The sequence below is a fragment of the Equus caballus genome, unplaced genomic scaffold, assembly GCF_041296265.1.
Source record: "Equus caballus isolate H_3958 breed thoroughbred unplaced genomic scaffold, TB-T2T haplotype1-0000016, whole genome shotgun sequence".
Classification (NCBI taxonomy): Eukaryota; Metazoa; Chordata; class Mammalia; order Perissodactyla; family Equidae; genus Equus; species Equus caballus.
The window spans coordinates 4,373,084-4,509,500 of record NW_027222391.1 but is presented as its reverse complement, the minus strand read 5'-3'; positions in this window follow the sequence as shown (position 1 = coordinate 4,509,500).

Sequence of the window (136,417 nt, the reverse complement as noted above, 5' to 3'; positions counted from 1 at the left end):
CCGGCATGCCCGAAAGGTGATTCCGGTCTGTCCGGTAGGTGGTTCCAGCCGGCACGGCATGTGGTTCTGGTACGTCTCAGAGGTGGTTGCGCATGCCCAACAGGTGATACCGGACTGTCAGCCACATGGTTCTGGCACGTCTGAGAGGTGGTTCCGGCATGCCCGGCAGGTCATCCCAGAGAGTCCTCCAAGTGGTTCTGGCATAACACGCAGGTGATTTTGGCGTGTCAGGCAGGTTGCTCCGTTGTGCTTGGCAGGTGGTTCAGGCTTGGCCGGCAGGTGGTTCCAGACTGTCCAGGACGTGTTTCCAGCTTCTCCGGCAGGTGGTTCTGGTACGTCTGAGAGGTGGTTCCGCCATGGCTGGCAGGTGATTCTGGACCGTCCCCCAGGTGGTTCTGGCATAGCCAGCAGTTGATATTGGCCTGTACGGCAGGTGGTTCCAGAGAGTCGAACAGCTGGCTCCGGCGTGCTCGGCAGGTGGTTCCGGTCTGTCCGGTAGGTGCTTCCGGCGTCTCCGGCACTTGGTTCTGGTGTGTCTGAGAGCTGGTTCCGGCATGTCCGGCAGATGATTCCGGAGTGTCCGCCAAGTGGTTCTGGCATACCCAGCAGGTGATTTTGGCGTGTCAGGCAGGTGGTACCGGTGAGTCGAGCAGGTGGTTCCGGCGTGCTCAGCAGGTGGTTCAGGCGGTTCTGGCAGGTGGTATCCGTCTGTTCGGGGTGTGGTTCCAGCATCTCATGAACACGTTTCTGGCAAGTCTGAGATGTGGTTCCAGCCGGCCCGACAGGTGTTTCCGCAGTGTCCGCCAAGCGGTTCTGGCGTAGTTGGCAGGTGATTTTGGCATGACTGGCAGGTGGTTCCAGCAAGCCTGGCAGGTGATTCCAAAGTGTTCACCAACTGGTTGTGGCGTAGCCGGCAGGTGATTTTTGCGTGATCGGCAGGTGGTTCTGGCGAGTCGAGCAGGTGGTTCCGGCGTGCTCGGCTGGTGCTTCCGGGGTCATTGGCACGGGGTTCTGGCATGTCTGAGAGGTGGTTCCTGCATGCCCGGCAAGTGATTCCGGAGTGTTCGCCAAGTGGTTCTGGCATAGTCGGCAGGTGATTTTGGCATGTCCGGCAGGTGGTTCAGGCGAGTTGAGCAGGTGGTTCCAACGTGCTTGGCAGGTGCTTCCGGCGTCTCCGGCACGTGTTTCTGGCACATCTGACAGGTGGTTCCGGCATGCCCGAAAGGTGATTCCGGTCTGTCCGGTAGGTGGTTCCAGCCGGCACGGCATGTGGTTCTGGTACGTCTCAGAGGTGGTTGCGCATGCCCAACAGGTGATTCCGGACTGTCCGCCACATGGTTCTGGCACGTCTGAGAGGTGGTTCCGGCATGCCCGGCAGGTCATCCCAGAGAGTCCTCCAAGTGGTTCTGGCATAACACGCAGGTGATTTTGGCGTGTCAGGCAGGTTGTTCCGTTGTGCTTGGCAGGTGGTTCAGGCTTGGCCGGCAGGTGGTTCCAGACTGTCCAGGACGTGTTTCCAGCTTCTCCGGCAGGTGGTTCTGGTACGTCTGAGAGGTGGTTCCGCCATGGCTGGCAGGTGATTCCGGACCGTCCACCAGGTGGTCCTGGCATAGCCAGCAGTTGATATTGGCCTGTCCGGCAGGTGGTTCCAGAGAGTCGAACAGGTGGCTCCGGCGTGCTCGGCAGGTGGTTCCGGTCTGTCCGGTAGGTGATTCCGGCGTGTCCGGCACGTGCTTCCTGCACGTCTGAGAGGTGGTTCCGGCATGCGCGACAGGTGGTTTCGGAGTGTCCGCCAGGTGGTTCTGGCGTACCCGGCAGGTGATTTTGGCGTGTCCGGCAGGTGTTTCTGGCGAGTCGAGCAGGTGGCTCCGGCATGCTCGGCAGGTGCTTCCGGCGTCTCCGGCACGTGGTTCTGGTGTGTCTGAGAGCTGGTTCCGGCATGTCCGGCAGATGATTCCGGAGTGTCCGCCAAGTGGTTCTGGCATACCCGGCTGGTGATTTGGGCATGTCAGGTAGGTGGCTCCGGCGTGCTCGGCAGGTTGTTCAGACGGGTCTGGCAGGTGTTTTCCGTCTGTTCGGGGTGTGGTTCCAGCATCTCATGCACATGGTTCTGGCACGTCTGAGATGTGGTTCCGGCCGGCCCGACAGGTGTTTCCACAGTGTCCGCCAAGTGGTACTGGCGTAGTTGGCAGGTGATTTTGGCATGACCGGCAGGTGGTTCCAGCAAGCCCGGCAGGTGATTCCGAAGTGTTCCCCAACTGGTTGTGGCGTAGCCGGCAGGTGATTTTTGCGTGTCCGGCAGGTGGTTCTGGCGAGTCGAGCAGGTGGTTCCGGCGTGCTCGGCAGGTGCTTCCGGGGTCATTGGCACGTGGTTCTGGCATATCTGAGAGGTGGTTCCGGCATGCCCGGCAGGTGATTCCGGAGTGTTCGCCAAGTGTTTCCGGCGTAGCCGGCAGGTGATTCTGCATGTCCAGCGGTCGTTCCGGCGGGTCGAGCCGGTGGTTCCGGCGTGTCCGGCAGGTGGTTCCGGTCTGTCTGGCAGGTGGTTCTGTGGTGTCCGGCACGAGGTTCAGTCTGAGAGGCTGTGCCGGCATGCCCCTCACGTGATTCCGGCTTGTCCCCGAAGTGGTGCTGGTGTAGCGGGCAGGTGATTTTGGCGTGTCGGGCAGGTGGTTCAGGCGAGTTGAGCAGGTGGTTGCGACGTGCTCGGCAGGTGCTTCCGGCGTCTCCGGCACTTGGTTCTGGTGTGTCTGAGAGCTGGTTCCGGCATGTCCGGCAGATGATTCCGGAGTGTCCGCCAAGCGGTTCTGGCATACCCAGCAGGTGATTTTGGCGTGTCAGGCAGGTGGTACCGGTGAGTCGAGCAGGTGGTTCCGGCGTGCTCAGCAGGTGGTTCAGGCGGTTCTGGCAGGTGGTATCCGTCTGTTCGGGGTGTGGTTCCAGCATCTCATGAACACGTTTCTGGCAAGTCTGAGATGTGGTTCCAGCCGGCCCGACAGGTGTTTCCGCAGTGTCCGCCAAGCGGTTCTGGCGTAGTTGGCAGGTGATTTTGGCCAGACTGGCAGGTGGTTCCAGCAAGCCTGGCAGGTGATTCCAAAGTGTTCACCAACTGGTTGTGGCGTAGCCGGCAGGTGATTTTTGCGTGATCGGCAGGTGGTTCTGGCGAGTCGAGCAGGTGGTTCCGGCGTGCTCGGCTGGTGCTTCCGGGGTCATTGGCACGGGGTTCTGGCATGTCTGAGAGGTGGTTCCTGCATGCCCGGCAAGTGATTCCGGAGTGTTCGCCAAGTGGTTCTGGCATAGTCGGCAGGTGATTTTGGCATGTCCGGCAGGTGGTTCAGGCGAGTTGAGCAGGTGGTTCCAACGTGCTTGGCAGGTGCTTCCGGCGTCTCCGGCACGTGTTTCTGGCACATCTGACAGGTGGTTCCGGCATGCCCGAAAGGTGATTCCGGTCTGTCCGGTAGGTGGTTCCAGCCGGCACGGCATGTGGTTCTGGTACGTCTCAGAGGTGGTTGCGCATGCCCAACAGGTGATTCCGGACTGTCCGCCACATGGTTCTGGCACGTCTGAGAGTTGGTTCCGGCATGCCCGGCAGGTCATCCCAGAGAGTCCTCCAAGAGGTTCTGGCATAACACGCAGGTGATTTTGGCGTGTCAGGCAGGTTGTTCCGTTGTGCTTGGCAGGTGGTTCAGGCTTGGCCGGCAGGTGGTTCCAGACTGTCCAGGACGTGTTTCCAGCTTCTCCGGCAGGTGGTTCTGGTACGTCTGAGAGGTGGTTCCGCCATGGCTGGCAGGTGATTCCGGACCACTCCCCAGGTGGTTCTGGCATAGCCAGCAGTTGATATTGGCCTGTCCGGCAGGTGGTTCCAGAGAGTCGAACAGGTGGCTCCGGCGTGCTCGGCAGGTGGTTCCGGTCTGTCCGGTAGGTCATTCCGGCGTGTCCGGCACGTGCTTCCTGCACGTCTGAGAGGTGGTTCCGGCATGCGCGACAGGTGGTTTCGGAGTGTCCGCCAGGTGGTTCTGGCGTACCCGGCAGGTGATTTTGGCGTGTCCGGCAGGTGTTTCTGGCGAGTCGAGCAGGTGGCTCCGGCATGCTCGGCAGGTGCTTCCGGCGTCTCCGGCACGTGGTTCTGGTGTGTCTGAGAGCTGGTTCCGGCATGTCCGGCAGATGATTCCGGAGTTTGCCGCCAAGTGGTTCTGGCATACCCGGCTGGTGATTTGGGCATGTCAGGTAGGTGGCTCCGGCGTGCTCGGCAGGTTGTTCAGACGGGTCTGGCAGGTGTTTTCCGTCTGTTCGGGGTGTGGTTCCAGCATCTCATGCACATGGTTCTGGCACGTCTGAGATGTGGTTCCGGCCGGCCCGACAGGTGTTTCCACAGTGTCCGCCAAGTGGTACTGGCGTAGTTGGCAGGTGATTTTGGCATGACCGGCAGGTGGTTCCAGCAAGCCCGGCAGGTGATTCCGAAGTGTTCCCCAACTGGTTGTGGCGTAGCCGGCAGGTGATTTTTGCGTGTCCGGCAGGTGGTTCTGGCGAGTCGAGCAGGTGGTTCCGGCGTGCTCGGCAGGTGCTTCCGGGGTCATTGGCACGTGGTTCTGGCATATCTGAGAGGTGGTTCCGGCATGCCCTGCAGGTGATTCCGGAGTGTTCGCCAAGTGTTTCCGGCGTAGCCGGCCGGTGATTTTGCATGTCCAGCGGTCGTTCCGGCGGGTCGAGCCGGTGGTTCCGGCGTGTCCGGCAGGTGGTTCCGGTCTGTCCGGCAGGTGGTTCTGTGGTGTCCGGCACGAGGTTCAGTCTGAGAGGCTGTGCCGGCATGCCCCTCACGTGATTCCGGCTTGTCCCCGAAGTGGTGCTGGTGTAGCGGGCAGGTGATTTTGGCGTGTCCCGCAGGTGGTTCAGGCGAGTTGAGCAGGTGGTTGCGACGTGCTCGGCAGGTGCTTCCGGCGTCTCCGGCACGTGTTTCTGGCACATCTGACTGGTGGTTCCGGCATGCCCAAAAGTTGATTCCGGTCTGTCCGGTAGGTGGTTCCGGCGTGCACGGCACGTGGTTCTGGTACGTGTCAGAGGTGGTTGCGTATGCCCAACAGGTGATTCCGGACTGTCCGCCACGTGCTTCTGGCACGTCTGAGAGGTGGTTCCAACATGCCCGGCAGGTCATTTCGGAGAGTCGTCCAAGTGGTTCTGGCGTAGCCCGCAGGTGATTTTGGCGTGTCCGGCAGGTGGTTCCGCCGTGCTCAGCAGGTGGTTCAGGCATGGCCGTCACGTGGTTCCAGTCTGTCCAGGACGTGTTTCCAGCTTCTCCGGCAGGTGGTTCTGGTACGTCTGAGAGGTGGTTCCGCCATGGCTGGCAGGTGATCCCGGACTGTCCCCCAGGTGGTTCTGGCATAGCCAGCAGTTGATATTGGCCTGTCCGGCAGGTGGTTCCAGCGAGTCGAACAGGTGGCTCCGGCGTTCTTGGCAGGTGGTTCCGGTCTGTCCGGTAGGTGTTTCCGGCGTGTCTGGCACGTGCTTCCGGCACGTCTGAGAGGTGGTTCCGTCATGCGCGGCAGGTGATTCCGGAGTGTCCGCCAGGTGGTTCTGGCGTACCCAGCAGGTGATTTTGGCGTGTGCGGCAGGTGTTTCTGGCGAGTCGAGCAGGTGGCTCCGGCATGCTCGGCAGGTGCTTCCGGCGTCTCCGGCACTTGGTTCTGGTGTGTCTGAGAGCTGGTTCCGGCATGTCCGGCAGATGATTCCTGAGTGTCCGCCAAGTGGTTCTGGCATGCCCAGCAGGTGATTTTGGCGTGTCAGGGAGGTGGTACCGGTGAGTCGAGCAGGTGGTTCCGGCGTGCTCAGCAGGTGGTTCAGGCGGTTCTGGCAGGTGGTATCCGTCTGTTCGGGGTGTGGTTCCAGCATCTCATGAACACGTTTCTGGCACGTCTGAGATGTGGTTCCAGCCGGCCCGACAGGTGTTTCCGCAGTGTCCGCCAAGCGGTTCTGGCGTATTTGGCAGGTGATTTTGGCATGACTGGCAGGTGGTTCCAGCAAGCCTGGCAGGTGATTCCAAAGTGTTCACCAACTGGTTGTGGCGTAGTCGGCAGGTGATTTTTGCGTGATCGGCAGGCGGTTCTGGCGAGTCGAGCAGGTGGTTCCGGCGTGCTCGGCTGGTGCTTCCGGGGTCATTGGCACGGGGTTCTGGCATGTCTGAGAGGTGGTTCCTGCATGCCCGGCAAGTGATTCCGGAGTGTTCGCCAAGTGGTTCTGGCATAGTCGGCAGGTGATTTTGGCATGTCCGGCAGGTGGTTCAGGCGAGTTGAGCAGGTGGTTCCAACGTGCTTGGCAGGTGCTTCCGGCGTCTCCGGCACGTGTTTCTGGCACATCTGACAGGTGGTTCCGGCATGCCCGAAAGGTGATTCCGGTCTGTCCGGTAGGTGGTTCCAGCCGGCACGGCATGTGGTTCTGGTACGTCTCAGAGGTGGTTGCGCATGCCCAACAGGTGATTCCGGACTGTCCGCCACATGGTTCTGGCACGTCTGAGAGGTGGTTCCGGCATGCCCGGCCGGTCATCCCAGAGAGTCCTCCAACTGGTTCTGGCATAACACGCAGGTGATTTTGGCGTGTCTGGCAGGTTGTTCCGTTGTGCTTGGCAGGTGGTTCAGGCTTGGCCGGCAGGTGGTTCCAGACTGTCCAGGACGTGTTTCCAGCTTCTCCGGCAGGTGGTTCTGGTACGTCTGAGAGGTGGTTCCGCCATGGCTGGCAGGTGATTCCGGACCGCCCCCCAGGTGGTTCTGGCATAGCCAGCAGTTGATATTGGCCTGTCCGGCAGGTGGTTCCAGAGAGTCGAACAGGTGGCTCCGGCGTGCTCGGCAGGTGGTTCCGGTCTGTCCGGTAGGTCATTCCGGCGTGTCCGGCACGTGCTTCCTGCACGTCTGAGAGGTGGTTCCGGCATGCGCGACAGGTGGTTTCGGAGTGTCCGCCAGGTGGTTCTGGCGTACCCGGCAGGTGATTTTGGCGTGTCCGGCAGGTGTTTCTGGCGAGTCGAGCAGGTGGCTCCGGCATGCTCGGCAGGTGCTTCCGGCGTCTCCGGCACGTGGTTCTGGTGTGTCTGAGAGCTGGTTCCGGCATGTCCGGCAGATGATTCCGGAGTTTGCCGCCAAGTGGTTCTGGCATACCCGGCTGGTGATTTGGGCATTTCAGGTAGGTGGCTCCGGCGTGCTCGGCAGGTTGTTCAGACGGGTCTGGCAGGTGTTTTCCGTCTGTTCTGGGTGTGGTTCCAGCATCTCATGCACATGGTTCTGGCACGTCTGAGATATGGTTCCGGCCGGCCCGACAGGTGTTTCCACAGTGTCCGCCAAGTGGTACTGGCGTAGTTGGCAGGTGATTTTGGCATGACCGGCAGGTGGTTCCAGCAAGCCCGGCAGGTGATTCCGAAGTGTTCCCCAACTGGTTGTGGCGTAGCCGGCAGGTGATTGTTGCGTGTCCGGCAAGTGGTTCTGGCGAGTCGAGCAGGTGGTTCCGGCGTGCTCGGCAGGTGCTTCCGGGGTCATTGGCACGTGGTTCTGGCATATCTGAGAGGTGGTTCCGGCATGCCCGGCAGGTGATTCCGGAGTGTTCGCCAAGTGTTTCCGGCGTAGCCGGCAGGTGATTCTGCATGTCCAGCGGTCGTTCCGGCGGGTCGAGCTGGTGGTTCCGGCGTGTCCGGCAGGTGGTTCCGGTCTGTCTGGCAGGTGGTTCTGTGGTGTCCGGCACGAGGTTCAGTCTGAGAGGCTGTGCCGGCATGCCCCTCACGTGATTCCGGCTTGTCCCCGAAGTGGTGCTGGTGTAGCGGGCAGGTGATTTTGGCGTGTTGGGCAGGAGGTTCAGGCGAGTTGAGCAGGTGGTTGCGACGTGCTCGGCAGGTGCTTCCGGCGTCTCCGGCACGTGTTTCTGGCACATCTGACTGGTGGTTCCGGCATGCCCAAAAGTTGATTCCGGTCTGTCCGGTAGGTGGTTCCGGCGTGCACGGCACGTGGTTCTGGTACGTGTCAGAGGTGGTTGCTTATGCCCAACAGGTGATTCCGGACTGTGCGCCACGTGCTTCTGGCACGTCTGAGAGGTGGTTCCAACATGCCCGGCAGGTCACTTCGGAGAGTCGTCCAAGTGGTTCTGGCGTAGCCCGCAGGTGGTTCCGCCGTGCTCGGCAGGTGGTTCAGGCATGGCCGTCACGTGGTTCCAGTCTGTCCAGGACGTGTTTCCAGCTTCTCCGGCAGGTGGTTCTGGTACGTCTGAGAGGTGGTTCCGCCATGGCTGGCAGGTGATCCCGGACTGTCCCCCAGGTGGTTCTGGCATAGCCAGCAGTTGATATTGGCCTGTCCGGCAGGTGGTTCCAGCGAGTCGAACAGGTGGCTCCGGCGTTCTTGGCAGGTGGTTCCGGTCTGTCCGGTAGGTGTTTCCGGCGTGTCTGGCACGTGCTTCCGGCACGTCTGAGAGGTGGTTCCGTCATGCGCGGCAGGTGATTCCGGAGTGTCCGCCAGGTGGTTCTGGCGTACCCAGCAGGTGATTTTGGCGTGTGCGGCAGGTGTTTCTGGCGAGTCGAGCAGGTGGCTCCGGCATGCTCGGCAGGTGCTTCCGGCGTCTCCGGCACGTGGTTCTGGTGTGTCTGAGAGCTGGTTCCGGCATGTCCGGCAGATGATTCCGGAGTGTCCGCCAAGTGGTTCTGGCATACCCAGCAGGTGATTTTGGCGTGTCAGGCAGGTGGTACCGGTGAGTCGAGCAGGTGGTTCCGGCGTGCTCAGCAGGTGGTTCAGGCTGTTCTGGCAGGTGGTGTCCGTCTGTTCGGGGTGTGGTTCCAGCATCTCATGAACACGTTTCTGGCAAGTCTGAGATGTGGTTCCAGCCGGCCCGACAGGTGTTTCCGCAGTGTCCGCCAAGCGGTTCTGGCGTAGTTGGCAGGTGATTTTGGCATGACTGGCAGGTGGTTCCAGCAAGCCTGGCAGGTGATTCCAAAGTGTTCACCAACTGGTTGTGGCGTAGCCGGCAGGTGATTTTTGCGTGATCGGCGGGTGGTTCTGGCGAGTCGAGCAGGTGGTTCCGGCGTGCTCGGCTGGTGCTTCCGGGGTCATTGGCACGGGGTTCTGGCATGTCTGAGAGGTGGTTCCTGCATGCCCGGCAAGTGATTCCGGAGTGTTCGCCAAGTGGTTCTGGCATAGTCGGCAGGTGATTTTGGCATGTCCGGCAGGTGGTTCAGGCGAGTTGAGCAGGTGGTTCCAACGTGCTTGGCAGGTGCTTCCGGCGTCTCCGGCACGTGTTTCTGGCACATCTGACAGGTGGTTCCGGCATGCCCGAAAGGTGATTCCGGTCTGTCCGGTAGGTGGTTCCAGCCGGCACGGCATGTGGTTCTGGTACGTCTCAGAGGTGGTTGCGCATGCCCAACAGGTGATTCCGGACTGTCCGCCACATGGTTCTGGCACGTCTGAGAGTTGGTTCCGGCATGCCCGGCAGGTCATCCCAGAGAGTCCTCCAAGTGGTTCTGGCATAACACGCAGGTGATTTTGGCGTGTCAGGCAGGTTGTTCCGTTGTGCTTGGCAGGTGGTTCAGGCTTGGTCGGCAGGTGGTTCCAGACTGTCCAGGACGTGTTTCCAGCTTCTCCGGCAGGTGGTTCTGGTACGTCTGAGAGGTGGTTCCGCCATGGCTGGCAGGTGATTCCGGACCACCCCCCAGGTGGTTCTGGCATAGCCAGCAGTTTATATTGGCCTGTCTGGCAGGTGGTTGCAGAGAGTCGAACAGGTGGCTCCGGCGTGCTCGGCAGGTGGTTCCGGTCTGTCCGGTAGGTCATTCCGGCGTGTCCGGCACGTGCTTCCGGCACGTCTGAGAGGTGGTTCCGGCATGCGCGACAGGTGGTTTCGGAGTGTCCGCCAGGTGGTTCTGGCGTACCCGGCAGGTGATTTTGGCGTGTCCGGCAGGTGTTTCTGGCGAGTCGAGCAGGTGGCTCCGGCATGCTCGGCAGGTGCTTCCGGCGTCTCCGGCACGTGGTTCTGGTGTGTCTGAGAGCTGGTTCCGGCATGTCCGGCAGATGATTCCGGAGTTTGCCGCCAAGTGGTTCTGGCATACCCGGCTGGTGATTTGGGCATGTCAGGTAGGTGGCTCCGGCGTGCTCGGCAGGTTGTTCAGACGGGTCTGGCAGGTGTTTTCCGTCTGTTCTGGGTGTGGTTCCAGCATCTCATGCACATGGTTCTGGCACGTCTGAGATGTGGTTCCGGCCGGCCCGACAGGTGTTTCCACAGTGTCCGCCAAGTGGTACTGGCGTAGTTGGCAGGTGATTTTGGCATGACCGGCAGGTGGTTCCAGCAAGCCCGGCAGGTGATTCCGAAGTGTTCCCCAACTGGTTGTGGCGTAGCCGGCAGGTGATTTTTGCGTGTCCGGCAGGTGGTTCTGGTGAGTCGAGCAGGTGGTTCCGGCGTGCTCGGCAGGTGCTTCCGGGGTCATTGGCACGTGGTTCTGGCATATCTGAGAGGTGGTTCCGGCATGCCCGGCAGGTGATTCCGGAGTGTTCGCCAAGTGTTTCCGGCGTAGCCGGCAGGTGATTCTGCATGTCCAGCGGTCGTTCCGGCGGGTCGAGCCGGTGGTTCCGGCGTGTCCGGCAGGTGGTTCCGGTCTGTCTGGCAGGTGGTTCTGTGGTGTCCGGCACGAGGTTCAGTCTGAGAGGCTGTGCCGGCATGCCCCTCACGTGATTCCGGCTTGTCCCCGAAGTGGTGCTGGTGTAGTGGGCAGGTGATTTTGGCGTGTCGGGCAGGTGGTTCAGGCGAGTTGAGCAGGTGGTTGCGACGTGCTCGGCAGGTGCTTCCGGCGTCTCCGGCACGTGTTTCTGGCACATCTGACTGGTGGTTCCGGCATGCCCAAAAGTTGATTCCGGTCTGTCCGGTAGGTGGTTCCGGCGTGCACGGCACGTGGTTCTGGTACGTGACAGAGGTGGTTGCATATGCCCAACAGGTGATTCCGGACTGTGCGCCACGTGCTTCTGGCACGTCTGAGAGGTGGTTCCAACATGCCCGGCAGGTCATTTCGGAGAGTCGTCCAAGTGGTTCTGGCGTAGCCCGCAGGTAGTTCCGCCGTGCTCGGCAGGTGGTTCAGGCATGGCCGTCACGTGGTTCCAGTCTGTCCAGGACGTGTTTCCAGCTTCTCCGGCAGGTGGTTCTGGTACGTCTGAGAGGTGGTTCCGCCATGGCTGGCAGGTGATCCCGGACTGTCCCCCAGGTGGTTCTGGCATAGCCAGCAGTTGATATTGGCCTGTCCGGCAGGTGGTTCCAGCGAGTCGAACAGGTGGCTCCGGCGTTCTTGGCAGGTGGTTCCGGTCTGTCCGGTAGGTGTTTCCGGCGTGTCTGGCACGTGCTTCCGGCACGTCTGAGAGGTGGTTCCGTCATGCGCGGCAGGTGATTCCGGAGTGTCCGCCAGGTGGTTCTGGCGTACCCAGCAGGTGATTTTGGCGTGTCCGGCAGGTGTTTCTGGCGAGTCGAGCAGGTGGCTCCGGCATGCTCTGCAGGTGCTTCCGGCGTCTCCGGCACTTGGTTCTGGTGTGTCTGAGAGCTGGTTCCGGCATGTCCGGCAGATGATTCCGGAGTGTCCGCCAAGTGGTTCTGGCATACCCAGCAGGTGATTTTGGCGTGTCAGGCAGGTGGTACCGGTGAGTCGAGCAGGTGGTTCCGGCGTGCTCAGCAGGTGGTTCAGGCGGTTCTGGCAGGTGGTATCCGTCTGTTCGGGGTGTGGTTCCAGCATCTCATGAACACGTTTCTGGCAAGCCTGAGATGTGGTTCCAGCCGGCCCGACAGGTGTTTCCGCAGTGTCCGCCAAGCGGTTCTGGCGTAGTTGGCAGGTGATTTTGGCATGACTGGCAGGTGGTTCCAGCAAGCCTGGCAGGTGATTCCAAAGTGTTCACCAACTGGTTGTGGCGTAGCCGGCAGGTGATTTTTGCGTGATCGGCAGGTGGTTCTGGCGAGTCGAGCAGGTGGTTCCGGCGTGCTCGGCTGGTGCTTCCGGGGTCATTGGCACGGGGTTCTGGCATGTCTGAGAGGTGGTTCCTGCATGCCCGGCAAGTGATTCCGGAGTGTTCGCCAAGTGGTTCTGGCATAGTCGGCAGGTGATTTTGGCATGTCCGGCAGGTGGTTCAGGCGAGTTGAGCAGGTGGTTCCAACGTGCTTGGCAGGTGCTTCCGGCGTCTCCGGCACGTGTTTCTGGCACATCTGACAGGTGGTTCCGGCATGCCCGAAAGGTGATTCCGGTCTGTCCGGTAGGTGGTTCCAGCCGGCACGGCATGTGGTTCTGGTACGTCTCAGAGGTGGTTGCGCATGCCCAACAGGTGATTCCGGACTGTCCGCCACATGGTTCTGGCACGTCTGAGAGGTGGTTCCGGCATGCCCGGCAGGTCATCCCAGAGAGTCCTCCAAGTGGTTCTGGCATAACACGCAGGTGATTTTGGCGTGTCAGGCAGGTTGTTCCGTTGTGCTTGGCAGGTGGTTCAGGCTTGGCCGGCAGGTGGTTCCAGACTGTCCAGGACGTGTTTCCAGCTTCTCCGGCAGGTGGTTCTGGTACGTCTGAGAGGTGGTTCCGCCATGGCTGGCAGGTGATTCCGGACCGTCCCCCAGGTGGTCCTGGCATAGCCAGCAGTTGATATTGGCCTGTCCGGCAGGTGGTTCCAGAGAGTCGAACAGGTGGCTCCGGCGTGCTCGGCAGGTGGTTCCGGTCTGTCCGGTAGGTCATTCCGGCGTGTCCGGCACGTGCTTCCTGCACGTCTGAGTGGTGGTTCCGGCATGCGCGACAGGTGGTTTCGGAGTGTCCGCCAGGTGGTTCTGGCGTACCCGGCAGGTGATTTTGGCGTGTCCGGCAGGTGTTTCTGGCGAGTCGAGCAGGTGGCTCCGGCATGCTCGGCAGGTGCTTCCGGCGTCTCCGGCACGTGGTTCTGGTGTGTCTGAGAGCTGGTTCCGGCATGTCCGGCAGATGATTCCGGAGTTTTCCGCCAAGTGGTTCTGGCATACCCAGCTGGTGATTTGGGCATGTCAGGTAGCTGGCTCCGGCGTGCTCGGCAGGTTGTTCAAACGGGTCTGGCAGGTGTTTTCCGTCTGTTCTGGGTGTGGTTCCAGCATCTCATGCACATGGTTCTGGCACGTCTGAGATGTGGTTCCGGCCGGCCCGACAGGTGTTTCCACAGTGTCCGCCAAGTGGTACTGGCGTAGTTGGCAGGTGATTTTGGCATGACTGGCAGGTGGTTCCAGCAAGCCCGGCAGGTGATTCCGAAGTGTTCCCCAACTGGTTGTGGCGTAGCCGGCAGGTGATTTTTGCATGTCCGGCAGGTGGTTCTGGTGAGTCGAGCAGGTGGTTCCGGCGTGCTCGGCAGGTGCTTCCGGGGTCATTGGCACGTGGTTCTGGCATATCTGAGAGGTGGTTCCGGCATGCCCGGCAGGTGATTCCGGAGTGTTCGCCAAGTGTTTCCGGCGTAGCCGGCAGGTGATTTTGCATGTCCAGCGGTCGTTCCGGCGGGTCGAGCCGGTGGTTCCGGCGTGTCCGGCAGGTGGTTCCGGTCTGTCCGGCAGGTGGTTCTGTGGTGTCCGGCATGAGGTTCAGTCTGAGAGGCTGTGCCGGCATGCCCCTCACGTGATTCCGGCTTGTCCCCGAAGTGGTGCTGGTGTAGCGGGCAGGTGATTTTGGCGTGTCCGGCAGGTGGTTCAGGCGAGTTGAGCAGGTGGTTGCGACGTGCTCGGCAGGTGCTTCCGGCGTCTCCGGCACATGTTTCTGGCACATCTGACTGGTGGTTCCGGCATGCCCAAAAGTTGATTCCGGTCTGTCCGGTAGGTGGTTCCGGCGTGCACGGCACGTGGTTCTGGTACGTGTCAGAGGTGGTTGCGTATGCCCAACAGGTGATTCCGGACTGTCCGCCACGTGCTTCTGGCACGTCTGAGAGGTGGTTCCAACATGCCCGGCAGGTCATTTCGGAGAGTCGTCCAAGTGGTTCTGGCGTAGCCCGCAGGTGATTTTGGCGTGTCCGGCAGGTGGTTCCGCCGTGCTCGGCAGGTGGTTCAGGCATGGCCGTCACGTGGTTCCAGTCTGTCCAGGACGTGTTTCCAGCTTCTCCGGCAGGTGGTTCTGGTACGTCTGAGAGGTGGTTCCGCCATGGCTGGCAGGTGATCCCGGACTGTCCCCCAGGTGGTTCTGGCATAGCCAGCAGTTGATATTGGCCTGTCCGGCAGGTGGTTCCAGCGAGTCGAACAGGTGGCTCCGGCGTTCTTGGCAGGTGGTTCCGGTCTGTCCGGTAGGTGTTTCCGGCGTGTCTGGCACGTGCTTCCGGCACGTCTGAGAGGTGGTTCCGTCATGCGCGGCAGGTGATTCCGGAGTGTCCGCCAGGTGGTTCTGGCGTACCCAGCAGGTGATTTTGGCGTGTCCGGCAGGTGTTTCTGGCGAGTCGAGCAGGTGGCTCCGGCATGCTCGGCAGGTGCTTCCGGCGTCTCCGGCACTTGGTTCTGGTGTGTCTGAGAGCTGGTTCCGGCATGTCCGGCAGATGATTCCGGAGTGTCCGCCAAGTGGTTCTGGCATACCCAGCAGGTGATTTTGGCGTGTCAGGCAGGTGGTACCGGTGAGTCGAGCAGGTGGTTCCGGCGTGCTCAGCAGGTGGTTCAGGCGGTTCTGGCAGGTGGTATCCGTCTGTTCGGGGTGTGGTTCCAGCATCTCATGAACACGTTTCTGGCAAGTCTGAGATGTGGTTCCAGCCGGCCCGACAGGTGTTTCCGCAGTGTCCGCCAAGCGGTTCTGGCGTAGTTGGCAGGTGATTTTGGCATGACTGGCAGGTGGTTCCAGCAAGCCTGGCAGGTGATTCCAAAGTGTTCACCAACTGGTTGTGGCGTAGCCGGCAGGTGATTTTTGCGTGATCGGCAGGTGGTTCTGGCGAGTCGAGGAGGTGGTTCCGGCGTGCTCGGCTGGTGCTTCCGGGGTCATTGGCACGGGGTTCTGGCATGTCTGAGAGGTGGTTCCTGCATGCCCGGCAAGTGATTCCGGAGTGTTCGCCAAGTGCTTCTGGCATAGTCGGCAGGTGATTTTGGCATGTCCGGCAGGTGGTTCAGGCGAGTTGAGCAGGTGGTTCCAACGTGCTTGGCAGGTGCTTCCGGCGTCTCCGGCACGTGTTTCTGGCACATCTGACAGGTGGTTCCGGCATGCCCGAAAGGTGATTCCGGTCTGTCCGGTAGGTGGTTCCAGCCGGCACGGCATGTGGTTCTGGTACGTCTCAGAGGTGGTTGCGCATGCCCAACAGGTGATTCCGGACTGTCCGCCACATGGTTCTGGCACGTCTGAGAGGTGGTTCCGGCATGCCCGGCAGGTCATCCCAGAGAGTCCTCCAAGTGGTTCTGGCATAACACGCAGGTGATTTTGGCGTGTCTGGCAGGTTGTTCCGTTGTGCTTGGCAGGTGGCTCAGGCTTGGCCGGCAGGTGGTTCCAGACTGTCCAGGACGTGTTTCCAGCTTCTCCGGCAGGTGGTTCTGGTACGTCTGAGAGGTGGTTCCGCCATGGCTGGCAGGTGATTCCGGACCGCCCCCCAGGTGGTTCTGGCATAGCCAGCAGTTGATATTGGCCTGTCCGGCAGGTGGTTCCAGAGAGTCGAACAGGTGGCTCCGGCGTGCTCGGCAGGTGGTTCCGGTCTGTCCGGTAGGTCATTCCGGCGTGTCCGGCACGTGCTTCCTGCACGTCTGAGAGGTGGTACCGGCATGCGCGACAGGTGGTTTCGGAGTGTCCGCCAGGTGGTTCTGGCGTACCCGGCAGGTGATTTTGGCGTGTCCGGCAGGTGTTTCTGGCGAGTCGAGCAGGTGGCTCCGGCATGCTCGGCAGGTGCTTCCGGCGTCTCCGGCACGTGGTTCTGGTGTGTCTGAGAGCTGGTTCCGGCATGTCCGGCAGATGATTCCGGAGTTTGCCGCCAAGTGGTTCTGGCATACCCGGCTGGTGATTTGGGCATGTCAGGTAGGTGGCTCCGGCGTGCTCGGCAGGTTGTTCAGACGGGTCTGGCAGGTGTTTTCCGTCTGTTCTGGGTGTGGTTCCAGCATCTCATGCACATGGTTCTGGCACGTCTGAGATGTGGTTCCGGCCGGCCCGACAGGTGTTTCCACAGTGTCCGCCAAGTGGTACTGGCGTAGTTGGCAGGTGATTTTGGCATGACCGGCAGGTGGTTCCAGCAAGCCCGGCAGGTGATTCCGAAGTGTTCCCCAACTGGTTGTGGCGTAGCCGGCAGGTGATTTTTGCGTGTCCGGCAGGTGGTTCTGGCGAGTCGAGCAGGTGGTTCCGGCGTGCTCGGCAGGTGCTTCCGGGGTCATTGGCACGTGGTTCTGGCATATCTGAGAGGTGGTTCCGGCATGCCCGGCAGGTGATTCCGGAGTGTTCGCCAAGTGTTTCCGGTGTAGCCGGCAGGTGATTTTGCATGTCCAGCGGTCGTTCCGGCGGGTCGAGCCGGTGGTTCCGGCGTGTCCGGCAGGTGGTTCCGGTCTGTCCGGCAGGTGGTTCTGTGGTGTCCGGCACGAGGTTCAGTCTGAGAGGCTGTGCCGGCATGCCCCTCACGTGATTCCGGCTTGTCCCCGAAGTGGTGCTGGTGTAGCGGGCAGGTGATTTTGGCGTGTCCGGCAGGTGGTTCAGGCGAGTTGAGCAGGTGGTTGCGACGTGCTCGGCAGGTGCTTCCGGCGTCTCCGGCACATGTTTCTGGCACATCTGACTGGTGGTTCCGGCATGCCCAAAAGTTGATTCCGGTCTGTCCGGTAGGTGGTTCCGGCGTGCACGGCACGTGGTTCTGGTACGTGTCAGAGGTGGTTGCGTATGCCCAACAGGTGATTCCGGACTGTCCGCCACGTGCTTCTGGCACGTCTGAGAGGTGGTTCCAACATGCCCGGCAGGTCATTTCGGAGAGTCGTCCAAGTGGTTCTGGCGTAGCCCGCAGGTGATTTTGGCGTGTCCGGCAGGTGGTTCCGCCGTGCTCGGCAGGTGGTTCAGGCATGGCCGTCACGTGGTTCCAGTCTGTCCAGGACGTGTTTCCAGCTTCTCCGGCAGGTGGTTCTGGTACGTCTGAGAGGTGGTTCCGCCATGGCTGGCAGGTGATCCCGGACTGTCCCCCAGGTGGTTCTGGCATAGCCAGCAGTTGATATTGGCCTGTCCGGCAGGTGGTTCCAGCGAGTCGAACAGGTGGCTCCGGCGTTCTTGGCAGGTGGTTCCGGTCTGTCCGGTAGGTGTTTCCGGCGTGTCTGGCACGTGCTTCCGGCACGTCTGAGAGGTGGTTCCGTCATGCGCGGCAGGTGATTCCGGAGTGTCCGCCAGGTGGTTCTGGCGTACCCAGCAGGTGATTTTGGCGTGTCCGGCAGGTGTTTCTGGCGAGTCGAGCAGGTGGCTCCGGCATGCTCGGCAGGTGCTTCCGGCGTCTCCGGCACTTGGTTCTGGTGTGTCTGAGAGCTGGTTCCGGCATGTCCGGCAGATGATTCCGGAGTGTCCGCCAAGTGGTTCTGGCATACCCAGCAGGTGATTTTGGCGTGTCAGGCAGGTGGTACCGGTGAGTCGAGCAGGTGGTTCCGGCGTGCTCAGCAGGTGGTTCAGGCGGTTCTGGCAGGTGGTATCCGTCTGTTCGGGGTGTGGTTCCAGCATCTCATGAACACGTTTCTGGCAAGTCTGAGATGTGGTTCCAGCCGGCCCGACAGGTGTTTCCGCAGTGTCCGAAAAGCGGTTCTGGCGTAGTTGGCAGGTGATTTTGGCATGACTGGCAGGTGGTTCCAGCAAGCCTGGCAGGTGATTCCAAAGTGTTCACCAACTGGTTGTGGCGTAGCCGGCAGGTGATTTTTGCGTGATCGGCAGGTGGTTCTGGCGAGTCGAGCAGGTGGTTCCGGCGTGCTCGGCTGGTGCTTCCGGGGTCATTGGCACGGGGTTCTGGCATGTCTGAGAGGTGGTTCCTGCATGCCCGGCAAGTGATTCCGGAGTGTTCGCCAAGTGGTTCTGGCATAGTCGGCAGGTGATTTTGGCATGTCCGGCAGGTGGTTCAGGCGAGTTGAGCAGGTGGTTCCAACGTGCTTGGCAGGTGCTTCCGGCGTCTCCGGCACGTGTTTCTGGCACATCTGACAGGTTGTTCCGGCATGCCCGAAAGGTGATTCTGGTCTGTCCGGTAGGTGGTTCCAGCCGGCACGGCATGTGGTTCTGGTACGTCTCAGAGGTGGTTGCGCATGCCCAACAGGTGATTCCGGACTGTCCGCCACATGGTTCTGGCACGTCTGAGAGTTGGTTCCGGCATGCCCGGCAGGTCATCCCAGAGAGTCCTCCAAGTGGTTCTGGCATAACACGCAGGTGATTTTGGCGTGTCAGGCAGGTTGTTCCGTTGTGCTTGGCAGGTGGTTCAGGCTTGGCCGGCAGGTGGTTCCAGACTGTCCAGGACGTGTTTCCAGCTTCTCCGGCAGGTGGTTCTGGTACGTCTGAGAGGTGGTTCCGCCATGGCTGGCAGGTGATTCCGGACCGTCCCCCAGGTGGTCCTGGCATAGCCAGCAGTTGATATTGGCCAGTCCGGCAGGTGGTTCCAGAGAGTCGAACAGGTGGTTCCGGCGTGCTCGGCAGGTGGTTCCGGTCTGTCCGGTAGGTCATTCCGGCGTGTCCGGCACGTGCTTCCTGCACGTCTGAGTGGTGGTTCCGGCATGCGCGACAGGTGGTTTCGGAGTGTCCGCCAGGTGGTTCTGGCGTACCCGGCAGGTGATTTTGGCGTGTCCGGCAGGTGTTTCTGGCGAGTCGAGCAGGTGGCTCCGGCATGCTCGGCAGGTGCTTCCGGCGTCTCCGGCACGTGGTTCTGGTGTGTCTGAGAGCTGGTTCCGGCATGTCCGGCAGATGATTCCGGAGTTTTCCGCCAAGTGGTTCTGGCATACCCAGCTGGTGATTTGGGCATGTCAGGTAGCTGGCTCCGGCGTGCTCGGCAGGTTGTTCAAACGGGTCTGGCAGGTGTTTTCCGTCTGTTCTGGGTGTGGTTCCAGCATCTCAGGCACATGGTTCTGGCACGTCTGAGATGTGGTTCCGGCCGGCCCGACAGGTGTTTCCACAGTGTCCGCCAAGTGGTACTGGCGTAGTTGGCAGGTGATTTTGGCATGACCGGCAGGTGGTTCCAGCAAGCCCGGCAGGTGATTCCGAAGTGTTCCCCAACTGGTTGTGGCGTAGCCGGCAGGTGATTTTTGCGTGTCCGGCAGGTGGTTCTGGTGAGTCGAGCAGGTGGTTCCGGCGTGCTCGGCAGGTGCTTCCGGGGTCATTGGCACGTGGTTCTGGCATATCTGAGAGGTGGTTCCGGCATGCCCGGCAGGTGATTCCGGAGTGTTCGCCAAGTGTTTCCGGCGTAGCCGGCAGGTGATTTTGCATGTCCAGCGGTCGTTCCGGCGGGTCGAGCCGGTGGTTCCGGCGTGTCCGGCAGGTGGTTCCGGTCTGTCCGGCAGGTGGTTCTGTGGTGTCCGGCATGAGGTTCAGTCTGAGAGGCTGTGCCGGCATGCCCCTCACGTGATTCCGGCTTGTCCCCGAAGTGGTGCTGGTGTAGCGGGCAGGTGATTTTGGCGTGTCCGGCAGGTGGTTCAGGCGAGTTGAGCAGGTGGTTGCGACGTGCTCGGCAGGTGCTTCCGGCGTCTCCGGCACATGTTTCTGGCACATCTGACTGGTGGTTCCGGCATGCCCAAAAGTTGATTCCGGTCTGTCCGGTAGGTGGTTCCGGCGTGCACGGCACGTGGTTCTGGTACGTGTCAGAGGTGGTTGCGTATGCCCAACAGGTGATTCCGGACTGTCCGCCACGTGCTTCTGGCACGTCTGAGAGGTGGTTCCAACATGCCCGGCAGGTCATTTCGGAGAGTCGTCCAAGTGGTTCTGGCGTAGCCCGCAGGTGATTTTGGCGTGTCCGGCAGGTGGTTCCGCCGTGCTCGGCAGGTGGTTCAGGCATGGCCGTCACGTGGTTCCAGTCTGTCCAGGACGTGTTTCCAGCTTCTCCGGCAGGTGGTTCTGGTACGTCTGAGAGGTGGTTCCGCCATGGCTGGCAGGTGATCCCGGACTGTCCCCCAGGTGGTTCTGGCATAGCCAGCAGTTGATATTGGCCTGTCCGGCAGGTGGTTCCAGCGAGTCGAACAGGTGGCTCCGGCGTTCTTGGCAGGTGGTTCCGGTCTGTCCGGTAGGTGTTTCCGGCGTGTCTGGCACGTGCTTCCGGCACGTCTGAGAGGTGGTTCCGTCATGCGCGGCAGGTGATTCCGTAGTGTCCGCCAGGTGGTTCTGGCGTACCCAGCAGGTGATTTTGGCGTGTCCGGCAGGTGTTTCTGGCGAGTCGAGCAGGTGGCTCCGGCATGCTCGGCAGGTGCTTCCGGCGTCTCCGGCACTTGGTTCTGGTGTGTCTGAGAGCTGGTTCCGGCATGTCCGGCAGATGATTCCGGAGTGTCCGCCAAGTGGTTCTGGCATACCCAGCAGGTGATTTTGGCGTGTCAGGCAGGTGGTACCGGTGAGTCGAGCAGGTGGTTCCGGCGTGCTCAGCAGGTGGTTCAGGCGGTTCTGGCAGGTGGTATCCGTCTGTTCGGGGTGTGGTTCCAGCATCTCATGAACACGTTTCTGGCAAGTCTGAGATGTGGTTCCAGCCGGCCCGACAGGTGTTTCCGCAGTGTCCGCCAAGCGGTTCTGGCGTAGTTGGCAGGTGATTTTGGCATGACTGGCAGGTGGTTCCAGCAAGCCTGGCAGGTGATTCCAAAGTGTTCACCAACTGGTTGTGGCGTAGCCGGCAGGTGATTTTTGCGTGATCGGCAGGTGGTTCTGGCGAGTCGAGCAGGTGGTTCCGGCGTGCTCGGCTGGTGCTTCCGGGGTCATTGGCACGGGGTTCTGGCATGTCTGAGAGGTGGTTCCTGCATGCCCGGCAAGTGATTCCGGAGTGTTCGCCAAGTGGTTCTGGCATAGTCGGCAGGTGATTTTGGCATGTCCGGCAGGTGGTTCAGGCGAGTTGAGCAGGTGGTTCCAACGTGCTTGGCAGGTGCTTCCGGCGTCTCCGGCACGTGTTTCTGGCACATCTGACAGGTGGTTCCGGCATGCCCGAAAGGTGATTCCGGTCTGTCCGGTAGGTGGTTCCAGCCGGCACGGCATGTGGTTCTGGTACGTCTCAGAGGTGGTTGCGCATGCCCAACAGGTGATTCCGGACTGTCCGCCACATGGTTCTGGCACGTCTGAGAGGTGGTTCCGGCATGCCCGGCAGGTCATCCCAGAGAGTCCTCCAAGTGGTTCTGGCATAACACGCAGGTGATTTTGGCGTGTTTGGCAGGTTGTTCCGTTGTGCTTGGCAGGTGGTTCAGGCTTGGCCGGCAGGTGGTTCCAGACTGTCCAGGACGTGTTTCCAGCTTCTCCGGCAGGTGGTTCTGGTACGTCTGAGAGGTGGTTCCGCCATGGCTGGCAGGTGATTCCGGACCGCCCCCCAGGTGGTTCTGGCATAGCCAGCAGTTGATATTGGCCTGTCCGGCAGGTGGTTCCAGAGAGTCGAACAGGTGGCTCCGGCGTGCTCGGCAGGTGGTTCCGGTCTGTCCGGTAGGTCATTCCGGCGTGTCCGGCACGTGCTTCCTGCACGTCTGAGAGGTGGTACCGGCATGCGCGACAGGTGGTTTCGGAGTGTCCGCCAGGTGGTTCTGGCGTACCCGGCAGGTGATTTTGGCGTGTCCGGCAGGTGTTTCTGGCGAGTCGAGCAGGTGGCTCCGGCATGCTCGGCAGGTGCTTCCGGCGTCTCCGGCACGTGGTTCTGGTGTGTCTGAGAGCTGGTTCCGGCATGTCCGGCAGATGATTCCGGAGTTTGCCGCCAAGTGGTTCTGGCATACCCGGCTGGTGATTTGGGCATGTCAGGTAGATGGCTCCGGCGTGCTCGGCAGGTTGTTCAGACGGGTCTGGCAGGTGTTTTCCGTCTGTTCTGGGTGTGGTTCCAGCATCTCATGCACATGGTTCTGGCACGTCTGAGATGTGGTTCCGGCCGGCCCGACAGGTGTTTCCACAGTGTCCGCCAAGTGGTACTGGCGTAGTTGGCAGGTGATTTTGGCATGACCGGCAGGTGGTTCCAGCAAGCCCGGCAGGTGATTCCGAAGTGTTCCCCAACTGGTTGTGGCGTAGCCGGCAGGTGATTTTTGTGTGTCCGGCAGGTGGTTCTGGCGAGTCGAGCAGGTGGTTCCGGCGTGCTCGGCAGGTGCTTCCGGGGTCATTGGCACGTGGTTCTGGCATATCTGAGAGGTGGTTCCGGCATGCCCGGCAGGTGATTCCGGAGTGTTCGCCAAGTGTTTCCGGTGTAGCCGGCAGGTGATTTTGCATGTCCAGCGGTCGTTCCGGCGGGTCGAGCCGGTGGTTCCGGCGTGTCCGGCAGGTGGTTCCGGTGTGTCCGGCAGGTGGTTCTGTGGTGTCCGGCACGAGGTTCAGTCTGAGAGGCTGTGCCGGCATGCCCCTCACGTGATTCCGGCTTGTCCCCGAAGTGGTGCTGGTGTAGCGGGCAGGTGATTTTGGCGTGTCCGGCAGGTGGTTCAGGCGAGTTGAGCAGGTGGTTGCGACGTGCTCGGCAGGTGCTTCCGGCGTCTCCGGCACGTGTTTCTGGCACATCTGACTGGTGGTTCCGGCATGCCCAAAAGTTGATTCCGGTCTGTCCGGTAGGTGGTTCCGGCGTGCACGGCACGTGGTTCTGGTACGTGTCAGAGGTGGTTGCGTATGCCCAACAGGTGATTCCGGACTGTCCGCCACGTGCTTCTGGCACGTCTGAGAGGTGGTTCCAACATGCCCGGCAGGTCATTTCGGAGAGTCGTCCAAGTGGTTCTGGCGTAGCCCGCAGGTGATTTTGGCGTGTCCGGCAGGTGGTTCCGCCGTGCTCGGCAGGTGGTTCAGGCATGGCCGTCACGTGGTTCCAGTCTGTCCAGGACGTGTTTCCAGCTTCTCCGGCAGGTGGTTCTGGTACGTCTGAGAGGTGGTTCCGCCATGGCTGGCAGGTGATCCCGGACTGTCCCCCAGGTGGTTCTGGCATAGCCAGCAGTTGATATTGGCCTGTCCGGCAGGTGGTTCCAGAGAGTCGAACAGGTGGCTCCGGCGTTCTTGGCAGGTGGTTCCAGTCTGTCCGGTAGGTGTTTCCGGCGTGTCTGGCACGTGCTTCCGGCACGTCTGAGAGGTGGTTCCGTCATGCGCGGCAGGTGATTCCGGAGTGTCCGCCAGGTGGTTCTGGCGTACCCAGCAGGTGATTTTGGCGTGTCCGGCAGGTGTTTCTGGCGAGTCGAGCAGGTGGCTCCGGCATGCTCGGCAGGTGCTTCCGGCGTCTCCGGCACTTGGTTCTGGTGTGTCTGAGAGCTGGTTCCGGCATGTCCGGCAGATGATTCCGGAGTGTCCGCCAAGTGGTTCTGGCATACCAAGCAGGTGATTTTGGCGTGTCAGGGAAGTGGTACCGGTGAGTCGAGCAGGCGGTTCCGGCGTGCTCAGCAGGTGGTTCAGGCGGTTCTGGCAGGTGGTATCCGTCTGTTCGGGGTGTGGTTCCAGCATCTCATGAACACGATTCTGGCAAGTCTGAGATGTGGTTCCAGCCGGCCCGACAGGTGTTTCCGCAGTGTCCGCCAAGCGGTTCTGGCGTAGTTGGCAGGTGATTTTGGCATGACTGGAAGGTGGTTCCAGCAAGCCTGGCAGGTGATTCCAAAGTGTTCACCAACTGGTTGTGGTGTAGCCGGCAGGTGATTTTTGCGTGATCGGCAGGTGGTTCTGGCGAGTCGAGCAGGTGGTTCCGGCGTGCTCGGCTGGTGCTTCCGGGGTCATTGGCACGGGGTTCTGGCATGTCTGAGAGGTGGTTCCTGCATGCCCGGCAAGTGATTCCGGAGTGTTCGCCAAGTGGTTCTGGCATAGTCGGCAGGTGATTTTGGCATGTCCGGCAGGTGCTTCAGGCGAGTTGAGCATGTGGTTCCAACGTGCTTGGCAGGTGCTTCCGGCGTCTCCGGCACGTGTTTCTGGCACATCTGACAGGTGGTTCCGGCATGCCCGAAAGGTGATTCCGGTCTGTCCGGTAGGTGGTTCCAGCCGGCACGGCATGTGGTTCTGGTACGTCTCAGAGGTGGTTGCGCATGCCCAACAGGTGATTCCGGACTGTCCGCCACATGGTTCTGGCACGTCTGAGAGGTGGTTCCGGCATGCCCGGCAGGTCATCCCAGAGAGTCCTCCAAGTGGTTCTGGCATAACACGCAGGTGATTTTGGCGTGTCAGGCAGGTTGTTCCGTTGTGCTTGGCAGGTGGTTCAGGCTTGGCCGGCAGGTGGTTCCAGACTGTCCAGGACGTGTTTCCAGCTTCTCCGGCAGGTGGTTCTGGTACGTCTGAGAGGTGGTTCCGCCATGGCTGGCAGGTGATTCCGGACCGCCCCCCAGGTGGTTCTGGCATAGCCAGCAGTTGATATTGGCCTGTCCGGCAGGTGGTTCCAGAGAGTCGAACAGGTGGCTCCGGCGTGCTCGGCAGGTGGTTCCGGTCTGTCCGGTAGGTCATTCCGGCGTGTCCGGCACGTGCTTCCTGCACGTCTGAGAGGTGGTTCCGGCATGCGCGACAGGTGGTTTCGGAGTGTCCGCCAGGTGGTTCTGGCATACCCGGCAGGTGATTTTGGCGTGTCCGGCAGGTGTTTCTGGCGAGTCGAGCAGGTGGCTCCGGCATGCTCGGCAGGTGCTTCCGGCGTCTCCGGCACGTGGTTCTGGTGTGTCTGAGAGCTGGTTCCGGCATGTCCGGCAGATGATTCCGGAGTTTGCCGCCAAGTGGTTCTGGCATACCCGGCTGGTGATTTGGGCATGTCAGGTAGGTGGCTCCGGCGTGCTCGGCAGGTTGTTCAGACGGGTCTGGCAGGTGTTTTCCGTCTGTTCTGGGTGTGGTTCCAGCATCTCATGCACATGGTTCTGGCACGTCTGAGATGTGGTTCCGGCCGGCCCGACAGGTGTTTCCACAGTGTCCGCCAAGTGGTACTGGCGTAGTTGGCAGGTGATTTTGGCATGACCGGCAGGTGGTTCCAGCAAGCCCGGCAGGTGATTCCGAAGTGTTCCCCAACTGGTTGTGGCGTAGCCGGCAGGTGATTTTTGTGTGTCCGGCAGGTGGTTCTGGCGAGTCGAGCAGGTGGTTCCGGCGTGCTCGGCAGGTGCTTCCGGGGTCATTGGCACGTGGTTCTGGCATATCTGAGAGGTGGTTCCGGCATGCCCGGCAGGTGATTCCGGAGTGTTCGCCAAGTGTTTCCGGTGTAGCCGGCAGGTGATTTTGCATGTCCAGCGGTCGTTCCGGCGGGTCGAGCCGGTGGTTCCGGCGTGTCCGGCAGGTGGTTCCGGTGTGTCCGGCAGGTGGTTCTGTGGTGTCCGGCACGAGGTTCAGTCTGAGAGGCTGTGCCGGCATGCCCCTCACGTGATTCCGGCTTGTCCCCGAAGTGGTGCTGGTGTAGCGGGCAGGTGATTTTGGCGTGTCCGGCAGGTGGTTCAGGCGAGTTGAGCAGGTGGTTGCGACGTGCTCGGCAGGTGCTTCCGGCGTCTCCGGCACGTGTTTCTGGCACATCTGACTGGTGGTTCCGGCATGCCCAAAAGTTGATTCCGGTCTGTCCGGTAGGTGGTTCCGGCGTGCACGGCACGTGGTTCTGGTACGTGTCAGAGGTGGTTGCGTATGCCCAACAGGTGATTCCGGACTGTCCGCCACGTGCTTCTGGCACGTCTGAGAGGTGGTTCCAACATGCCCGGCAGGTCATTTCGGAGAGTCGTCCAAGTGGTTCTGGCGTAGCCCGCAGGTGATTTTGGCGTGTCCGGCAGGTGGTTCCGCCGTGCTCGGCAGGTGGTTCAGGCATGGCCGTCACGTGGTTCCAGTCTGTCCAGGACGTGTTTCCAGCTTCTCCGGCAGGTGGTTCTGGTACGTCTGAGAGGTGGTTCCGCCATGGCTGGCAGGTGATCCCGGACTGTCCCCCAGGTGGTTCTGGCATAGCCAGCAGTTGATATTGGCCTGTCCGGCAGGTGGTTCCAGCGAGTCGAACAGGTGGCTCCGGCGTTCTTGGCAGGTGGTTCCAGTCTGTCCGGTAGGTGTTTCCGGCGTGTCTGGCACGTGCTTCCGGCACGTCTGAGAGGTGGTTCCGTCATGCGCGGCAGGTGATTCCGGAGTGTCCGCCAGGTGGTTCTGGCGTACCCAGCAGGTGATTTTGGCGTGTCCGGCAGGTGTTTCTGGCGAGTCGAGCAGGTGGCTCCGGCATGCTCGGCAGGTGCTTCCGGCGTCTCCGGCACTTGGTTCTGGTGTGTCTGAGAGCTGGTTCCGGCATGTCCGGCAGATGATTCCGGAGTGTCCGCCAAGTGGTTCTGGCATACCAAGCAGGTGATTTTGGCGTGTCAGGGAAGTGGTACCGGTGAGTCGAGCAGGCGGTTCCGGCGTGCTCAGCAGGTGGTTCAGGCGGTTCTGGCAGGTGGTATCCGTCTGTTCGGGGTGTGGTTCCAGCATCTCATGAACACGATTCTGGCAAGTCTGAGATGTGGTTCCAGCCGGCCCGACAGGTGTTTCCGCAGTGTCCGCCAAGCGGTTCTGGCGTAGTTGGCAGGTGATTTTGGCATGACTGGAAGGTGGTTCCAGCAAGCCTGGCAGGTGATTCCAAAGTGTTCACCAACTGGTTGTGGTGTAGCCGGCAGGTGATTTTTGCGTGATCGGCAGGTGGTTCTGGCGAGTCGAGCAGGTGGTTCCGGCGTGCTCGGCTGGTGCTTCCGGGGTCATTGGCACGGGGTTCTGGCATGTCTGAGAGGTGGTTCCTGCATGCCCGGCAAGTGATTCCGGAGTGTTCGCCAAGTGGTTCTGGCATAGTCGGCAGGTGATTTTGGCATGTCCGGCAGGTGCTTCAGGCGAGTTGAGCATGTGGTTCCAACGTGCTTGGCAGGTGCTTCCGGCGTCTCCGGCACGTGTTTCTGGCACATCTGACAGGTGGTTCCGGCATGCCCGAAAGGTGATTCCGGTCTGTCCGGTAGGTGGTTCCAGCCGGCACGGCATGTGGTTCTGGTACGTCTCAGAGGTGGTTGCGCATGCCCAACAGGTGATTCCGGACTGTCCGCCACATGGTTCTGGCACGTCTGAGAGGTGGTTCCGGCATGCCCGGCAGGTCATCCCAGAGAGTCCTCCAAGTGGTTCTGGCATAACACGCAGGTGATTTTGGCGTGTCAGGCAGGTTGTTCCGTTGTGCTTGGCAGGTGGTTCAGGCTTGGCCGGCAGGTGGTTCCAGACTGTCCAGGACGTGTTTCCAGCTTCTCCGGCAGGTGGTTCTGGTACGTCTGAGAGGTGGTTCCGCCATGGCTGGCAGGTGATTCCGGACCGCCCCCCAGGTGGTTCTGGCATAGCCAGCAGTTGATATTGGCCTGTCCGGCAGGTGGTTCCAGAGAGTCGAACAGGTGGCTCCGGCGTGCTCGGCAGGTGGTTCCGGTCTGTCCGGTAGGTCATTCCGGCGTGTCCGGCACGTGCTTCCTGCACGTCTGAGAGGTGGTTCCGGCATGCGCGACAGGTGGTTTCGGAGTGTCCGCCAGGTGGTTCTGGCATACCCGGCAGGTGATTTTGGCGTGTCCGGCAGGTGTTTCTGGCGAGTCGAGCAGGTGGCTCCGGCATGCTCGGCAGGTGCTTCCGGCGTCTCCGGCACGTGGTTCTGGTGTGTCTGAGAGCTGGTTCCGGCATGTCCGGCAGATGATTCCGGAGTTTGCCGCCAAGTGGTTCTGGCATACCCGGCTGGTGATTTGGGCATGTCAGGTAGGTGGCTCCGGCGTGCTCGGCAGGTTGTTCAGACGGGTCTGGCAGGTGTTTTCCGTCTGTTCTGGGTGTGGTTCCAGCATCTCATGCACATGGTTCTGGCACGTCTGAGATGTGGTTCCGGCCGGCCCGACAGGTGTTTCCACAGTGTCCGCCAAGTGGTACTGGCGTAGTTGGCAGGTGATTTTGGCATGACCGGCAGGTGGTTCCAGCAAGCCCGGCAGGTGATTCCGAAGTGTTCCCCAACTGGTTGTGGCGTAGCCGGCAGGTGATTTTTGCGTGTCCGGCAGGTGGTTCTGGCGAGTCGAGCAGGTGGTTCCGGCGTGCTCGGCAGGTGCTTCCGGGGTCATTGGCACGTGGTTCTGGCATATCTGAGAGGTGGTTCCGGCATGCCCGGCAGGTGATTCCGGAGTGTTCGCCAAGTGTTTCCGGTGTAGCCGGCAGGTGATTTTGCATGTCCAGCGGTCGTTCCGGCGGGTCGAGCCGGTGGTTCCGGCGTGTCCGGCAGGTGGTTCCGGTCTGTCCGGCAGGTGGTTCTGTGGTGTCCGGCACGAGGTTCAGTCTGAGAGGCTGTGCCGGCATGCCCCTCACGTGATTCCGGCTTGTCCCCGAAGTGGTGCTGGTGTAGCGGGCAGGTGATTTTGGCGTGTCCGGCAGGTGGTTCAGGCGAGTTGAGCAGGTGGTTGCGACGTGCTCGGCAGGTGCTTCCGGCGTCTCCGGCACGTGTTTCTGGCACATCTGACTGGTGGTTCCGGCATGCCCAAAAGTTGATTCCGGTCTGTCCGGTAGGTGGTTCCGGCGTGCACGGCACGTGGTTCTGGTACGTGTCAGAGGTGGTTGCGTATGCCCAACAGGTGATTCCGGACTGTCCGCCACGTGCTTCTGGCACGTCTGAGAGGTGGTTCCAACATGCCCGGCAGGTCATTTCGGAGAGTCGTCCAAGTGGTTCTGGCGTAGCCCGCAGGTGATTTTGGCGTGTCCGGCAGGTGGTTCCGCCGTGCTCGGCAGGTGGTTCAGGCATGGCCGTCACGTGGTTCCAGTCTGTCCAGGACGTGTTTCCAGCTTCTCCGGCAGGTGGTTCTGGTACGTCTGAGAGGTGGTTCCGCCATGGCTGGCAGGTGATCCCGGACTGTCCCCCAGGTGGTTCTGGCATAGCCAGCAGTTGATATTGGCCTGTCCGGCAGGTGGTTCCAGCGAGTCGAACAGGTGGCTCCGGCGTTCTTGGCAGGTGGTTCCAGTCTGTCCGGTAGGTGTTTCCGGCGTGTCTGGCACGTGCTTCCGGCACGTCTGAGAGGTGGTTCCGTCATGCGCGGCAGGTGATTCCGGAGTGTCCGCCAGGTGGTTCTGGCGTACCCAGCAGGTGATTTTGGCGTGTCCGGCAGGTGTTTCTGGCGAGTCGAGCAGGTGGCTCCGGCATGCTCGGCAGGTGCTTCCGGCGTCTCCGGCACTTGGTTCTGGTGTGTCTGAGAGCTGGTTCCGGCATGTCCGGCAGATGATTCCGGAGTGTCCGCCAAGTGGTTCTGGCATACCAAGCAGGTGATTTTGGCGTGTCAGGGAAGTGGTACCGGTGAGTCGAGCAGGCGGTTCCGGCGTGCTCAGCAGGTGGTTCAGGCGGTTCTGGCAGGTGGTATCCGTCTGTTCGGGGTGTGGTTCCAGCATCTCATGAACACGATTCTGGCAAGTCTGAGATGTGGTTCCAGCCGGCCCGACAGGTGTTTCCGCAGTGTCCGCCAAGCGGTTCTGGCGTAGTTGGCAGGTGATTTTGGCATGACTGGCAGGTGGTTCCAGCAAGCCTGGCAGGTGATTCCGAAGTGTTCCCCAACTGGTTGTGGCGTAGCCGGCAGGTGATTTTTGCGTGTCCGGCAGGTGGTTCTGGCGAGTCGAGCAGGTGGTTCCGGCGTGCTCGGCTGGTGCTTCCGGGGTCATTGGCACGGGGTTCTGGCATGTCTGAGAGGTGGTTCCTGCATGCCCGGCAAGTGATTCCGGAGTGTTCGCCAAGTGGTTCTGGCATAGTCGGCAGGTGATTTTGGCATGTCCGGCAGGTGCTTGAGGCGAGTTGAGCATGTGGTTCCAACGTGCTTGGCAGGTGCTTCCGGCGTCTCCGGCACGTGTTTCTGGCACATCTGACAGGTGGTTCCGGCATGCCCGAAAGGTGATTCCGGTCTGTCCGGTAGGTGGTTCCAGCCGGCACGGCATGTGGTTCTGGTACGTCTCAGAGGTGGTTGCGCATGCCCAACAGGTGATTCCGGACTGTCCGCCACATGGTTCTGGCACGTCTGAGAGGTGGTTCCGGCATGCCCGGCAGGTCATCCCAGAGAGTCCTCCAAGTGGTTCTGGCATAACACGCAGGTGATTTTGGCGTGTCAGGCAGGTTGTTCCGTTGTGCTTGGCAGGTGGTTCAGGCTTGGCCGGCAGGTGGTTCCAGACTGTCCAGGACGTGTTTCCAGCTTCTCCGGCAGGTGGTTCTGGTACGTCTGAGAGGTGGTTCCGCCATGGCTGGCAGGTGATTCCGGACCGCCCCCCAGGTGGTTCTGGCATAGCCAGCAGTTGATATTGGCCTGTCCGGCAGGTGGTTCCAGAGAGTCGAACAGGTGGCTCCGGCGTGCTCGGCAGGTGGTTCCGGTCTGTCCGGTAGGTCATTCCGGCGTGTCCGGCACGTGCTTCCTGCACGTCTGAGAGGTGGTTCCGGCATGCGCGACAGGTGGTTTCGGAGTGTCCGCCAGGTGGTTCTGGCGTACCCGGCAGGCGATTTTGGCGTGTCCGGCAGGTGTTTCTGGCGAGTCGAGCAGGTGGCTCCGGCATGCTCGGCAGGTGCTTCCGGCGTCTCCGGCACGTGGTTCTGGTGTGTCTGAGAGCTGGTTCCGGCATGTCCGGCAGATGATTCCGGAGTTTGCCGCCAAGTGGTTCTGGCATACCCGGCTGGTGATTTGGGCATGTCAGGTAGGTGGCTCCGGCGTGCTCGGCAGGTTGTTCAGACGGGTCTGGCAGGTGTTTTCCGTCTGTTCTGGGTGTGGTTCCAGCATCTCATGCACATGGTTCTGGCACGTCTGAGATGTGGTTCCGGCCGGCCCGACAGGTGTTTCCACAGTGTCCGCCAAGTGGTACTGGCGTAGTTGGCAGGTGATTTTGGCATGACCGGCAGGTGGTTCCAGCAAGCCCGGCAGGTGATTCCGAAGTGTTCCCCAACTGGTTGTGGCGTAGCCGGCAGGTGATTTTTGCGTGTCCGGCAGGTGGTTCTGGCGAGTCGAGCAGGTGGTTCCGGCGTGCTCGGCAGGTGCTTCCGGGGTCATTGGCACGTGGTTCTGGCATATCTGAGAGGTGGTTCCGGCATGCCCGGCAGGTGATTCCGGAGTGTTCGCCAAGTGTTTCCGGTGTAGCCGGCAGGTGATTTTGCATGTCCAGCGGTCGTTCCGGCGGGTCGAGCCGGTGGTTCCGGCGTGTCCGGCAGGTGGTTCCGGTGTGTCCGGCAGGTGGTTCTGTGGTGTCCGGCACGAGGTTCAGTCTGAGAGGCTGTGCCGGCATGCCCCTCACGTGATTCTGGCTTGTCCCCGAAGTGGTGCTGGTGTAGCGGGCAGGTGATTTTGGCGTGTCCGGCAGGTGGTTCAGGCGAGTTGAGCAGGTGGTTGCGACGTGCTCGGCAGGTGCTTCCGGCGTCTCCGGCACGTGTTTCTGGCACATCTGACTGGTGGTTCCGGCATGCCCAAAAGTTGATTCCGGTCTGTCCGGTAGGTGGTTCCGGCGTGCACGGCACGTGGTTCTGGTACGTGTCAGAGGTGGTTGCGTATGCCCAACAGGTGATTCCGGACTGTCCGCCACGTGCTTCTGGCACGTCTGAGAGGTGGTTCCAACATGCCCGGCAGGTCATTTCGGAGAGTCGTCCAAGTGGTTCTGGCGTAGCCCGCAGGTGATTTTGGCGTGTCCGGCAGGTGGTTCCGCCGTGCTCGGCAGGTGGTTCAGGCATGGCCGTCACGTGGTTCCAGTCTGTCCAGGACGTGTTTCCAGCTTCTCCGGCAGGTGGTTCTGGTACGTCTGAGAGGTGGTTCCGCCATGGCTGGCAGGTGATCCCGGACTGTCCCCCAGGTGGTTCTGGCATAGCCAGCAGTTGATATTGGCCTGTCCGGCAGGTGGTTCCAGCGAGTCGAACAGGTGGCTCCGGCGTTCTTGGCAGGTGGTTCCAGTCTGTCCGGTAGGTGTTTCCGGCGTGTCTGGCACGTGCTTCCGGCACGTCTGAGAGGTGGTTCCGTCATGCGCGGCAGGTGATTCCGGAGTGTCCGCCAGGTGGTTCTGGCGTACCCAGCAGGTGATTTTGGCGTGTCCGGCAGGTGTTTCTGGCGAGTCGAGCAGGTGGCTCCGGCATGCTCGGCAGGTGCTTCCGGCGTCTCCGGCACTTGGTTCTGGTGTGTCTGAGAGCTGGTTCCGGCATGTCCGGCAGATGATTCCGGAGTGTCCGCCAAGTGGTTCTGGCATACCAAGCAGGTGATTTTGGCGTGTCAGGGAAGTGGTACCGGTGAGTCGAGCAGGCGGTTCCGGCGTGCTCAGCAGGTGGTTCAGGCGGTTCTGGCAGGTGGTATCCGTCTGTTCGGGGTGTGGTTCCAGCATCTCATGAACACGATTCTGGCAAGTCTGAGATGTGGTTCCAGCCGGCCCGACAGGTGTTTCCGCAGTGTCCGCCAAGCGGTTCTGGCGTAGTTGGCAGGTGATTTTGGCATGACTGGAAGGTGGTTCCAGCAAGCCTGGCAGGTGATTCCAAAGTGTTCACCAACTGGTTGTGGCGTAGCCGGCAGGTGATTTTTGCGTGATCGGCAGGTGGTTCTGGCGAGTCGAGCAGGTGGTTCCGGCGTGCTCGGCTGGTGCTTCCGGGGTCATTGGCACGGGGTTCTGGCATGTCTGAGAGGTGGTTCCTGCATGCCCGGCAAGTGATTCCGGAGTGTTCGCCAAGTGGTTCTGGCATAGTCGGCAGGTGATTTTGGCATGTCCGGCAGGTGCTTGAGGCGAGTTGAGCATGTGGTTCCAACGTGCTTGGCAGGTGCTTCCGGCGTCTCCGGCACGTGTTTCTGGCACATCTGACAGGTGGTTCCGGCATGCCCGAAAGGTGATTCCGGTCTGTCCGGTAGGTGGTTCCAGCCGGCACGGCATGTGGTTCTGGTACGTCTCAGAGGTGGTTGCGCATGCCCAACAGGTGATTCCGGACTGTCCGCCACATGGTTCTGGCACGTCTGAGAGGTGGTTCCGGCATGCCCGGCAGGTCATCCCAGAGAGTCCTCCAAGTGGTTCTGGCATAACACGCAGGTGATTTTGGCGTGTCAGGCAGGTTGTTCCGTTGTGCTTGGCAGGTGGTTCAGGCTTGGCCGGCAGGTGGTTCCAGACTGTCCAGGACGTGTTTCCAGCTTCTCCGGCAGGTGGTTCTGGTACGTCTGAGAGGTGGTTCCGCCATGGCTGGCAGGTGATTCCGGACCGCCCCCCAGGTGGTTCTGGCATAGCCAGCAGTTGATATTGGCCTGTCCGGCAGGTGGTTCCAGAGAGTCGAACAGGTGGCTCCGGCGTGCTCGGCAGGTGGTTCCGGTCTGTCCGGTAGGTCATTCCGGCGTGTCCGGCACGTGCTTCCTGCACGTCTGAGAGGTGGTTCCGGCATGCGCGACAGGTGGTTTCGGAGTGTCCGCCAGGTGGTTCTGGCGTACCCGGCAGGTGATTTTGGCGTGTCCGGCAGGTGTTTCTGGCGAGTCGAGCAGGTGGCTCCGGCATGCTCGGCAGGTGCTTCCGGCGTCTCCGGCACGTGGTTCTGGTGTGTCTGAGAGCTGGTTCCGGCATGTCCGGCAGATGATTCCGGAGTTTGCCGCCAAGTGGTTCTGGCATACCCGGCTGGTGATTTGGGCATGTCAGGTAGGTGGCTCCGGCGTGCTCGGCAGGTTGTTCAGACGGGTCTGGCAGGTGTTTTCCGTCTGTTCTGGGTGTGGTTCCAGCATCTCATGCACATGGTTCTGGCACGTCTGAGATGTGGTTCCGGCCGGCCCGACAGGTGTTTCCACAGTGTCCGCCAAGTGGTACTGGCGTAGTTGGCAGTAGATTTTGGCATGACCGGCAGGTGGTTCCAGCAAGCCCGGCAGGTGATTCCGAAGTGTTCCCCAACTGGTTGTGGCGTAGCCGGCAGGTGATTTTTGCGTGTCCGGCAGGTGGTTCTGGCGAGTCGAGCAGGTGGTTCCGGCGTGCTCGGCAGGTGCTTCCGGGGTCATTGGCACGTGGTTCTGGCATATCTGAGAGGTGGTTCCGGCATGCCCGGCAGGTGATTCCGGAGTGTTCGCCAAGTGTTTCCGGCGTAGCCGGCAGGTGATTTTGCATGTCCAGCAGTCGTTCCGGCGGGTCGAGCCGGTGGTTCCGGCGTGTCTGCCAGGTCGTTCCGGTCTGTCCGGCAGGTGGTTCTGTGGTGTCCGGCACGAGGTTCAGTCTGAGAGGCTGTGCCGGCATGCCCCTCACGCGATTCCGGCTTGTCCCCGAAGTGGTGCTGGTGTAGCGGGCAGGTGATTTTGGCGTGTCCGGCAGGTTGTTCAGGCGAGTTGAGCAGGTGGTTGCGACGTGCTCGTCAGGTGCTTCCGGCGTCTCCGGCACGTGTTTCTGGCACATCTGACTGGTGGTTCCGGCATGCCCAAAAGTTGATTCCGGTCTGTCCGGTAGGTGGTTCCGGCGTGCACGGCACGTGGTTCTGGTACGTGTCAGAGGTGGTTGCGTATGCCCAACAGGTGATTCCGGACTGTCCGCCACGTGCTTCTGGCACGTCTGAGAGGTGGTTCCAACATGCCCGGCAGGTCATTTCGGAGAGTCGTCCAAGTGGTTCTGGCGTAGCCCGCAGGTGATTTTGGCGTGTCCGGCAGGTGGTTCCGCCGTGCTCGGCAGGTGGTTCAGGCATGGCCGTCACGTGGTTCCAGTCTGTCCAGGACGTGTTTCCAGCTTCTCCGGCAGGTGGTTCTGGTACGTCTGAGAGGTGGTTCCGCCATGGCTGGCAGGTGATCCCGGACTGTCCCCCAGGTGGTTCTGGCATAGCCAGCAGTTGATATTGGCCTGTCCGGCAGGTGGTTCCAGCGAGTCGAACAGGTGGCTCCGGCGTTCTTGGCAGGTGGTTCCAGTCTGTCCGGTAGGTGTTTCCGGCGTGTCTGGCACGTGCTTCCGGCACGTCTGAGAGGTGGTTCCGTCATGCGCGGCAGGTGATTCCGGAGTGTCCGCCAGGTGGTTCTGGCGTACCCAGCAGGTGATTTTGGCGTGTCCAGCAGGTGTTTCTGGCGAGTCGAGCAGGTGGCTCCGGCATGCTCGGCAGGTGCTTCCGGCGTCTCCGGCACTTGGTTCTGGTGTGTCTGAGAGCTGGTTCCGGCATGTCCGGCAGATGATTCCGGAGTGTCCGCCAAGTGGTTCTGGCATACCCAGCAGGTGATTTTGGCGTGTCAGGGAGGTGGTACCGGTGAGTCGAGCAGGTGGTTCCGGCGTGCTCAGCAGGTGGTTCAGGCGGTTCTGGCAGGTGGTATCCGTCTGTTCGGGGTGTGGTTCCAGCATCTCATGAACACGTTTCTGGCAAGTCTGAGATGTGGTTCCAGCCGGCCCGACAGGTGTTTCCGCAGTGTCCGCCAAGCGGTTCTGGCGTAGTTGGCAGGTGATTTTGGCATGACTGGCAGGTGGTTCCAGCAAGCCTGGCAGGTGATTCCAAAGTGTTCACCAACTGGTTGTGGCGTAGCCGGCAGGTGATTTTTGCGTGATCGGCAGGTGGTTCTGGCGAGTCGAGCAGGTGGTTCCGGCGTGCTCGGCTGGTGCTTCCGGGGTCATTGGCACGGGGTTCTGGCATGTCTGAGAGGTGGTTCCTGCATGCCCGGCAAGTGATTCCGGAGTGTTCGCCAAGTGGTTCTGGCATAGTCGGCAGGTGATTTTGGCATGTCCGGCAGGTGCTTGAGGCGAGTTGAGCATGTGGTTCCAACGTGCTTGGCAGGTGCTTCCGGCGTCTCCGGCACGTGTTTCTGGCACATCTGACAGGTGGTTCCGGCATGCCCGAAAGGTGATTCCGGTCTGTCCGGTAGGTGGTTCCAGCCTGCACGGCATGTGGTTCTGGTACGTCTCAGAGGTGGTTGCGCATGCCCAACAGGTGATTCCGGACTGTCCGCCACATGGTTCTGGCACGTCTGAGAGGTGGTTCCGGCATGCCCGGCAGGTCATCCCAGAGAGTCCTCCAAGTGGTTCTGGCATAACACGCAGGTGATTTTGGCGTGTCAGGCAGGTTGTTCCGTTGTGCTTGGCAGGTGGTTCAGGCTTGGCCGGCAGGTGGTTCCAGACTGTCCAGGACGTGTTTCCAGCTTCTCCGGCAGGTGGTTCTGGTACGTCTGAGAGGTGGTTCCGCCATGGCTGGCAGGTGATTCCGGACCGCCCCCCAGGTGGTTCTGGCATAGCCAGCAGTTGATATTGGCCTGTCCGGCAGGTGGTTCCAGAGAGTCGAACAGGTGGCTCCGGCGTGCTCGGCAGGTGGTTCCGGTCTGTCCGGTAGGTCATTCCGGCGTGTCCGGCACGTGCTTCCTGCACGTCTGAGAGGTGGTTCCGGCATGCGCGACAGGTGGTTTCGGAGTGTCCGCCAGGTGGTTCTGGCGTACCCGGCAGGTGATTTTGGCGTGTCCGGCAGGTGTTTCTGGCGAGTCGAGCAGGTGGCTCCGGCATGCTCGGCAGGTGCTTCCGGCGTCTCCGGCACGTGGTTCTGGTGTGTCTGAGAGCTGGTTCCGGCATGTCCGGCAGATGATTCCGGAGTTTGCCGCCAAGTGGTTCTGGCATACCCGGCTGGTGATTTGGGCATGTCAGGTAGGTGGCTCCGGCGTGCTCGGCAGGTTGTTCAGACGGGTCTGGCAGGTGTTTTCCGTCTGTTCTGGGTGTGGTTCCAGCATCTCATGCACATGGTTCTGGCACGTCTGAGATGTGGTTCCGGCCGGCCCGACAGGTGTTTCCACAGTGTCCGCCAAGTGGTACTGGCGTAGTTGGCAGGTGATTTTGGCATGACCGGCAGGTGGTTCCAGCAAGCCCGGCAGGTGATTCCGAAGTGTTCCCCAACTGGTTGTGGCGTAGCCGGCAGGTGATTTTTGCGTGTCCGGCAGGTGGTTCTGGCGAGTCGAGCAGGTGGTTCCGGCGTGCTCGGCAGGTGCTTCCGGGGTCATTGGCACGTGGTTCTGGCATATCTGAGAGGTGGTTCCGGCATGCCCGGCAGGTGATTCCGGAGTGTTCGCCAAGTGTTTCCGGTGTAGCCGGCAGGTGATTTTGCATGTCCAGCGGTCGTTCCGGCGGGTCGAGCCGGTGGTTCCGGCGTGTCCGGCAGGTGGTTCCGGTCTGTCCGGCAGGTGGTTCTGTGGTGTCCGGCACGAGGTTCAGTCTGAGAGGCTGTGCCGGCATGCCCCTCACGTGATTCTGGCTTGTCCCCGAAGTGGTGCTGGTGTAGCGGGCAGGTGATTTTGGCGTGTCCGGCAGGTGGTTCAGGCGAGTTGAGCAGGTGGTTGCGACGTGCTCGGCAGGTGCTTCCGGCGTCTCCGGCACGTGTTTCTGGCACATCTGACTGGTGGTTCCGGCATGCCCAAAAGTTGATTCCGGTCTGTCCGGTAGGTGGTTCCGGCGTGCACGGCACGTGGTTCTGGTACGTGTCAGAGGTGGTTGCGTATGCCCAACAGGTGATTCCGGACTGTCCGCCACGTGCTTCTGGCACGTCTGAGAGGTGGTTCCAACATGCCCGGCAGGTCATTTCGGAGAGTCGTCCAAGTGGTTCTGGCGTAGCCCGCAGGTGATTTTGGCGTGTCCGGCAGGTGGTTCCGCCGTGCTCGGCAGGTGGTTCAGGCATGGCCGTCACGTGGTTCCAGTCTGTCCAGGACGTGTTTCCAGCTTCTCCGGCAGGTGGTTCTGGTACGTCTGAGAGGTGGTTCCGCCATGGCTGGCAGGTGATCCCGGACTGTCCCCAAGGTGGTTCTGGTATAGCCAGCAGTTGATATTTGCCTGTCCGGCAGGTGGTTCCAGCGAGTCGAACAGGTGGCTCCGGCGTTCTTGGCAGGTGGTTCCGGTCTGTCAGGTAGGTGTTTCCAGCGTGTCTGGCACGTTCTTCCGGAACGTCTGAGAGGTGGTTCCGGCATGCGCGGGAGGTGATTCCGTAGTTTCCGCCAGCTGGTTCTGGCATACCCGGCAGGTGATTTTGGCGTGTCCGGCAGGTGTTTCTGGCGAGTCGAGCAGGTGGCTCCGGCATGCTCGGCAGGTGCTTCCGGCGTCTCCGGCACTTGGTTCTGGTGTGTCTGAGAGCCGGTTCCGGCATGTCCGGCAGATGATTCCGGAGTGTCCGCCAAGTGGTTCTGGCATACCCAGCAGGTGATTTTGGCGTGTCAGGGAGGTGGTACCGGTGAGTCGAGCAGGTGTTTCCGGCGTGCTCAGCAGGTGGTTCAGGCGGTTCTGGCAGGTGGTATCCGTCTGTTCGGGGTGTGGTTCCAGCATCTCATGAACACGTTTCTGGCACGTCTGAGATGTGGTTCCAGCCGGCCCGACAGGTGTTTCCGCAGTGTCCGCCAAGCGGTTCTGGCGTAGTTGGCAGGTGATTTTGGCATGACTGGAAGGTGGTTCCAGCAAGCCTGGCAGGTGATTCCAAAGTGTTCACCAACTGGTTGTGGCGTAGCCGGCAGGTGATTTTTGCGTGATCGGCAGGTGGTTCTGGCGAGTCGAGCAGGTGGTTCCGGCGTGCTCGGCTGGTGCTTCCGGGGTCATTGGCACGGGGTTCTGGCATGTCTGAGAGGTGGTTCCTGCATGCCCGGCAAGTGATTCCGGAGTGTTCGCCAAGTGGTTCTGGCATAGTCGGCAGGTGATTTTGGCATGTCCGGCAGGTGCTTGAGGCGAGTTGAGCATGTGGTTCCAACGTGCTTGGCAGGTGCTTCCGGCGTCTCCGGCACGTGTTTCTGGCACATCTGACAGGTGGTTCCGGCATGCCCGAAAGGTGATTCCGGTCTGTCCGGTAGGTGGTTCCAGCCGGCACGGCATGTGGTTCTGGTACGTCTCAGAGGTGGTTGCGCATGCCCAACAGGTGATTCCGGACTGTCCGCCACATGGTTCTGGCACGTCTGAGAGGTGGTTCCGGCATGCCCGGCAGGTCATCCCAGAGAGTCCTCCAAGTGGTTCTGGCATAACACGCAGGTGATTTTGGCGTGTCAGGCAGGTTGTTCCGTTGTGCTTGGCAGGTGGTTCAGGCTTGGCCGGCAGGTGGTTCCAGACTGTCCAGGACGTGTTTCCAGCTTCTCCGGCAGGTGGTTCTGGTACGTCTGAGAGGTGGTTCCGCCATGGCTGGCAGGTGATTCCGGACCGCCCCCCAGGTGGTTCTGGCATAGCCAGCAGTTGATATTGGCCTGTCCGGCAGGTGGTTCCAGAGAGTCGAACAGGTGGCTCCGGCGTGCTCGGCAGGTGGTTCCGGTCTGTCCGGTAGGTCATTCCGGCGTGTCCGGCACGTGCTTCCTGCACGTCTGAGAGGTGGTTCCGGCATGCGCGACAGGTGGTTTCGGAGTGTCCGCCAGGTGGTTCTGGCGTACCCGGCAGGTGATTTTGGCGTGTCCGGCAGGTGTTTCTGGCGAGTCGAGCAGGTGGCTCCGGCATGCTCGGCAGGTGCTTCCGGCGTCTCCGGCACGTGGTTCTGGTGTGTCTGAGAGCTGGTTCCGGCATGTCCGGCAGATGATTCCGGAGTTTGCCGCCAAGTGGTTCTGGCATACCCGGCTGGTGATTTGGGCATGTCAGGTAGGTGGCTCCGGCGTGCTCGGCAGGTTGTTCAGACGGGTCTGGCAGGTGTTTTCCGTCTGTTCTGGGTGTGGTTCCAGCATCTCATGCACATGGTTCTGGCACGTCTGAGATGTGGTTCCGGCCGGCCCGACAGGTGTTTCCACAGTGTCCGCCAAGTGGTACTGGCGTAGTTGGCAGGTGATTTTGGCATGACCGGCAGGTGGTTCCAGCAAGCCCGGCAGGTGATTCCGAAGTGTTCCCCAACTGGTTGTGGCGTAGCCGGCAGGTGATTTTTGCGTGTCCGGCAGGTGGTTCTGGCGAGTTGAGCAGGTGGTTCCGGCGTGCTCGGCAGGTGCTTCCGGGGTCATTGGCACGTGGTTCTGGCATATCTGAGAGGTGGTTCCGGCATGCCCGGCAGGTGATTCCGGAGTGTTCGCCAAGTGTTTCCGGCGTAGCCGGCAGGTGATTTTGCATGTCCAGCGGTCGTTCCGGCGGGTCGAGCCGGTGGTTCCGGCGTGTCTGGCAGGTGGTTCCGGTCTGTCCGGCAGGTGGTTCTGTGGTGTCCGGCACGAGGTTCAGTCTGAGAGGCTGTGCCGGCATGCCCCTCACGCGATTCCGGCTTGTCCCCGAAGTGGTGCTGGTGTAGCGGGCAGGTGATTTTGGCGTGTCCGGCAGGTGGTTCAGGCGAGTTGAGCAGGTGGTTGCGACGTGCTCGGCAGGTGCTTCCGGCGTCTCCGGCACGTGTTTCTGGCACATCTGACTGGTGGTTCCGGCATGCCCAAAAGTTGATTCCGGTCTGTCCGGTAGGTGGTTCCGGCGTGCACGGCACGTGGTTCTGGTACGTGTCAGAGGTGGTTGCGTATGCCCAACAGGTGATTCCGGACTGTCCGCCACGTGCTTCTGGCACGTCTGAGAGGTGGTTCCAACATGCCCGGCAGGTCATTTCGGAGAGTCGTCCAAGTGGTTCTGGCGTAGCCCGCAGGTGATTTTGGCGTGTCCGGCAGGTGGTTCCGCCGTGCTCGGCAGGTGGTTCAGGCATGGCCGTCACGTGGTTCCAGTCTGTCCAGGACGTGTTTCCACCTTCTCCGGCAGGTGGTTCTGGTACGTCTGAGAGGTGGTTCCGCCATGGCTGGCAGGTGATCCCGGACTGTCCCCCAGGTGGTTCTGGCATAGCCAGCAGTTGATATTGGCCTGTCCGGCAGGTGGTTCCAGCGAGTCGAACAGGTGGCTCCGGCGTTCTTGGCAGGTGGTTCCAGTCTGTCCGGTAGGTGTTTCCGGCGTGTCTGGCACGTGCTTCCGGCACGTCTGAGAGGTGGTTCCGTCATGCGCGGCAGGTGATTCCGGAGTGTCCGCCAGGTGGTTCTGGTGTACCCAGCAGGTGATTTTGGCGTGTGCGGCAGGTGTTTCTGGCGAGTCGAGCAGGTGGCTCCGGCATGCTCGGCAGGTGCTTCCGGCGTCTCCGGCACTTGGTTCTGGTGTGTCTGAGAGCTGGTTCCGGCATGTCCGGCAGATGATTCCGGAGTGTCCGCCAAGTGGTTCTGGCATACCCAGCAGGTGATTTTGGCGTGTCAGGGAGGTGGTACCGGTGAGTCGAGCAGGTGGTTCCGGCGTGCTCAGCAGGTGGTTCAGGCGGTTCTGGCAGGTGGTATCCGTCTGTTCGGGGTGTGGTTCCAGCATCTCATGAACACGTTTCTGGCAAGTCTGAGATGTGGTTCCAGCCGGCCCGACAGGTGTTTCCGCAGTGTCCGCCAAGCGGTTCTGGCGTAGTTGGCAGGTGATTTTGGCATGACTGGCAGGTGGTTCCAGCAAGCCTGGCAGGTGATTCCAAAGTGTTCACCAACTGGTTGTGGCGTAGCCGGCAGGTGATTTTTGCGTGATCGGCAGGTGGTTCTGGCGAGTCGAGCAGGTGGTTCCGGCGTGCTCGGCTGGTGCTTCCGGGGTCATTGGCACGGGGTTCTGGCATGTCTGAGAGGTGGTTCCTGCATGCCCGGCAAGTGATTCCGGAGTGTTCGCCAAGTGGTTCTGGCATAGTCGGCAGGTGATTTTGGCATGTCCGGCAGGTGCTTGAGGCGAGTTGAGCAGGTGGTTCCAACGTGCTTGGCAGGTGCTTCCGGCGTCTCCGGCACGTGTTTCTGGCACATCTGACAGGTGGTTCCGGCATGCCCGAAAGGTGATTCCGGTCTGTCCGGTAGGTGGTTCCAGCCGGCACGGCATGTGGTTCTGGTACGTCTCAGAGGTGGTTGCGCATGCCCAACAGGTGATTCCGGACTGTCCGCCACATGGTTCTGGCACGTCTGAGAGGTGGTTCCGGCATGCCCGGCAGGTCATCCCAGAGAGTCCTCCAAGTGGTTCTGGCATAACACGCAGGTGATTTTGGCGTGTCAGGCAGGTTGTTCCGTTGTGCTTGGCAGGTGGTTCAGGCTTGGCCGGCAGGTGGTTCCAGACTGTCCAGGACGTGTTTCCAGCTTCTCCGGCAGGTGGTTCTGGTACGTCTGAGAGGTGGTTCCGCCATGGCTGGCAGGTGATTCCGGACCGCCCCCCAGGTGGTTCTGGCATAGCCAGCAGTTGATATTGGCCTGTCCGGCAGGTGGTTCCAGAGAGTCGAACAGGTGGCTCCGGCGTGCTCGGCAGGTGGTTCCGGTCTGTCCGGTAGGTCATTCCGGCGTGTCCGGCACGTGCTTCCTGCACGTCTGAGAGGTGGTTCCGGCATGCGCGACAGGTGGTTTCGGAGTGTCCGCCAGGTGGTTCTGGCGTACCCGGCAGGTGATTTTGGCGTGTCCGGCAGGTGTTTCTGGCGAGTCGAGCAGGTGGCTCCGGCATGCTCGGCAGGTGCTTCCGGCGTCTCCGGCACGTGGTTCTGGTGTGTCTGAGAGCTGGTTCCGGCATGTCCGGCAGATGATTCCGGAGTTTGCCGCCAAGTGGTTCTGGCATACCCGGCTGGTGATTTGGGCATGTCAGGTAGGTGGCTCCGGCGTGCTCGGCAGGTTGTTCAGACGGGTCTGGCAGGTGTTTTCCGTCTGTTCTGGGTGTGGTTCCAGCATCTCATGCACATGGTTCTGGCACGTCTGAGATGTGGTTCCGGCCGGCCCGACAGGTGTTTCCACAGTGTCCGCCAAGTGGTACTGGCGTAGTTGGCAGGTGATTTTGGCATGACCGGCAGGTGGTTCCAGCAAGCCCGGCAGGTGATTCCGAAGTGTTCCCCAACTGGTTGTGGCGTAGCCGGCAGGTGATTTTTGCGTGTCCGGCAGGTGGTTCTGGCGAGTCGAGCAGGTGGTTCCGGCGTGCTCGGCAGGTGCTTCCGGGGTCATTGGCACGTGGTTCTGGCATATCTGAGAGGTGGTTCCGGCATGCCCGGCAGGTGATTCCGGAGTGTTCGCCAAGTGTTTCCGGTGTAGCCGGCAGGTGATTTTGCATGTCCAGCGGTCGTTCCGGCGGGTCGAGCCGGTGGTTCCGGCGTGTCCGGCAGGTGGTTCCGGTGTGTCCGGCAGGTGGTTCTGTGGTGTCCGGCACGAGGTTCAGTCTGAGAGGCTGTGCCGGCATGCCCCTCACGTGATTCTGGCTTGTCCCCGAAGTGGTGCTGGTGTAGCGGGCAGGTGATTTTGGCGTGTCCGGCAGGTGGTTCAGGCGAGTTGAGCAGGTGGTTGCGACGTGCTCGGCAGGTGCTTCCGGCGTCTCCGGCACGTGTTTCTGGCACATCTGACTGGTGGTTCCGGCATGCCCAAAAGTTGATTCCGGTCTGTCCGGTAGGTGGTTCCGGCGTGCACGGCACGTGGTTCTGGTACGTGTCAGAGGTGGTTGCGTATGCCCAACAGGTGATTCCGGACTGTCCGCCACGTGCTTCTGGCACGTCTGAGAGGTGGTTCCAACATGCCCGGCAGGTCATTTCGGAGAGTCGTCCAAGTGGTTCTGGCGTAGCCCGCAGGTGATTTTGGCGTGTCCGGCAGGTGGTTCCGCCGTGCTCGGCAGGTGGTTCAGGCATGGCCGTCACGTGGTTCCAGTCTGTCCAGGACGTGTTTCCAGCTTCTCCGGCAGGTGGTTCTGGTACGTCTGAGAGGTGGTTCCGCCATGGCTGGCAGGTGATCCCGGACTGTCCCCCAGGTGGTTCTGGCATAGCCAGCAGTTGATATTGGCCTGTCCGGCAGGTGGTTCCAGCGAGTCGAACAGGTGGCTCCGGCGTTCTTGGCAGGTGCTTCCAGGCTGTCCGGTAGGTGTTTCCGGCGTGTCTGGCACGTGCTTCCGGCACGTCTGAGAGGTGGTTCCGTCATGCGCGGCAGGTGATTCCGGAGTGTCCGCCAGGTGGTTCTGGCGTACCCAGCAGGTGATTTTGGCGTGTCCGGCAGGTGTTTCTGGCGAGTCGAGCAGGTGGCTCCGGCATGCTCGGCAGGTGCTTCCGGCGTCTCCGGCACTTGGTTCTGGTGTGTCTGAGAGCTGGTTCCGGCATGTCCGGCAGATGATTCCGGAGTGTCCGCCAAGTGGTTCTGGCATACCAAGCAGGTGATTTTGGCGTGTCAGGGAAGTGGTACCGGTGAGTCGAGCAGGCGGTTCCGGCGTGCTCAGCAGGTGGTTCAGGCGGTTCTGGCAGGTGGTATCCGTCTGTTCGGGGTGTGGTTCCAGCATCTCATGAACACGATTCTGGCAAGTCTGAGATGTGGTTCCAGCCGGCCCGACAGGTGTTTCCGCAGTGTCCGCCAAGCGGTTCTGGCGTAGTTGGCAGGTGATTTTGGCATGACTGGAAGGTGGTTCCAGCAAGCCTGGCAGGTGATTCCAAAGTGTTCACCAACTGGTTGTGGCGTAGCCGGCAGGTGATTTTTGCGTGATCGGCAGGTGGTTCTGGCGAGTCGAGCAGGTGGTTCCGGCGTGCTCGGCTGGTGCTTCCGGGGTCATTGGCACGGGGTTCTGGCATGTCTGAGAGGTGGTTCCTGCATGCCCGGCAAGTGATTCCGGAGTGTTCGCCAAGTGGTTCTGGCATAGTCGGCAGGTGATTTTGGCATGTCCGGCAGGTGCTTGAGGCGAGTTGAGCATGTGGTTCCAACGTGCTTGGCAGGTGCTTCCGGCGTCTCCGGCACGTGTTTCTGGCACATCTGACAGGTGGTTCCGGCATGCCCGAAAGGTGATTCCGGTCTGTCCGGTAGGTGGTTCCAGCCGGCACGGCATGTGGTTCTGGTACGTCTCAGAGGTGGTTGCGCATGCCCAACAGGTGATTCCGGACTGTCCGCCACATGGTTCTGGCACGTCTGAGAGGTGGTTCCGGCATGCCCGGCAGGTCATCCCAGAGAGTCCTCCAAGTGGTTCTGGCATAACACGCAGGTGATTTTGGCGTGTCAGGCAGGTTGTTCCGTTGTGCTTGGCAGGTGGTTCAGGCTTGGCCGGCAGGTGGTTCCAGACTGTCCAGGACGTGTTTCCAGCTTCTCCGGCAGGTGGTTCTGGTACGTCTGAGAGGTGGTTCCGCCATGGCTGGCAGGTGATTCCGGACCGCCCCCCAGGTGGTTCTGGCATAGCCAGCAGTTGATATTGGCCTGTCCGGCAGGTGGTTCCAGAGAGTCGAACAGGTGGCTCCGGCGTGCTCGGCAGGTGGTTCCGGTCTGTCCGGTAGGTCATTCCGGCGTGTCCGGCACGTGCTTCCTGCACGTCTGAGAGGTGGTTCCGGCATGCGCGACAGGTGGTTTCGGAGTGTCCGCCAGGTGGTTCTGGCGTACCCGGCAGGTGATTTTGGCGTGTCCGGCAGGTGTTTCTGGCGAGTCGAGCAGGTGGCTCCGGCATGCTCGGCAGGTGCTTCCGGCGTCTCCGGCACGTGGTTCTGGTGTGTCTGAGAGCTGGTTCCGGCATGTCCGGCAGATGATTCCGGAGTTTGCCGCCAAGTGGTTCTGGCATACCCGGCTGGTGATTTGGGCATGTCAGGTAGGTGGCTCCGGCGTGCTCGGCAGGTTGTTCAGACGGGTCTGGCAGGTGTTTTCCGTCTGTTCTGGGTGTGGTTCCAGCATCTCATGCACATGGTTCTGGCACGTCTGAGATGTGGTTCCGGCCGGCCCGACAGGTGTTTCCACAGTGTCCGCCAAGTGGTACTGGCGTAGTTGGCAGGTGATTTTGGCATGACCGGCAGGTGGTTCCAGCAAGCCCGGCAGGTGATTCCGAAGTGTTCCCCAACTGGTTGTGGCGTAGCCGGCAGGTGATTTTTGCGTGTCCGGCAGGTGGTTCTGGCGAGTCGAGCAGGTGGTTCCGGCGTGCTCGGCAGGTGCTTCCGGGGTCATTGGCACGTGGTTCTGGCATATCTGAGAGGTGGTTCCGGCATGCCCGGCAGGTGATTCCGGAGTGTTCGCCAAGTGTTTCCGGCGTAGCCGGCAGGTGATTTTGCATGTCCAGCAGTCGTTCCGGCGGGTCGAGCCGGTGGTTCCGGCGTGTCTGCCAGGTCGTTCCGGTCTGTCCGGCAGGTGGTTCTGTGGTGTCCGGCACGAGGTTCAGTCTGAGAGGCTGTGCCGGCATGCCCCTCACGCGATTCCGGCTTGTCCCCGAAGTGGTGCTGGTGTAGCGGGCAGGTGATTTTGGCGTGTCCGGCAGGTTGTTCAGGCGAGTTGAGCAGGTGGTTGCGACGTGCTCGTCAGGTGCTTCCGGCGTCTCCGGCACGTGTTTCTGGCACATCTGACTGGTGGTTCCGGCATGCCCAAAAGTTGATTCCGGTCTGTCCGGTAGGTGGTTCCGGCGTGCACGGCACGTGGTTCTGGTACGTGTCAGAGGTGGTTGCGTATGCCCAACAGGTGATTCCGGACTGTCCGCCACGTGCTTCTGGCACGTCTGAGAGGTGGTTCCAACATGCCCGGCAGGTCATTTCGGAGAGTCGTCCAAGTGGTTCTGGCGTAGCCCGCAGGTGATTTTGGCGTGTCCGGCAGGTGGTTCCGCCGTGCTCGGCAGGTGGTTCAGGCATGGCCGTCACGTGGTTCCAGTCTGTCCAGGACGTGTTTCCAGCTTCTCCGGCAGGTGGTTCTGGTACGTCTGAGAGGTGGTTCCGCCATGGCTGGCAGGTGATCCCGGACTGTCCCCCAGGTGGTTCTGGCATAGCCAGCAGTTGATATTGGCCTGTCCGGCAGGTGGTTCCAGCGAGTCGAACAGGTGGCTCCGGCGTTCTTGGCAGGTGGTTCCAGTCTGTCCGGTAGGTGTTTCCGGCGTGTCTGGCACGTGCTTCCGGCACGTCTGAGAGGTGGTTCCGTCATGCGCGGCAGGTGATTCCGGAGTGTCCGCCAGGTGGTTCTGGCGTACCCAGCAGGTGATTTTGGCGTGTCCGGCAGGTGTTTCTGGCGAGTCGAGCAGGTGGCTCCGGCATGCTCGGCAGGTGCTTCCGGCGTCTCCGGCACTTGGTTCTGGTGTGTCTGAGAGCTGGTTCCGGCATGTCCGGCAGATGATTCCGGAGTGTCCGCCAAGTGGTTCTGGCATACCCAGCAGGTGATTTTGGCGTGTCAGGGAGGTGGTACCGGTGAGTCGAGCAGGTGGTTCCGGCGTGCTCAGCAGGTGGTTCAGGCGGTTCTGGCAGGTGGTATCCGTCTGTTCGGGGTGTGGTTCCAGCATCTCATGAACACGTTTCTGGCAAGTCTGAGATGTGGTTCCAGCCGGCCCGACAGGTGTTTCCGCAGTGTCCGCCAAGCGGTTCTGGCGTAGTTGGCAGGTGATTTTGGCATGACTGGCAGGTGGTTCCAGCAAGCCTGGCAGGTGATTCCAAAGTGTTCACCAACTGGTTGTGGCGTAGCCGGCAGGTGATTTTTGCGTGATCGGCAGGTGGTTCTGGCGAGTCGAGCAGGTGGTTCCGGCGTGCTCGGCTGGTGCTTCCGGGGTCATTGGCACGGGGTTCTGGCATGTCTGAGAGGTGGTTCCTGCATGCCCGGCAAGTGATTCCGGAGTGTTCGCCAAGTGGTTCTGGCATAGTCGGCAGGTGATTTTGGCATGTCCGGCAGGTGCTTGAGGCGAGTTGAGCATGTGGTTCCAACGTGCTTGGCAGGTGCTTCCGGCGTCTCCGGCACGTGTTTCTGGCACATCTGACAGGTGGTTCCGGCATGCCCGAAAGGTGATTCCGGTCTGTCCGGTAGGTGGTTCCAGCCTGCACGGCATGTGGTTCTGGTACGTCTCAGAGGTGGTTGCGCATGCCCAACAGGTGATTCCGGACTGTCCGCCGCATGGTTCTGGCACGTCTGAGAGGTGGTTCCGGCATGCCCGGCAGGTCATCCCAGAGAGTCCTCCAAGTGGTTCTGGCATAACACGCAGGTGATTTTGGCGTGTCAGGCAGGTTGTTCCGTTGTGCTTGGCAGGTGGTTCAGGCTTGGCCGGCAGGTGGTTCCAGACTGTCCAGGACGTGTTTCCAGCTTCTCCGGCAGGTGGTTCTGGTACGTCTGAGAGGTGGTTCCGCCATGGCTGGCAGGTGATTCCGGACCGCCCCCCAGGTGGTTCTGGCATAGCCAGCAGTTGATATTGGCCTGTCCGGCAGGTGGTTCCAGAGAGTCGAACAGGTGGCTCCGGCGTGCTCGGCAGGTGGTTCCGGTCTGTCCGGTAGGTCATTCCGGCGTGTCCGGCACGTGCTTCCTGCACGTCTGAGAGGTGGTTCCGGCATGCGCGACAGGTGGTTTCGGAGTGTCCGCCAGGTGGTTCTGGCGTACCCGGCAGGTGATTTTGGCGTGTCCGGCAGGTGTTTCTGGCGAGTCGAGCAGGTGGCTCCGGCATGCTCGGCAGGTGCTTCCGGCGTCTCCGGCACGTGGTTCTGGTGTGTCTGAGAGCTGGTTCCGGCATGTCCGGCAGATGATTCCGGAGTTTGCCGCCAAGTGGTTCTGGCATACCCGGCTGGTGATTTGGGCATGTCAGGTAGGTGGCTCCGGCGTGCTCGGCAGGTTGTTCAGACGGGTCTGGCAGGTGTTTTCCGTCTGTTCTGGGTGTGGTTCCAGCATCTCATGCACATGGTTCTGGCACGTCTGAGATGTGGTTCCGGCCGGCCCGACAGGTGTTTCCACAGTGTCCGCCAAGTGGTACTGGCGTAGTTGGCAGGTGATTTTGGCATGACCGGCAGGTGGTTCCAGCAAGCCCGGCAGGTGATTCCGAAGTGTTCCCCAACTGGTTGTGGCGTAGCCGGCAGGTGATTTTTGCGTGTCCGGCAGGTGGTTCTGGCGAGTCGAGCAGGTGGTTCCGGCGTGCTCGGCAGGTGCTTCCGGGGTCATTGGCACGTGGTTCTGGCATATCTGAGAGGTGGTTCCGGCATGCCCGGCAGGTGATTCCGGAGTGTTCGCCAAGTGTTTCCGGTGTAGCCGGCAGGTGATTTTGCATGTCCAGCGGTCGTTCCGGCGGGTCGAGCCGGTGGTTCCGGCGTGTCCGGCAGGTGGTTCCGGTCTGTCCGGCAGGTGGTTCTGTGGTGTCCGGCACGAGGTTCAGTCTGAGAGGCTGTGCCGGCATGCCCCTCACGTGATTCTGGCTTGTCCCCGAAGTGGTGCTGGTGTAGCGGGCAGGTGATTTTGGCGTGTCCGGCAGGTGGTTCAGGCGAGTTGAGCAGGTGGTTGCGACGTGCTCGGCAGGTGCTTCCGGCGTCTCCGGCACGTGTTTCTGGCACATCTGACTGGTGGTTCCGGCATGCCCAAAAGTTGATTCCGGTCTGTCCGGTAGGTGGTTCCGGCGTGCACGGCACGTGGTTCTGGTACGTGTCAGAGGTGGTTGCGTATGCCCAACAGGTGATTCCGGACTGTCCGCCACGTGCTTCTGGCACGTCTGAGAGGTGGTTCCAACATGCCCGGCAGGTCATTTCGGAGAGTCGTCCAAGTGGTTCTGGCGTAGCCCGCAGGTGATTTTGGCGTGTCCGGCAGGTGGTTCCGCCGTGCTCGGCAGGTGGTTCAGGCATGGCCGTCACGTGGTTCCAGTCTGTCCAGGACGTGTTTCCAGCTTCTCCGGCAGGTGGTTCTGGTACGTCTGAGAGGTGGTTCCGCCATGGCTGGCAGGTGATCCCGGACTGTCCCCAAGGTGGTTCTGGTATAGCCAGCAGTTGATATTTGCCTGTCCGGCAGGTGGTTCCAGCGAGTCGAACAGGTGGCTCCGGCGTTCTTGGCAGGTGGTTCCGGTCTGTCAGGTAGGTGTTTCCGGCGTGTCTGGCACGTTCTTCCGGAACGTCTGAGAGGTGGTTCCGGCATGCGCGGGAGGTGATTCCGTAGTTTCCGCCAGCTGGTTCTGGCATAGCCGGCAGGTGATTTTGGCGTGTCCGGCAGGTGTTTCTGGCGAGTCGAGCAGGTGGCTCCGGCACGCTCGGCAGGTGCTTCCGGCGTCTCCGGCACTTGGTTCTGGTGTGTCTGAGAGCCGGTTCCGGCATGTCCGGCAGATGATTCCGGAGTGTCCGCCAAGTGGTTCTGGCATACCCAGCAGGTGATTTTGGCGTGTCAGGGAGGTGGTACCGGTGAGTCGAGCAGGTGTTTCCGGCGTGCTCAGCAGGTGGTTCAGGCGGTTCTGGCAGGTGGTATCCGTCTGTTCGGGGTGTGGTTCCAGCATCTCATGAACACGTTTCTGGCACGTCTGAGATGTGGTTCCAGCCGGCCCGACAGGTGTTTCCGCAGTGTCCGCCAAGCGGTTCTGGCGTAGTTGGCAGGTGATTTTGGCATGACTGGAAGGTGGTTCCAGCAAGCCTGGCAGGTGATTCCAAAGTGTTCACCAACTGGTTGTGGCGTAGCCGGCAGGTGATTTTTGCGTGATCGGCAGGTGGTTCTGGCGAGTCGAGCAGGTGGTTCCGGCGTGCTCGGCTGGTGCTTCCGGGGTCATTGGCACGGGGTTCTGGCATGTCTGAGAGGTGGTTCCTGCATGCCCGGCAAGTGATTCCGGAGTGTTCGCCAAGTGGTTCTGGCATAGTCGGCAGGTGATTTTGGCATGTCCGGCAGGTGCTTGAGGCGAGTTGAGCATGTGGTTCCAACGTGCTTGGCAGGTGCTTCCGGCGTCTCCGGCACGTGTTTCTGGCACATCTGACAGGTGGTTCCGGCATGCCCGAAAGGTGATTCCGGTCTGTCCGGTAGGTGGTTCCAGCCGGCACGGCATGTGGTTCTGGTACGTCTCAGAGGTGGTTGCGCATGCCCAACAGGTGATTCCGGACTGTCCGCCACATGGTTCTGGCACGTCTGAGAGGTGGTTCCGGCATGCCCGGCAGGTCATCCCAGAGAGTCCTCCAAGTGGTTCTGGCATAACACGCAGGTGATTTTGGCGTGTCAGGCAGGTTGTTCCGTTGTGCTTGGCAGGTGGTTCAGGCTTGGCCGGCAGGTGGTTCCAGACTGTCCAGGACGTGTTTCCAGCTTCTCCGGCAGGTGGTTCTGGTACGTCTGAGAGGTGGTTCCGCCATGGCTGGCAGGTGATTCCGGACCGCCCCCCAGGTGGTTCTGGCATAGCCAGCAGTTGATATTGGCCTGTCCGGCAGGTGGTTCCAGAGAGTCGAACAGGTGGCTCCGGCGTGCTCGGCAGGTGGTTCCGGTCTGTCCGGTAGGTCATTCCGGCGTGTCCGGCACGTGCTTCCTGCACGTCTGAGAGGTGGTTCCGGCATGCGCGACAGGTGGTTTCGGAGTGTCCGCCAGGTGGTTCTGGCGTACCCGGCAGGTGATTTTGGCGTGTCCGGCAGGTGTTTCTGGCGAGTCGAGCAGGTGGCTCCGGCATGCTCGGCAGGTGCTTCCGGCGTCTCCGGCACGTGGTTCTGGTGTGTCTGAGAGCTGGTTCCGGCATGTCCGGCAGATGATTCCGGAGTTTGCCGCCAAGTGGTTCTGGCATACCCGGCTGGTGATTTGGGCATGTCAGGTAGGTGGCTCCGGCGTGCTCGGCAGGTTGTTCAGACGGGTCTGGCAGGTGTTTTCCGTCTGTTCTGGGTGTGGTTCCAGCATCTCATGCACATGGTTCTGGCACGTCTGAGATGTGGTTCCGGCCGGCCCGACAGGTGTTTCCACAGTGTCCGCCAAGTGGTACTGGCGTAGTTGGCAGGTGATTTTGGCATGACCGGCAGGTGGTTCCAGCAAGCCCGGCAGGTGATTCCGAAGTGTTCCCCAACTGGTTGTGGCGTAGCCGGCAGGTGATTTTTGCGTGTCCGGCAGGTGGTTCTGGCGAGTCGAGCAGGTGGTTCCGGCGTGCTCGGCAGGTGCTTCCGGGGTCATTGGCACGTGGTTCTGGCATATCTGAGAGGTGGTTCCGGCATGCCCGGCAGGTGATTCCGGAGTGTTCGCCAAGTGTTTCCGGCGTAGCCGGCAGGTGATTTTGCATGTCCAGCAGTCGTTCCGGCGGGTCGAGCCGGTGGTTCCGGCGTGTCTGCCAGGTCGTTCCGGTCTGTCCGGCAGGTGGTTCTGTGGTGTCCGGCACGAGGTTCAGTCTGAGAGGCTGTGCCGGCATGCCCCTCACGCGATTCCGGCTTGTCCCCGAAGTGGTGCTGGTGTAGCGGGCAGGTGATTTTGGCGTGTCCGGCAGGTTGTTCAGGCGAGTTGAGCAGGTGGTTGCGACGTGCTCGTCAGGTGCTTCCGGCGTCTCCGGCACGTGTTTCTGGCACATCTGACTGGTGGTTCCGGCATGCCCAAAAGTTGATTCCGGTCTGTCCGGTAGGTGGTTCCGGCGTGCACGGCACGTGGTTCTGGTACGTGTCAGAGGTGGTTGCGTATGCCCAACAGGTGATTCCGGACTGTCCGCCACGTGCTTCTGGCACGTCTGAGAGGTGGTTCCAACATGCCCGGCAGGTCATTTCGGAGAGTCGTCCAAGTGGTTCTGGCGTAGCCCGCAGGTGATTTTGGCGTGTCCGGCAGGTGGTTCCGCCGTGCTCGGCAGGTGGTTCAGGCATGGCCGTCACGTGGTTCCAGTCTGTCCAGGACGTGTTTCCAGCTTCTCCGGCAGGTGGTTCTGGTACGTCTGAGAGGTGGTTCCGCCATGGCTGGCAGGTGATCCCGGACTGTCCCCCAGGTGGTTCTGGCATAGCCAGCAGTTGATATTGGCCTGTCCGGCAGGTGGTTCCAGCGAGTCGAACAGGTGGCTCCGGCGTTCTTGGCAGGTGGTTCCAGTCTGTCCGGTAGGTGTTTCCGGCGTGTCTGGCACGTGCTTCCGGCACGTCTGAGAGGTGGTTCCGTCATGCGCGGCAGGTGATTCCGGAGTGTCCGCCAGGTGGTTCTGGCGTACCCAGCAGGTGATTTTGGCGTGTCCAGCAGGTGTTTCTGGCGAGTCGAGCAGGTGGCTCCGGCATGCTCGGCAGGTGCTTCCGGCGTCTCCGGCACTTGGTTCTGGTGTGTCTGAGAGCTGGTTCCGGCATGTCCGGCAGATGATTCCGGAGTGTCCGCCAAGTGGTTCTGGCATACCCAGCAGGTGATTTTGGCGTGTCAGGGAGGTGGTACCGGTGAGTCGAGCAGGTGGTTCCGGCGTGCTCAGCAGGTGGTTCAGGCGGTTCTGGCAGGTGGTATCCGTCTGTTCGGGGTGTGGTTCCAGCATCTCATGAACACGTTTCTGGCAAGTCTGAGATGTGGTTCCAGCCGGCCCGACAGGTGTTTCCGCAGTGTCCGCCAAGCGGTTCTGGCGTAGTTGGCAGGTGATTTTGGCATGACTGGCAGGTGGTTCCAGCAAGCCTGGCAGGTGATTCCAAAGTGTTCACCAACTGGTTGTGGCGTAGCCGGCAGGTGATTTTTGCGTGATCGGCAGGTGGTTCTGGCGAGTCGAGCAGGTGGTTCCGGCGTGCTCGGCTGGTGCTTCCGGGGTCATTGGCACGGGGTTCTGGCATGTCTGAGAGGTGGTTCCTGCATGCCCGGCAAGTGATTCCGGAGTGTTCGCCAAGTGGTTCTGGCATAGTCGGCAGGTGATTTTGGCATGTCCGGCAGGTGCTTGAGGCGAGTTGAGCATGTGGTTCCAACGTGCTTGGCAGGTGCTTCCGGCGTCTCCGGCACGTGTTTCTGGCACATCTGACAGGTGGTTCCGGCATGCCCGAAAGGTGATTCCGGTCTGTCCGGTAGGTGGTTCCAGCCTGCACGGCATGTGGTTCTGGTACGTCTCAGAGGTGGTTGCGCATGCCCAACAGGTGATTCCGGACTGTCCGCCACATGGTTCTGGCACGTCTGAGAGGTGGTTCCGGCATGCCCGGCAGGTCATCCCAGAGAGTCCTCCAAGTGGTTCTGGCATAACACGCAGGTGATTTTGGCGTGTCAGGCAGGTTGTTCCGTTGTGCTTGGCAGGTGGTTCAGGCTTGGCCGGCAGGTGGTTCCAGACTGTCCAGGACGTGTTTCCAGCTTCTCCGGCAGGTGGTTCTGGTACGTCTGAGAGGTGGTTCCGCCATGGCTGGCAGGTGATTCCGGACCGCCCCCCAGGTGGTTCTGGCATAGCCAGCAGTTGATATTGGCCTGTCCGGCAGGTGGTTCCAGAGAGTCGAACAGGTGGCTCCGGCGTGCTCGGCAGGTGGTTCCGGTCTGTCCGGTAGGTCATTCCGGCGTGTCCGGCACGTGCTTCCTGCACGTCTGAGAGGTGGTTCCGGCATGCGCGACAGGTGGTTTCGGAGTGTCCGCCAGGTGGTTCTGGCGTACCCGGCAGGTGATTTTGGCGTGTCCGGCAGGTGTTTCTGGCGAGTCGAGCAGGTGGCTCCGGCATGCTCGGCAGGTGCTTCCGGCGTCTCCGGCACGTGGTTCTGGTGTGTCTGAGAGCTGGTTCCGGCATGTCCGGCAGATGATTCCGGAGTTTGCCGCCAAGTGGTTCTGGCATACCCGGCTGGTGATTTGGGCATGTCAGGTAGGTGGCTCCGGCGTGCTCGGCAGGTTGTTCAGACGGGTCTGGCAGGTGTTTTCCGTCTGTTCTGGGTGTGGTTCCAGCATCTCATGCACATGGTTCTGGCACGTCTGAGATGTGGTTCCGGCCGGCCCGACAGGTGTTTCCACAGTGTCCGCCAAGTGGTACTGGCGTAGTTGGCAGGTGATTTTGGCATGACCGGCAGGTGGTTCCAGCAAGCCCGGCAGGTGATTCCGAAGTGTTCCCCAACTGATTGTGGCGTAGCCGGCAGGTGATTTTTGCGTGTCCGGCAGGTGGTTCTGGCGAGTCGAGCAGGTGGTTCCGGCGTGCTCGGCAGGTGCTTCCGGGGTCATTGGCACGTGGTTCTGGCATATCTGAGAGGTGGTTCCGGCATGCCCGGCAGGTGATTCCGGAGTGTTCGCCAAGTGTTTCCGGTGTAGCCGGCAGGTGATTTTGCATGTCCAGCGGTCGTTCCGGCGGGTCGAGCCGGTGGTTCCGGCGTGTCCGGCAGGTGGTTCCGGTCTGTCCGGCAGGTGGTTCTGTGGTGTCCGGCACGAGGTTCAGTCTGAGAGGCTGTGCCGGCATGCCCCTCACGTGATTCTGGCTTGTCCCCGAAGTGGTGCTGGTGTAGCGGGCAGGTGATTTTGGCGTGTCCGGCAGGTGGTTCAGGCGAGTTGAGCAGGTGGTTGCGACGTGCTCGGCAGGTGCTTCCGGCGTCTCCGGCACGTGTTTCTGGCACATCTGACTGGTGGTTCCGGCATGCCCAAAAGTTGATTCCGGTCTGTCCGGTAGGTGGTTCCGGCGTGCACGGCACGTGGTTCTGGTACGTGTCAGAGGTGGTTGCGTATGCCCAACAGGTGATTCCGGACTGTCCGCCACGTGCTTCTGGCACGTCTGAGAGGTGGTTCCAACATGCCCGGCAGGTCATTTCGGAGAGTCGTCCAAGTGGTTCTGGCGTAGCCCGCAGGTGATTTTGGCGTGTCCGGCAGGTGGTTCCGCCGTGCTCGGCAGGTGGTTCAGGCATGGCCGTCACGTGGTTCCAGTCTGTCCAGGACGTGTTTCCAGCTTCTCCGGCAGGTGGTTCTGGTACGTCTGAGAGGTGGTTCCGCCATGGCTGGCAGGTGATCCCGGACTGTCCCCAAGGTGGTTCTGGTATAGCCAGCAGTTGATATTTGCCTGTCCGGCAGGTGGTTCCAGCGAGTCGAACAGGTGGCTCCGGCGTTCTTGGCAGGTGGTTCCGGTCTGTCAGGTAGGTGTTTCCGGCGTGTCTGGCACGTTCTTCCGGAACGTCTGAGAGGTGGTTCCGGCATGCGCGGGAGGTGATTCCGTAGTTTCCGCCAGCTGGTTCTGGCATACCCGGCAGGTGATTTTGGCGTGTCCGGCAGGTGTTTCTGGCGAGTCGAGCAGGTGGCTCCGGCATGCTCGGCAGGTGCTTCCGGCGTCTCCGGCACTTGGTTCTGGTGTGTCTGAGAGCCGGTTCCGGCATGTCCGGCAGATGATTCCGGAGTGTCCGCCAAGTGGTTCTGGCATACCCAGCAGGTGATTTTGGCGTGTCAGGGAGGTGGTACCGGTGAGTCGAGCAGGTGTTTCCGGCGTGCTCAGCAGGTGGTTCAGGCGGTTCTGGCAGGTGGTATCCGTCTGTTCGGGGTGTGGTTCCAGCATCTCATGAACACGTTTCTGGCACGTCTGAGATGTGGTTCCAGCCGGCCCGACAGGTGTTTCCGCAGTGTCCGCCAAGCGGTTCTGGCGTAGTTGGCAGGTGATTTGGCATGACTGGCAGGTAGTTCCAGCAAGCCTGGCAGGTGATTCCAAAGTGTTCACCAACTGGTTGTGGCGTAGCCGGCAGGTGATTTTTGCGTGATCGGCAGGTGGTTCTGGCGAGTCGAGCAGGTGGTTCTGGCGTGCTCGGCTGGTGCTTCTGGGGTCATTGGCATGGGGTTCTGGCATGTCTGAGAGGTGGTTCCTGCATGCCCGGCAAGTGATTCCGGAGTGTTCACCAAGTGGTTCTGGCATAGTCGGCAGGTGATTTTGGCATGTCCGGCAGGTGGTTCAGGCGAGTTGAGCAGGTGGTTCCAACGTGCTTGGCAGGTGCTTCCGGCGTCTCCGGCACGTGTTTCTGGCACATCTGACAGGTGGTTCCGGCATGCCCGAAAGCTGATTCCGGTCTGTCCGGTAGGTGGTTCCAGCCTGCACGGCATGTGGTTCTGGTACGTCTCAGAGGTGGTTGCGTATGCCCAACAGGTGATTCCGGACTGTCCGCCACATGGTTCTGGCACGTCTGAGAGGTGGTTCCGGCATGCCCGGCAGGTCATCCCAGAGAGTCCTCCAAGTGGTTCTGGCATAACACGCAGGTGATTTTGGCGTGTCTGGCAGGTTGTTCCGTTGTGCTTGGCAGGTGGTTCAGGCTTGTGCGGCAGGTGGTTCCAGACTGTCCAGGACGTGTTTCCAGGTTCTCCGGCAGGTGGTTCTGGTACGTCTGAGAGGTGGTTCCGCCATGGCTGGCAGGTGATTCCGGACCGTCCCCCAGGTGGTTCTGGCATAGCCAGCAGTTGATATTGGCCTGTCCGGCAGGTGGTTCCAGCGAGTCGAACAGGTGGCTCCGGCGTGCTCGGCAGGTGGTTCCGGTCTGTCCGGTAGGTGATTCTGGCGTGTCCGGCACGTGCTTCCGGCACGTCTGAGAGGTGGTTCCGGCATGCGCGACAGGTGGTTTCGGTGTGTCCGCCAGGTGGTTCTGGCGTACCCGGCAGGTGATTTTGGCGTGTCCGGCAGGTGTTTCTGGCGAGTCGAGCAGGAGGCTCCGGCATGCCCGGCAGGTGATTCCGGAGTGTTCGCCAAGTGTTTCCGGCGTAGCCGGCAGGTGATTTTGCATGTCCAGCGGTCTTTCCGGCGGGTCGAGCCGGTGGTTCCGGCGTGTCCGGCAGGTGGTTCCGGTCTGTCCGGCAGGTGGTTCTGTGGTGTCCGGCACGAGGTTCAGTCTGAGAGGCTGTGCCGGCATGCCCCTCACGTGATTCCGGGTTGTCCCTGAAGTGGTGCTGGTGTAGCGGGCAGGTGATTTTGGCGTGTCCGGCAGGTGGTTCAGGCGAGTTGAGCAGGTGGTTGCGACGTGCTCGGCAGGTGCTTCCGGCGTCTCCGGCACGTGTTTCTGGCACATCTGACTGGTGGTTCCGGCATGCCCAAAAGTTGATTCCGGTCTGTCCGGTAGGTGGTTCCGGCGTGCACGGCACGTGGTTCTGGTACGTCTCAGAGGTGGTTGCGTATGCCCAACAGGTGATTCCGGACTGTCCGCCACGTGCTTCTGGCACGTCTGAGAGGTGGTTCCAACATGCCCGGCAGGTCATTGCGGAGAGTCGTCCAAGTGGTTCTGGCGTAGCCCGCAGGTGATTTTGGCGTGTCCGGCAGGTGGTTCCGCCGTGCTCGGCAGGTGGTTCAGGCATGGCCGTCACGTGGTTCCAGTCTGTCCAGGACGTGTTTCCAGCTTCTCCGGCAGGTGGTTCTGGTACGTCTGAGAGGTGGTTCCGCCATGGCTGGCAGGTGATCCCGGACCGTCCCCCAGGTGGTTCTGGCATAGCCAGCAGTTGATATTGGCCTGTCCGGCAGGTGGTTCCAGCGAGTCGAACAGGTGGCTCCGGCGTTCTTCGCAGGTGGTTCCGGTCTGTCTGGTAGGTGTTTCCGGCGTGTCTGGCACGTGCTTCCGGGACGTCTGAGAGGTGGTTCCGGCATGCGCGGCAGGTGATTCCATAGTGTCCGCCAGGTGGTTCTGGAATACCCGGCAGGTGATTTTGGCGTGTCCGGCAGGTGTTTCTGGCGAGTCGAGCAGGTGGCTCCGGCATGCTCGGCAGGTGCTTCCGGCGTCTCCGGCACGTAGTTCTGGTGTGTCTGAGAGCTGGTTCCGGCATGTCCGGCAGATGATTGCGAAGTGTCCGCCAAGTCGTTCTGGCATACCTGGCTGGTGATTTGGGCATGTCAGGTAGGTGGTTCCGGCGAGTCGAGCAGGTGGATCCGGCGTGCTTGGCAGGTTGTTCAGACGGGTCTGGCAGGTGTTTTCCGTCTGTTCGGGGTGTGGTTCCAGCATCTCATGCACATGGTTCTGGCACGTCTGAGATGTGGTTCCGGCCGGCCCGACAGGTGTTTCCACAGTGTCCGCCAAGTGGTACTGGCGTAGTTGGCAGGTGATTTTGGCATGACCGGCAGGTGGTTCCAGCAAGCCCGGCAGGTGATTCCGAAGTGTTCCCCAACTGGTTGTTGAGTAGCCGGCAGGTGATTTTTGCGTGTCCGGCAGGTGGTTCTGGCGAGTCGAGCAGGTGGTTCCGGCGTGCCCGGCACGTGCTTCCGGAGTGTTCGCTAAGTGTTTCCGGCGTAGCCGGCAGGTGATTTTGCATGTCCAGCGGTCGTTCCGGCGGGTCGAGCCGGTGGTTCCGGCGTGTCCGGCAGGTGGTTCCGGTCTGTCCGGCAGGTGGTTCTGTGGTGTCCGGCACGAGGTTCAGTCTGAGAGGCTGTGCCGGCATGCCCCTCACGTGATTCCGGCTTGTCCCTGAAGTGGTGCTGGTGTAGCGGGCAGGTGATTTTGGCGTGTCTGGCAGGTTGTTCCGTTGTGCTTGGCAGGTGGTTCAGGCTTGGCCGGAAGGTGGTTCCAGACTGTCCAGGACGTGTTTCCAGCTTCTCCGGCAGGTGGTTCTGGTACGTCTGAGAGGTGGTTCCGCCATGGCTGGCAGGTGATTCCGGACCGTCCCCCAGGTGGTTCTGGCATAGCCAGCAGTTGATATTGGCCTGTCCGGCAGGTGGTTCCAGCGAGTCGAACAGGTGGCTCCGGCGTGCTCGGCAGGTGGTTCCGGTCTGTCCGGTAGGTGATTCCGGCGTGTCCGGCACGTGCTTCCGGCACGTCTGAGAGGTGGTTCCGGCATGCGCGACAGGTGGTTTCGGAGTGTCCGCCACGTGGTTCTGGCGTACCCGGCAGGTGATATTGGCGTGTCCGGCAGGTGTTTCTGGCGAGTCGAGCAGGTGCCTCCGGCATGCTCGGCAGGTGCTTCCGGCGTCTCCGGCACGTGGTTCTGGTGTGTCTGAGAGCTGGTTCCGGCATGTCCGGCAGATGATTCTGGAGGTTCCGGCAAGTGGTTCTGGCATACCCGGCTGGTGATTTGGGCATGTCAGGTAGGTGGTTCTGGCGAGTCGAGCAGGTGGCTCCGGCGTGCTCGGCAGGTTGTTCAGACGGGTCTGGCAGGTGTTTTCCGTCTCTTCGGGGTGTGGTTCCAGCATCTCATGCACATGGTTCTGGCACGTCTGAGATGTGGTTCGGGCCGGCCCGACAGGTGTTTCCACAGTGTCCGCCAAGTGGTACTGGCGTAGTTGGCAGGTGATTTTGGCATAACCGGCAGGTATTTCCAGCAAGCCCGGCAGGTGATTCCGAAGTGTTCCCCAACTGGTTGTGGCGTATCCGGCAGGTGATTTTTGCGTGTCCGGCAGGTGGTTCTGGCGAGTCGAGCAGGTGGCTCTGGCGTGCTCGGCAGGTGCTTCCGGCGTCTCCGGCACGTGGTTCTGGTGTGTCTGAGAGCTGGTTCCGGCATGTCCGGCAGATGATTCTGGAGGTTCCGGCAAGTGGTTCTGGCATACCCGGCTGGTGATTTGGGCATGTCAGGTAGGTGGTTCCGGCGAGTCGAGCAGGTGGCTCCGGCGTGCTCGGCAGGTTGTTCAGACGGGTCTGGCAGGTGTTTTCCGTCTGTTGGGGGTGTGGTTCCAGCATCTCATGCACATGGTTCTGGCACGTCTGAGATGTGGTTCCGGCCGGCCTGACAGGTGTTTCCACAGTGTCCGCCAAGTGGTACTGGCGTAGTTGGCAGGTGATTTTGGCATGACCGGCAGGTGGTTCCAGCAAGCCCGGCAGGTGATTCCGAAGTGTTCCCCAACTGGTTGTGGCATAGCCGGCAGGTGATTTTTGCGTGTCCGGCAGGTGGTTCGGGCGAGTCGAGCAGGTGGTTCCTGCGTGTCCGGCAGGTGGTTCTGTGGTGTCCGGCACGAGGTTCAGTCTGAGAGGCTGTGCCGGCATGCCCCTCACGTGATTCCGTCTTGTCCCCGAAGTGGTGCTGGTGTAGTGGGCAGGTGATTTTGGCGTGTCCGGCAGGTGGTTCAGGCGAGTTGAGCAGGTGTTTGCGACGTGCTCGGCAGGTGCTTCCGGCGTCTCCGGCACGTGTTTCTGGCACATCTGACTGGTGGTTCCGGCATGCCCAAAAGTTGATTCCGGTCTGTCCGGTAGGTGGTTCCGGCGTGCACGGCACGTGGTTCTGGTACGTCTCAGAGGTGGTTGCGTATGCCCAACAGGTGATACCGGACTGTCTGCCACGTGATTCTGGCACGTCTGAGAGGTGGTTCCAACATGCCCGGCAGTCATTTCGGAGAGTCGTCCAAGTGGTTCTGGCGTAGCCCGCAGGTGATTTTGGCGTGTCCGGCAGGTGGTTCCGCCGTGCTCGGCAGGTGGTTCAGGCATGGCCGTCACGTGGTTCCAGTCTGTCCAGGATGTGTTTCCAGCTTCTCCGGCAGGTGGTTCTGGTACGTCTGAGAGGTGGTTTCGCCATGGCTGGCAGGTGATCCCGGACTGTCCCCCAGGTGGTTCTGGCATAGCCAGCAGTTGATATTGGCCTGTCCGGCAGGTGGTTCCAGCGAGTCGAACAGGTGGCTCCGGCCTTCTTGGCAGGTGGTTCCGGTCTGCCCGGTAGGTGTTTCCGACGTGTCCGGCACGTGCTTCCGGCACGTCTGAGAGGTGGTTGGGGGATGCGCAGCAGGTGATTCCGTAGTGTCCGCCAGGTGGTTCTGGCATACCCGGCAGGTGATTTTGGCGTGTCCGGCAGGTGTTTCGGGCGAGTCGAGCAGGTGGCTCCGGCATGCTTGGCAGTTGCTTCCGGCGTCTCCGGCACGTGGTTCTGGTGTGTCTGAGAGCTGGTTCCGGCATGTCCGGCAGATGATTCCGGAGTGTCCGCCAAGCGGTTCTGGCATACCCAGCAGGTGATTTTCGCGTGTCAGGGAGGTGGTACCGGTGAATCGAGCAGGTGGTTCCGGAGTGCTCAGCAGGTGGTTCAGGCGGTTCTGGCAGGTGGTATCCGTCTGTTCGGGGTGTGGTTCCAGCATCTCATGAACACGTTTCTGGCACGTCTGAGATGTGGTTCCAGCCGGCCCGACAGGTGTTTCCGCAGTGTCCGCCAAGCGGTTCTGGCGTAGTTGGCAGGTGATTTTGGCATGACTGGCAGGTGGTTCCAGCAAGCCTGGCAGGTGATTCCAAAGTGTTCACCAACTGGTTGTGGCGTAGCCGGCAGGTGATTTTTGCGTGATCGGCAGGTGGTTCTGGCGAGTCGAGCAGGTGGTTCCGGCGTGCTCGGCTTTTGCTTCTGGGGTCATTGGCATGGGGTTCTGGCATGTCTGAGAGGTGGTTCCTGCATGCCCGGCAAGTGATTCCGGAGTGTTCGCCAAGTCGTTCAGGCATAGTCGGCAGGTGATTTTGGCATGTCCGGCAGGTGGTTCAGGCGAGTTGAGCAGGTGGTTCCAACGTGCTTGGCAGGTGCTTCCGGCGTCTCCGGCACGTGTTTCTGGCACATCTGACAGGTGGTTCCTGCATGCCCGAAAGGTGATTCCGGTCTGTCCGGTAGGTGGTTCCAGCCTGCACGGCATGTGGTTCTGGTACGTCTCAGAGGTGGTTGCGCATGCCCAACAGGTGATTCCGGACTGTCCGCCACATGGTTCTGGCACGTCTGAGAGGTGGTTCCGGCATGCCCGGCAGGTCATCCCAGAGAGTCCTCCAAGTGGTTCTGGCATAACACGCAGGTGATTTTGGCGTGTCTGGCAGGTTGTTCCGTTGTGCTTGGCAGGTGGTTCAGGCTTGGCCGGCAGGTGGTTCCAGACTGTCCAGGACGTGTTTCCAGCTTCTCCGGCAGGTGGTTCTGGTACGTCTGAGAGGTGGTTCCGCCATGGCTGGCAGGTGATTCCGGACCGTCCCCCAGGTGGTTCTGGCATAGCCAGCAGTTGTTATTGGCCTGTCCGGCAGGTGGTTCCAGCGAGTCGAACAGGTGGCTCCGGCGTGCTCGGCAGGTGGTTCGGGTATGTCCGGTAGGTGATTCCGGCGTGTCCGGCACGTGCTTCCGGCACGTCTGAGAGGTGGTTCCGGCATGCGCGACAGGTGGTTTCGGAGTGTCCGCCAGGTGGTTCTGGCGTACCCGGCAGGTGATTTTGGCGTGTCCGGCAGGTGTTTCTGGCGAGTCGAGCAGGTGGCTCCGGCATGCTCGGCAGGTGCTTCAGGCGTCTCCGGCACTTGGTTCTGGTGTGTCTGAGAGCTGGTTCCGGCATGTCCGGCAGATGATTCCGGAGTGTCCGCCAAGTGGTTCTGGCATACCCATCAGGTGATTTTGGCGTGTCAGGGAGGTGGTACCGGTGAGTCGAGCAGGTGGTTCCGGCATGCTCAGCAGGTGGTTCAGGCTGTTCTGGCAGGTGGTATCCGTCTGTTCGGGGTGTGGTTCCAGCATCTCATGAACACGTTTCTGGCACGTCTGAGATGTGGTTCCAGCCGGCCCGACAGGTGTTTCCGCAGTGTCCGCCAAGCGGTTCTGGCGTAGTTGGCAGGTGATTTTGGCATGATCGGCCGGTGATTCCAGCAAGCCCGGCAGGTGATTCCGAAGTGTTTCCCAAGTGGTTGTGGCGTAGCCGGCAGGTGATTTTTGCGTGTCCGGCAGGTGGTTCTGGCGAGTCGAGCAGGTGGTTCCGGCGTGCTCGGCAGGTGCTTCCGGAGTGTTCGCCAAGTGTTTCCGGCGTAGCCGGCATGTGATTTTGCATGTCCAGCGGTCGTTCCGGCGGGTCGAGCCGGTGGTTCCGGCGTGTCCGGCAGGTGGTTCCGGTCTGTCCGGCAGGTGGTTCTGTGGTGTCCGGCACGAGGTTCAGTCTGAGAGGCTGTGCCGGCATGCCCCTCACGTGATTCCGGCTTGTCCCCGAAGTGGTGCTGGTGTAGCGGGCAGGTGATTTTGGCGTGTCCGGCAGGTGGTTCAGGCGAGTTGAGCAGGTGGTTGCGACGTGCTCGGCAGGTGCTTCCGGCGTCTCCGGCACGTGTTTCTGGCACATCTGACTGGTGGTTCCGGCATGCCCAAAAGTTGATTCCGGTCTGTCCGGTAGGTGGTTCCGGCGTGCACGGCACGTGGTTCTGGTACGTCTCAGAGGTGGTTGCGTATGCCCAACAGGTGATTCCGGACTGTCCGCCACGTGCTTCTGGCACGTCTGAGAGGTTGTTCCAACATGCCCGGCAGGTCATTTCGGAGAGTTGTCCAAGTGGTTCTGGCGTAGCCCGCAGGTGATTTTGGCGTGTCCGGCAGGTGGTTCCGCCGTGCTCGGCAGGTGGTTCAGGCATGGCCGTCACGTGGTTCCAGTCTGTCCAGGATGTGTTTCCAGCTTCTCCGGCAGGTGGTTCTGGTACGTCTGAGAGGTGGTTCCGCCATGGCTGGCAGGTGATCCCGGACCGTCCCCCAGGTGGTTCTGGCATAGCCAGCAGTTGATATTGGCCTGTCCGGCAGGTGGTTCCAGCGAGTCGAACAGGTGGCTCCGGCGTTCTTGGCAGGTGGTTCCGGTCTGTCCGGTAGGTGTTTCCGGCGTGTCTGGCACGTGCTTCCGGCACGTCTGAGAGGTGGTTCCGGCATGCGCGGCAGGTGAATTCGGAGTGTCTGCCAGGTGGTTCTGGCGTACCCGGCAGGTGATTTTGGCGTGTCCGGCAGGTGTTTCTGGCGAGTCGAGCAGGTGGCTCCGGCATGCTCGGCAGGTGCTTCCGGCGTCTCCGGCACTTGGTTCTGGTGTGTCTGAGAGCTGGTTCCGGCATGTCCGGCAGATGATTCCGGAGTGTCCGCCAAGTGGTTCTGGCATACCCATCAGGTGATTTTGGCGTGTCAGGGAGGTGGTACCGGTGAGTCGAGCAGGTGGTTCCGGCATGCTCAGCAGGTGGTTCAGGCTGTTCTGTCAGTTGGTATCCGTCTGTTCGGGGTGTGGTTCCAGCATCTCATGAACACGTTTCTGGCACGTCTGAGATGTGGTTCCAGCCGGCCCGACAGGTGTTTCCGCAGTGTCCGCCAAGCGGTTCTGGCGTAGTTGGCAGGTGATTTTGGCATGATCGGCCGGTGATTCCAGCAAGCCCGGCAGGTGATTCCGAAGTGTTTCCCAAGTGGTTGTGGCGTAGCCGGCAGGTGATTTTTGCGTGTCCGGCAGGTGGTTCTGGCGAGTCGAGCAGGTGGTTCCGGCGTGCTCGGCAGGTGCTTCCGGAGTGTTCGCCAAGTGTTTCCGGCGTAGCCGGCATGTGATTTTGCATGTCCAGCGGTCGTTCCGGCGGGTCGAGCCGGTGGTTCCGGCGTGTCCGGCAGGTGGTTCCGGTCTGTCCGGCAGGTGGTTCTGTGGTGTCCGGCACGAGGTTCAGTCTGAGAGGCTGTGCCGGCATGCCCCTCACGTGATTCCGGCTTGTCCCCGAAGTGGTGCTGGTGTAGCGGGCAGGTGATTTTGGCGTGTCCGGCAGGTGGTTCAGGCGAGTTGAGCAGGTGGTTGCGACGTGCTCGGCAGGTGCTTCCGGCGTCTCCGGCACGTGTTTCTGGCACATCTGACTGGTGGTTCCGGCATGCCCAAAAGTTGATTCCGGTCTGTCCGGTAGGTGGTTCCGGCGTGCACGGCACGTGGTTCTGGTACGTCTCAGAGGTGGTTGCGTATGCCCAACAGGTGATTCCGGACTGTCCGCCACGTGCTTCTGGCACGTCTGAGAGGTTGTTCCAACATGCCCGGCAGGTCATTTCGGAGAGTTGTCCAAGTGGTTCTGGCGTAGCCCGCAGGTGATTTTGGCGTGTCCGGCAGGTGGTTCCGCCGTGCTCGGCAGGTGGTTCAGGCATGGCCGTCACGTGGTTCCAGTCTGTCCAGGATGTGTTTCCAGCTTCTCCGGCAGGTGGTTCTGGTACGTCTGAGAGGTGGTTCCGCCATGGCTGGCAGGTGATCCCGGACCGTCCCCCAGGTGGTTCTGGCATAGCCAGCAGTTGATATTGGCCTGTCCGGCAGGTGGTTCCAGCGAGTCGAACAGGTGGCTCCGGCGTTCTTGGCAGGTGGTTCCGGTCTGTCCGGTAGGTGTTTCCGGCGTGTCTGGCACGTGCTTCCGGCACGTCTGAGAGGTGGTTCCGGCATGCGCGGCAGGTGAATTCGGAGTGTCTGCCAGGTGGTTCTGGCGTACCCGGCAGGTGATTTTGGCGTGTCCGGCAGGTGTTTCTGGCGAGTCGAGCAGGTGGCTCCGGCATGCTCGGCAGGTGCTTCCGGCGTCTCCGGCACTTGGTTCTGGTGTGTCTGAGAGCTGGTTCCGGCATGTCCGGCAGATGATTCCGGAGTGTCCGCCAAGTGGTTCTGGCATACCCATCAGGTGATTTTGGCGTGTCAGGGAGGTGGTACCGGTGAGTCGAGCAGGTGGTTCCGGCATGCTCAGCAGGTGGTTCAGGCTGTTCTGTCAGTTGGTATCCGTCTGTTCGGGGTGTGGTTCCAGCATCTCATGAACACGTTTCTGGCACGTCTGAGATGTGGTTCCAGCCGGCCCGACAGGTGTTTCCGCAGTGTCCGCCAAGCGGTTCTGGCGTAGTTGGCAGGTGATTTTGGCATGATCGGCCGGTGATTCCAGCAAGCCCGGCAGGTGATTCCGAAGTGTTTCCCAAGTGGTTGTGGCGTAGCCGGCAGGTGATTTTTGCGTGTCCGGCAGGTGGTTCTGGCGAGTCGAGCAGGTGGTTCCGGCGTGCTCGGCAGGTGCTTCCGGAGTGTTCGCCAAGTGTTTCCGGCGTAGCCGGCATGTGATTTTGCATGTCCAGCGGTCGTTCCGGCGGGTCGAGCCGGTGGTTCCGGCGTGTCCGGCAGGTGGTTCCGGTCTGTCCGGCAGGTGGTTCTGTGGTGTCCGGCACGAGGTTCAGTCTGAGAGGCTGTGCCGGCATGCCCCTCACGTGATTCCGGCTTGTCCCCGAAGTGGTGCTGGTGTAGCGGGCAGGTGATTTTGGCGTGTCCGGCAGGTGGTTCAGGCGAGTTGAGCAGGTGGTTGCGACGTGCTCGGCAGGTGCTTCCGGCGTCTCCGGCACGTGTTTCTGGCACATCTGACTGGTGGTTCCGGCATGCCCAAAAGTTGATTCCGGTCTGTCCGGTAGGTGGTTCCGGCGTGCACGGCACGTGGTTCTGGTACGTCTCAGAGGTGGTTGCGTATGCCCAACAGGTGATTCCGGACTGTCCGCCACGTGCTTCTGGCACGTCTGAGAGGTTGTTCCAACATGCCCGGCAGGTGATTTCGGAGAGTTGTCCAAGTGGTTCTGGCGTAGCCCGCAGGTGATTTTGGCGTGTCCGGCAGTTGGTTCCGCCGTGCTCGGCAGGTGGTTCAGGCATGGCCGTCACGTGGTTCCAGTCTGTCCAGGACGTGTTTCCAGCTTCTCCGGCAGGTGGTTCTGGTACGTCTGAGAGGTGGTTCCGCCATGGCTGGCAGGTGATCCCGGACCGTCCCCCAGGTGGTTCTGGCATAGCCAGCAGTTGATATTGGCCTGTCCGGCAGGTGGTTCCAGCGAGTCGAACAGGTGGCTCCGGCGTTCTTCGCAGGTGGTTCCGGTCTGTCCGGTAGGTGTTTCCGGCGTGTCTGGCACGTGCTTCCGGCACGTCTGAGAGGTGGTTCCGGCATGCGCGGCAGGTGAATTCGGAGTGTCCGCCAGGTGGTTCTGGCGTACCCGGCAGGTGATTTTGGCGTGTCCGGCAGGTGTTTCTGGCGAGTCGAGCAGGTGGCTCCGGCATGCTCGGCAGGTGCTTCCGGCGTCTCCGGCACTTGGTTCTGGTGTGTCTGAGAGCTGGTTCCGGCATGTCCGGCAGATGATTCCGGAGTGTCCGCCAAGTGGTTCTGGCATACCCATCAGGTGATTTTGGCGTGTCAGGGAGGTGGTACCGGTGAGTCGAGCAGGTGGTTCCGGCATGCTCAGCAGGTGGTTCAGGCTGTTCTGTCAGTTGGTATCCGTCTGTTCGGGGTGTGGTTCCAGCATCTCATGAACACGTTTCTGGCACGTCTGAGATGTGGTTCCAGCCGGCCCGACAGGTGTTTCCGCAGTGTCCGCCAAGCGGTTCTGGCGTAGTTGGCAGGTGATTTTGGCATGATCGGCCGGTGATTCCAGCAAGCCCGGCAGGTGATTCCGAAGTGTTTCCCAAGTGGTTGTGGCGTAGCCGGCAGGTGATTTTTGCGTGTCCGGCAGGTGGTTCTGGCGAGTCGAGCAGGTGGTTCCGGCGTGCTCGGCAGGTGCTTCCGGAGTGTTCGCCAAGTGTTTCCGGCGTAGCCGGCATGTGATTTTGCATGTCCAGCGGTCGTTCCGGCGGGTCGAGCCGGTGGTTCCGGCGTGTCCGGCAGGTGGTTCCGGTCTGTCCGGCTGGTGGTTCTGTGGTGTCCGGCACGAGGTTCAGTCTGAGAGGCTGTGCCGGCATGCCCCTCACGTGATTCCGGCTTGTCCCCGAAGTGGTGCTGGTGTAGCGGGCAGGTGATTTTGGCGTGTCCGGCAGGTGGTTCAGGCGAGTTGAGCAGGTGGTTGCGACGTGCTCGGCAGGTGCTTCCGTCGTCTCCGGCAAGTGTTTCTGGCACATCTGACTGGTGGTTCCGGCATGCCCAAGAGTTGATTCCAGTCTGTCGGGTAGGTGGTTCCGGCGTGCACGGCACGTGGTTCTGGTACGTCTCAGAGGTGGTTGCGTATGCCCAACAGGTGATTCCGGACTGTCCGCCACGTGCTTCTGGCACGTCTGAGAGGTGGTTCCAACATGCCAGGCAGGTCATTTCGGAGAGTCGTCAAAGTGGTTCTGGCGTAGCCCGCAGGTGATTTTGGCGTGTCCGGCAGGTGGTTCCGCCGTGCTCGGCAGGTGGTTCAGGCATGGCCGTCGCGTGGTTCCAGTCTGTCCAGGACGTGTTTCCAGCTTCCCCGGCAGGTGGTTCTGGTACGTCTGAGAGGTGGTTCCGCCATGGCTGGCAGGTGATCCCGGACTGTCCCCCAGATGGTTCTGGCATAGCCAGCAGTTGATATTGGCCTGTCCGGCAGGTGGTTCCAGCGAGTCGAACAGGTGGCTCCGGCGTGCTCGGCAGGTGGTTCCGGTCTGTCCGGTAGGTGATTCCGGCGTGTCCGGCACGTGCTTCCGGCACGTCTGAGAGGTGGTTCCGGCATGCGCGACAGGTGGTTTCGGAGTGTCCGCCACGTGGTTCTGGCGTACCCGGCAGGTGATATTGGCGTGTCCGGCAGGTGTTTCTGGCGAGTCGAGCAGGTGGCTCCGGCATGCTCGGCAGGTGCTTCCGGCGTCTCCGGCACGTGGTTCTGGTGTGTCTGAGAGCTGGTTCCGGCATGTCCGGCAGATGATTCTGGAGGTTCCGGCAAGTGGTTCTGGCATACCCGGCTGGTGATTTGGGCATGTCAGGTAGGTGGTTCTGGCGAGTCGAGCAGGTGGCTCCGGCGTGCTCGGCAGGTTGTTCAGACGGGTCTGGCAGGTGTTTTCCGTCTCTTCGGGGTGTGGTTCCAGCATCTCATGCACATGGTTCTGGCACGTCTGAGATGTGGTTCGGGCCGGCCCGACAGGTGTTTCCACAGTGTCCGCCAAGTGGTACTGGCGTAGTTGGCAGGTGATTTTGGCATAACCGACAGGTGGTTCCAGCAAGCCCGGCAGGTGATTCCGAAGTGTTCCCCAACTGGTTGTGGCGTAGCCGGCAGGTGATTTTTGCGTGTCCGGCAGGTGGTTCTGGCGAGTCGAGCAGGTGGCTCTGGCGTGCTCGGCAGGTGCTTCCGGCGTCTCCGGCACGTGGTTCTGGCATATCTGAGAGGTGGTTCCGGCATGCCCGGCAGGTGATTCCGGAGTGTCCGCCAAGTGGTTCTGGCTTACCCGGCTGGTGATATGGGCATGTCAGGTAGGTGGTTCCGGCGAGTCGAGCAGGTGGCTCCGGCGTTCTCGGCAGGTTGTTCAGATGGGTGTGGCTGGTGTTTTCCGTCTGTTCGGGGTGTGGTTCCAGCATCTCATGCACATGGTTCTGGCACGTCTGAGATGTGGTTCCGGCCGGCCTGACAGGTGTTTCCACAGTGTCAGCCAAGTGGTACTGGCGTAGTTGGCAGGTGATTTTGGCATGACCGGCAGGTGGTTCCAGCAAGCCCGGCAGGTGATTCCGAAGTGTTCCCCAACTGGTTGTGGCGTAGCCGGCAGGTGATTTTTGCGTGTCCGGCAGGTGGTTCTGGCGAGTCGAGCAGGTGGTTCCGGCGTGCCCGGCAGGTGCTTCCGGAGTGTTCGCCAAGTGTTTCCGGCGTAGCCGGCAGGTGATTTTGCATGTCCAGCGGTCGTTCCGGCGGGTCGAGCCGGTGGTTCCGGCTTGTCCGGCAGGTGGTTCCGGTCTGTCCGGCAGGTGGTTCTGTGGTGTCCGGCACGAGGTTCAGTCTGAGAGGCTGTGCCGGCATGCCCCTCACGTGATTCCGGCTTGTCCCCGAAGTGGTGCTGGTGTAGCGGGCAGGTGATTTTGGCGTGTCCGGCAGGTGGTTCAGGCGAGTTGAGCAGGTGGTTGCGACGTGCTCGGCAGGTGCTTCCGGCGTCTCCGGCACGTGTTTCTGGCACATCTGACTGGTGGTTCCGGCATGCCCAAAAGTTGATTCCGGTCTGTCCGGTAGGTGGTTCCGGCGTGCACGGCACGTGGTTCTGGTACGTCTCAGAGGTGGTTGCGTATGCCCAACAAGTGATTCCGGACTGTCCGCCACGTGCTTCTGGCACGTCTGAGAGGTGGTTCCAACATGCCCGGCAGGTCATTTCGGAGAGTCGTCCAATTGGTTCTGGCGTAGCCCGCAGGTTATTTTGGCGTGCCCGGCAGTTGGTTCAGGCATGGCCGTCACGTGGTTCCAGTCTGTCCAGGACGTGTTTCCAGCTTCTCCGGCAGGTGGTTCTGGTACGTCTGAGAGGTGGTTCCGCCATGGCTGGCAGGTGATCCCGGACCGTCCCCCAGGTGGTTCTGGCATAGCCAGCAGTTGATATTGGCCTGTCCGGCAGGTGGTTCCAGCGAGTCGAACAGGTGGCTCCGGCGTTCTTGGCAGGTGGTTCCGGTCTGTCCGGTAGGTGTTTCCGGCGTGTCTGGCACGTGCTTCCGGCACGTCTGAGAGGTGGTTCCGGCATGCGCGGCAGGTGAATTCGGAGTGTCCGCCAGGTGGTTCTGGCGTACCCGGCAGGTGATTTTGGCGTGTCCGGCAGGTGTTTCTGGCGAGTCGAGCAGGTGGCTCCGGCATGCTCGGCAGGTGCTTCCGGCGTCTCCGGCACTTGGTTCTGGTGTGTCTGAGAGCTGGTTCCGGCATGTCCGGCAGATGATTCCGGAGTGTCCGCCAAGTGGTTCTGGCATACCCATCAGGTGATTTTGGCGTGTCAGGGAGGTGGTACCGGTGAGTCGAGCAGGTGGTTCCGGCATGCTCAGCAGGTGGTTCAGGCTGTTCTGTCAGTTGGTATCCGTCTGTTCGGGGTGTGGTTCCAGCATCTCATGAACACGTTTCTGGCACGTCTGAGATGTGGTTCCAGCCGGCCCGACAGGTGTTTCCGCAGTGTCCGCCAAGCGGTTCTGGCGTAGTTGGCAGGTGATTTTGGCATGATCGGCCGGTGATTCCAGCAAGCCCGGCAGGTGATTCCGAAGTGTTTCCCAAGTGGTTGTGGCGTAGCCGGCAGGTGATTTTTGCGAGTCCGGCAGGTGGTTCTGGCGAGTCGAGCAGGTGGTTCCGGCGTGCTCGGCAGGTGCTTCTGGGGTCATTGGCACGTGGTTCTGGCATATCTGAGAGGTGGTTCCGGCATGCCTGGCAGGTGATTCCGGAGTGTTCGCCATGTGTTTCCGGCGTAGCCGGCAGGTGATTTTGCATGTCCAGCGGTCGTTCCGGGGGGTCGAGCCGGTGGTTCCGGCGTGTCCGGCAGGTGGTTCCGGTCTGTCCGGCAGGTGGTTCTGTGGTGTCCGGCACGAGGTTCAGTCTGAGAGGCTGTGCCGGCATGCCCCTCACGTGATTCCGTCTTGTCCCCGAAGAGGTGCTGGTGTAGTGGGCAGGTGATTTTGGCGTGTCCGGCAGGTGGTTCAGGCGAGTTGAGCAGGTGTTTGCGACGTGCTCGGCAGGTGCTTCCGGCGTCTCCGGCACGTGTTTCTGGCACATCTGACTGGTGGTTCCGGCATGCCCAAAAGTTGATTCCGGTCTGTCCGGTAGGTGGTTCCGGCGTGCACGGCACGTGGTTCTGGTACGTCTCAGAGGTGGTTGCGTATGCCCAACAGGTGATACCGGACTGTCTGCCACGTGATTCTGGCACGTCTCAGAGGTGGTTCCAACATGCCCGGCAGTCATTTCGGAGAGTCGTCCAAGTGGTTCTGGCGTAGCCCGCAGGTGATTTTGGCGTGTCCGGCAGGTGGTTCCGCCGTGCTCGGCAGGTGGTTCAGGCATGGCCGTCACGTGGTTCCAGTCTGTCCAGGATGTGTTTCCAGCTTCTCCGGCAGGTGGTTCTGGTACGTCTGAGAGGTGGTTCCGCCATGGCTGACAGGTGATCCCGGACTGTCCCCCAGGTGGTTCTGGCATAGCCAGCAGTTGATATTGGCCTGTCCGGCAGGTGGTTCCAGCGAGTCGAACAGGTGGCTCCGGCCTTCTTGGCAGGTGGTTCCGGTCTGCCCGGTAGGTGTTTCCGGCGTGTCTGGCACGTGCTTCCGGCACGTCTGAGAGGTGGTTCCGGCATGCGCGGCAGGTGAATTCGGAGTGTCCGCCAGGTGGTTCTGGCGTACCCGGCAGGTGATTTTGGCGTGTCCGGCAGGTGTTTCTGGCGAGTTGAGCAGGTGGCTCCGGCATGCTCGGCAGGTGCTTCCGGCGTCTCCGGCACTTGGTTCTGGTGTGTCTGAGAGCTGGTTCCGGCATGTCCGGCAGATGATTCCGGAGTGTCCGCCAAGTGGTTCTGGCATACCCATCAGGTGATTTTGGCGTGTCAGGGAGGTGGTACCGGTGAGTCGAGCAAGTGGTTCCGGCATGCTCAGCAGGTGGTTCAGGCTGTTCTGTCAGTTGGTATCCGTCTGTTCGGGGTGTGGTTCCAGCATCTCATGAACACGTTTCTGGCACGTCTGAGATGTGGTTCCAGCCGGCCCGACAGGTGTTTCCGCAGTGTCCGCCAAGCGGTTCTGGCGTAGTTGGCAGGTGATTTTGGCATGATCGGCCGGTGATTCCAGCAAGCCCGGCAGGTGATTCCGAAGTGTTTCCCAAGTGGTTGTGGCGTAGCCGGCAGGTGATTTTTGCGTGTCCGGCAGGTGGTTCTGGCGAGTCGAGCTGGTGGTTCCGGCGTGCTCGGCAGTTGCTTCTGGGGTCATTGGCACGTGGTTCTGGCATATCTGAGAGGTGGTTCCGGCATGCCTGGCAGGTGATTCCGGAGTGTTCGCCATGTGTTTCCGGCGTAGCCGGCAGGTGATTTTGCATGTCCAGCGGTCGTTCCGGGGGGTCGAGCCGGTGGTTCCGGCGTGTCCGGCAGGTGGTTCCGGTCTGTCTGGCAGGTGGTTCTGTGGTGTCCGGCACGAGGTTCAGTCTGAGAGGCTGTGCCGGCATGCCCCTCACGTGATTCCGTCTTGTCCCCGAAGTGGTGCTGGTGTAGTGGGCATGTGATTTTGGCGTGTCCGGCAGGTGGTTCAGGCGAGTTGAGCAGGTGTTTGCGACGTGCTCGGCAGGTGCTTCCGGTGTCTCCGGCACGTGTTTCTGGCACATCTGACTGGTGGTTCCGGCATGCCCAAAAGTTGATTCCGGTCTGTCCGGTAGGTGGTTCCGGCGTGCACGGCACGTGGTTCTGGTACGTCTCAGAGGTGCTTGCGTATGCCCAACAGGTGATTCCGGACTGTCTGGCACGTGCTTCTGGCACGTCTGAGAGGTGGTTCCAACATGCCCGGCAGGTCATTTCGGAGAGTCGTCCAAGTGGTTCTGGCGTAGCCCGCAGGTGATTTTGGCGTGTCCGGCAGGTGGTTCCGCCGTGCTCGGCAGGTGGTTCAGGCATGGCCGTCACGTGGTTCCAGTCTGTCCAGGACGTGTTTCCAGCTTCTCCGGCAGGTGGTTCTGGTACGTCTGAGAGGTGGTTCCGCCATGGCTGGCAGGTGATCCCGGACTGTCACCCAGGTGGTTCTGGCATAGCCAGCAGTTGATATTGGCCTGTCCGGCAGGTGGTTCCAGCGAGTCGAACAGGTGGCTCCGGCGTGCTCGGCAGGTGGTTCCGGTCTGTCCGGTAGGTGATTCCGGCGTGTCCGGCACGTGCTTCCGACACGTCTGAGAGGTGGTTCCGGCATGCGCGACAGGTGATTTCGGAGTGTCCGCCAGGTGGTTCTGGCGTACCTGGCAGGTGATTTTGGCGTGTCCGGCAGGTGTTTCTGGCGAGTCGAGCAGGTGGCTCCGGCATGCTCGGCAGGTGCTTCCGGCGTCGCCGGCACGTGGTTCTGTTGTGTCTGAGAGCTGGTTCCGGCATGTCCGGCAGATGATTCCGGAGTGTCCGCCAAGTGGTTCTGGCATACCCGGCTGGTGATTTGGGCATGTCAGGTAGGTGGTTCCGGCGAGTCGAGCAGTTGGCTCCGGCGTGCTCGGCAGGTTGTTCAGACGGGTCTGGCAGGTGTTTTCCGTCTGTTCGGGGTGTGGTTCCAGCATCTCATGCACATGGTTCTGGCACGTCTGAGATGTGGTTCCGGCCGGCCCGACAGGTGTTTCCACAGTGTCCGCCAAGCGGTTCTGGCGTAGTTGGCAGGTGATTTTGGCATGACCGGCAGGTGGTTCCAGCAAGCCCGGCAGGTGATTCCGAAGTTTTCCCCAACTGGTTGTGGCGTAGCCGGCAGGTGATTTTTGCGTGTCCGGCAGGTGGTTCTGGCGAGTCGAGCAGGTGGTTCCGGCGTGCTCGGCAGGTGCTTCCGGGGTCATTGGCACGTGGTTCTGGCATATCTGAGAGGTGGTTCCGGCATGCCCGGCAGGTGATTCCGGAGTGTTCGCCAAGTGTTTCCGGCGTAGCCGGCAGGTGATTTTGCATGTCCAGCGGTCGTTCCGGCGGGTCGAGCCGGTGGTTCCGGCGTGTCCGGCAGGTGGTTCCGGTCTGTCCGGCAGGTGGTTCTGTGGTGTCCGGCACGAGGTTCAGTCTGAGAGGCTGTGCCGGCATGCCCCTCACGTGATTCCGGCTTGTCCCCGAAGTGGTGCTGGTGTAGCGGGCAGGTGATTTTGGCGTGTCCGGCAGGTGGTTCAGGCGAGTTGAGCAGGTGGTTGCGACGTGCTCGGCAGGTGCTTCCGGCGTCTCCGGCACGTGTTTCTGGCACATCTGACTGGTGGTTCCGGCATGCCCAAAAGTTGATTCCGGTCTGTCCGGTAGGTGGTTCCGGCGTGCACGGCACGTGGTTCTGGTACGTCTCAGAGGTGCTTGCGTATGCCCAACAGGTGATTCCGGACTGTCTGGCACGTGCTTCTGGCACGTCTGAGAGGTGGTTCCAACATGCCCGGCAGGTCATCCCAGAGAGTCCTCCAAGTGGTTCTGGCGTAGCCCGCAGGTGATTTTGGCGTGTCCGGCAGGTGGTTCCGCCGTGCTCGGCAGGTGGTTCAGGCATGGCCGTCACGTGGTTCCAGTCTGTCCAGGACGTGTTTCCAGCTTCTCCGGCAGGTGGTTCTGGTACGTCTGAGAGGTGGTTCCGCCATGGCTGGCAGGTGATCCCGGACTGTCACCCAGGTGGTTCTGGCATAGCCAGCAGTTGATATTGGCCTGTCCGGCAGGTGGTTCCAGCGAGTCGAACAGGTGGCTCCGGCGTGCTCGGCAGGTGGTTCCGGTCTGTCCGGTAGGTGATTCCGGCGTGTCCGGCACGTGCTTCCGACACGTCTGAGAGGTGGTTCCGGCATGCGCGACAGGTGATTTCGGAGTGTCCGCCAGGTGGTTCTGGCGTACCTGGCAGGTGATTTTGGCGTTTCCGGCAGGTGTTTCTGGCGAGTCGAGCAGGTGGCTCCGGAATGCTCGGCAGGTGCTTCCGGCGTCTCCGGCACGTGGTTCTGGTGTGTCTGAGAGCTGGTTCCGGCATGTCCGGCAGATGATTCCGGAGTGTCCGCCAAGTGGTTCTGGCATACCCGGCTGGTGATTTGGGCATGTCAGGTAGGTGGTTCCGGCGAGTCGAGCAGGTGGCTCCGGCGTGCTCGGCAGGTTGTTCAGACGGGTCTGGCAGGTGTTTTCCGTCTGTTCGGGGTGTGGTTCCAGCATCTCATGCACATGGTTCTGGCACGTCTGAGATGTGGTTCCGGCCGGCCCGACAGGTGTTTCCACAGTGTCCGCCAAGTGGTACTGGCATAGTTGGCAGGTGATTTTGGCATGACCGGCAGGTGGTTCCAGCAAGCCCGGCAGGTGATTCCGAAGTGTTCCCCAACTGGTTGTGGCGTAGCCGGCAGGTGATTTCTGCGTGTCCGGCAGGTGGTTCTGGCGAGTGGAGCAGGTGGTTCCGGCGTGCTCGGCAGGTGCTTCCGGGGTCATTCGCACGTGGTTCTGGCCTATCTGAGAGGTGGTTCCGGCATGCCCGGCAGGTGATTCCGGAGTGTTCGCCAAGTGTTTCCGGCGTAGCCGGCAGGTGATTTTGCATGTCCAGCGGTCGTTCCGGCGGCTCGAGCCGGTGGTTCCGGCGTGTCCGGCAGGTGGTTCCGGTCTGTCCGGCAGGTGGTTCTGTGGTGTCCGGCACGAGGTTCAGTCTGAGAGGCTGTGCCGGCATGCCCCTCACGTGATTCCGTCTTGTCCCCGAAGTGGTGCTGGTGTAGCGGGCAGGTGATTTTGGTGTGTCCGGCAGGTGGTTCAGGCGAGTTGAGCAGGTGGTTGCGACGTGCTCGGCAGGTGCTTCCGGCGTCTCCGGCACGTGTTTCTGGCACATCTGACTGGTGGTTCCGGCATGCCCAAAAGTTGATTCCGGTCTGTCCGGTAGGTGGTTCCGGCGTGCACGGCACGTGGTTCTGGTACGTGTCAGAGGTGGTTGCGTATGCCCAACAGGTGATTCCGGACTGTCCGTCACGTGCTTCTGGCACGTCTGAGAGGTGGTTCCAACATGCCCGGCAGGTCATTTCGGAGAGTTGTCCAAGTGGTTCTGGCGTAGCCCGCAGGTGATTTTGGCGTGTCCGGCAGGTGGTTCCGCCGTGCTCGGCAGGTGGTTCAGGCATGGCCGTCACGTGGTTCCAGTCTGTCCAGGACGTGTTTCCAGCTTTTCCGGCAGGTGGTTCTGGTACGTCTGAGAGGTGGTTCCGCCATGGCTGGCAGATGATCCCGGACTGTCCCCCAGGCGGTTCTGGCATAGCCAGCAGTTGATATTGGCCTGTCCGGCAGGTGGTTCCAGCGAGTCGAACAGGTGGCTCCGGCGTTCTTGGCAGGTGGTTCTGGTCTGTCCGGTAGGTGTTTCCGGCGTGTCTGGCACGTGCTTCCGGCACGTCGGAGAGGTGGTTCCGGCATGTGCGGCAGGTGATTCCGTAGTGTCCGCCAGGTGGTTCTGGCATACCCGGCAGGTGATTTTGGCGTGTCCGGCAGGTGTTTCTGGCGAGTCGAGCAGGTGGCTCCGGCATGCTTGGTAGGTGCTTCCGGCGTCTCCGCCACTTGGTTCTGGTGTGTCTGAGAGCTGGTTCCGGCATGTCCGGCAGATGATTCCGGAGTGTCCGCCAAGTGGTTCTGGCATACCCAGCAGGTGATTTTGGCGTGTCAGGGAGGTGGTACCGGTGAGTCGAGCAGGTGGTTCCGGCGTGCTCAGCAGGTGGTTCAGGCGGTTCTGGCAGGTGGTATCCGTCTGTTCGGGGTGTGGTTCCAGCATCTCATGAACACGTTTCTGGCACGTCTGAGATGTGGTTCCAGCCGGCCCGACAGGTGTTTCCGCAGTGTCCGCCAAGCGGTTCTGGCGTAGTTGGCAGGTGATTTTGGCATGACTGGCAGGTGGTTCCAGCAAGCCTGGCAGGTGATTCCAAAGTGTTCACCAACTGGTTGTGGCGTAGCCGGCAGGTGATTTTTGCGTGATCGGCAGGTGGTTCTGGCGAGTCGAGCAGGTGGTTCCGGCGTGCTCGGCTGGTGCTTCCGGGGTCATTGGCACGGGGTTCTGGCATGTCTGAGAGGTGGTTCCTGCATGCCCCGCAAGTGATTCCGGAGTGTTCGCCAAGGGGTTCTGGCATAGTCGGCAGGTGATTTTGGCATGTCCGGCAGGTGGTTCAGGCGAGTTGAGCAGGTGGTTCCAACGTGCTTGGCAGGTGCTTCCGGCGTCTCCGGCACGTGTTTCTGGCACATCTGACATGTGGTTCCGGCATGCCCGAAAGGTGATTCCGGTCTGTCCGGTAGGTGGTTCCAGCCTGCACGGCATGTGGTTCTGGTACGTCTCAGAGGTGGTTGCGCATGCCCAACAGGTGATTCCGGACTGTCCGCCACATGGTTCTGGCACGTCTGAGAGGTGGTTCCGGCATGCCCGGCAGGTCATCCCAGAGAGTCCTCCAAGTGGTTCTGGCATAACACGCAGGTGATTTTGGCGTGTCTGGCAGGTTGTTCCGTTGTGCTTGGCAGGTGGTTCAGGCTTGGCCGGCAGGTGGTTCCAGACTGTCCAGGACGTGTTTCCAGCTTCTCCGGCAGGTGGTTCTGGTACGTCTGAGAGGTGGTTCCGCCATGGCTGGCAGGCGATTCCGGACCGTCCCCCAGGTGGTTCTGGCATAGACAGCAGTTGATATTGGCCTGTCCGGCAGGTGGTTCCAGCGAGTCGAACAGGTGGCTCCGGCGTGCTCGGCAGGTGGTTCCGGTCTGTCCGGTAGGTGATTCCGGCGTGTCCGGCACGTGCTTCCGGAACGTCTGAGAGGTGGTTCCGGCATGCGCGACAGGTGATTTCGGAGTGTCCGCCAGGTGGTTCTGGCATACCCGGCAGGTGATTTTGGCGTGTCCGGCAGGTGTTTCTGGCGAGTCGAGCAGGTGGCTCCGGCATGCTCGGCAGGTGCTTCCGGCGTCTCCGGCACGTGGTTCTGGTGTGTGTGAGAGCTGGTTCCGGCATGTCCGGCAGATGATTCCGGAGTGTCCGCCAAGTGGTTCTGGCATACCCGGCTGGTGATTTGGGCATGTCAGGTAGGTGGTTCCGGCGAGTCGAGCAGGTGGCTCCGGCGTGCTCGGCAGGTTGTTCAGACGGGTCTGGCAGGTGTTTTCCGTCTGTTCGGGGTGTGGTTCCAGCATCTCATGCACATGGTTCTGGCACGTCTGAGATGTGGTTCCGGCCGGCCCGACAGCTGTTTCCACAGTGTCCGCCAAGTGGTACTGGCGTAGTTGGCAGGTGATTTTGGCATGACCGGCAGGTGGTTCCAGCAAGCCCGGCAGGTGATTCCGAAGTGTTCCACAACTGGTTGTGGCGTAGCCGGCAGGTGATTTCTGCGTGTCCGGCAGGTGGTTCTGGCGAGTCGAGCAGGTGGTTCCGGCGTGCTCGGCAGGTGCTTCCGGGCTCATTGGCACGTGGTTCTGGCATATCTGAGAGGTGGTTCCGGCATGTCCGGCAGATGATTCTGGAGTGTTCGCCAAGTGTTTCCGGCGTAGCCGGCAGGTGATTTTGCATGTCCAGCGGTCGTTCCGGCGGGTCGAGCCGGTGGTTCCGGCGTGTCCGGCAGGTGGTTCCGGTCTGTCCGGCAGGTGGTTCTGTGGTGTCCGGCACGAGGTTCAGTCTGAGAGGCTGTGCCGGCATGCCCCTCACGTGATTCCGGCTTGTCCCCGAACTGGTGCTGGTGTAGCGGGCAGGTGATTTTGGCGTGTCCGGCAGGTGGTTCAGGCGAGTTGAGCAGGTGGTTGCGACGTGCTCGGCAGGTGCTTCCGGCGTCTCCGGCACGTGTTTCTGGCACATCTGACTGGTGGTTCCGGCATGCCCAAAAGTTGATTCCGGTCTGTCCGGTAGGTGGTTCCGGCGTGCACGGCACGTGGTTCTGGTACGTCTCAGAGGTGCTTGCGTATGCCCAACAGGTGATTCCGGACTGTCTGGCATGTGCTTCTGGCACGTCTGAGAGGTGGTTCCAACATGCCCGGCAGGTCATTTCGGAGAGTCGTCCAAGTGGTTCTGGCGTAGCCCGCAGGTGATTTTGGCGTGTCCGGCAGGTGGTTCCGCCGTGCTCGGCAGGTGGTTCAGGCATGGCCGTCACGTGGTTCCAGTCTGTCCAGGACGTGTTTCCAGCTTCTCCGGCAGGTGGTTCTGGTACGTCTGAGAGGTGGTTCCGCCATGGCTGGCAGGTGATCCCGGACTGTCCCGCAGGTGGTTCTGGCATAGCCAGCAGTTGATATTGGCCTGTCCGGCAGGTGGTTCCAGCGAGTCGAACAGGTGGCTCCGGCGTGCTCGGCAGGTGGTTCCGGTCTGTCCGGTAGGTGATTCCGGCGTGTCCGGCACGTGCTTCCGGCAAGTCTGAGAGGTGGTTCCGGCATGCGCGACAGGTGATTTCGGAGTGTCCGCCAGGTGGTTCTGGCGTACCCGGCAGGTGATTTTGGCGTGTCCGGCAGGTGTTTCTGGCGAGTCGAGCAGGTGGCTCCGGCATGCTCGGCAGGTGCTTCCGGCGTCTCCGGCACGTGGTTCTGGTGTGTCTGAGAGCTGGTTCCGGCATGTCCGGCAGATGATTCCGGAGTGTCCGCCAAGTGGTTCTGGCATACCCGGCTGGTGATTTGGGCATGTCAGGTAGGTGGTTCCGGCGAGTCGAGCAGGTGGCTCCGGCGTGCTCGGCAGGTTGTTCAGACGGGTCTGGCAGGTGTTTTCCGTCTGTTCGGGGTGTGGTTCCAGCATCTCATGCACATGGTTCTGGCACGTCTGAGATGTGGTTCCGGCCGGCCCGACAGGTGTTTCCACAGTGTCCGCCAAGTGGTAATGGCGTAGTTGGCAGGTGCTTTTGGCATGACTGGCAGGTGGTTCCAGCAAGCCCGGCAGGTGATTCCGAAGTGTTCCCCAACTGGTTGTGGCGTAGCCGGCAGGTGATTTCTGCGTGTCCGGCAGGTGGTTCTGGCGAGTCGAGCAGGTGGTTCCGGCGTGCTCGGCAGGTGCTTCCGGGGTCATTGGCACGTGGTTCTGGCATATCTGAGAGGTGGTTCCGGCATGCCCGGCAGGTGATTCCGGAGTGTTCGCCAAGTGTTTCCGGCGTAGCCGGCAGGTGATTTTGCATGTCCAGCGGTCGTTCCGGCGGCTCGAGCCGGTGGTTCCGGCGTGTCCGGCAGGTGGTTCCGGTCTGTCCGGCAGGTGGTTCTGTGGTGTCCGGCACGAGGTTCAGTCTGAGAGGCTGTGCCGGCATGCCCCTCACGTGATTCCGGCTTGTCCCCGAAGTGGTGCTGGTGTAGCGGGCAGGTGATTGTGGCGTGTCCGGCAGGTGGTTCAGGCGAGTTGAGCAGGTGGTTGCGACGTGCTCGGCAGGTGCTTCCGGCGTCTCCGGCACGTGTTTCTGGCACATCTGACTGGTGGTTCCGGCATGCCCAAAAGTTGATTCCGGTCTGTCCGGTAGGTGGTTCCGGCGTGCACGGCACGTGGTTCTGGTACGTCTCAGACGTGCTTGCGTATGCCCAACAGGTGATTCCGGACTGTCCGCCACGTGCTTCTGGCACGTCTGAGAGGTGGTTCCAACATGCCCGGCAGGTCATTTCGGAGAGTCGTCCAAGTGGTTCTGGCGTAGCCCGCAGGTGATTTTGGCGTGTCCGGCAGGTGGTTCCGCCGTGCTCAGCAGGTGGTTCAGGCATGGCCGTCACGTGGTTCCAGTCTGTCCAGGACGTGTTTCCAGCTTCTCCGGCAGGTGGTTCTGGTACGTCTGAGAGGTGGTTCCGCCATGGCTGGCAGGTGATCCCGGACTGTCCCGCAGGTGGTTCTGGCATAGCCAGCAGTTGATATTGGCCTGTCCGGCAGGTGGTTCCAGCGAGTCGAACAGGTGGCTCCGGGGTTCTTGGCAGGTGGTTCCGGTCTGTCCGGTAGGTGTTTCCGGCGTGTCTGGCACGTGCTTCCGGCACGTCTGAGAGGTGGTTCCGGCATGCGCGGCAGGTGATTCCATAGTGTCCGCCAGGTGGTTCTGGCATACCCGGCAGGTGATTTTGGCGTGTCCGGCAGGTGTTTCTGGCGAGTCGAGCAGGTGGCTCCGGCATGCTCGGCAGGTGCTTCCGGCATCTCCGGCACGTGGTTATGGTGTGTCTGAGAGCTGGTTCCGGCATGTCCGGCAGATGATTCCGGAGTGTCCGCCAAGTGGTTCTGGCATACCCAGCAGGTGATTTTGGCGTGTCAGGGAGGTGGTGCCGGTGAGTCGAGCAGGTGGTTCCGGCGTGCTCAGCAGGTGGTTCAGGCGGTTCTTGCAGGTGGTATCCTTCTGTTCGGGGTGTGGTTCCAGCATCTCATGAACACGTTTCTGGCACGTCTGAGATGTGGTTCCAGCCGGGCCGACAGGTGTTTCCGCAGTGTCCGCCAAGCGGTTCTGGCGTAGTTGGCAGGTGATTTTGGCATGACTGGCAGGTGGTTCCAGCAAGCCTGGCAGGTGATTCCAAAGTGTTCACCAACTGGTTGTGGCGTAGCCGGCAGGTGATTTATGCGTGATCGGCAGGTGCTTCTGGCGAGTCAAGCAAGTTGTTCCGGCGTGCTCGGCTGGTGCTTCCGGGGTCATTGGCACGGGGTTCTGGCATGTCTGAGAGGTGGTTCCTGCATGCCCGGCAAGTGATTCCGGAGTGTTCGCCAAGGGGTTCTGGCATAGTCGGCAGGTGATTTTGGCATTTCCGGCAGGTGGTTCAGGCGAGTTGAGCAGGTGGTTCCAACGTGCTTGGCAGGTGCGTCCGGCGTCTCCGGCACGTGTTTCTGGCACATCTGACAGGTGGTTCCGGCATGCCCGAAAGGTGATTCCGGTCTGTCCGGTAGGTGGTTCCAGCCTGCACGGCACGTGGTTCTGGTACGTCTCAGAGGTGGTTGCGCATGCCCAACAGGTGATTCCGGACTGTCCGCCACATGGTTCTGGCACGTCTGAGAGGTGGTTCCGGCATGCCCGGCAGGTCATCCCAGAGAGTCCTCCAAGTGGTTCTGGCATAACACGCAGGTGATTTTGGCGTGTCTGGCAGGTTGTTCCGTTGTGCTTGGCAGGTGGTTCAGGCTTGGCCGGCAGGTGGTTCCAGACTGTCCAGGACGTGTTTCCAGCTTCTCCGGCAGGTGGTTCTGGTACGTCTGAGAGGTGGTTCCGCCATGGCTGGCAGGCGATTCCGGACCGTCCCCCAGGTGGTTCTGGCATAGACAGCAGTTGATATTGGCCTGTCCGGCAGGTGGTTCCAGCGAGTCGAACAGGTGGCTCCGGCATGCTCGGCAGGTGGTTCCGGTCTGTCCGGTAGGTGATTCCGGCGTGTCCGGCACTTGCTTCCGGCACGGCTGAGAGGTGGTTCCGGCATGCACGACAGGTGATTTCGGAGTGTCCGCCAGGTGGCTCTGGCATACCCGGCAGGTGATTTTGGCGTGTCCGGCAGGTGTTTCTGGCGAGTCGAGCAGGTGGCTCCGGCATGCTCGGCAGGTGCTTCCGGCGTCTCCGGCACGTGGTTCTGGTGTGTCTGAGAGCTGGTTCCGGCATGTCCGGCAGATGATTCCGGAGTGTCCGCCAAGTGGTTCTGGCATACCCGGCTGGTGATTTTGGCATGTCAGGTAGGTGGTTCCGGCGAGTCGAGCAGGTGGCTCCGGTGTGCTCGGCAGGTTGTTCAGACGGGTCTGGCAGGTGTTTTCCGTCTGTTCGGGGTGTGGTTCCAGCATCTCATGCACATGGTTCTGGCACGTCTGAGATGTGGTTCCGGCCGGCCCGACAGGTGTTTCCACAGTGTCCGCCAAGTGGTACTGGCGTAGTTGGCAGGTGATTTTGGCATCACCGGCAGGTGGTTCCAGCAAGCCCGGCAGGTGATTCCGAAGTGTTCCCCAACTGGTTGTGGCGTAGCCGGCAGGTGATTTCTGCGTGTCCGGCAGGTGGTTCTGGCGAGTCGAGCAGGTGGTTCCGGCGTGCTCGGCAGGTGCTTCCGGGGTCATTGGCACGTGGTTCTGGCATATCTGAGAGGTGGTTCCGGCATGCCCGGCAGGTGATTCTGGAGTGTTCGCCAAGTGTTTCCGGCGTAGCCGGCAGGTGATTTTGCATGTCCAGCGGTCGTTCCGGCGGGTCGAGCCGGTGGTTCCGGCGTGTCCGGAAGGTGGTTCCGGTCTGTCCGGCAGGTGGTTCTGTGGTGTCCGGCACGAGGTTCAGTCTGAGAGGCTGTGCCGGCATGCCCCTCACGTGATTCCGTCTTGTCCCCGAAGTGGTGCTGGTGTAGCGGGCAGGTGATTTTGGCGTGTCCGGCAGGTGGTTCAGGCGAGTTGAGCAGGTGGTTGCGACGTGCTCGGCAGGTGCTTCCGGCGTCTCCGGCACGTGTTTCTGGCACATCTGACTGGTGGTTCCGGCATGCCCAAAAGTTGATTCCGGTCTGTCCGGTAGGTGGTTCCGGCGTGCACGGCACGTGGTTCTGGTACGTCTCAGAGGTGCTTGCGTATGCCCAACAGGTGATTCCGGACTGTCTGGCACGTGCTTCTGGCACGTCTGAGAGGTGGTTCCAACATGCCCGGCAGGTCATTTCGGAGAGTCGTCCAAGTGGTTCTGGCGTAGCCCGCAGGTGATTTTGGCGTGTCCGGCAGGTGGTTCCACCGTGCTCAGCAGGTGGTTCAGGCATGGCCGTCACGTGGTTCCAGTCTGTCCAGGACGTGTTTCCAGCTTCTCCGGCAGGTGGTTCTGGTACGTCTGAGAGGTGGTTCCGCCATGGCTGGCAGGTGATCCCGGACTGTCCCCCAGGTGGTTCTGGCATAGCCAGCAGTTGATATTGGCCTGTCCGACAGGTGGTTCCAGCGAGTCGAACAGGTGGCTCCGGGGTTCTTGGCAGGTGGTTCCGGTCTGTCCGGTAGGTGTTTCCGGCGTGTCTGGCACGTGCTTCCGGCACGTCTGAGAGGTGGTTCCGGCATGCGCGGCAGGTGATTCCATAGTGTCCGCCAGGTGGTTCTGGCATACCCGGCAGGTGATTTTGGCGTGTCCGGCAGGTGTTTCTGGCGAGTCGAGCAGGTGGCTCCGGCATGCTCGGCAGGTGCTTCCGGCATCTCCGGCACGTGGTTATGGTGTGTCTTAGAGCTGGTTCCGGCATGTCCGGCAGATGATTCCGGAGTGTCCGCCAAGTGGTTCTGGCATACCCAGCAGGTGATTTTGGCGTGTCAGGGAGGTGGTGCCGGTGAGTCGAGCAGGTGGTTCCGGCGTGCTCAGCAGGTGGTTCAGGCGGTTCTGGCAGGTGGTATCCTTCTGTTCGGGGTGTGGTTCCAGCATCTCATGAACACGTTTCTGGCACGTCTGAGATGTGGTTCCAGCCGGCCCGACAGGTGTTTCCGCAGTGTCCGCCAAGCGGTTCTGGCGTAGTTGGCAGGTGATTTTGGCATGACTGGCAGGTGGTTCCAGCAAGCCTGGCAGGTGATTCCAAAGTGTTCACCAACTGGTTGTGGCGTAGCCGGCAGGTGATTTTTGCGTGATCGGCAGGTGCTTCTGGCGAGTCAAGCAAGTTGTTCCGGCGTGCTCGGCTGGTGCTTCCGGGGTCATTGGCACGGGGTTCTGGCATGTCTGAGAGGTGGTTCCTGCATGCCCGGCAAGTGATTCCGGAGTGTTCGCCAAGGGGTTCTGGCATAGTCGGCAGGTGATTTTGGCATTTCCGGCAGGTGGTTCAGGCGAGTTGAGCAGGTGGTTCCAACGTGCTTGGCAGGTGCGTCCGGCGTCTCCGGCACGTGTTTCTGGCACATCTGACAGATGGTTCCGGCATGCCCGAAAGGTGATTCCGGTCTGTCCGGTAGGTGGTTCCAGCCTGCACGGCACGTGGTTCTGGTACGTCTCAGAGGTGGTTGCGCATGCCCAACAGGTGATTCCGGACTGTCCGCCACATGGTTCTGGCACGTCTGAGAGGTGGTTCCGGCATGCCCGGCAGGTCATCCCAGAGAGTCCTCCAAGTGGTTCTGGCATAACACGCAGGTGATTTTGGCGTGTCTGGCAGGTTGTTCCGTTGTGCTTGGCAGGTGGTTCAGGCTTGGCCGGCAGGTGGTTCCAGACTGTCCAGGACGTGTTTCCAGCTTCTCCGGCAGGTGGTTCTGGTACGTCTGAGAGGTGGTTCCGCCATGGCTGGCAGGCGATTCCGGACCGTCCCCCAGGTGGTTCTGGCATAGACAGCAGTTGATATTGGCCTGTCCGGCAGGTGGTTCCAGCGAGTCGAACAGGTGGCTCCGGCATGCTCGGCAGGTGGTTCCGGTCTGTCCGGTAGGTGATTCCGGCGTGTCCGGCACTTGCTTCCGGCACGGCTGAGAGGTGGTTCCGGCATGCACGACAGGTGATTTCGGAGTGTCCGCCAGGTGGCTCTGGCATACCCGGCAGGTGATTTTGGCGTGTCCGGCAGGTGTTTCTGGCGAGTCGAGCAGGTGGCTCCGGCATGCTCGGCAGGTGCTTCCGGCGTCTCCGGCACGTGGTTCTGGTGTGTCTGAGAGCTGGTTCCGGCATGTCCGGCAGATGATTCCGGAGTGTCCGCCAAGTGGTTCTGGCATACCCGGCTGGTGATTTTGGCATGTCAGGTAGGTGGTTCCGGCGAGTCGAGCAGGTGGCTCCGGCGTGCTCGGCAGGTTGTTCAGACGGGTCTGGCAGGTGTTTTCCGTCTGTTCGGGGTGTGGTTCCAGCATCTCATGCACATGGTTCTGGCACGTCTGAGATGTGGTTCCGGCCGGCCCGAGAGCTGTTTCCACAGTGTCCGCCAAGTGGTACTGGCGTAGTTGGCAGGTGATTTTGGCATCACCGGCAGGTGGTTCCAGCAAGCCCGGCAGGTGATTCCGAAGTGTTCCCCAACTGGTTGTGGCGTAGCCGGCAGGTGATTTCTGCGTGTCCGGCAGGTGGTTCTGGCGAGTCGAGCAGGTGGTTCCGGCGTGCTCGGCAGGTGCTTCCGGGGTCATTGGCACGTGGTTCTGGCATATCTGAGAGGTGGTTCCGGCATGCCCGGCAGGTGATTCTGGAGTGTTCGCCAAGTGTTTCCGGCGTAGCCGGCAGGTGATTTTGCATGTCCAGCGGTCGTTCCGGCGGGTCGAGCCGGTGGTTCCGGCGTGTCCGGCAGGTGGTTCCGGTCTGTCCGGCAGGTGGTTCTGTGGTGTCCGGCACGAGGTTCAGTCTGAGAGGCTGTGCCGGCATGCCCCTCACGTGATTCCGTCTTGTCCCCGAAGTGGTGCTGGTGTAGCGGGCAGGTGATTTTGGCGTGTCCGGCAGGTGGTTCAGGCGAGTTGAGCAGGTGGTTGCGACGTGCTCGGCAGGTGCTTCCGGCGTCTCCGGCACGTGTTTCTGGCACATCTGACTGGTGGTTCCGGCATGCCCAAAAGTTGATTCCGGTCTGTCCGGTAGGTGGTTCCGGCGTGCACGGCACGTGGTTCTGGTACGTCTCAGAGGTGCTTGCGTATGCCCAACTGGTGATTCCGGACTGTCTGGCACGTGCTTCTGGCACGTCTGAGAGGTGGTTCCAACATGCCCGGCAGGTCATTTCGGAGAGTCGTCCAAGTGGTTCTGGCGTAGCCCGCAGGTGATTTTGGCGTGTCCGGCAGGTGGTTCCGCCGTGCTCGGCAGGTGGTTCAGGCATGGCCGTCACGTGGTTCCAGTCTGTCCAGGACGTGTTTCCAGCTTCTCCGGCAGGTGGTTCTGGTACGTCTGAGAGGTGGTTCCGCCATGGCTGGCAGGTGATCCCGGACTGTCCCGCAGGTGGTTCTGGCATAGCCAGCAGTTGATATTGGCCTGTCCGGCAGGTGGTTCCAGCGAGTCGAACAGGTTGCTCCGGCGTGCTCGGCAGGTGGTTCCGGTCTGTCCGGTAGGTGATTCCGGCGTGCCGGGGTCCCGCCCCGGCGGAGTCCAGGTTCCTGAGGGATGGACGGCGTCGGCGCGATGAGGGAGGGGGAAAATAAAGGGGACGTGAGACTTGGGTTGGTGTTAGCAAGTCCGACTTTACTGTGCACGAGTGTCGTTTATATATTTTTCAGGATTAGTACAGAAATAGTTTTACAAATATTCTCAGAGAGATAAGGAAGTAAGAAACGGGCACAAGAATATTTATTAGCATTCCATTCTATAGAGCATAAGGTTAATGATCGTCTTCTCTGCAATTAACTAGTGTTTGTTGTCTCTAAGCTAAAGGAGATAGGTACCTAGGCGTCTGTTGTAATTCATGGTAAAGTTAAATCAAAGAGAGAAGGTCCAGGCCTCCGGACAGGACAGCAGCCCGTCTGGTTACATCCTGGTGGAGCCATCCCTGCCTCCCTCAATCATTTACGCCATTAGTGTAGATGGTTAATGGGAACAAAAGGTGACTCCAGGGTGTCTTATCCCCAGGGCTATCTGCATTCTCAGCGGGCAGTTAAACATCTTTACTTTTTCGCGCCCTTTAGGGGGTGGAAGCATTCCTTTGTCTTTTAGATTGTAGAGCTAACGGTCCCTTAAGTACACTGCCGGAGAAAGTATCATATTGTTAGTAAAGTAAAGGGCTGAAAAGCTAAGCTAAACTATAAATCTTCAAGAATAAAAAAGAGAAATAAGTATACACATAACCTTGATAGAAAGCATGCATATAATTCAGAAAATATCGGGGGTGTTGGCCGGCCATTCTTCACCGAGGGGCATTCTTGCACCCCTCGGCCCTTCTACTCACCAATTATTTATTGTTTATTGCTTTTAGGAGAAAACCTCTATAATATTTTAACAGAAAGCAGAAGGTCAAGAATAATATATAGATACTTCTTGATCATCCAATTAACCAGCAAACTTAGAAGGACGATGCATATGTATATTTAGACAAAGAACTGGAGGGAGAAGGAAACATTAACCAGATGGAGGCCATAAACCTAATTCGACATCTTATCTGGGCAGGATTCCTTTCTGATTGTCTCAAATGGGACTGTGTGCTCCTCCATTAATTAACTGAAAAATATCTTGAAAGTTACCTGCAGGTGGTCACATTCTCTTACTATATCTAATTTTCCCGGGAGGTAGTGCCTCCCAAGCAGCCACCCAAAGGAGTGAAAACTGGAGGTTAAGAAAGGAAAAGGAATGAAGGGCAGTTAAAAGCAGCACAGGTTTCAGAACTATGTGAGGGGCTGGCCGGTTATTCTTCACCAAGGGGCGACCCTGCACCCCTCAGCGTTAATCGGCTGGACCCTGTCAAACAGCCGATCAAATGATGTAGCCACGGCTCCCAGCATCTCCCCCTTTTTTACTTTTTAAGGCCAACAGATGTAATTCTGCTGAAACCCGACTTATAGAGTTGAATATTAACTTGAGAAAGACTGGAAAAAGGCAAAGACAAATCATTAGAGCACCAATGGTGACAGCAATATTAACAATAAAGGAGCTCCAATTTTTCTCCCCTACAAAAGAGGTCAGAGAGGTGAAAAAGTTGGTGGCCACTTCAGAAGCAGAAAAGGATTCTTCAGCCTGATTAATATTATTAATTTGTCTATGTAAGTCACTAATGTCTAGACTAAAGTCTGAATGGTTCCATATTCCCTGGATATGATTTTTTATTTTCTCCCAGGAGTGTAGAGATTGATTTACCTTAAGAGGAGTCCCACAGATCCATCTATAGGACACATAACATCGCAAGGCCAGTTTAACCTTCAAATTTGTAAGTTCTTGTCCTATCTGTAATATTGCCTCTTCCAGAGCGTTTCCTTTGCCTCCAGTTTTTCGTCTATTATTTCTTGGGTAGTTAGGGCAAGAGTGGTATTCTTAGAAAGATCGTCTACATAAGAGGCAGTATGTATTTGTTTAGTCAGCGCTACAGCAGATACAGTGAGAGAGGTTGCTAATGCAATCAAGGCTGAGATACCCAATATTAAAGCAGAGATAAACCGGCGGGGGCGCTGTAAAAGATCAGTAGCCTGTTTCAAAGTAAGCAATCCAACATCATCATACCAAGGTCCAGACAGGTGAACAGGCAGCATGAGGCAGGGGGGTTGTTGTAATATGATTACAGCTTGTACCTCTACATCAGGGCTCAAACAATTAGTTAAAAATACAATCTGGACAGGAGATATCATAACGAGAATTATTAAAAGAGATAGACATAGCAAAACTGTGTACAGGAAAGGCCAAGAAAACATAAGGGGCCAGGACACAGGCCTTAACCTTATACAACTGTGATCCTGTTGGTCTAATCAGTACAACATTGTGTAAAGCGGCTATGGCCTGCAACAAGTGTGGTTGAATTTTGCCAGAGTCAGTAGAAAGAATAGGAGGGCGGAGGCGAGTGCGGATGGGGAGCCAGACGTTTAGAAGGTTTCTCGCGGAGTGAAAGTCGTCTCATCTGGGCTACTGGGGGAGATTCATCATCTATCTTGACTCGGAAGCTGGGGCTCGTCTGCCTTGGTGGAGGTGGGGGCAGAGGCTGCTTGCGGTACATGTCGAATCAGATGATCAGGAATCCACCAAGGAGATGAAGTGTCCTGTGGAAATATGCAAGCATATCCTCGACCGATAGTTAAGAGAATATCAGGACCTTTCCACTGTCCTGTAAGCAGGTCCTTCCATTTGACCTGTAGTAAAATATTTTGTTTATTATCATTCCAATGTCTCATCATAGGTGACTCACCATGAAAATCTAAATTGAGAAAATTTATCACAAACAGAGCATGACTTAGTAAAAGACGGGGAGAGCTATATTTGAGCTCTCCTCCTTGTAATTTTTCCAATTGTTGTTTTGGGGGGCTCAGATAGCGAGGAAAAGACAAATGTTTCAATTTTGTTTATAAATTGCTGTAAGTCATAGTTCTTTAAGAGAATAGAGAAAAAGATTTTCTTAACTATGGAAAAAAGCAAAATATTAAAAATCAGTAATATCTCAATTAAAAAGTCATAAAAATTATAATCATCCCTATCAGTTTATTCTGTCCTGTGTAATTGGTTCTTGATCTTAATCTTCTGTCAGCAGTTTGTGAGGTCATCAGTTTCTCTGTTGGAGTTCTGTAATTTTTACCCAGTTTAGTTTTACAATCTGAGCGTTTATTAGAAACCTGTATTCTAGAGTGTTAGAGTCCTTTCCATGAATTTTCCTGAAGATGAGACATATTTGCAAAAGCAAAAAGTAGAGTAAAACAATAACTGACTGTAAACAATAAAAGACTTAAAAATGATGATTGACAGAGAAACTTGGTTATCTCTGTGATATACAACACCTTAAACTAATAATTAGAATTATGGCTGATAGCCAGGATACATCAGAATTTAGGCATGTATATAATTTCTAAAACACTTATATCAGTAACATTTACCCACATACTACCAACCAAGAAAGATTATTATCACTTTATCTGACAATGTTTCCCATGTAACTTTAGACCAAATAAGCCTGATTAGTTTAGAATTAACAAAACAGATTTGTCTTTTAGGTAGAGTTAGAAACCATTTGTTCCCAATAATGATGTTTAGATTACCCACAAGAACTTTGAGACATTAGACAAACAGCTATCATTTAAAGTTATTATGCTGACAAATTTCTAACAGACAACATGAACTTATTTGACTAGGAAACCCAGGCTGCATATTTGCATATGCAGTGCTAACTCTGAGGACATATCCAAACATTTCAATCAAACCAACAAACTTAAGTTTTCATTAACCAAAGGTTAATCCATATCATCTTAAAAGACAGTGGGTTAATTTCTATTGTATTTAGAATTTATGTGAGCGCTTAATTTAAGCCAATTAAACAGAACTCTTAGTATTGGCCATATCACCCGGAGGTAAAAATATCACACACATATAGACACACAGACACAGAGCCTTCACACCTATTGTTTTAAAAATCACTGCCATCAATCAGGTAATGAGTCAATCTCCAAGAGAGGGCACCCCACTTGGTTGCCAGGGTGATCAGGCCCGGAAACCAGGGGGGGCGCTCCCAGAGGTGGAGCCTATGATATTTTAAAGATTTCTTTGTCTCTCAACTGCAAAGCTCAAAAGGAGCCAAAAATGGTCACTGTAACTTTAAGAGAGAGGAAAGAAAAGGGTCCATTACCTTGCAAATCTCCTGAGCCTAGGGCAGCGTTCTACTTGTTCTGCCTGTGGGATTCCTATAGCAAGGGGTGATGGGGGCATCCCCCTGCATGTATCTCTTGTCCCCCTGCATGCATCTCTTGTATACCTTCCCTATTATGCCTGGCAGTCATAAGTGCCTGGTGAATGATTCCCAGGATAAAAGGATAGAGAAAAACAGTGAGGAACTTTCCGCCAGTCTGGGGGACATTCTACCCAATTGCAGCCTGGAGCCATTCTCCCAAGAAGGGGTTCCCACACTCAACCAAAGGTTAGAGTTTGGTACTTTCCTTGAACTGGAGTCCCGATTGGGACTTTTCCCGCAGTTCAGAGTATGGTCAGGTGCCAGAGGGAGGGGTCCCATTCCAGCCTTAGGAAAAGAAACCTTCCACGGGAGTCTTGGAGATTGGCGGCCGTCCTAATGACTTAAGTGGCCGACCCGTGCCCATTTAAAATTTGTCTATTAGAGATAGAGTCAGGAAGGAATGGATTAATTCATTTTCCATCACCCTCAGGCTTAAGGTACTGATTCTCTTCAGGCTGAATGCCACAATTTGCCCCATAGAGTAGCCATGGGCAGCAAAAGTGGATTCATACAGCTGTCCGAGAAGGTTCCCGATGGAGCAGTGAATTTAGATCCATCCTTGAAAAAGAGAAAGTCACAAGGAAAAAATAGGGCACTTACCAGAACTTGAGCTCACAAGCCGATGAAGCAAGTCCACCAGAAATGATGCAGGGTTGGTGAGCCGAGGAGTCGAGAGAAAGATTTCCTGGGCTCTCAAGATTTGGTGGCAGTGCTCTTTTATTTAGAGAATAGCGTGGAATAGCATGGGGACAGGACCCATGGGCAGGCAGAGCTGCTGCGTGGTGACAGGACCCACGGCCAGAACTTAACAGGTCTTGCTCTTATAATGTTGCACAAGGAAGTATTCCCAGTTAGACATTTTAAAACATACTTAGGCAAAGTTGATATAACCTCTTTATAAAGAAAATCAGCTTCTAAGTTGTGTTCCCACTATCATCCAGGTTTCCAAATTAACAGTTTCCTCTTCGGGGAACCAGGGACATTGTTCTTGTAAAAATGTAGGAATGTAGAAATCTGTCCCAAAGAGGCTTTTATGTCTCTTTTTTGCAAGCATACATGTTATTATTTCTATACAGAGCCTTCTTTCTTTAGACTCAGTATGGCCCAAAACTTCTCAAAAGTTCTTAATACTTCTTATTCTTCCTAACCTTATTTCACTCTCCCTTTCCGGAGAGGGACTAAAACTTCTCTATTATTATTATTATTATTATTATTTTTATTTTTTTATTTCACTCTCCCTTTCTAGAGAGGGGCAAAAACTTCTCAATTATTATTATTATTATTATTATTATTTATTTCACTCTCCCTTTCTAGAGAGGGGCAAAAACTTCTCTATTATTATTATTATTATTATTATTATTTTTATTTCACTCTCCCTTTCTAGAGAGGGGCAAAAAACTTCTCAATTATTATTATTATTATTATTATTATTTTTATTTCACTCTCCCTTTCTAGAGAGGGGCAAAAACTTCTCAAAGTTCTTAACACCTACTACCCTTCTGTCCTTTCCTCACTCTCCCTTTGGCAGAGAGGGGCTAAAGGGGGCTCTTCTTTCCAGCCCTGGGTAGGATCCTATCCGTCCCGAGAAGTGGGGGGAACTTACCCTTCAGGTCCCTGTTCGGGCGCCACTTGCCGGAGTCCCGCCCCGGCGGAGTCCAGGTTCCTGAGGGATGGACGGCGTCGGCGCGATGAGGGAGGGGGAAAATAAAGGGGACGTGAGACTTGGGTTGGTGTTAGCAAGTCCGACTTTACTGTGCACGAGTGTCGTTTATATATTTTTCAGGATTAGTACAGAAATAGTTTTACAAATATTCTCAGAGAGATAAGGAAGTAAGAAACGGGCACAAGAATATTTATTAGCATTCCATTCTATAGAGCATAAGGTTAATGATCGTCTTCTCTGCAATTAACTAGTGTTTGTTGTCTCTAAGCTAAAGGAGATAGGTACCTAGGCGTCTGTTGTAATTCATGGTAAAGTTAAATCAAAGAGAGAAGGTCCAGGCCTCCGGACAGGACAGCAGCCCGTCTGGTTACATCCTGGTGGAGCCATCCCTGCCTCCCTCAATCATTTACGCCATTAGTGTAGATGGTTAATGGGAACAAAAGGTGACTCCAGGGTGTCTTATCCCCAGGGCTATCTGCATTCTCAGCGGGCAGTTAAACATCTTTACTTTTTCGCGCCCTTTAGGGGGTGGAAGCATTCCTTTGTCTTTTAGATTGTAGAGCTAACGGTCCCTTAAGTACACTGCCGGAGAAAGTATCATATTGTTAGTAAAGTAAAGGGCTGAAAAGCTAAGCTAAACTATAAATCTTCAAGAATAAAAAAGAGAAATAAGTATACACATAACCTTGATAGAAAGCATGCATATAATTCAGAAAATATCGGGGGTGTTGGCCGGCCATTCTTCACCGAGGGGCATTCTTGCACCCCTCGGCCCTTCTACTCACCAATTATTTATTGTTTATTGCTTTTAGGAGAAAACCTCTATAATATTTTAACAGAAAGCAGAAGGTCAAGAATAATATATAGATACTTCTTGATCATCCAATTAACCAGCAAACTTAGAAGGACGATGCATATGTATATTTAGACAAAGAACTGGAGGGAGAAGGAAACATTAACCAGATGGAGGCCATAAACCTAATTCGACATCTTATCTGGGCAGGATTCCTTTCTGATTGTCTCAAATGGGACTGTGTGCTCCTCCATTAATTAACTGAAAAATATCTTGAAAGTTACCTGCAGGTGGTCACATTCTCTTACTATATCTAATTTTCCCGGGAGGTAGTGCCTCCCAAGCAGCCACCCAAAGGAGTGAAAACTGGAGGTTAAGAAAGGAAAAGGAATGAAGGGCAGTTAAAAGCAGCACAGGTTTCAGAACTATGTGAGGGGCTGGCCGGTTATTCTTCACCAAGGGGCGACCCTGCACCCCTCAGCGTTAATCGGCTGGACCCTGTCAAACAGCCGATCAAATGATGTAGCCACGGCTCCCAGCACCGGCGTGTCCGGCACGTGCTTCCGGCAAGTCTGAGAGGTGGTTCCGGCATGCGCGACAGGTGATTTCGGAGTGTCCGCCAGGTGGTTCTGGCGTACCCGGCAGGTGATTTTGGCGTGTCCGGCAGGTGTTTCTGGCGAGTCGAGCAGGTGGCTCCGGCATGCTCGGCAGGTGCTTCCGGCGTCTCCGGCACGTGGTTCTGGTGTGTCTGAGAGCTGGTTCCGGCATGTCCGGCAGATGATTCCGGAGTGTCCGCCAAGTGGTTCTGGCATACCCGGCTGGTGATTTGGGCATGTCAGGTAGGTGGTTCCGGCGAGTCGAGCAGGTGGCTCCGGCGTGCTCAGCAGGTGGTTCAGGCGGTTCTGGCAGGTGGTATCCGTCTGTTCGGGGTGTGGTTCCAGAATCTCATGAACACGTTTCTGGCACGTCTGAGATGTGGTTCCAGCCGGCCCGACAGGTGTTTCCGCAGTGTCCGCCAAGCGGTTCTGGCGTAGTTGGCAGGTGATTTTGGCATGACTGGCAGGTGGTTCCAGCAAGCCTGGCAGGTGATTCCAAAGTGTTCACCAACTGGTTGTGGCGTAGCCGGCAGGTGATTTTGGCGTGTCCGGCAGGTGGTTCAGGCGAGTTGAGCAGGTGGTTGCGACGTGCTCGGCAGGTGCTTCCGGCGTCTCCGGCACGTGTTTCTGGCACATCTGACTGGTGGTTCCGGCATGCCCAAAACTTGATTCCGGTCTGTCCGGTAGGTGGTTCCGGCGTGCACGGCACGTGGTTCTGGTACGTCTCAGAGGTGCTTGCGTATGCCCAACAGGTGATTCCGGACTGTCTGGCACGTGCTTCTGGCACGTCTGAGAGGTGGTTCCAACATGCCCGGCAGGTCATTTCGGAGAGTCGTCCAAGTGGTTCTGGCGTAGCCCGCAGGTGATTTTGGCGTGTCCGGCAGGTGGTTCCGCCGTGCTCGGCAGGTGGTTCAGGCATGGCCGTCACGTGGTTCCAGTCTGTCCAGGACGTGTTTCCAGCTTCTCCGGCAGGTGGTTCTGGTACGTCTGAGAGGTGGTTCCGCCATGGCTGGCAGGTGATCCCGGACTGTCACCCAGGTGGTTCTGGCATAGCCAGAAGTTAATATTGGCCTGTCCGGCAGGTGGTTCCAGCGAGTCGAACAGGTGGCTCCGGCGTGCTCGGCAGGTGGTTCCGGTCTGTCCGGTAGGTGATTCCGGCGTGTCCGGCACGTGCTTCCGGCACGTCTGAGAGGTGGTTCCGGCATGCGCGACAGGTGATTTCGGAGTGTCCGCCAGGTGGTTCTGGCGTACCCGGCAGGTGATTTTGGCGTGTCCGGCAGGTGTTTCTGGCGAGTCGAGCAGGTGGCTCCGGAATGCTCGGCAGGTGCTTCCGGCGTCTCCGGCACTTGGTTCTGGTGTGTCTGAGAGCTGGTTCCGGCATGTCCGGCAGATGATTCCGGAGTGTCCGCCAAGTGGTTCTGGCATACCCGGCTGGTGATTTGGGCATGTCAGGTAGGTGGTTCCGGCGAGTCGAGCAGGTGGCTCCGGCGTGCTCGGCAGGTTGTTCAGACGGGTCTGGCAGGTGTTTTCCGTCTGTTCGGGGTGTGGTTCCAGCATCTCATGCACATGGTTCTGGCACGTCTGAGATGTGGTTCCGGCCGGCCCGACAGGTGTTTCCACAGTGTCCGCCAAGTGGTACTGGCATAGTTGGCAGGTGATTTTGGCATGACCGGCAGGTGGTTCCAGCAAGCCCGGCAGGTGATTCCGAAGTGTTCCCCAACTGGTTGTGGCGTAGCCGGCAGGTGATTTCTGCGTGTCCGGCAGGTGGTTCTGGCGAGTGGAGCAGGTGGTTCCGGCGTGCTCGGCAGGTGCTTCCGGGGTCATTCGCACGTGGTTCTGGCCTATCTGAGAGGTGGTTCCGGCATGACCGGCAGGTGATTCCGGAGTGTTCGCCAAGTGTTTCCGGCGTAGCCGGCAGGTGATTTTGCATGTCCAGCGGTCGTTCCGGCGGCTCGAGCCGGTGGTTCCGGCGTGTCCGGCAGGTGGTTCCGGTCTGTCCGGCAGGTGGTTCTGTGGTGTCCGGCACGAGGTTCAGTCTGAGAGGCTGTGCCGGCATGCCCCTCACGTGATTCCGTCTTGTCCCCGAAGTGCTGCTGGTGTAGCGGGCAGGTGATTTTGGTGTGTCCGGCAGGTGGTTCAGGCGAGTTGAGCAGGTGGTTGCGACGTGCTCGGCAGGTGCTTCCGGCGTCTCCGGCACGTGTTTCTGGCACATCTGACTGGTGGTTCCGGCATGCCCAAAAGTTGATTCCGGTCTGTCCGGTAGGTGGTTCCGGCGTGCACGGCACGTGGTTCTGGTACGTGTCAGAGGTGGTTGCGTATGCCCAACAGGTGATTCCGGACTGTCCGTCACGTGCTTCTGGCACGTCCGAGAGGTGGTTCCAACATGCCCGGCAGGTCATTTCGGAGAGTCGTCCAAGTGGTTCTGGCGTAGCCCGCAGGTGATTTTGGCGTGTCTGGCAGGTGGTTCCGCCGTGCTCGGCAGGTGGTTCAGGCATGGCCGTCACGTGGTTCCAGTCTGTCCAGGACGTGTTTCCAGCTTTTCCGGCAGGTGGTTCTGGTACGTCTGAGAGGTGGTTCCGCCATGGCTGGCAGATGATCCCGGACTGTCCCCCAGGTGGTTCTGGCATAGCCAGCAGTTGATATTGGCCTGTCCGGCAGGTGGTTCCAGCGAGTCGAACAGGTGGCTCCGGCGTTCTTGGCAGGTGGTTCTGGTCTGTCCGGTAGGTGTTTCCGGCGTGTCTGGCACGTGCTTCCGGCACGTCTGAGAGGTGGTTCCGGCATGTGCGGCAGGTGATTCCGTAGTGTCCGCCAGGTGGTTCTGGCATACCCGGCAGGTGATTTTGGCGTGTCCGGCAGGTGTTTCTGGCGAGTCGAGCAGGTGGCTCCGGCATGCTTGGTAGGTGCTTCCGGCGTCTCCGGCACTTGGTTCTGGTGTGTCTGAGAGCTGGTTCCGGCATGTCCGGCAGATGATTCCGGAGTGTCCGCCAAGTGGTTCTGGCATACCCAGCAGGTGATTTTGGCGTGTCAGGGAGGTGGTACCGGTGAGTCGAGCAGGTGGTTCCGGCGTGCTCAGCAGGTGGTTCAGGCGGTTCTGGCAGGTGGTATCCGTCTGTTCGGGGTGTGGTTCCAGCATCTCATGAACACGTTTCTGGCACGTCTGAGATGTGGTTCCAGCCGGCCCGACAGGTGTTTCCGCAGTGTCCGCCAAGCGGTTCTGGCGTAGTTGGCAGGTGATTTTGGCATGACTGGCAGGTGGTTCCAGCAAGCCTGGCAGGTGATTCCAAAGTGTTCACCAACTGGTTGTGGCGTAGCCGGCAGGTGATTTTTGCGTGATCGGCAGGTGGTTCTGGCGAGTCGAGCAGGTGGTTCCGGAGTGCTCGGCTGGTGCTTCCGGGGTCATTGGCACGGGGTTCTGGCATGTCTGAGAGGTGGTTCCTGCATGCCCCGCAAGTGATTCCGGAGTGTTCGCCAAGGGGTTCTGGCATAGTCGGCAGGTGATTTTGGCATGTCCGGCAGGTGGTTCAGGCGAGTTGAGCAGGTGGTTCCAACGTGCTTGGCAGGTGCTTCCGGCGTCTCCGGCACGTGTTTCTGGCACATCTGACAGGTGGTTCCGGCATGCCCGAAAGGTGATTCCGGTCTGTCCGGTAGGTGGTTCCAGCCTGCACGGCATGTGGTTCTGGTACGTCTCAGAGGTGGTTGCGCATGCCCAACAGGTGATTCCGGACTGTCCGCCACATGGTTCTGGCACGTCTGAGAGGTGGTTCCGGCATGCCCGGCAGGTCATCCCAGAGAGTCCTCCAAGTGGTTCTGGCATAACACGCAGGTGATTTTGGCGTGTCTGGCAGGTTGTTCCGTTGTGCTTGGCAGGTGGTTCAGGCTTGGCCGGCAGGTGGTTCCAGACTGTCCAGGACGTGTTTCCAGCTTCTCCGGCAGGTGGTTCTGGTACGTCTGAGAGGTGGTTCCGCCATGGCTGGCAGGCGATTCCGGACCGTCCCCCAGGTGGTTCTGGCATAGACAGCAGTTGATATTGGCCTGTCCGGCAGGTGGTTCCAGCGAGTCGAACAGGTGGCTCCGGCGTGCTCGGCAGGTGGTTCCGGTATGTCCGGTAGGTGATTCCGGCGTGTCCGGCACGTGCTTCCGGAACGTCTGAGAGGTGGTTCCGGCATGCGCGACAGGTGATTTCGGAGTGTCCGCCAGGTGGTTCTGGCATACCCGGCAGGTGATTTTGGCGTGTCCGGCAGGTGTTTCTGGCGAGTCGAGCAGGTGGCTCCGGCATGCTCGGCAGGTGCTTCCGGCGTCTCCGGCACGTGGTTCTGGTGTGTGTGAGAGCTGGTTCCGGCATGTCCGGCAGATGATTCCGGAGTGTCCGCCAAGTGGTTCTGGCATACCCGGCTGGTGATTTTGGCATGTCAGGTAGGTGGTTCCGGCGAGTCGAGCAGGTGGCTCCGGCGTGCTCGGCAGGTTGTTCAGACGGGTCTGGCAGGTGTTTTCCGTCTGTTCGGGGTGTGGTTCCAGCATCTCATGCACATGGTTCTGGCACGTCTGAGATGTGGTTCCGGCCGGCCCGACAGCTGTTTCCACAGTGTCCGCCAAGTGGTACTGGCGTAGTTGGCAGGTGATTTTGGCATCACCGGCAGGTGGTTCCAGCAAGCCCGGCAGGTGATTCCGAAGTGTTCCACAACTGGTTGTGGCATAGCCGGCAGGTGATTTCTGCGTGTCCGGCAGGTGGTTCTGGCGAGTCGAGCAGGTGGTTCCGGCGTGCTCGGCAGGTGCTTCCGGGGTCATTGGCACGTGGTTCTGGCATATCTGAGAGGTGGTTCCGGCATGCCCGGCAGGTGATTCTGGAGTGTTCGCCAAGTGTTTCCGGCGTAGCCGGCAGGTGATTTTGCATGTCCAGCGGTCGTTCCGGCGGGTCGAGCAGGTGGTTCCGGCGTGTCCGGCAGGTGGTTCCGGTCTGTCCGGCAGGTGGTTCTGTGGTGTCCGGCACGAGGTTCAGTCTGAGAGGCTGTGCCGGCATGCCCCTCACGTGATTCCGGCTTGTCCCCGAAGTGGTGCTGGTGTAGCGGGCAGGTGATTTTGGCGTGTCCGGCAGGTGGTTCAGGCGAGTTGAGCAGGTGGTTGCGACGTGCTCGGCAGGTGCTTCCGGCGTCTCCGGCACGTGTTTCTGGCACATCTGACTGGTGGTTCCGGCATGCCCAAAAGTTGATTCCGGTCTGTCCGGTAGGTGGTTCCGGCATGCACGGCACGTGGTTCTGGTACGTCTCACAGGTGCTTGCGTATGCCCAACAGGTGATTCCGGACTGTCTGGCACGTGCTTCTGGCACGTCTGAGAGGTGGTTCCAACATGCCCGGCAGGTCATTTCGGAGAGTCGTCCAAGTGGTTCTGGCGTAGCCCGCAGGTGATTTTGGCGTGTCCGGCAGGTGGTTCCGCCGTGCTCGGCAGGTGGTTCAGGCATGGCCGTCACGTGGTTCCAGTCTGTCCAGGACGCGTTTCCAGCTTCTCCGGCAGGTGGTTCTGGTATGTCTGAGAGGTGGTTCCGCCATGGCTTGCAGGTGATCCCGGACTGTCCCGCAGGTGGTTCTGGCATAGCCAGCAGTTGATATGGGCCTGTCCGGCAGGTGGTTCCAGCGAGTCGAACAGGTGGCTCTGGCGTTCTTGGCAGGTGGTTCTGGTCTGTCCGGTAGGTGTTTCCGGCGTGTCTGGCACGTGCTTCCGGCACGTCTGAGAGGTGGTTCCGGCATGCGCGACAGGTGATTTCGGAGTGTCCGCCAGGTGGTTCTGGCGTACCTGGCAGGTGATTTTGGCGTGTCCGGCAGGTGTTTCTGGCGAGTCGAGCAGGTGGCTCCGGCATGCTCGGCAGGTGCTTCCGGCGTCTCCGGCACGTGGTTCTGGTGTGTCTGAGAGCTGGTTCCGGCATGTCCGGCAGATGATTTCGGAGTGTCCGCCAAGTGGTTCTGGCATACCCGGCTGGTGATTTGGGCATGTCAGGTAGGTGGTTCCGGCGAGTCGAGCAGGTGGCTCCGGCGTGCTCGGCAGGTTGTTCAGACGGGTCTGGCAGGTGTTTTCCGTCTGTTCGGGGTGTGGTTCCAGCATCTCATGCACATGGTTCTGGCACGTCTGAGATGTGGTTCCGGCCGGCCCGACAGGTGTTTCCACAGTGTCCGCCAAGTGGTACTGGCATAGTTGGCAGGTGATTTTGGCATGACCGGCAGGTGGTTCCAGCAAGCCCGGCAGGTGATTCCGAAGTGTTCCCCAACTGGTTGTGGCGTAGCCGGCAGGTGATTTCTGCGTGTCCGGCAGGTGGTTCTGGCGAGTGGAGCAGGTGGTTCCGGCGTGCTCGGCAGGTGCTTCCGGGGTCATTCGCACGTGGTTCTGGCCTATCTGAGAGGTGGTTCCGGCATGCCCGGCAGGTGATTCTGGAGTGTTCGCCAAGTGTTTCCGGCGTAGCCGGCAGGTGATTTTGCATGTCCAGCGGTCGTTCCGGCGGCTCGAGCCGGTGGTTCCGGCGTGTCCGGCAGGTGGTTCCGGTCTGTCCGGCAGGTGGTTCTGTGGTGTCCGGCACGAGGTTCAGTCTGAGAGGCTGTGCCGGCATGCCCCTCACGTGATTCCGGCTTGTCCCCGAAGTGGTGCTGGTGTAGCGGGCAGGTGATTTTGGTGTGTCCGGCAGGTGGTTCAGGCGAGTTGAGCAGGTGGTTGCGACGTGCTCGGCAGGTGCTTCCGGCGTCTCCGGCACGTGTTTCTGGCACATCTGACTGGTGGTTCCGGCATGCCCAAAAGTTGATTCCGGTCTGTCCGGTAGGTGGTTCCGGCGTGCACGGCACGTGGTTCTGGTACGTGTCAGAGGTGGTTGCGTATGCCCAACAGGTGATTCCGGACTGTCCGTCACGTGCTTCTGGCACGTCTGAGAGGTGGTTCCAACATGCCCGGCAGGTCATTTCGGAGAGTCGTCCAAGTGGTTGTGGCGTAGCCCGCAGGTGATTTTGGCGTGTCCGGCAGGTGGTTCCGCTGTGCTCGGCAGGTGGTTCAGGCATGGCCGTCACGTGGTTCCAGTCTGTCCAGGACGTGTTTCCAGCTTCTCCGGCAGGTGGTTCTGGTACGTCTGAGAGGTGGTTCCGCCATGGCTGGCAGGTGATCCCGGACTGTCCCCCAGGTGGTTCTGGCATAGCCAGCAGTTGATATTGGCCTGTCCGGCAGGTGGTTCCAGCGAGTCGAACAGGTGGCTCCGGCGTTCTTGGCAGGTGGTTCCGGTCTGTCCGGTAGGTGTTTCCGGCGTGTCTGGCACGTGCTTCCGGCACGTCGGAGAGGTGGTTCCGGCATGTGCGGCAGGTGATTCCGTAGTGTCCGCCAGGTGGTTCTGGCATACCCGGCAGGTGATTTTGGCGTGTCCGGCAGGTGTTTCTGGCGAGTCGAGCAGGTGGCTCCGGCATGCTGGGTAGGTGCTTCCGGCGTCTCCGGCACTTGGTTCTGGTGTGTCTGAGAGCTGGTTCCGGCATGTCCGGCAGATGATTCCGGAGTGTCCGCCAAGTGGTTCTGGCATACCCAGCAGGTGATTTTGGCGTGTCAGGGAGGTGGTACCGGTGAGTCGAGCAGGTGGTTCCGGCGTGCTCAGCAGGTGGTTCAGGCGGTTCTGGCAGGTGGTATCCGTCTGTTCGGGGTGTGGTTCCAGCATCTCATGAACACGTTTCTGGCACGTCTGAGATGTGGTTCCAGCCGGCCCGACAGGTGTTTCCGCAGTGTCCGCCAAGCGGTTCTGGCGTAGTTGGCAGGTGATTTTGGCATGACTGGCAGGTGGTTCCAGCAAGCCTGGCAGGTGATTCCAAAGTGTTCACCAACTGGTTGTGGCGTAGCCGGCAGGTGATTTTTGCGTGATCGGCAGGTGGTTCTGGTGAGTCGAGCAGGTGGTTCCGGCGTGCTCAGCTGGTGCTTCCGGGGTCATTGGCACGGGGTTCTGGCATGTCTGAGAGGTGGTTCCTGCATGCCCGGCAAGTGATTCCGGAGTGTTCGCCAAGGGGTTCTGGCATAGTCGGCAGGTGATTTTGGCATGTCCGGCAGGTGGTTCAGGCGAGTTGAGCAGGTGGTTCCAACGTGCTTGGCAGGTGCTTCCGGCGTCTCCGGCACGTGTTTCTGGCACATCTGACAGGTGGTTCCGGCATGCCCGAAAGGTGATTCCGGTCTGTCCGGTAGGTGGTTCCAGCCTGCACGGCATGTGGTTCTGGTACGTCTCAGAGGTGGTTGCGCATGCCCAACAGGTGATTCCGGACTGTCCGCCACATGGTTCTGGCACGTCTGAGAGGTGGTTCCGGCATGCCCGGCAGGTCATCCCAGAGAGTCCTCCAAGTGGTTCTGGCATAACACGCAGGTGATTTTGGCGTGTCTGGCAGGTTGTTCCGTTGTGCTTGGCAGGTGGTTCAGGCTTGGCCGGCAGGTGGTTCCAGACTGTCCAGGACGTGTTTCCAGCTTCTCCGGCAGGTGGTTCTGGTACGTCTGAGAGGTGGTTCCGCCATGGCTGGCAGGCGATTCCGGACCGTCCCCCAGGTGGTTCTGGCATAGCCAGCAGTTGATATTGGCCTGTCCGGCAGGTGGTTCCAGCGAGTCGAACAGGTGGCTCCGGCGTGCTCGGCAGGTGGTTCCGGTATGTCCGGTAGGTGATTCCGGCGTGTCCGGCACGTGCTTCCGGAACGTCTGAGAGGTGGTTCCGGCATGCGCGACAGGTGATTTCGGAGTGTCCGCCAGGTGGTTCTGGCATACCCGGCAGGTGATTTTGGCGTGTCCGGCAGGTGTTTCTGGCGAGTCGAGCAGGTGGCTGCAGCATGCTCGGCAGGTGCTTCTGGCGTCTCCGGCACGTGGTTCTGGTGTGTCTGAGAGCTGGTTCCGGCATGTCCGGCAGATGATTCCGGAGTGTCCGCCAAGTGGTTCTGGCATACCCGGCTGGTGATTTGGGCATGTCAGGTAGGTGGTTCCGGCGAGTCGAGCAGGTGGCTCCGGCGTGCTCGGCAGGCTGTTCAGACGGGTCTGGCAGGTGTTTTCCGTCTGTTCGGGGTGTGGTTCCAGCATCTCATGCACATGGTTCTGGCACGTCTGAGATGTGGTTCCGGTCGGCCCGACAGGTGTTTCCACAGTGTCCGCCAAGTGGTACTGGCGTAGTTGGCAGGTGATTTTGGCATGACCGGCAGGTGGTTCCAGCAAGCCCGGCAGGTGATTCCGAAGTGTTCCCCAACTGGTTGTGGCGTAGCCGGCAGGTGATTTTTGCGTGTCCGGCAGGTGGTTCTGGCGAGTGGAGCAGGTGGTTCCGGCGTGCTCGGCAGGTGCTTCCGGGGTCAGTGGCACGTGGTTCTGGCATATCTGAGAGGTGGTTCCGGCATGCCCGGCAGGTGATTCCGGAGTGTTCGCCAAGTGTTTCCGGCGTAGCCGGCAGGTGATTTTGCATGTCCAGCGGTCGTTCCGGCGGGTCGAGCCGGTGGTTCCGGCGTGTCCGGCAGGTGGTTCTGGTCTGTCCTGCAGGTGGTTCTGTGGTGTCCGGCACGAGGTTCAGTCTGAGAGGCTGTGCCGGCATGCCCCTCACGTGATTCCGGCTTGTCCCTGAAGTGGTGCTGGTGTAGCGGGCAGGTGATTTTGGCGTGTCCGGCAGGTGGTTCAGGCGAGTTGAGCATGTGGTTGCGACGTGCTCGGCACGTGCTTCCGGCGTCTCCGGCACGTGTTTCTGGCACATCTGACTGGTGGTTCCGGCATGCCCAAAAGTTGATTCCGGTCTGTCCGGTAGGTGGTTCCGGCGTGCACGGCACGTGGTTCTGGTACGTGTCAGAGGTGGTTGCGTATGCCCAACAGGTGATTCCGGACTGTCCGTCACGTGCTTCTGGCACGTCTGAGAGGTGGTTCCAACATGCCCGGCAGGTCATTTCGGAGAGTCGTCCAAGTGGTTGTGGCGTAGCCCGCAGGTGATTTTGGCGTGTCCGGCAGGTGGTTCCGCTGTGCTCGGCAGGTGGTTCAGGCATGGCCGTCACGTGGTTCCAGTCTGTCCAGGACGTGTTTCCAGCTTCTCCGGCAGGTGGTTCTGGTACGTCTGAGAGGTGGTTCCGCCATGGCTGGCAGGTGATCCCGGACTGTCCCCCAGGTGGTTCTGGCATAGCCAGCAGTTGATATTGGCCTGTCCGGCAGGTGGTTCCAGCGAGTCGAACAGGTGGCTCCGGCGTTCTTGGCAGGTGGTTCCGGTCTGTCCGGTAGGTGTTTCCGGCGTGTCTGGCACGTGCTTCCGGCACGTCGGAGAGGTGGTTCCGGCATGTGCGGCAGGTGATTCCGTAGTGTCCGCCAGGTGGTTCTGGCATACCCGGCAGGTGATTTTGGCGTGTCCGGCAGGTGTTTCTGGCGAGTCGAGCAGGTGGCTCCGGCATGCTGGGTAGGTGCTTCCGGCGTCTCCGGCACTTGGTTCTGGTGTGTCTGAGAGCTGGTTCCGGCATGTCCGGCAGATGATTCCGGAGTGTCCGCCAAGTGGTTCTGGCATACCCAGCAGGTGATTTTGGCGTGTCAGGGAGGTGGTACCGGTGAGTCGAGCAGGTGGTTCCGGCGTGCTCAGCAGGTGGTTCAGGCGGTTCTGGCAGGTGGTATCCGTCTGTTCGGGGTGTGGTTCCAGCATCTCATGAACACGTTTCTGGCACGTCTGAGATGTGGTTCCAGCCGGCCCGACAGGTGTTTCCGCAGTGTCCGCCAAGCGGTTCTGGCGTAGTTGGCAGGTGATTTTGGCATGACTGGCAGGTGGTTCCAGCAAGCCTGGCAGGTGATTCCAAAGTGTTCACCAACTGGTTGTGGCGTAGCCGGCAGGTGATTTTTGCGTGATCGGCAGGTGGTTCTGGTGAGTCGAGCAGGTGGTTCCGGCGTGCTCAGCTGGTGCTTCCGGGGTCATTGGCACGGGGTTCTGGCATGTCTGAGAGGTGGTTCCTGCATGCCCGGCAAGTGATTCCGGAGTGTTCGCCAAGGGGTTCTGGCATAGTCGGCAGGTGATTTTGGCATGTCCGGCAGGTGGTTCAGGCGAGTTGAGCAGGTGGTTCCAACGTGCTTGGCAGGTGCTTCCGGCGTCTCCGGCACGTGTTTCTGGCACATCTGACAGGTGGTTCCGGCATGCCCGAAAGGTGATTCCGGTCTGTCCGGTAGGTGGTTCCAGCCTGCACGGCATGTGGTTCTGGTACGTCTCAGAGGTGGTTGCGCATGCCCAACAGGTGATTCCGGACTGTCCGCCACATGGTTCTGGCACGTCTGAGAGGTGGTTCCGGCATGCCCGGCAGGTCATCCCAGAGAGTCCTCCAAGTGGTTCTGGCATAACACGCAGGTGATTTTGGCGTGTCTGGCAGGTTGTTCCGTTGTGCTTGGCAGGTGGTTCAGGCTTGGCCGGCAGGTGGTTCCAGACTGTCCAGGACGTGTTTCCAGCTTCTCCGGCAGGTGGTTCTGGTACGTCTGAGAGGTGGTTCCGCCATGGCTGGCAGGCGATTCCGGACCGTCCCCCAGGTGGTTCTGGCATAGCCAGCAGTTGATATTGGCCTGTCCGGCAGGTGGTTCCAGCGAGTCGAACAGGTGGCTCCGGCGTGCTCGGCAGGTGGTTCCGGTATGTCCGGTAGGTGATTCCGGCGTGTCCGGCACGTGCTTCCGGAACGTCTGAGAGGTGGTTCCGGCATGCGCGACAGGTGATTTCGGAGTGTCCGCCAGGTGGTTCTGGCATACCCGGCAGGTGATTTTGGCGTGTCCGGCAGGTGTTTCTGGCGAGTCGAGCAGGTGGCTGCAGCATGCTCGGCAGGTGCTTCTGGCGTCTCCGGCACGTGGTTCTGGTGTGTCTGAGAGCTGGTTCCGGCATGTCCGGCAGATGATTCCGGAGTGTCCGCCAAGTGGTTCTGGCATACCCGGCTGGTGATTTGGGCATGTCAGGTAGGTGGTTCCGGCGAGTCGAGCAGGTGGCTCCGGCGTGCTCGGCAGGCTGTTCAGACGGGTCTGGCAGGTGTTTTCCGTCTGTTCGGGGTGTGGTTCCAGCATCTCATGCACATGGTTCTGGCACGTCTGAGATGTGGTTCCGGTCGGCCCGACAGGTGTTTCCACAGTGTCCGCCAAGTGGTACTGGCGTAGTTGGCAGGTGATTTTGGCATGACCGGCAGGTGGTTCCAGCAAGCCCGGCAGGTGATTCCGAAGTGTTCCCCAACTGGTTGTGGCGTAGCCGGCAGGTGATTTTTGCGTGTCCGGCAGGTGGTTCTGGCGAGTGGAGCAGGTGGTTCCGGCGTGCTCGGCAGGTGCTTCCGGGGTCAGTGGCACGTGGTTCTGGCATATCTGAGAGGTGGTTCCGGCATGCCCGGCAGGTGATTCCGGAGTGTTCGCCAAGTGTTTCCGGCGTAGCCGGCAGGTGATTTTGCATGTCCAGCGGTCGTTCCGGCGGGTCGAGCCGGTGGTTCCGGCGTGTCCGGCAGGTGGTTCTGGTCTGTCCTGCAGGTGGTTCTGTGGTGTCCGGCACGAGGTTCAGTCTGAGAGGCTGTGCCGGCATGCCCCTCACGTGATTCCGGCTTGTCCCTGAAGTGGTGCTGGTGTAGCGGGCAGGTGATTTTGGCGTGTCCGGCAGGTGGTTCAGGCGAGTTGAGCATGTGGTTGCGACGTGCTCGGCACGTGCTTCCGGCGTCTCCGGCACGTGTTTCTGGCACATCTGACTGGTGGTTCCGGCATGCCCAAATGGTGATTCCGGTCTGTCCGGTAGGTGGTTCCGGCGTGCACGGCACGTAGTTCTGGTACGTGTCAGAGGTGGTTGCGTATGCCCAACAGGTGATTCCGGACTGTCCGCCACGTGCTTCTGGCACGTCTGAGAGGTGGTTCCAACATGCCCGGCAGGTCATTTCGGAGAGTCGTCCAAGTGGTTCTGGCGTAGCCCGCAGGTGATTTTGGCGTGTCCGGCAGGTGGTTCCGCCGTGCTCGGCAGGTGGTTCAGGCATGGCCGTCACGTGGTTCCAGTCTGTCCAGGACGTGTTTCCAGCTTCTCCGGCAGGTGGTTCTGGTACGTCTGAGAGGTGGTTCCGCCATGGCTGGCAGATGATCCCGGACTGTCCCCCAGGTGGTTCTGGCATAGCCAGCAGTTGATATTGGCCTGTCCGGCAGGTGGTTCCAGCGAGTCGAACATTTGGCTCCGGCATTCTTGGCAGGTGTTTCCGGTCTGTCCGGTAGGTGTTTCCGGCGTGTCTGGCACGTGCTTCCGGCACGTCTGATAGGTGGTTCTGGCATGCGCTGCAGGTGATTCCGTAGTGTCCGCCAGGTGGTTCTGGCATACCCAGCAGGTGATTTTGGCGTGTCCGGCAGGTGTTTCTGGCGAGTCGAGCAGGTGGCTCCGGCATGCTCGGCAGGTGCTTCCGGCGTCTCCGGCACTTGGTTCTGGTGTGTCTGAGAGCTGGTTCCGGCATGTCCAGCAGATGATTCCGGAGTGTCCGCCAAGTGGTTCTGGCATACCCAGCAGGTGATTTTGGCGTGTCAGGGAGGTGGTACCGGTGAGTCGAGCAGGTGGTTCCGGCGTGCTCAGCAGGTGGTTCAGGCGGTTCTGGCAGGTGGTATCCGTCTGTTCGGGGTGTGGTTCCAGCATCTCATGAACACGTTTCTGGCACGTCTGAGATGTGGTTCCAGCCGGCCCGACAGGTGTTTCCGCAGTGTCCGCCAAGCGGTTCTGGCGTAGTTGGCAGGTGATTTTGGCATGACTGGCAGGTGGTTCCAGCAAGCCTGGCAGGTGATTCCAAAGTGTTCACCAACTGGTTGTGGCGTAGCCGGCAGGTGATTTTTGCGTGATCGGCAGGTGGTTCTGGTGAGTCGAGCAGGTGGTTCCGGCGTGCTCAGCTGGTGCTTCCGGGGTCATTGGCACGGGGTTCTGGCATGTCTGAGAGGTGGTTCCTGCATGCCCGGCAAGTGATTCCGGAGTGTTCGCCAAGGGGTTCTGGCATAGTCGGCAGGTGATTTTGGCATGTCCGGCAGGTGGTTCAGGCGAGTTGAGCAGGTGGTTCCAACGTGCTTGGCAGGTGCTTCCGGCGTCTCCGGCACGTGTTTCTGGCACATCTGACAGGTGGTTCTGGCATGCCCGAAAGGTGATTCCGGTCTGTCCGGTAGGTGGTTCCAGCCTGCACGGCATGTGGTTCTGGTACGTCTCAGAGGTGGTTGCGCATGCCCAACAGGTGATTCCGGACTGTCCGCCACATGCTTCTGGCACGTCTGAGAGGTGGTTCCGGCATGCCCGGCAGGTCATCCCAGAGAGTCCTCCAAGTGGTTCTGGCATAACACGCAGGTGATCTTGGCGTGTCTGGCAGGTTGTTCCGTTGTGCTTGGCAGGTGGTTCAGTCTTGGCCGGCAGGTGGTTCCAGACTGTCCAGGACGTGTTTCCAGCTTCTCCGGCAGGTGGTTCTGGTACGTCTGAGAGGTGGTTCCGCCATGGCTGGCAGGCGATTCCGGACCGTCCCCCAGGTGGTTCTGGCATAGCCAGCAGTTGATATTGGCCTGTCCGGCAGGTGGTTCCAGCGAGTTGAACAGGTGGCTCCGGCGTGCTCGGCAGGTGGTTCCGGTCTGTCCGGTAGGTGATTCCGGCGTGTCCGGCACGTGCTTCCGGCACGTCTGAGAGGTGGTTCCGGCATGCGCGACAGGTGATTTCGGAGTGTCCGCCAGGTGGTTCTGGCGTACCCGGCAGGTGATTTTGGCGTGTCCGGCAGGTGTTTCTGGCGAGTCGAGCAGGTGGCTCCGGCATGCTCGGCAGGTGCTTCCGGCGTCTCCGGCACGTGGTTCTGGTGTGTCTGAGAGCTGGTTCCGGCATGTCCGGCAGATGATTCCGGAGTGTCCGCCAAGTGGTTCTGGCATACCCGGCTGGTGATTTGGGCATGTCAGGTAGGTGGTTCCGGCGAGTCGAGCAGGTGGCTCCGGCGTGCTCGGCAGGTTGTTCAGACGGGTCTGGCAGGTGTTTTCCGTCTGTTCGGGGTGTGGTTCCAGCATCTCATGCACATGGTTCTGGCACGTCTGAGATGTGGTTCCGGCCGGCCCGACAGGTGTTTCCACAGTGTCCGCCAAGTGGTACTGGCGTAGTTGGCAGGTGATTTTGGCATCACCGGCAGGTGGTTCCAGCAAGCCCGGCAGGTGATTCCGAAGTGTTCCCCAACTGGTTGTGGCGTAGCCGGCAGGTGATTTTTGCGTGTCCGGCAGGTGGTTCTGGCGAGTCGAGCAGGTGGTTCCGGCGTGCTCGGCAGGTGCTTCCGGGGTCATTGGCACGTGGTTCTGGCCTATCTGAGAGGTGGTTCCGGCATGCCCGGCAGGTGATTCCGGAGTGTTCGCCAAGTGTTTCCGGCGTAGCCGCAAGGTGATTTTGCATGTCCAGCGGTCGTTCCGGCGGGTCGAGCCGGTGGTTCCGGCGTGTCCGGCAGGTGGTTCTGGTCTGTCCTGCAGGTGGTTCTGTGGTGTCCGGCACGAGGTTCAGTCTGAGAGGCTGTGCCGGCATGCCCCTCACGTGATTCCGGCTTGTCCCCGAAGTGGTGCTGGTGTAGCGGGCAGGTGATTTTGGCGTGTCCGGCAGGTGGTTCAGGCGAGTTGAGCATGTGGTTGCGACGTGCTCGGCACATGCTTCCGGCGTCTCCGGCACGTGTTTCTGGCACATCTGACTGGTGGTTCCGGCATGCCCAAATGGTGATTCCGGTCTGTCCGGTAGGTGGTTCCGGCGTGCACGGCACGTAGTTCTGGTACGTGTCAGAGGTGGTTGCGTATGCCCAACAGGTGATTCCGGACTGTCCGCCACGTGCTTCTGGCACGTCTGAGAGGTGGTTCCAACATGCCCGGCAGGTCATTTCGGAGAGTCGTCCAAGTGGTTCTGGCGTAGCCCGCAGGTGATTTTGGCGTGTCCGGCAGGTGGTTCCGCCGTGCTCGGCAGGTGGTTCAGGCATGGCCGTCACGTGGTTCCAGTCTGTCCAGGACGTGTTTCCAGCTTCTCCGGCAGGTGGTTCTGGTACGTCTGAGAGGTGGTTCCGCCATGGCTGGCAGGTGATCCCGGACTGTCCCCCAGGTGGTTCTGGCATAGCCAGCAGTTGATATTGGCCTGTCCGGCAGGTGGTTCCAGCGAGTCGAACATTTGGCTCCGGCATTCTTGGCAGGTGGTTCCGGTCTGTCCGGTAGGTGTTTCCGGCGTGTCTGGCACGTGCTTCCGGCACGTCTGATAGGTGGTTCCGGCATGCGCTGCAGGTGATTCCGTAGTGTCCGCCAGGTGGTTCTGGCATACCCGGCAGGTGATTTTGGCATGTCCGGCAGGTGTTTCTGGCGAGTCGAGCAGGTGGCTCCGGCATGCTCGGCAGGTGCTTCCGGCGTCTCCGGCACTTGGTTCTGGTGTGTCTGAGAGCTGGTTCCGGCATGTCCAGCAGATGATTCCGGAGTGTCCGCCAAGTGGTTCTGGCATACCCAGCAGGTGATTTTGGCGTGTCAGGGAGGTGGTACCGGTGAGTCGAGCAGGTGGTTCCGGCGTGCTCAGCAGGTGGTTCAGGCGGTTCTGGCAGGTGGTATCCGTCTGTTCGGGGTGTGGTTCCAGCATCTCATGAACACGTTTCTGGCACGTCTGAGATGTGGTTCCAGCCGGCCCGACAGGTGTTTCCGCAGTGTCCGCCAAGCGGTTCTGGCGTAGTTGGCAGGTGATTTTGGCATGACTGGCAGGTGGTTCCAGCAAGCCTGGCAGGTGATTCCAAAGTGTTCACCAACTGGTTGTGGCGTAGCCGGCAGGTGATTTTTGCGTGATCGGCAGGTGGTTCTGGTGAGTCGAGCAGGTGGTTCCGGCGTGCTCAGCTGGTGCTTCCGGGGTCATTGGCACGGGGTTCTGGCATGTCTGAGAGGTGGTTCCTGCATGCCCGGCAAGTGATTCCGGAGTGTTCGCCAAGGGCTTCTGGCATAGTCGGCAGGTGATTTTGGCATGTCCGGCAGGTGGTTCAGGCGAGTTGAGCAGGTGGTTCCAACGTGCTTGGCAGGTGCTTCCGGCGTCTCCGGCACGTGTTTCTGGCACATCTGACAGGTGGTTCTGGCATGCCCGAAAGGTGATTCCGGTCTGTCCGGTAGGTGGTTCCAGCCTGCACGGCATGTGGTTCTGGTACGTCTCAGAGGTGGTTGCGCATGCCCAACAGGTGATTCCGGACTGTCCGCCACATGGTTCTGGCACGTCTGAGAGGTGGTTCCGGCATGCCCGGCAGGTCATCCCAGAGAGTCCTCCAAGTGGTTCTGGCATAACACGAAGGTGATCTTGGCGTGTCTGGCAGGTTGTTCCGTTGTGCTTGGCAGGTGGTTCAGTCTTGGCCGGCAGGTGGTTCCAGACTGTCCAGGACGTGTTTCCAGCTTCTCCGGCAGGTGGTTCTGGTACGTCTGAGAGGTGGTTCCGCCATGGCTGGCAGGCGATTCCGGACCGTCCCCCAGGTGGTTCTGGCATAGCCAGCAGTTGATATTGGCCTGTCCGGCAGGTGGTTCCAGCGAGTCGAACAGGTGGCTCCGGCGTGCTCGGCAGGTGGTTCCGGTCTGTCCGGTAGGTGATTCCGGCGTGTCCGGCACGTGCTTCCGGCACGTCTGAGAGGTGGTTCCGGCATGCGCGACAGGTGATTTCGGAGTGTCCGCCAGGTGGTTCTGGCGTACCCGGCAGGTGATTTTGGCGTGTCCGGCAGGTGTTTCTGGCGAGTCGAGCAGGTGGCTCCGGCATGCTCGGCAGGTGCTTCCGGCGTCTCCGGCACGTGGTTCTGGTGTGTCTGAGAGCTGGTTCCGGCATGTCCGGCAGATGATTCCGGAGTGTCCGCCAAGTGGTTCTGGCATACCCGGCTGGTGATTTGGGCATGTCAGGTAGGTGGCTCCGGCGTGCTCGGCAGGTTGTTCAGACGGGTCTGGCAGGTGTTTTCCGTCTTTTCGTGGTGTGGTTCCAGCATCTCATGCACATGGTTCTGGCACGTCTGAGATGTGGTTCCGGCCGGCCCGACAGGTGTTTCCACAGTGTCCGCCAAGTGGTAATGGCGTAGTTGGCAGGTCATTTTGGCATGACCGGCAGGTGGTTCCAGCAAGCCCGGCAGGTGATTCCGAAGTGTTCCCCAACTGGTTGTGGCGTAGCCGGCAGGTGATTTTTGCGTGTCTGGCAGGTGGTTCTGGCGAGTCGAGCAGGTGGTTCCGGTGTGCTCGGCAGGTGCTTCCGGGGTCATTGGCACGTGGTTCTGGCATATCTGAGAGGTGGTTCCGGCATGCCCGGCAGGTGATTCCGGAGTGTTCGCCAAGTGTTTCCGGCGTAGCCGGCAGGTTATTTTGTATGTCCAGCGGTCGTTCTGGTGGGTCGAGCCGGTGGTTCCGGCGTGTCCGGCAGGTGGTTCCGGTCTGTCCGGCAGGTGGTTCTGTGGTGTCCGGCACGAGGTTCAGTCTGAGAGGCTGTGCCGGCATGCCCCTCACGTGATTCCGGCTTGTCCCCGAAGTGGTGCTGGTGTAGCGGGCAGGTGATTTTGGCGTGTCCGGCAGGTGGTTCAGGCGAGTTGAGCAGGTGGTTGCGACGTGCTCGGCAGGTGCTTCCGGCGTCTCCGGCACGTGTTTCTGGCACATCTGACTGGTGGTTCCGGCATGCCCAAAAGTTGATTCCGGTCTGTCCGGTAGGTGGTTCCGGCGTGCACGGCACGTGGTTCTGGTACGTCTCAGAGGTGGTTGCGTATGCCCAACAGGTGATTCCGGACTGTCCGGGACGTGCTTCTGGCACGTCTGAGAGGTGGTTCCAACATGCCCGGCAGGTCATTTCGGAGAGTCGTCCAAGTGGTTCTGGCGTAGCCCGCAGGTGATTTTGGCGTGTCCGGCAGGTGGTACCGCCGTGCTCGGCAGGTGGTTCAGGCATGGCCGTCACGTGGTTCCAGTCTGTCCAGGACGTGTTTCCAGCTTCTCCGGCAGGTGGTTCTGGTACGTCTGGGAGGTGGTTCCGCCATGGCTGGCAGGTGATCCCGGACTGTCCCCCAGGTGGTTCTGGCATAGCCAGCAGTTGATATTGGCCTGTCCGGCAGGTGGTTCCAGCGAGTCGAACAGGTGGCTCCGGCGTTCTTGGCAGGTGGTTCCGGTCTGTCCGGTAGGTGTTTCCGGCGTGTCTGGCACGTGCTTCCGGCACGTCTGAGAGGTTGTTCCGGCATGCGCGGCAGGTGATTCCGTAGTGTCCGCCAGGTGGTTCTGGCATACCCGGCAGGTGATTTTGGCGTGTCCGGCAGGTGTTTCTGGCGAGTCGAGCAGGTGGCTCCGGCATGCTCGGTAGGTGCTTCCGGCGTCTCCGGCACTTGGTTCTGGTGTGTCTGAGAGCTGGTTCCGGCATGTCCGGCAGATGATTCCGGAGAGTCCGCCAAGTGGTTCTGGCATACCCAGCAGGTGATTTTGGCGTGTCAGGGAGGTGGTACCGGTGAGTCGAGCAGGTGGTTCCGGCGTGCTCAGCAGGTGGTTCAGGCGGTTCTGGCAGGTGGTATCCGTCTGTTCGGGGTGTGGTTCCAGCATCTCATGAACACGTTTCTGGCACGTCTGAGATGTGGTTCCAGCCGGCCCGACAGGTGTTTCCGCAGTGTCCGCCAAGCGGTTCTGGCGTAGTTGGCAGGTGATTTTGGCATGACTGGCAGGTGGTTCCAGCAAGCCTGGCAGGTGATTCCAAAGTGTTCACCAACTGGTTGTGGCGTAGCCGGCAGGTGATTTTTGCGTGATCGGCAGGTGGTTCTGGCGAGTCGAGCAGGTGGTTCCGGCGTGCTTAGCTGGTGCTTCCGGGGTCATTGGCACGGGGTTCTGGCATGTCTGAGAGGTGGTTCCTGCATGCCCGGCAAGTGATTCCGGAGTGTTCGCCAAGTGGTTCTGACATAGTCGGCAGGTGATTTTGGCATGTCCGGCAGGTGGTTCAGGCGAGTTGAGCAGGTGGTTCCAACGTGCTTGGCAGGTGCTTCCGGCGTCTCCGGCACGTGTTTCTGGCACATCTGACAGGTGGTTCCGGCATGCCCGAAAGGTGATTCCGGTCTGTCCGGTAGGTGGTTCCAGCCTGCACGGCATGTGGTTCTGGTACGTCTCAGAGGTGGTTGCGCATGCCCAACAGGTGATTCCGGACTGTCCGCCACATGGTTCTGGCACGTCTGAGAGGTGGTTCCGGCATGCCCGGCAGGTCATCCCAGAGAGTCCTCCAAGTGGTTCTGGCATAACACGCAGGTGATTTTGGCGTGTCTGGCAGGTTGTTCCGTTGTGCTTGGCAGGTGGTTCAGGCTTGGCCGGCAGGTGGTTCCAGACTGTCCAGGACGTGTTTCCAGGTTCTCCGGCAGGTGGTTCTGGTACGTCTGAGAGGTGGTTCCGCCATGGCTGGCAGGTTATTCCGGACCGTCCCCCAGGTGGCTCTGGCATAGCCAGCAGTTGATATTGGCCTGGCCGGCAGGTGGTTCCAGCGAATCGAACAGGTGGCTCCAGAGTGCTCAGCAGGTGGTTCCGGTGTGTCCGGTAGGTGATTCCGGCGTGTCCGGCACGTGCTTCCGGCACGTCTGAGAGGTGGGTCCGGCATGCGCGACAGGTGGTTTCGGAGTGTCCGCCAGGTGGTTTGGCGTACCCGGCAGGTGATTTTGGCGTGTCCGGCAGGTGTTTCTGGCGAGTCTAGCAGGTGGCTCCGGCATGCTCGGCAGGTGCTTCCGGCGTCTCCGGCACGTGGTTCTGGTGTGTCTGAGAGCTGGTTCCGGCATGTCCGGCAGATGATTCCGGAGTGTCCGCCAAGTGGTTCTGGCATACCCGGCTGGTGATTTGGGCATGTCAGGTAGGTGGCTCAGGCGTGCTCGGCAGGTTGTTCAGACGGGTCTGGCAGGTGTTTTCCGTCTTTTCGGGGTGTGGTTCCAGCATCTCATGCACATGGTTCTGGCACGTCTGAGATGTGGTTCCGGCCGGCCCGACAGGTGTTTCCACAGTGTCCGCCAAGTGGTACTGGCGTAGTTGGCAGGTGATTTTGGCATGACCGGCAGGTGGTTCCAGCAAGCCCGGCAGGTGATTCCAAAGTGTTCCCCAACTGGTTGTGGCGTAGCCGGCAGGTGATTTTTGCGTGTCTGGCAGGTGGTTCTGGCGAGTCGAGCAGGTGGTTCCGGCGTGCTCAGCAGGTGCTTCCGGGGTCATTGGCACGTGGTTCTGGCATATCTGAGAGGTGGTTCCGGCATGCCCGGCAGGTGATTCCGGAGTGTTCGCCAAGTGTTTCCGGCGTAGCCGGCAGGTTATTTTGTATGTCCAGCGGTCGTTCTGGTGGGTCGAGCCGGTGGTTCCGGCGTGTCCGGCAGGTGGTTCCGGTCTGTCCGGCAGGTGGTTCTGTGGTGTCCGGCACGAGGTTCAGTCTGAGAGGCTGTGCCGGCATGCCCCTCACGTGATTCCGGCTTGTCCCCGAAGTGGTGCTGGTGTAGCGGGCAGGTGATTTTGGCGTGTCCGGCAGGTGGTTCAGGCGAGTTGAGCAGGTGGTTGCGACGTGCTCGGCAGGTGCTTCCGGCGTCTCCGGCACGTGTTTCTGGCACATCTGACTGGTGGTTCCGGCATGCCCAAAAGTTGATTCCGGTCTGTCCGGTAGGTGGTTCCGGCGTGCACGGCACGTGGTTCTGGTACATCTCAGAGGTGGTTGCGTATGCCCAACAGGTGATTCCGGACTGTCCGGCACGTGCTTCTGGCACGTCTGAGAGGTGGTTCCAACATGCCTGGCAGGTCATTTCGGAGAGTCGTCCAAGTGGTTCTGGCGTAGCCCGCAGGTGATTTTGGCGTGTCCGGCAGGTGGTTCCGCCGTGCTCGGCAGGTGGTTCAGGCATGGCCGTCACGTGGTTCCAGTCTGTCCAGGACGTGTTTCCAGCTTCTCCGGCAGGTGGTTCTGGTACGTCTGAGAGGTGGTTCCGCCATGGCTGGCAGGTGATCCCGGACTGTCACCCAGGTGGTTCTGGCATAGCCAGCAGTTGATATTGGCCTGTCCGGCAGGTGGTTCCAGCGAGTCGAACAGGTGGCTCCGGCGTTCTTGGCAGGTGGTTCCGGTCTGTCCGGTAGGTGTTTCCGGCGTGTCTGGCACGTGCTTCCGGCACGTCTGAGAGGTGGTTCCGGCATGCGCGGCAGGTGATTCCGTAGTGTCCGCCAAGTGGTTCTGGCATACCAGGCAGTTGATTTTGGCGTGTCCGGCAGGTGTTTCTGGCGAGTCGAGCAGGTGGCTCCGGCATGCTCGGCAGGTGCTTCCGGCGTCTCCGGCACTTGGTTCTGGTGTGTCTGAGAGCTGGTTCCGGCATGTCCAGCAGATGATTCCGGAGTGTCCGCCAAGTGGTTCTGGCATACCCAGCAGGTGATTTTGGCGTGTCAGGGAGGTGGTACCGGTGAGTCGAGCAGGTGGTTCCGGCGTGCTCAGCAGGTGGTTCAGGCGGTTCTGGCAGGTGGTATCCGTCTGTTCGGGCTGTGGTTCCAGCATCTCATGAACACGTTTCTGGCACGTCTGAGATGTGGTTCCAGCCGGCCCGACAGGTGTTTCCGCAGTGTCCGCCAAGCGGTTCTGGCGTAGTTGGCAGGTGATTTTGGCATGACTGGCAGGTGGTTCCAGCAAGCCTGGCAGGTGATTCCAAAGTGTTCACCAACTGGTTGTGGCGTAGCCGGCAGGTGATTTTTGCGTGATCGGCAGGTGGTTCTGGTGAGTCGAGCAGGTGGTTCCGGCGTGCTCAGCTGGTGCTTCCGGGGTCATTGGCACGGGGTTCTGGCATGTCTGAGAGGTGGTTCCTGCATGCCCGGCAAGTGATTCCGGAGTGTTCGCCAAGGGCTTCTGGCATAGTCGGCAGGTGATTTTGGCATGTCCGGCAGGTGGTTCAGGCGAGTTGAGCAGGTGGTTCCAACGTGCTTGGCAGGTGCTTCCGGCGTCTCCGGCACGTGTTTCTGGCACATCTGACAGGTGGTTCTGGCATGCCCGAAAGGTGATTCCGGTCTGTCCGGTAGGTGGTTCCAGCCTGCACGGCATGTGGTTCTGGTACGTCTCAGAGGTGGTTGCGCATGCCCAACAGGTGATTCCGGACTGTCCGCCACATGGTTCTGGCACGTCTGAGAGGTGGTTCCGGCATGCCCGGCAGGTCATCCCAGAGAGTCCTCCAAGTGGTTCTGGCATAACACGCAGGTGATCTTGGCGTGTCTGGCAGGTTGTTCCGTTGTGCTTGGCAGGTGGTTCAGTCTTGGCCGGCAGGTGGTTCCAGACTGTCCAGGACGTGTTTCCAGCTTCTCCGGCAGGTGGTTCTGGTACGTCTGAGAGGTGGTTCCGCCATGGCTGGCAGGCGATTCCGGACCGTCCCCCAGGTGGTTCTGGCATAGCCAGCAGTTGATATTGGCCTGTCCGGCAGGTGGTTCCAGCGAGTCGAACAGGTGGCTCCGGCGTGCTCGGCAGGTGGTTCCGGTCTGTCCGGTAGGTGATTCCGGCGTGTCCGGCACGTGCTTCCGGCACGTCTGAGAGGTGGTTCCGGCATGCGCGACAGGTGATTTCGGAGTGTCCGCCAGGTGGTTCTGGCGTACCCGGCAGGTGATTTTGGCGTGTCCGGCAGGTGTTTCTGGCGAGTCGAGCAGGTGGCTCCGGCATGCTCGGCAGGTGCTTCCGGCGTCTCCGGCACTTGGTTCTGGTGTGTCTGAGAGCTGGTTCCGGCATGTCCGGCAGATGATTCCGGAGTGTCCGCCAAGTGGTTCTGGCATACCCGGCTGGTGATTTGGGCATGTCAGGTAGGTGGCTCCGGCGTGCTCGGCAGGTTGTTCAGACGGGTCTGGCAGGTGTTTTCCGTCTTTTCGTGGTGTGGTTCCAGCATCTCATGCACATGGTTCTGGCACGTCTGAGATGTGGTTCCGGCCGGCCCGACAGGTGTTTCCACAGTGTCCGCCAAGTGGTACTGGCGTAGTTGGCAGGTGATTTTGGCATGACCGGCAGGTGGTTCCAGCAAGCCCGGCAGGTGATTCCGAAGTGTTCCCCAACTGGTTGTGGCGTAGCCGGCAGGTGATTTTTGCGTGTCTGGCAGGTGGTTCTGGCGAGTCGAGCAGGTGGTTCCGGTGTGCTCGGCAGGTGCTTCCGGGGTCATTGGCACGTGGTTCTGGCATATCTGAGAGGTGGTTCCGGCATGCCCGGCAGGTGATTCCGGAGTGTTCGCCAAGTGTTTCCGGCGTAGCCGGCAGGTTATTTTGTATGTCCAGCGGTCGTTCTGGTGGGTTGAGCCGGTGGTTCCGGCGTGTCCGGCAGGTGGTTCCGGTCTGTCCGGCAGGTGGTTCTGTGGTGTCCGGCACGAGGTTCAGTCTGAGAGGCTGTGCCGGCATGCCCCTCACGTGATTCCGGCTTGTCCCCGAAGTGGTGCTGGTGTAGCGGGCAGGTGATTTTGGCGTGTCCGGCAGGTGGTTCAGGCGAGTTGAGCAGGTGGTTGCGACGTGCTCGGCAGGTGCTTCCGGCGTCTCCGGCACGTGTTTCTGGCACATCTGACTGGTGGTTCCGGCATGCCCAAAAGTTGATTCCGGTCTGTCCGGTAGGTTGTTCCGGCGTGCACGGCACGTGGTTCTGGTACGTCTCAGAGGTGGTTGCGTATGCCCAACAGGTGATTCCGGACTGTCCGGCACGTGCTTCTGGCACGTCTGAGAGGTGGTTCCAACATGCCCGGCAGGTCATTTCGGAGAGTCGTCCAAGTGGATCTGGCGTAGCCCGCAGGTGATTTTGGCGTGTCCGGCAGGTGGTACCGCCGTGCTCGGCAGGTGGTTCAGGCATGGCCGTCACGTGGTTCCAGTCTGTCCAGGACGTGTTTCCAGCTTCTCCGGCAGGTGGTTCTGGTACGTCTGGGAGGTGGTTCCGCCATGGCTGGCAGGTGATCCCGGACTGTCCCCCAGGTGGTTCTGGCATAGCCAGCAGTTGATATTGGCCTGTCCGGCAGGTGGTTCCAGCGAGTCGAACAGGTGGCTCCGGCGTTCTTGGCAGGTGGTTCCGGTCTGTCCGGTAGGTGTTTCCGGCGTGTCTGGCACGTGCTTCCGGCACGTCTGAGAGGTGGTTCCGGCATGCGCGGCAGGTGATTCCGTAGTGTCCGCCAGGTGGTTCTGGCATACCCGGCAGGTGATTTTGGCGTGTCCGGCAGGTGTTTCTGGCGAGTCGAGCAGGTGGCTCCGGCATGCTCGGTAGGTGCTTCCGGCGTCTCCGGCACTTGGTTCTGGTGTGTCTGAGAGCTGGTTCCGGCATGTCCGGCAGATGATTCCGGAGAGTCCGCCAAGTGGTTCTGGCATACCCAGCAGGTGATTTTGGCGTGTCAGGGAGGGGGTACCGGTGAGTCGAGCAGGTGGTTCCGGCGTGCTCAGCAGGTGGTTCAGGCGGTTCTGGCAGGTGGTATCCGTCTGTTCGGGGTGTGGTTCCAGCATCTCATGAACACGTTTCTGGCACGTCTGAGATGTGGTTCCAGCCGGCCCGACAGGTGTTTCCGCAGTGTCCGCCAAGCGGTTCTGGCGTAGTTGGCAGGTGATTTTGGCATGACTGGCAGGTGGTTCCAGCAAGCCTGGCAGGTGATTCCAAAGTGTTCACCAACTGGTTGTGGCGTAGCCGGCAGGTGATTTTTGCGTGATCGGCAGGTGGTTCTGGCGAGTCGAGCAGGTGGTTCCGGCGTGCTTAGCTGGTGCTTCCGGGGTCATTGGCACGGGGTTCTGGCATGTCTGAGAGGTGGTTCCTGCATGCCCGGCAAGTGATTCCGGAGTGTTCGCCAAGTGGTTCTGACATAGTCGGCAGGTGATTTTGGCATGTCCGGCAGGTGGTTCAGGCGAGTTGAGCAGGTGGTTCCAACGTGCTTGGCAGGTGCTTCCGGCGTCTCCGGCACGTGTTTCTGGCACATCTGACAGGTGGTTCCGGCATGTCCGGTAGGTGGTTCCAGCCTGCACGACATGTGGTTCTGGTACGTCTCAGAGGTGGTTGCGCATGCCCAACAGGTGATTCCGGACTGTCCGCCACATGGTTCTGGCACGTCTGAGAGGTGGTTCCGGCATGCCCGGCAGGTCATCCCAGAGAGTCCTCCAAGTGGTTCTGGCATAACACGCAGGTGATTTTGGCGTGTCTGGCAGGTTGTTCCGTTGTGCTTGGCAGGTGGTTCAGGCTTGGCCGGCAGGTGGTTCCAGACTGTCCAGGACGTGTTTCCAGCTTCTCCGGCAGGTGGTTCTGGTACGTCTGAGAGGTGGTTCCGCCATGGCTGGCAGGCGATTCCGGACCGTCCCCCAGGTGGTTCTGGCATAGCCAGCAGTTGATATTGGCCTGTCCGGCAGGTGGTTCCAGCGAGTCGAACAGGTGGCTCCGGCGTGCTCGGCAGGTGGTTCCGGTCTGTCCGGTAGGTGATTCCGGCGTGTCCGGCACTTGCTTCCGGCACGGCTGAGAGGTGGTTCCGGCATGCACGACAGGTGATTTCGGAGTGTCCGAGAGGTGGCTCTGGCATACCCGGCAGGTGATTTTGGCGTGTCCGGCAGGTGTTTCTGGCGAGTCGAGCAGGTGGCTCCGGCATGCTCGGCAGGTGCTTCCGGCGTCTCCGGCACGTGGTTCTGGTGTGTCTGAGAGCTGGTTCCGGCATGTCCGGCAGATGATTCCGGAGTGTCCGCCAAGTGGTTCTGGCATACCCGGCTGGTGATTTTGGCATGTCAGGTAGGTGGTTCCGGCGAGTCGAGCAGGTGGCTCCGGCGTGCTCGGCAGGTTGTTCAGACGGGTCTGGCAGGTGTTTTCCGTCTGTTCGGGGTGTGTTTCCAGCATCTCCTTTGTACACGTTTCTGGCACGTCTGAGATGTGGTTCCGGCCGGCCCGACAGGTGTTTCCGCAGTGTCCGCCAAGCGGTTCTGGCGTAGTTGGCAGGTGATTTTGGCATGACCGGCAGGTGGTTCCAGCAAGCCCGGCAGGTGATTCCGAAGTGTTCCCCAACTGGTTGTGGCGTAGCCGGCAGGTGATTTTTGCGTGTCCGGCAGGTGGTTCTGGCGAGTCGACCAGGTGGTTCCGGCGTGCTCGGCAGGTGCTTCCGGGGTCATTGGCACGTGGTTCTGGCATATCTGAGAGGTGTTTCCGGCATGCCCGGCAGGTGATTCCGGAGTGTTCGCCAAGTGTTTCCGGCGTAGCCGGCAGGTGATTTTGCATGTCCAGCGGTCGTTCCGGCGGGTCGAGCCGGTGGTTCCAGCGTGTCCGGCAGGTGGTTCCGGTCTGTCCGGCAGGTGGTTCTGTGGTGTCCGGCACGAGGTTCAGTCTGAGAGGCTGTGCCGGCATGCCCCTCACGTGATTCCGGCTTGTCCCCGAAGTGGTGCTGGTGTAGCGGGCAGGTGATTTTGGCGTGTCCGGCAGGTGGTTCAGGCGAGTTGAGCAGGTGGTTGCGACGTGCTCGGCAGGTGCTTCCGGCGTCTCCGGCACGTGTTTCTGGCACATCTGACTGGTGGTTCCGGCATGCCCAAAAGTTGATTCCGGTCTGTCCGGTAGGTGGTTCCGGCGTGCACGGCACGTGGTTCTGGTACGTGTCAGAGGTGGTTGCGTATGCCCAACAGGTGATTCCGGACTGTCTGGCACGTGCTTCTGGCACGTCTGAGAGGTGGTTCCAACATGCCCGGCAGGTCATTTCGGAGAGTCGTCCAAGTGGTTCTGGCGTAGCCCGCAGGTGATTTTGGCGTGTCCGGCAGGTGGTTCCGCCGTGCTCGGCAGGTGGTTCAGGCATGGCCGTCACGTGGTTCCAGTCTGTCCAGGACGTGTTTCCAGCTTCTCCGGCAGGTGGTTCTGGTACGTCTGAGAGGTGGTTCCGCCATGGCTGGCAGGTGATCCCGGACTGTCCCGCAGGTGGTTCTGGCATAGCCAGCAGTTGATATTGGCCTGTCCGGCAGGTGGTTCCAGCGAGTCGAACAGGTGGCTCCGGCGTGCTCGGCAGGTGGTTCCGGTCTGTCCGGTAGGTGATTCCGGCGTGTCCGGCACGTGCTTCCGGCAAGTCTGAGAGTTGGTTCCGGCATGCGCGACAGGTGATTTCGGAGTGTCCGCCAGGTGGTTCTGGCGTACCCGGCAGGTGATTTTGGCGTGTCCGGCAGGTGTTTCTGGCGAGTCGAGCAGGTGGCTCCGGCATGCTCGGCATGTGCTTCCGGCGTCTCCGGCACGTGGTTCTGGTGTGTCTGAGAGCTGGTTCCGGCATGTCCGGCAGATGATTCCGGAGTGTCCGCCAAGTGGTTCTGGCATACCCAGCAGGTGATTTTGGCGTGTCAGGGAGGTGGTACCGGTGAGTCGAGCAGGTGGTTCCGGCGTGCTCAGCAGGTGGTTCAGGCGGTTCTGGCAGGTGTTATCCGTCTGTTCGGGGTGTGGTTCCAGCATCTCATGAACACGTTTCTGGCACGTCTGAGATGTGGTTCCAGCCGGCCCGACAGGTGTTTCCGCAGTGTCCGCCTAGCGGTTCTGGCGTAGTTGGCAGGTGATTTTGGCATGACTGGCAGGTGGTTCCAGCAAGCCTGGCAGGTGATTCCAAAGTGTTCACCAACTGGTTGTGGCGTAGCCGGCAGGTGATTTTTGCGTGATCGGCAGGTGGTTCTGGCGAGTCGAGCAGGTGGTTCCGGCGTGCTCGGCTGGTGTTTCCGGGGTCATTGGCACGGGGTTCTGGCATGTCTGAGAGGTGGTTCCTGCATGCCCGGCAAGTGATTCCGGAGTGTTCGCCAAGGGGTTCTGGCATAGTCGGCAGGTGATTTTGGCATGTCCGGCAGGTGGTTCAGGCGAGTTGAGCAGGTGGTTCCAACGTGCTTGGCAGGTGCTTCCGGCGTCTCCGGCACGTGTTTCTGGCACATCTGACAGGTGGTTCCGGCATGCCCGAAAGGTGATTCCGGTCTGTCCGGTAGGTGGTTCCAGCCTGCACGGCATGTGGTTCTGGTACGTCTCAGAGGTGGTTGCGCATGCCCAACAGGTGATTCCGGACTGTCCGCCACATGGTTCTGGCGCGTCTGAGAGGTGGTTCCGGCATGCCCGGCAGGTCATCCCAGAGAGTCCTCCAAGTGGTTCTGGCATAACACGCAGGTGATTTTGGCGTGTCTGGCAGGTTGTTCCGTTGTGCTTGGCAGGTGGTTCAGGCTTGGCCGGCAGGTGGTTCCAGACTGTCCAGGACGTGTTTCCAGGTTCTCCGGCAGGTGGTTCTGGTACGTCTGAGAGGTGGTTCCGCCATGGCTGGCAGGAGATTCCGGACCGTCCCCCAGGTGGTTCTGGCATAGCCAGCAGTTGATATTGGCCTGTCCGGCAGGTGGTTCCAGCGAGTCGAACAGGTGGCTCCGGCGTGCTCGGCAGGTGGTTCCGGTATGTCCGGTAGGTGATTCCGGCGTGTCCGGCACGTGCTTCCGGAACGTCTGAGAGGTGGTTCCGGCATGCGCGACAGGTGATTTCGGAGTGTCCGCCAGGTGGTTCTGGCATACCCGGCAGGTGATTTTGGCGTGTCCGGCAGGTGTTTCTGGCGAGTCGAGCAGGTGGCTCCGGCATGCTCGGCAGGTGCTTCCGGCGTCTCCGGCACATGGTTCTGGTGTGTCTGAGAGCTGGTTCCGGCATGTCCGGCAGATGATTCCGGAGTGTCCGCCAAGTGGTTCTGGCATACCCGGCTGGTGATTTGGGCATGTCAGGTAGGTGGTTCCGGCGAGTCGAGCAGGTGGCTCCGGCGTGCTCGGCAGGTTGTTCAGACGGGTCTGGCAGGTGTTTTCCGTCTGTTCGGGGTGTGGTTCCAGCATCTCATGCACATGGTTCTGGCACGTCTGAGATGTGGTTCCGGCCGGCCCGACAGCTGTTTCCACAGTGTCCGCCAAGTGGTACTGGCGTAGTTGGCAGGTGATTTTGGCATCACCGGCAGGTGGTTCCAGCAAGCCCGGCAGGTGATTCCGAAGTGTTCCCCAACTGGTTGTGGCGTAGCCGGCAGGTGATTTCTGCGTGTCCGGCAGGTGGTTCTGTCGAGTCGAGCAGGTGGTTCCGGCGTGCTCGGCAGGTGCTTCCGGGGTCATTGGCACGTGGTTCTGGCATATCTGAGAGGTGGTTCCGGCATGCCCGGCAGGTGATTCTGGAGTGTTCGCCAAGTGTTTCCGGCGTAGCCGGCAGGTGATTTTGCATGTCCAGCGGTCGTTCCGGCGGGTCGAGCCAGTGGTTCCGGCGTGTCCGGCAGGTGGTTCCGGTCTGTCCGGCAGGTGGTTCTGTGGTGTCCGGCACGAGGTTCAGTCTGAGAGGCTGTGCCGGCATGCCCCTCACGTGATTCCGGCTTGTCCCCGAAGTGGTGCTGGTGTAGCGGGCAGGTGATTTTGGCGTGTCCGGCAGGTGGTTCAGGCGAGTTGAGCAGGTGGTTGCGACGTGCTCGGCAGGTGCTTCCGGCGTCTCCGGCACGTGTTTCTGGCACATCTGACTGGTGGTTCCGGCATGCCCAAAAGTTGATTCCGGTCTGTCCGGTAGGTGGTTCCGGCGTGCACGGCACGTGGTTCTGGTACGTCTCAGAGGTGCTTGCGTATGCCCAACAGGTGATTCCGGACTGTCTGGCACGTGCTTCTGGCACGTCTGAGAGGTGGTTCCAACATGCCCGGCAGGTCATTTCGGAGAGTCATCCAAGTGGTTCTGGCGTAGCCCGCAGGTGATTTTGGCGTGTCCGGCAGGTGGTTCCGCCGTGCTCGGCAGGTGGTTCAGACATGGCCGTCACGTGGTTCCAGTCTGTCCAGGACGTGTTTCCAGCTTTTCCGGCAGGTGGTTCTGGTACGTCTGAGAGGTGGTTCCGCCATGGCTGGCAGATGATCCCGGACTGTCCCCCAGGTGGTTCTGGCATAGCCAGCAGTTGATATTGGCCTGTCCGGCAGGTGGTTCCAGCGAGTCGAACAGGTGGCTCCGGCGTTCTTGGCAGGTGGTTCTGGTCTGTCCGGTAGGTGTTTCCGGCGTGTCTGGCACGTGCTTCCGGCACGTCGGAGAGGTGGTTCCGGCATGTGCGGCAGGTGATTCCGTAGTGTCCGCCAGGTGGTTCTGGCATACCCAGCAGGTGATTTTGGCGTGTCCGGCAGGTGTTTCTGGCGAGTCGAGCAGGTGGCTCCGGCATGCTTGGTAGGTGCTTCCGGCGTCTCCGGCACTTGGTTCTGGTGTGTCTGAGAGCTGGTTCCGGCATGTCCGGCAGATGATTCCGGAGTGTCCGCCAAGTGGTTCTGGCATACCCAGCAGGTGATTTTGGCGTGTCAGGGAGGTGGTACCGGTGAGTCGAGCAGGTGGTTCCGGCGTGCTCAGCAGGTGGTTCAGGCGGTTCTGGCAGGTGGTATCCGTCTGTTCGGGGTGTGGTTCCAGCATCTCATGAACACGTTTCTGGCACGTCTGAGATGTGGTTCCAGCCGGCCCGACAGGTGTTTCCGCAGTGTCCGCCTAGCGGTTCTGGCGTAGTTGGCAGGTGATTTTGGCATGACTGGCAGGTGGTTCCAACAAGCCTGGCAGGTGATTCCAAAGTGTTCAGCAACTGGTTGTGGCGTAGCCGGCAGGTGATTTTTGCGTGATCGGCAGGTGGTTCTGGCGAGTCGAGCAGGTGGTTCCGGCGTGCTCGGCTGGTGCTTCCGGGGTCATTGGCACGGGGTTCTGGCATGTCTGAGAGGTGGTTCCTGCCTGCCCCGCAAGTGATTCCGGAGTGTTCGCCTAGGGGTTCTGGCATAGTAGGCAGGTGATTTTGGCATGTCCGGCAGGTGGTTCAGGCGAGTTGAGCAGGTGGTTCCAACGTGCTTGGCAGGTGCTTCCGGCGTCTCCGGCACGTGTTTCTGGCACATCTGACAGGTGGTTCCGGCATGCCCGAAAGGTGATTCCGGTCTGTCCGGTAGGTGGTTCCAGCCTGCACGGCATGTGGTTCTGGTACGTCTCAGAGGTGGTTGCGCATGCCCAACAGGTGATTCCGGACTGTCCGCCACATGGTTCTGGCACGTCTGAGAGGTGGTTCCGGCATGCCCGGCAGGTCATCCCAGAGAGTCCTCCAAGTGGTTCTGGCATAACACGCAGGTGATTTTGGCGTGTCTGGCAGGTTGTTCTGTTGTGCTTGGCAGGTGGTTCAGGCTTGGCCGGCAGGTGGTTCCAGACTGTCCAGGACGTGTTTCCAGCTTCTCCGGCAGGTGGTTCTGGTACGTCTGAGAGGTGGTTCCGCCATGGCTGGCAGGCGATTCCGGACCGTCCCCCAGGTGGTTCTGGCATAGACAGCAGTTGATATTGGCCTGTCCGGCAGGTGGTTCCAGCGAGTCGAACAGGTGGCTCCGGCGTGCTCGGCAGGTGGTTCCGGTATGTCCGGTAGGTGATTCCGGCGTGTCCGGCACGTGCTTCCGGAACGTCTGAGAGGTGGTTCCGGCATGCGCGACAGGTGATTTCGGAGTGTCCGCCAGGTGGTTCTGGCATACCCGGCAGGTGATTTTGGCGTGTCCGGCAGGTGTTTCTGGCGAGTCGAGCAGGTGGCTCCGGCATGCTCGGCAGGTGCTTCCGGCGTCTCCGGCACGTGGTTCTGGTGTGTCTGAGAGCTGGTTCCGGCATGTCCGGCAGATGATTCCGGAGTGTCCGCCAAGTGGTTCTGGCATACCCGGCTGGTGATTTTGGCATGTCAGGTAGGTGGTTCCGGCGAGTCGAGCAGGTGGCTCCGGCGTGCTCGGCAGGTTGTTCAGACGGGTCTGGCAGGTGTTTTCCGTCTGTTCGGGGTGTGGTTCCAGCATCTCATGCACATGGTTCTGGCACGTCTGAGATGTGGTTCCGGCCGGCCCGACAGCTGTTTCCACAGTGTCCGCCAAGTGGTACTGGCGTAGTTGGCAGGTGATTTTGGCATCACCGGCAGGTGGTTCCAGCAAGCCCGGCAGGTGATTCCGAAGTGTTCCCCAACTGGTTGTGGCGTAGCCGGCAGGTGATTTTTGCGTGTCCGGCAGGTGGTTCTGGCGAGTCGACCAGGTGGTTCCGGCGTGCTCGGCAGGTGCTTCCGGGGTCATTGGCACGTGGTTCTGGCATATCTGAGAGGTGTTTCCGGCATGCCCGGCAGGTGATTCCGGAGTGTTCGCCAAGTGTTTCCGGCGTAGCCGGCAGGTGATTTTGCATGTCCAGCGGTCGTTCCGGCGGGTCGAGCCGGTGGTTCCAGCGTGTCCGGCAGGTGGTTCCGGTCTGTCCGGCAGGTGGTTCTGTGGTGTCCGGCACGAGGTTCAGTCTGAGAGTCTGTGCCGGCATGCCCCTCACGTGATTCCGGCTTGTCCCCGAAGTGGTGCTGGTGTAGCGGGCAGGTGATTTTGGCGTGTCCGGCAGGTGGTTCAGGCGAGTTGAGCAGGTGGTTGCGACGTGCTCGGCAGGTGCTTCCGGCGTCTCCGGCACGTGTTTCTGGCACATCTGACTGGTGGTTCCGGCATGCCCAAAAGTTGATTCCGGTCTGTCCGGTAGGTGGTTCCGGCGTGCACGGCACGTGGTTCTGGTACGTCTCAGAGGTGGTTTCGTATGCCCAACAGGTGATTCCTGACTGTCTGGCACGTGCTTCTGGCACGTCTGAGAGGTGGTTCCAACATGCCCGGCAGGTCATTTCGGAGAGTCGTCCAAGTGGTTCTGGCGTAGCCCGCAGGTGATTTTGGCGTGTCCGGCAGGTGGTTCCGCCGTGCTCGGCAGGTGGTTCAGGCATGGCCGTCACGTGGTTCCAGTCTGTCCAGGACGTGTTTCCAGCTTCTCCGGCAGGTGGTCCTGGTACGTCTGAGAGGTGGTTCCGCCATGGCTGGCAGGTGATCCCGGACTGTCCCGCAGGTGGTTCTGGCATAGCCAGCAGTTGATATTGGCCTGTCCGGCAGGTGGTTCCAGCGAGTCGAACAGGTGGCTCCGGCGTGCTCGGCAGGTGGTTCCGGTCTGTCCGGTAGGTGATTCCGGCGTGTCCGGCACGTGCTTCCGGCAAGTCTGAGAGTTGGTTCCGGCATGCGCGACAGGTGATTTCGGAGTGTCCGCCAGGTGGTTCTGGCGTACCCGGCAGGTGATTTTGGCGTGTCCGGCAGGTGTTTCTGGCGAGTCGAGCAGGTGGCTCCGGCATGCTCGGCAGGTGCTTCCGGCGTCTCCGGAACGTGGTTCTGGTGTGTCTGAGAGCTGGTTCCGGCATGTCCGGCAGATGATTCCGGAGTGTCCGCCAAGTGGTTCTGGCATACGCAGCAGGTGATTTTGGCGTGTCAGGGAGGTGGTACCGGTGAGTCGAGCAGGTGGTTCCGGCGTGCTCAGCAGGTGGTTCAGGCGGTTCTGGCAGGTGGTATCCGTCTGTTCGGGGTGTGGTTCCAGCATCTCATGAACACGTTTCTGGCACGTCTGAGATGTGGTTCCAGCCGGCCCGACAGGTGTTTCCGCAGTGTCCGCCAAGCGGTTCTGGCGTAGTTGGCAGGTGATTTTGGCATGACTGGCAGGTGGTTCCAGCAAGCCTGGCAGGTGATTCCAAAGTGTTCACCAACTGGTTGTGGCGTAGCCGGCAGGTGATTTTTGCGTGATCGGCAGGTGGTTCTGGCGAGTCGAGCAGGTGGTTCCGGCGTGCTCGGCTGGTGCTTCCGGGGTCATTGGCACGGGGTTCTGGCATGTCTGAGAGGTGGTTCCTGCATGCCCCGCAAGTGATTCCGGAGTGTTCGCCAAGGGGTTCTGGCATAGTCGGCAGGTGATTTTGGCATGTCCGGCAGGTGGTTCAGGCGAGTTGAGCAGGTGGTTCCAACGTGCTTGGCAGGTGCTTCCGGCGTCTCCGGCACGTGTTTCTGGCACATCTGACAGGTGGTTCCGGCATGCCCGAAAGGTGATTCCGGTCTGTCCGGTAGGTGGTTCCAGCCTGCACGGCATGTGGTTCTGGTACGTCTCAGAGGTGGTTGCGCATGCCCAACAGGTGATTCCGGACTGTCCGCCACATGGTTCTGGCACGTCTGAGAGGTGGTTCCGGCATGCCCGGCAGGTCATCCCAGAGAGTCCTCCAAGTGGTTCTGGCATAACACGCAGGTGATTTTGGCGTGTCTGGCAGGTTGTTCCGTTGTGCTTGGCAGGTGGTTCAGGCTTGGCCGGCAGGTGGTTCCAGACTGTCCAGGACGTGTTTCCAGCTTCTCCGGCAGGTGGTTCTGGTACGTCTGAGAGGTGGTTCCGCCATGGCTGGCAGGCGATTCCGGACCGTCCCCCAGGTGGTTCTGGCATAGACAGCAGTTGATATTGGCCTGTCCGGCAGGTGGTTCCAGCGAGTCGAACAGGTGGCTCCGGCGTGCTCGGCAGGTGGTTCCGGTATGTCCGGTAGGTGATTCCGGCGTGTCCGGCACGTGCTTCCGGAACGTCTGAGAGGTGGTTCCGGCATGCGCGACAGGTGATTTCGGAGTGTCCGCCAGGTGGTTCTGGCATACCCGGCAGGTGATTTTGGCGTGTCCGGCAGGTGTTTCTGGCGAGTCGAGCAGGTGGCTCCGGCATGCTCGGCAGGTGCTTCCGGCGTCTCCGGCACATGGTTCTGGTGTGTCTGAGAGCTGGTTCCGGCATGTCCGGCAGATGATTCCGGAGTGTCCGCCAAGTGGTTCTGGCATACCCGGCTGGTGATTTGGGCATGTCAGGTAGGTGGTTCCGGCGAGTCGAGCAGGTGGCTCCGGCGTGCTCGGCAGGTTGTTCAGACGGGTCTGGCAGGTGTTTTCCGTCTGTTCGGGGTGTGGTTCCAGCATCTCATGCACATGGTTCTGGCACGTCTGAGATGTGGTTCCGGCCGGCCCGACAGCTGTTTCCACAGTGTCCGCCAAGTGGTACTGGCGTAGTTGGCAGGTGATTTTGGCATCACCGGCAGGTGGTTCCAGCAAGCCCGGCAGGTGATTCCGAAGTGTTCCCCAACTGGTTGTGGCGTAGCCGGCAGGTGATTTCTGCGTGTCCGGCAGGTGGTTCTGGCGAGTCGAGCAGGTGGTTCCGGCGTGCTCGGCAGGTGCTTCCGGGGTCATTGGCACGTGGTTCTGGCATATCTGAGAGGTGGTTCCGGCATGCCCGGCAGGTGATTCTGGAGTGTTCGCCAAGTGTTTCCGGCGTAGCCGGCAGGTGATTTTGCATGTCCAGCGGTCGTTCCGGCGGGTCGAGCCAGTGGTTCCGGCGTGTCCGGCAGGTGGTTCCGGTCTGTCCGGCAGGTGGTTCTGTGGTGTCCGGCACGAGGTTCAGTCTGAGAGGCTGTGCCGGCATGCCCCTCACGTGATTCCGGCTTGTCCCCGAAGTGGTGCTGGTGTAGCGGGCAGGTGATTTTGGCGTGTCCGGCAGGTGGTTCAGGCGAGTTGAGCAGGTGGTTGCGACGTGCTCGGCAGGTGCTTCCGGCGTCTCCGGCACGTGTTTCTGGCACATCTGACTGGTGGTTCCGGCATGCCCAAAAGTTGATTCCGGTCTGTCCGGTAGGTGGTTCCGGCGTGCACGGCACGTGGTTCTGGTACGTCTCAGAGGTGCTTGCGTATGCCCAACAGGTGATTCCGGACTGTCTGGCACGTGCTTCTGGCACGTCTGAGAGGTGGTTCCAACATGCCCGGCAGGTCATTTCGGAGAGTCATCCAAGTGGTTCTGGCGTAGCCCGCAGGTGATTTTGGCGTGTCCGGCAGGTGGTTCCGCCGTGCTCGGCAGGTGGTTCAGACATGGCCGTCACGTGGTTCCAGTCTGTCCAGGACGTGTTTCCAGCTTTTCCGGCAGGTGGTTCTGGTACGTCTGAGAGGTGGTTCCGCCATGGCTGGCAGATGATCCCGGACTGTCCCCCAGGTGGTTCTGGCATAGCCAGCAGTTGATATTGGCCTGTCCGGCAGGTGGTTCCAGCGAGTCGAACAGGTGGCTCCGGCGTTCTTGGCAGGTGGTTCTGGTCTGTCCGGTAGGTGTTTCCGGCGTGTCTGGCACGTGCTTCCGGCACGTCGGAGAGGTGGTTCCGGCATGTGCGGCAGGTGATTCCGTAGTGTCCGCCAGGTGGTTCTGGCATACCCAGCAGGTGATTTTGGCGTGTCCGGCAGGTGTTTCTGGCGAGTCGAGCAGGTGGCTCCGGCATGCTTGGTAGGTGCTTCCGGCGTCTCCGGCACTTGGTTCTGGTGTGTCTGAGAGCTGGTTCCGGCATGTCCGGCAGATGATTCCGGAGTGTCCGCCAAGTGGTTCTGGCATACCCAGCAGGTGATTTTGGCGTGTCAGGGAGGTGGTACCGGTGAGTCGAGCAGGTGGTTCCGGCGTGCTCAGCAGGTGGTTCAGGCGGTTCTGGCAGGTGGTATCCGTCTGTTCGGGGTGTGGTTCCAGCATCTCATGAACACGTTTCTGGCACGTCTGAGATGTGGTTCCAGCCGGCCCGACAGGTGTTTCCGCAGTGTCCGCCTAGCGGTTCTGGCGTAGTTGGCAGGTGATTTTGGCATGACTGGCAGGTGGTTCCAACAAGCCTGGCAGGTGATTCCAAAGTGTTCAGCAACTGGTTGTGGCGTAGCCGGCAGGTGATTTTTGCGTGATCGGCAGGTGGTTCTGGCGAGTCGAGCAGGTGGTTCCGGCGTGCTCGGCTGGTGCTTCCGGGGTCATTGGCACGGGGTTCTGGCATGTCTGAGAGGTGGTTCCTGCCTGCCCCGCAAGTGATTCCGGAGTGTTCGCCTAGGGGTTCTGGCATAGTCGGCAGGTGATTTTGGCATGTCCGGCAGGTGGTTCAGGCGAGTTGAGCAGGTGGTTCCAACGTGCTTGGCAGGTGCTTCCGGCGTCTCCGGCACGTGTTTCTGGCACATCTGACAGGTGGTTCCGGCATGCCCGAAAGGTGATTCCGGTCTGTCCGGTAGGTGGTTCCAGCCTGCACGGCATGTGGTTCTGGTACGTCTCAGAGGTGGTTGCGCATGCCCAACAGGTGATTCCGGACTGTCCGCCACATGGTTCTGGCACGTCTGAGAGGTGGTTCCGGCATGCCCGGCAGGTCATCCCAGAGAGTCCTCCAAGTGGTTCTGGCATAACACGCAGGTGATTTTGGCGTGTCTGGCAGGTTGTTCCGTTGTGCTTGGCAGGTGGTTCAGGCTTGGCCGGCAGGTGGTTCCAGACTGTCCAGGACGTGTTTCCAGGTTCTCCGGCAGGTGGTTCTGGTACGTCTGAGAGGTGGTTCCGCCATGGCTGGCAGGCGATTCCGGACCGTCCCCCAGGTGGTTCTGGCATAGACAGCAGTTGATATTGGCCTGTCCGGCAGGTGGTTCCAGCGAGTCGAACAGGTGGCTCCGGCGTGCTCGGCAGGTGGTTCCGGTATGTCCGGTAGGTGATTCCGGCGTGTCCGGCACGTGCTTCCGGAACGTCTGAGAGGTGGTTCCGGCATGCGCGACAGGTGATTTCGGAGTGTCCGCCAGGTGGTTCTGGCATACCCGGCAGGTGATTTTGGCGTGTCCGGCAGGTGTTTCTGGCGAGTCGAGCAGGTGGCTCCGGCATGCTCGGCAGGTGCTTCCGGCGTCTCCGGCACGTGGTTCTGGTGTGTCTGAGAGCTGGTTCCGGCATGTCCGGCAGATGATTCCGGAGTGTCCACCAAGTGGTTCTGGCATACCCGGCTGGTGATTTTGGCATGTCAGGTAGGTGGTTCCGGCGAGTCGAGCAGGTGGCTCCGGCGTGCTCGGCAGGTTGTTCAGACGGGTCTGGCAGGTGTTTTCCGTCTGTTCGGGGTGTGGTTCCAGCATCTCATGCACATGGTTCTGGCACGTCTGAGATGTGGTTCCGGCCGGCCCGACAGCTGTTTCCACAGTGTCCGCCAAGTGGTACTGGCGTAGTTGGCAGGTGATTTTGGCATCACCGGCAGGTGGTTCCAGCAAGCCCAGCAGGTGATTCCGAAGTGTTCCCCAACTGGTTGTGTCGTAGCCGGCAGGTGATTTCTGCGTGTCCGGCAGGTGGTTCTGGCGAGTGGAGCAGGTGGTTCCGGCGTGCTCGGCAGGTGCTTCCGGGGTCATTCGCACGTGGTTCTGGCCTATCTGAGAGGTGGTTCCGGCATGCCCGGCAGGTGATTCCGGAGTGTTCGCCAAGTGTTTCCGGCGTAGCCGGCAGGTGATTTTGCATGTCCAGCGGTCGTTCCGGCGGGTCGAGCCGGTGGTTCCGGCGTGTCCGGCAGGTGGTTCCGGTCTGTCCGGCAGGTGGTTCTGTGGTGTCCGGCACGAGGTTCAGTCTGAGAGGCTGTGCCGGCATGCCCCTCACGTGATTCCGGCTTGTCCCCGAAGTGGTGCTGGTGTAGCGGGCAGGTGATTTTGGTGTGTCCGGCAGGTGGTTCAGGCGAGTTGAGCAGGTGGTTGCGACGTGCTCGGCAGGTGCTTCCGGCGTCTCCGGCACGTGTTTCTGGCACATCTGACTGGTGGTTCCGGCATGCCCAAAAGTTGATTCCGGTCTGTCCGGTAGGTGGTTCCGGCGTGCACGGCACGTGGTTCTGGTACGTGTCAGAGGTGGTTGCGTATGCCCAACAGGTGATTCCGGACTGTCCGTCACGTGCTTCTGGCACGTGTGAGAGGTGGTTCCAACATGCCCGGCAGGTCATTTCGGAGAGTCGTCCAAGTGGTTCTGGCGTAGCCCGCAGGTGATTTTGGCGTGTCCGGCAGGTGGTTCCGCCGTGCTCGGCAGGTGGTTCAGGCATGGCCGTCACGTGGTTCCAGTCTGTCCAGGACGTGTTTCCAGCTTTTCCGGCAGGTGGTTCTGGTACGTCTGAGAGGTGGTTCCGCCATGGCTGGCAGATGATCCCGGACTGTCCCCCAGGTGGTTCTGGCATAGCCAGCAGTTGATATTGGCCTGTCCGGCAGGTGGTTCCAGCGAGTCGAACAGGTGGCTCCGGCGTGCTCGGCAGGTGGTTCCGGTCTGTCCGGTAGGTGATTCCGGCGTGTCTGGCACGTGCTTCCGGCACGTCGGAGAGGTGGTTCCGGCATGTGCGGCAGGTGATTCCGTAGTGTCCGCCAGGTGGTTCTGGCATACCCGGCAGGTGATTTTGGCGTGTCCGGCAGGTGTTTCTGGCGAGTCGAGCAGGTGGCTCCGGCATGCTTGGTAGGTGCTTCCGGCGTCTCCGGCACTTGGTTCTGGTGTGTCTGAGAGCTGGTTCCGGCATGTCCGGCAGATGATTCCGGAGTGTCCGCCAAGTGGTTCTGGCATACCCAGCAGGTTATTTTGGCGTGTCAGGGAGGTGGTACCGGTGAGTCGAGCAGGTGGTTCCGGCGTGCTCAGCAGGTGGTTCAGGCGGTTCTGGCAGGTGGTATCCGTCTGTTCGGGGTGTGGTTCCAGCATCTCATGAACACGTTTCTGGCACGTCTGAGATGTGGTTCCAGCCGGCCCGACAGGTGTTTCCGCAGTGTCCGCCAAGCGGTTCTGGCGTAGTTGGCAGGTGATTTTGGCATGACTGGCAGGTGGTTCCAGCAAGCCTGGCAGGTGATTCCAAAGTGTTCAGCAACTGGTTGTGGCGTAGCCGGCAGGTGATTTTTGCGTGATCGGCAGGTGGTTCTGGCGAGTTGAGCAGGTGGTTCCGGCGTGCTCGGCTGGTGCTTCCGGGGTCATTGGCACGGGGTTCTGGCATGTCTGAGAGGTGGTTCCTGTATGCCCCGCAAGTGATTCCGGAGTGTTCGCCAAGGGGTTCTGGCATAGTCGGCAGGTGATTTTGGCATGTCCGGCAGGTGGTTCAGGCGAGTTGAGCAGGTGGTTCCAACGTGCTTGGCAGGTGCTTCCGGCGTCTCCGGCACGTGTTTCTGGCACATCTGACAGGTGGTTCCGGCATGCCCGAAAGGTGATTCCGGTCTGTCCGGTAGGTGGTTCCAGCCTGCACGGCATGTGGTTCTGGTACGTCTCAGAGGTGGTTGCGCATGCCCAACAGGTGATTCCGGACTGTCCGCCACATGGTTCTGGCACGTCTGAGAGGTGGTTCCGGCATGCCCGTCAGGTCATCCCAGAGAGTCCTCCAAGTGGTTCTGGAATAACACGCAGGTGATTTTGGCGTGTCTGGCAGGTTGTTCCGTTGTGCTTGGCAGGTGGTTCAGGCTTGGCCGGCAGGTGGTTCCAGACTGTCCAGGACGTGTTTCCAGCTTCTCCGGCAGGTGGTTCTGGTACGTCTGAGAGGTGGTTCCGCCATGGCTGGCAGGCGATTCCGGACCGTCCCCTAGGTGGTTCTGGCATAGACAGCAGTTGATATTGGCCTGTCCGGCAGGTGGTTCCAGCGAGTCGAACAGGTGGCTCCGGCGTGCTCGGCAGGTGGTTCCGGTATGTCCGGTAGGTGATTCCGGCGTGTCCGGCACGTGCTTCCGGAACGTCTGAGAGGTGGTTCCGGCATGCGCGACAGGTGATTTCGGAGTGTCCGCCAGGTGGTTCTGGCATACCCGGCAGGTGATTTTGGCGTGTCCGGCAGGTGTTTCTGGCGAGTCGAGCAGGTGGCTCCGGCATGCTCGGCAGGTGCTTCCGGCGTCTCCGGCACGTGGTTCTGGTGTGTCTGAGAGCTGGTTCCGGCATGTCCGGCAGATGATTCCGGAGTGTCCGCCAAGTGGTTCTGGCATACCCGGCTGGTGATTTTGGCATGTCAGGTAGGTGGTTCCGGCGAGTCGAGCAGGTGGCTCCGGCGTGCTCGGCAGGTTGTTCAGACAGGTCTGGCAGGTGTTTTCCGTCTGTTCGGGGTGTGGTTCCAGCATCTCATGCACATGGTTCTGGCACGTCTGAGATGTGGTTCCGGCCGGCCCGACAGCTGTTTCCACAGTGTCCGCCAAGTGGTACTGGCGTAGTTGGCAGGTGATTTTGGCATCACCGGCAGGTGGTTCCAGCAAGCCCGGCAGGTGATTCCGAAGTGTTCCCCAACTGGTTGTGGCGTAGCCGGCAGGTGATTTCTGCGTGTCCGGCAGGTGGTTCTGGCGAGTCGAGCAGGTGGTTCCGGCGTGCTCAGCAGGTGCTTCCGGGGTCATTGGCACGTGGTTCTGGCATATCTGAGAGGTGGTTCCGGCATGCCCGGCAGGTGATTCTGGAGTGTTCGCCAAGTGTTTCCGGCGTAGCCGGCAGGTGATTTTGCATGTCCAGCGGTCGTTCCGGCGGGTCGAGCCGGTGGTTCCGGCGTGTCCGGCAGGTGGTTCCGGTCTGTCCGGCAGGTGGTTCTGTGGTGTCCGGCACGAGGTTCAGTCTGAGAGGCTGTGCCGGCATGCCCCT